The sequence below is a fragment of the Megascapheus bottae genome, chromosome 13 (genome assembly GCF_031878675.1).
Source record: "Megascapheus bottae isolate mThoBot1 chromosome 13, mThoBot2.hap1, whole genome shotgun sequence".
Classification (NCBI taxonomy): Eukaryota; Metazoa; Chordata; class Mammalia; order Rodentia; family Geomyidae; genus Megascapheus; species Megascapheus bottae.
In genome coordinates, this window is record NC_143521.1 from 16,320,543 (window position 1) to 16,464,721 (window position 144,179).

Sequence of the window (144,179 nt, forward strand, 5' to 3'; positions counted from 1 at the left end):
CACAAACGAGGTCACTTCTATGAATGGTTGAGTTTAAAGTTTTCCCCTTTCCTAAAGCTTCCTATTAAGAGTACATATCGTTTTCACTATTTTTTTCTATTAGGGCTACATATCTTTTTTTTTTTTTTTACTATTAAAGCAATTAAAAGTGATCATTTAGAGAAGAATTCCAAGTGAAACATATTTATGTCACCACACATTCGGTAAGGACTTAGTACTAAACCCGATTCTGAAATATTCCGTCCGTGTTGGTGAAGTGCATGGAGGTCTCCGGGCCCCTCACCAAGCAGGCTCCCAGCCACCAAGCAGTACAATTCCGTTTCAATGTCGCTCTAAGTACCTAGGAGGCTATTATCCCTTCAATTTTCTGATTTCTAAAGCACTCTAGAATCTCTCCACCCTCACCGTGTTACAGCGGGAGGGGGATGGGGCCACCATAAATCCATTTGCTCCTTAATGGTAAGAAAACCCTTTTATTTATTTATTATTTTTTTTTTGCGAGGTTACTAAACACCGTTCATCTTGATGCAACAGATCACCTGCTTCTTCGCATTAAACTCGTCTAAAAGCTAGTAAGAAGAAGGTGGAAGACACACCAGGAGGGTCCAGACTGTTGGGTCAAGGAGCCAGTCGAGCCCTCCCCCTCTCCCCTCCCCCGCCATCTCCCCCCCGCCCCCCCCCGCTAGCGAACGCTCCGCCCGCGGCTCCTTTCTTCCCAGGGGCGCATGCGCAGCGCACTCTCCGGCCGGCGCACGCCTCTCCAGCCAGCAGAGCGGGCGCTTACGTCAACGTGCGGCTGTCAAGAGGCTCTTCCGCTCCAGAGGAAAACGAGTCCCCGCGTCTCGAGTTAGCCCAAAGGAAAACGTCCTGCTTCCTTCTGCCCTCAGGCCAGCGGCTTCAGCTGTCAGCCTTTTTTTCTTACCAGCCTTCTCTATTCGTTCGTTGGAGGGAAAAGGCGGCGAAGCGAGGGGGAAGCGAGGGGGGGGGGGGGCGGGCGGCTAGCGCCGCGTTGTTTACAAGGACCTCGGAGGCCAGCTAATCCCTCCGCGAGGGCGGGGCCTGGGAAGCCGGCACTCCTTGCTCCTCCCCTCCCTCCCCTGCCTTCCCCGCGAGCGGACGCGGCAGCGCCTCTGTCTCGCTTTTTCTTATTCCCCCCCCCCTTTCCCTTCCTTTTCTTTTCTTTTTTCTTTCTCCCTTCCCCCTTTCACCATTTCCCCTCGAAGTCGTTTCCCCCGGGCAGGGGCAGAGCCGGTCTCATCCCCCGCCTCTCCCCGGCCCCCGCCGCCCTATGGCGAGTGGGAGCCCCCTCCTCACCCGGGCACCAGCGGCGGCGGTCGGAGGAGCAGGACCGGCGGTGACGGCGGCGGCCTCGGGCCCGAGGTCATCATGGAACTAATTCGCTGACGGACCTACGGCCGCGGCCGCGCGTCCCGCTCGAGCGCCTGCGCCCCTGCCCCCCCCCCTCCCCCGGCCCGGTCCCCCCCCCCTCTTCTCCCTCCTCGTCGGCCGGGCCCTCGTCCCGCGCGCCCAGGGGGATGGAGTGGTAACGGGCCCCCGGATGACCCCGCGTCACCACTGCGAAGCATACAGCTCTGCGGGGGAGGAGGAGGAGGAGGAGGAAGAGGAGGAGGAGGAGAAGGTGAGGGGCCGGATTGGGGGTGAGGGGCTCGGCGAGTCCCTGCGGCGGCCGCGCGCGCGCGCGCTCCCGGCTCCGCTGGAGGGGAAGCGCCGGAGGCGCGCGCTCGTCGCCGAGACCCGCCCCCTCGGGGGCGGGGGGGGGGGGCGGCTTTAGCGGCTTGGGTCTCCGGTGGAGCCACCCAGCACCTGTCGGGTTGGAAATCGGGCGGCTTCTCCGGTCAGCCCGTAACTTTTTTTTTTTTTGTTTTTTTGGTGGCAGTAGCAGGCCTACTCAGGGGTGCGTTCTAGGCTCCTTGAACCTGTATTGCACAAAGGAGGTGTGTGTGTGGGGGGGTCACACCTCTACCCTCGAACCCCGCCGATCCTGCCGGAAGATAACTTTGATCGTGAATGCGAAGCCAACGGGGCGAGCTGCTAAGAGCATCGGGAATTGCTAAAGGGGAGGGCTACCCAGTGCCTGGGTAGGTGCGTGAGTGGAACCGGAGGAGGTGAGAATTGAGTTGCACCCCCGAAGACCCGATTAAAATACTCAACGCTGAAAGGAGCGTCAAACGCTCTCTGAGGCCCAGGGGTTCAGTTGCAGACCATTTTGACCGAAGTTGAGGATCGTGGCAAAGTAATGACTGGTATCTTATCAGTAGGTAGGATGGACCTACATCTTTGTCAAGGTGAAACGTTTCGATTTTGTTCTGACATGGAAAGAACCACTCGGCATTTGGGCAGCACACTTGGTGAGGCTTACAATTTTCCAGGCAACTGTCCTTCGTTGTTTGCAACACGTTTCGTCCTCAGGAGGGCTCTTGTGTGCAGGTAGTAACCTGCGCACATAGGAGAGGAGCTTAGCCTGCACAACCTTAACTAATAACTTCAAATAGGCTGGCTCTTAATGCCTTTTGGCTTTTGTCCTGAGTGTGAATTTGTGTTCACAGTCGTGTTATTTGCAGATCATTTGTGTCAGATGGAACAGAGAGAAGTGGACAAATAGGTCAGGATAGAATGGAGATTGTTTTGAAGTAGACTAATCTGAAACCAGAGGGAAGAGAGATTCTGATCTCGTGAACTAGGAGACATTTCTTAATACTGATGGCTCATGGAATCAGCATATTCTGATTGGGAAGATAGAGTAGACATGATCTCCAATTGCAAACAGTGAGGGTATGTGGTAGGGTAACATCTTAGCATGTTAAAGTGGAACTCACCGTGGTCAAGATTGGAAGCTGAGAGTGCTCCTTGGTTTGTATTGATTGTGTAATTAATATTCATCTTATGCAGGCTTATTCATCTTTAAAAAATAGATTTAGGGGTTTGGCATGGTGATAGACTCTGAGCGTTAGTCATCAAGATCGCTCCAAGTGTGAGATAGGTTTAAGTTCAGAAGTGAGCATCACCTAACAGTCAAATGCACAAAGTACAAAGTCGGGGCACACTGCACAGTTCCAGAAGACAATACCATTCACACTGATGGCAATATTTACAAGGAATGTACAAACATGTCAAGTTAAAAGTCCAATGTGTGGGAAACTATTCCATTGTAACTAAACATTGTTTTGGATGAATTGCCAGTAATTGATTATTGTTGGTAAAGTCAAAGAGGCTCTTAAAGGTCTTCATTAATAAATCCCTCTTCAGAGGAAAAACTAAGATCCAGAAGTCAGCATCAGTACAGGATTGTTAATAAGTTTGGCATTTTATTTTATTTTATTTTATTTTTTTTTGCCAGTCCTGGGCTTGAGCTCAGGGCCTGAGCACTGTCCTTGGACTTTCTCAAGGCTAGAGCTCTACCACTTGAGCCTCAGCACCACTTCCGGCTTTTTTCTACGTATGTGGTACCGAGGAATCGAACCTGGGTCTTCATGCATGCTAGGCAAGCACTTTAACCACTAGGCCAAACTCCCGGCCCAAGGTTGGCATTTTAATCATCATAAATACAATAATGCAATAAAGTCGTTTACCAGATGTTTCAGAAGAGCAAGTGACCCTGTATGCATACTGGTAATAAAGTTTATGTTATACAAAAGTAAAACTGTTATTAAGCTCTTGATAATCATGTAAAGTAACCTAGCAGAAACAATAGTTGAGACAGTGGGAAGAGAAATGTGAGCATTTTAAAGTTTGTGTGTGTGAAGTATGCCAACCAGAATTGAGCCATCCCTAATTATGAGATGTTCTGAGAACCAAAGCTTTTTGAATACTGGTGTCTAGCCACATTGGAAGATTACACACCCTGAAACATTTTATATTCAAAATTACTGAAAAATTGTATGAAGTTACCATTGGGCTATATGTATAAGATGGATAAAAAATGAATTTCTTGTCAGACTAGGATCTTGTCCACCTCATGTATATGCAAATATTCCAAAATCTAGAAAAATCAGAAATACTTATGGTCTCAAGTCTTTTGGGTAATCTATATCCATCCTGTGTAGTTCTTTTTTTTTTTTTTTTTTCCAATCCTGAAGCTTGAATGCGGGGCCTGAGCACTGTCCTTGGGCTTTTTTCTTTTCTTCTTCTTTTTTTTTTTTTAACTGTAATTAATAGAAGGGTTACATTATATTTGCCAGATAGAAAGTGCATTACTTCACAATCATTGCTACTCCTCATGTTTTTGTCCCCATTTCTCTCCCCCCATAAGCTCTTAAGGCTAGAGCTATACCACTTGAGCCATCCACTTCTGGCTTTTTTTTTTTTTTTTTTTTTTTTTTGCCAGTCCTGGGCTTGAGCTCAGGGCCTGAGCACTGTCCTTGGACTTTCTCAAGGCTAGAGCTCTACCACTTGAGTATCAGCACCACTTCTGGCTTTTTTCTATGCATGTGGTACAGAGGAATTGAACCTAGGTCTGTGTGCATGCTAGGCAAGTACTCTACCACTAGGCCAAACTCCCGGCCCACTTCTGGCTTTTTCTATATATGTGGTGCCAAGGAATCGAACCCCCATCTTTGTGCATGCTAGGAAAGCAAGCACTCTTATCACTAGGCCAAACTTCCGGCCCAGTTCTTTTTTTTTTTTTTTTTTGTGGGTCATGGTGCTTGAACTGGATCTCAGTGCTGTCCCTGAGCTCTTCAGCTCAAGGCTGCCACCCTACCCCTTGAGCCACAGCACCATTTTGGTTTTCTGGTGGTTAATTGGAGATAAGAGTTTCATGGTCTTTAGTGCCCAGGCTGGCTTTGAACCACCATCCTCAGATCTCAGCCTCCTGAGTAGTTAGGATTACAGGCATAAGGGGCCCAGTGTTTGACCTAGTGGTAGAGTGCTTGCCTAGCACCCACGAAGATCCGGGTTCAATTCCTTGGTACCATATACAGAGGAGAAAGCCAGAAGTGGTGCTGTGCCTCAAGTGGTAGAGCTCTAGCCTTGAGAAAACCCAATGACAATACTCAGGCCCTGAGCCCAAGCCCAGGACAGGTTTGGGGAGCGGGGAGTGGGGAGAGAAAGTCAGGATTACAGGCATGAGCCACTGTGCCCTGTTCAGTTCTTTTGATTTTAAAAATTAAAAAGCATTCAGAATTCTGCAGGTGACTATATGAGTGAACATTAATAAGGGATGGCAATAAAGTTAGTAGAAAGAATAATAAACTTGTCTTTGAAAGTGGTGGCAGGAGGCTCACAACTTTCAAGCTAACCTAGGCTATGGAGTGAGACCCTGTAGCAAGGAGAAAAGTAAAATTTTAGGAGTTTGTATTTTATTTTTTAGCAAAGTTCATTATTCATCTAAACTAAAAATGGGAATTATAGTATTAAGAAAGAGACTTGCACACTGTCAGTAAAAGAAGTAAAAACTGAAGCCACTGTGATCTCCATGTCATAGTTTCCTTATAAAGAAGTGTTTAAAAAAAAATACAGGGCCTAGAGTGTGGCCTAGTGGTGGAGTGCTTGCCTGGCATGAATGAAGTCCTAGTTTCAATTCCTTGGTATCATTCCAAAAAAAGAACGGAAGTGGTGCTGTGGCTCAAGTAGTAGAGTGCTAGCCTTGAGAAAGTTCAAGGCCAATTCCTGGGCCCGAGTTCAAGTTCTAGGACTGGCCCCCCAAAAAAAACCCAACAAAACAAAAACTAAAAAATTTACATACATTGGCATTAAAATTTCTCTCTAGGTATGTCTTACATTATGAGTATTCCTAAAATATTGAAACATAGTTCCTGACAGAAGGAATATTTTCTTAGGGAATCAGTAAAATTTTCTTTTAGTAAATTGTATTAATACATTTAGTTTAATGTAAGCTACTGTCCATTCATTTATATCATTTGATTTGGTTTGTGACCCTGACAGATATATTTTCCTCGAGTATAGGATCCAGTCCAGAATAGGTATTGCACTTTTATTTTAGATATCCTCATTTAATGTATAATATCTTCACTTCTCCAGTTAATTTTTTTTTCTTTTGTGCTTTCAAGATGATCCTGCCACACGGCCCATCTTGGCCTATTGGCCTCCAACTGGAATTCTTTGTGTGTGTCTTGGGGAGGTGGGGTATGTTTGGGGACTTGAAAGTAGGACCTGCTTGGTGTTGCTGATCTTCTTTGGCTCAAGGCTGGTGCTCTACCATGAGCTACAGCACCACTTCCAGCCTTTTCTTTGTAGTTTATTGGGACTATGAGTCTTACGGATTTTTCTGCTATGGCTGATTTGGAACCAGTGTCTTGATGTCCTATGTAACTTGGATTATAGGCATGAGTCACCAGCACCAAGCCTGCCAACTGAAGTTCATCTTGCTTCTGCCTCCTATGTGCAGAATTAGACATAAACTACTACTCCTAGCTCTGTTTATTATTTAAGGAAATGGGAACTTTTTCCCTTCCTTCATTACAATTTCCTAGGTTGAACAAAATTTTTTTCCTGTCAATATGGTATATTATATGAATTGGTTTCTGATTATTAAACCAACCTCTACATTCTTGGGACAAAACTCACTTGGTTATAGTATATAGTTCTTTTCATTATGTTTCAGAATTCTGTTTGCTACTGTCTTGTTGATGAGCCCCCTTTTTGGTGTAGTGGCAGAGTAGTCACTGGTTTTGTAGAATGAATTGGGAAGATTTCCTTTTCTGTTTTCTAGAAGAGCGTAGGAAGATGTGGTAGCAATTTTTTGTAAATGTTTAACCAGTACAGCCTTTTCTTGTGTGTGTGTGTGTGTGTGTGTGTGTGTGTGTGTGTGTGTGTGTGTGTGTGTGTGTGTGTGTGTGTGTGTGTGTGTGTGTGTGTGTGTGTGTGTGTGTGTGTGTGTGTGTGTGTGTGGCGGGAGGGGGGGGGGAAGTGTTGCCAGTCCTGGGGCTCTAACTTAGGGCAGGCATTATCCCTGAGCTTTTTTAAAGCTCAAGGCTAGTGCTACTACTTGGGCCACAGCTCCACTTCCAGCTTTTTGGTACTTATTTAGAGATAAGAGTTATAAACTGGGTAGGGAGTGTGGCCTAATGGTAGATTACTTGCCTAGCATGCACGAAGCCCTGGGTTCTGTTCCTCAGGACCACATCCACAGAAGCCAGAAGTGGTGCTGTGGCTCAAGTGGTAGAATGCTGGCCTTGAGAAAGCTCAAGGACAGTGCCTGGGTCCCTGAGTTCAAGCCCCAGGACTGGCCAAAAAAAACCCCAAACTTCCTTGCCCCAGCAAGTATCTAACTGAGATCCTCAGATCAGAGTCTAGGGCTACAGATGTGAGCCACTACTATTTGAGTTGTGCCTGCAGCTTCTAAGTCAGTTTTGGTAGGTTGTAGCTTTAGGAATTTGTTCATTTTTATCTAAATTGTGTGATTTGTTTATGTATGATTGTTCATAATTTTTTTGTAATTAAACTTTAAATAGTAATGTTCTCTTTTTATTTCTGACTTCAGTAATTTATCTTTCCTGATTTTTTTTTTCCTATGCTAAGTTTGCTGGTTTTGAGCTTTCTGAAAACCAGCTTTTAGGGCTGGGAGTTTGGCCTAGTGGTAGAGTACTTACCTAGTATGTACAAAGATCTGGGTTGGATTCCTTGGTACCACATACGTAGAAAAAACCAGAAGCAGTCCTGTGGTTCAAGTGGCAGACTACTCCTTGAGAAAGCCCAAGGACAATGCTCAGGCCCTGTGTTCAAGCCCCAGGACTCACAAAAAGAAAAAAAACAAAGCAAAACAGCTTTTGGTTTCATGTTTTGAGGTTTTTTACCCTCCGTTTTTGGTTTTCCTTTAGTTTTTATTTCCTTGATTACCCACTATGAAATACCGAAATAAGGTTCTCATTTTACCTTCCCTGAAAGCCATACTTACATTCCTTCATCCTCTCAGCCTTGTAGTGTTGAACTATTATTTTATGTAAATATAAATTCAATGAAGAAAAAATGAGCAGTCTATTTTAGTTTTTTTTTTTAAGGAATAGTTTGTGATAACTGAAAAGCCAATGATTTACATTGTTGTTGATATTGCCATTTTGATAAGGTATTAATTACATGGCATTGTTTTTGTTTTTTTATAACTGAATTTCAGATTTTTAGTGAGAATGTTTTGAATAACTGATTATTTTTATTTTATTTTGTGTGTCCTGGTGCTGAACTCTAGGCTTGGGTGCTGTCTTTGAGCTCTTCAGCTCAAGGATAGTGCACTACCACACTGAACCAAAGCGCCACTTCTGGTTTGCTGGTGGTTAATTGAAGATACAATAAGAGTCCCATGGACTTTCATGCCCATGCTGGCTTCGAACTGAAGTTCTCAGATCTCGGCTTTCTGAGTAGCTAGGATTTCAGGCTTGAACAGAGGTTCTAAGATCTCAGCTTCTGAGTAGCTAGGATTACAGGCATGAGCCACCGGTGCCAGACTGAATAACTGATTATTGTATTTTAAAGTGCTGTAAAGTCCTATATTGCCTCATAACATTTTTTTATTTTATAAATTACTTAATAGTTACCAGTATACACATGTGTGTAATACTACTTTTATTCTATAATTAAGTACTGAGCATTATTTGTATTTGATTTTATAGGTAGCTACATCAAGCTGGGTGGCAGACAGCTCCATAGGATATCATGAAGTTTCCAGGACCTTTGGAAAATCAGAGATTGTCCTTCCTGTTGGAAAAGGCAATCTCTAGGGAAGCCCAGATGTGGAAGGTGAATGTGCCTAAAATGCCTACAAATCAGGTAATTTCTCTTTTCAGACAGATGAGTTTTATTAGAAAATGTATACTGCTGCATATGCAATAGTATTCTGACATTGCATTGGAAAATAGGTCCCATTAAAGACAAGCTCTATTCTTTATTTGAGAAACATTTTTTTAATTTTATTTTTTCTGAAACAATTAACTTTGCTTGCCTGCTTGCTTGCTTATTTTGCTTTTTTGTTGTCTGATTTACAGCTATAAGAGAGTTACTGCCAGTTCTTCTCATCAACTAATAAGTAGTAGCCATGGAGGCAGAACATCTTTATACCATTATTCCACTGAACCCAAATTTAATTTTCATTTTCTCAGTATTTACAAGAAATTGAAGCATACTACTAGGGTAGTGTCAATATTAGAAGCCTCTTATAACATAGTCAGCTGAACTCCCAGTTACCACTGACTATATGCTTTTTTTTTAAAATTGTTATTATAAAGGTGATGTACAGAGGAGTTAAAATTATATAACTCAGGTAACTATACTCATAATACAGTTTTAAAAAATAACTTCAGTTTTTCTACCTCACAGTTTTATTACATAAGACACACAGCTTTTCATTCCTCGTACCTAACATGATATTTAACTTGATATAGAAATAGGGCCAAGGAACTTTAAATGAGTTGAATGTATGACAGATATTTAAGTTCTTTCTGTATTATTTTAATTTTGCCAATTCCTATTCTCTCTCACAAGCTGGAGAAATAAGTTACTATTAATTACTTGTCATTTTGCAAATTAAAGATTAGTTGACTTGAATGAATACCTTCTGTAATAAAAACCAACCAACCTCCCTTCCTTCCTTCCTTCCTTCCTTCCTTTCCTTCCTTTCCTTCCTTTCCTTCCCTTCCTTCCCTTCCTTCCCTTCCTTCCCTTCCTTCCCTTCCTTCCCTTCCTTCCCTTCCTTCCCTTCCTTCCCTTCCTTTCCTTCCTTTCTTGTTGGTCCTCGAGTTTGATCTCTGGGTCTGGGCGCCGTCCCTGAGCTCTTCAGTTCAAGGCTACCTACCGTTCTATCACTTAAGCCACACAATACTTCCAGTTTTCTGGCAGTAAGAGTCTCACTGACTTCAGTGCCCAGGCTGGCTTTGAACCGTGATCCTCAGATCTCAGCTTCTTGAGTAGCCAGGGTTACAGGTGTGAGCCACTGGCACCCTCATGCTTTAGCTATTTTTTGGATAGTTCTCTGCGGGTGCGCGTGCACGCATGCAGGGACACACACACACACACACACACACACACACACACACATACATACATATACACACATATAAATTTATTTATTGTATAGTAAGGTTTTGTACAGAGGGATTACTATTTCATAAGTCAGGTAATGACTACAACTTTTTAGGCAGAGTCACCCCTTTCACTTACCTCGTGTGCCCTTCCATTCCTGACTACAAGTCGAATAGTTCATCTTTCACATACTTTATACTAAATACCATGACTATTTGTTTACCATCCTCCCTCCCTAACTTCCCCCCTTGCCCCTTAAAACACAAAACACCAAATTAAAGACAAAACACCACCACCAACAGCAACAACCATCCTTCCATTTCCTGGAAGGTTTCAATGATAGTATTCAAAAGTTTTGATTAAATAGTTTGATAAAATTTTAATTGTTCAGAGGAGTTTGAATTCCTTCCCTAAGAGTATCCTCCTTTAATCTCTATGTGAATGTCTAGAGTCTGGTATAAGTTGTGATGTCCAGTTGTAGTTTAGATCTCGTTTCCACCTCAGTGCCTCTAATTCTCACTTAGCTCTTTGCTCCAGACTGGTGCTCTGGCACGTGAGCCATTATCTTCACTTCTAGGTTTTTGCTCGTTAAGTGCAGGTAAGAGGAAGAGGCCTTTAGATTTGTCTGCCCAGGCTGTTTTTTTTTGTTGTTTTTTTTTGTTTTTTGTCAGTCCTGGGCTTTAGCTCAGGGCTTAAGCACTGTCCTTGGACTTTCTCAAGGCTAGTACTCTACCATTTGAGCCTCAGAACCACTTCTGGCTTTTTGCTATGTATGTGGGGTATCAAGGAATTGAAACCGGTCTTTGTGCATGCTAGGCAAGCACTCTGCCACTAGGCCAAACTCCCGGTCCCCAAATAGCAAAGTCTTTTTTTTTTTTTTTTTTTGCCAGTCCTGGGCTTAAGCTCAAGGCCTGAGCACTGTCCTTGGATTTTTCTCAAGGCTAAAACTCAACCACTTGAGCCTCCCAGGCTGGTTTTAAACCCCTATCCTTAGATTTCCTGAATAGCTAGGAGTACAGTGGTGAGCCACCTGTGCCTGGCTTGTTAATACATCTTGATAGAGGGATTAGTTTCATTAAGTTGCTAATGATTAGGGAAGAGGTTTCAGCTATTTCTATACTTAAGTATAAGTAATTTTTAAAAGGATTCATCAGAAATGGTTACTGCAATGATACACTAAAGATTGCAATGCTTCGATTATTTTAAGCTTTATCTTATTGAAACAACTCACTAAACACAAAACTGTATTCATTTAAATAATTACTAGTTTACAAATGATGAAATTCTGGAGTTAAAGGTGCATAGATCATTGTATTAAAGGGTGGCATATCTTCTAAAAATTAAGCAGTTTTTGTAGGAAAATTTAAATCATCATCTTTCTAAGTAATTAAGGTCACTTTTTCCTTCAATATTTTGTCATCCAGAACTGTATGATTTATTGTCCTGGCATTTTTTGGTACTATGGCTATCATTCTGTTATCATAATCCCTTTATATTTTGTGAGATAAATTAGTGGCTATTTCTTAAAATAAAAAGAAATTCAGTATATTTTATTTTCAGGACTTGAGAGAATTTAATTAGGAAATTGTCTGTTGGTAATAATTTTAATTTTTTTTTTTTTTGCCAGCACTGGAGCTTGAACTCAGGGCATGAGCACTGTCCTTGGGCTTTCTCAAGGCTAGCACTCTACCACATGAGCCACAGTACCACTTCTGGCTTTTTCTGTGTATGTGGTATTGAGGAATCAAACCTGTGCCCAGTTTAAAAATTTTAAGATACTATATTACCTGAGCATCTCAATATAACTTAAACTACAAACACTCGATGAGATGACATAACAAAAATTTTTATAAAGAGAAAGCAATGGACCGGGAGTTTGACCTAGTGGTAGAGTGCTTGTCTAGCATGCACAAAGACCCAGGTTCAATTCCTTGGTACCTCATACATAGCAAAGCTGGTAGTAGTGCTGTGGTTCAAGTGGTAGAAGGCTAGCCTTGAGGAAAGAAAGTCCAGAACTGGCCCCTCCCCCTCGCAAAAAAGAGGAAAAAATATTGAGTATTGATATTAAATATAATAACCAGTTTTAACTTCATCTAACTCAAGTTTGATTTGAACAATCTTCTTTTTTTCGATTTGGTGCTGATCCTGGGTCTTGAACTCTAGAGCCTGGGTGCTATCCTTGAACCTTTGTACCCAAAGCTAGCACTACTCTACCACTTGAGCTACAGCTCTACTTGCTGCTTTTTGGTGGTTAATTGGAGATGAGTCTCATACTCTTTCCCACCTGGGCTAGCTTTGAGCCCTGATAATCAGATCTCAGCTTTTGTTTTGTTTTGTTTTGTTTTTTTGTCAGCTTGAACTTTGGGCCTGGGTGCTGTTCCTGAGTTCTTCAGCTCAAGGCTAGTGTTCTACCACTTGAGCCACGGTACCACTTCTGGCTTTCTGGTGGTTATTTGGAGATAAGAATCTTATGGACTTTATTGCTTGTGCTGGCTTTGAACTTTAATCCTCAGATCTCAGCCTCCTGAGTAGCTAGGATTACAGGCGTGAGCCACCAGCCCCAGGAAATCTCAGCTTCTTAAGTAGCTAAATTACAGGCATGAACCATTAGCATCTAGTGTGTGTACTAACTTTTTGGTGAGGAAATTCTAAATAAACTGTTGATGATAACATTCAATTTTTAATTCTTTTATAGAATGTTTCTCCATCCCAGAGAGATGAAGTAATTCAGTGGCTGGCTAAGCTCAAGTACCAATTCAACCTTTACCCAGAAACCTTTGCTCTGGCTAGCAGTCTTTTGGACAGATTTTTAGCTACTGTAAAGGTGAGTATTTAAGATAGACTTGAACATAAATAATCTTTTTTTTAAGGATTTGTATGTTGAGCTAAAGTTGGTAAGTGTGTATGCACCCCTATGAAGTTGTAGTGTCTTCTGTTTTAAAATTTCGAAGCATTTCTTGTTATCTTCTTTAACTTCCTTTTTGTTGCAAGTACTGATACCCTAGGACATACTTCCTCTCTTGATTGCGATACAAACCATATAACACTGGTAGTATTTAGTTACCTTCTAACATTTTGGTATACAAAAGCTGGACAGTGAATCAGATAGAAAAATGCATACCTTAAACTTACTTTAATCTTGAGACTTTTAAAAAAGAGCCCTTAAATTTATAATCCTCCCCAAATAGGTGTTTCTTTTTTGTCCAAAACTAGGACTTAAATTTGGTATCTGATACTTGCTCTAACTTATTGTCTGGCACTCTACAACCTGAGCCTTGCATGAAATACCTACTTTTATCTTAGCAACAAACCTTCCTTCTTTCTATTATATATTAAATATATAACTCGCCTCGCGTTCACAGGTAATTCCATGAGAAGGTGAATTTAAGTTTCTTTTGGGGATTTTTTTATTACAAAATAATTTCTGTGTTTATTAAACATTTTAAGCACGCTTGAGGAAGTGTTTTCAGAAGTTTGCCAAATAGTCTTATTTTTCATAATGTTTACTAATTGGATCCTGTCATATTTATTAATATCCAAAAATCTTATTTATAGGTGGTTGCTGTATATTTAAAGTTAGTCTAACCTGTAGTTTAGATACAGGTACTTAAACCATAAAGAGGCTATATAGTGAATGAAGCCTCATTCCTAGTCCTAGCAGGCAAATAGCACTAGGAAGCCCATGTGCACAGTACCTCTCTTCTTATTTTACCTTAGTTATTTATACACAAGGGGTTCCAGCTTACCTATATTAGTGAATTTGTGTTGATTTGTTACTCAAAAGCAGGTTTTGGTGCTCTTCTGATAACTATTCCTCATCTTACGCTGTACTGACAGACGAAATGAAAATGATCTTATACATAGGAACACAGGCAAACTTAAGTCACCTTTAAGCATATCTAACCCAATAAATACATCATTGTGCATGTATGCGTGTATGCATGCATATGCATGTGCACATGCATACGTACTCAGGGCCTTGAGCTCTGGCTCATTCTTTTCTGTCATAACTAGTGTTTTTCACTTGAGCTTCATCTCCACTTGTAACTTTTTGCTAGTTATTTGGAGATAAAGAGTTTTTGTATGTGTCTGCTCAGGTTGATTATATTGCTCTGATCTTACAGTCTCCCAAGTAGCTGGAATTATATATGTGAACCACTGGCTTCCAGCAAGAAATACATATTGTTACATTAATTGACCATGTATGAATTTAGGACTATTTTGTTCTTATGAGATTTGAATGTAGGTGTATGTGTGTATATATGTGTATACACCTAATTCCTATTTTCTACTAGTATTATGTGTTCTTTTTTTGTGTGTGGGGTTTTTTTTTTTGTTTTTGTTTTTGCTTGTTTGTTTTGCCAGTCCTGGGCTTGAGCTCAGGGCCTGAGCACTGTCCTTGAACTTTCTCAAAGCTATTGCTCTACCACTTGAGCTTCAGCACCACGTCTGGCTTTTTGTCTATGTATGTGGTACTGAGGAATCGAACCCAGGTCTTCATGCATGCTAGGCAAACACTCTACCAATAGGCCTAACTCCCAGCCCTTATGCTTGTTTTTTTAAAGCATTGGAAATATACTTGTAGTTCTACTGTTAAACTTTTTTCATTCTCTTTAATTTTTCTGCCACCTAGTTGTTAGTGGTATTTTATTTAAGAGAATAAAACTAGCTTTAAAAATAAACATGCATAGGGGTCAGGAGTTTGGCCTAGTGGTAGAATGCTTGCTTAGCATGCAGGAAGACCTGGTTCAATTCCTTGGTACCACATACATTTGGATCACATTGGCTCAGTAGCTATGTGCATCTGACCACATAAAATATTTATCAAAATGAGCTACAGGAAATAGAAACCATTGTTTCCCTTGTTACTGTACCTGACTTTGGTATCTGGTATATTGTTTATATGTTTATTTGAAATAGGGAAGGGAAGGGGAAAAACAAGATATTCAGGAGGGGGTAGGGGAGGGTAATTGAAAGAAAAACATGGGAAGTGTTATCAATGTTAAAGAAATAATATACCTACTACCTAATGAATGAATGTAACTGCTATACCTCATCCCAACAATAAAATACAATTTAAAAAATTGCCTTTTAAAATCAAGCTTTTCATGATGTCAGGTGCCAGTGGCTCACACTTGTACTCTTAGCTACTTAAGATGGAAATCTGAGGATCATGGTTCAAAGCTAGCCCAGACAGGAAGTGCATGAGACTTATCACCAGTTAACCACCAAAGAGAGTGGAGCTCAAGTGGTAGGGCATTAGCTTTAGGCAGAAAAGCTCAGGGACAGCACCTTGAGTTCAGGCTCCAGAATCAGCATAAAAAGAAAGTCAAGCTTCTCTTTACTAGATAGAAATTAACTTCAGCTAAGTAACTTTAACTTTAGTTAAATTTTCAGCATTAGAATAATTTTTTATAGTAAATTACCTTGAAAATGATTAGGGTTAATTTCAGTTAAAAGTGTAAATCAACTAAGGAATTCCACAAAATTGTGTGCATACTTACTTGTCACATCATCATGTATTTAAGTTTTTAAATCATAAAAACAAACTGTCTTTGAACTAATTAAAGTGGCTTGTTTTCTTTTTTCCTTTTCAAAATTTCAGGCCCATCCAAAATATTTGAGTTGCATTGCAATCAGTTGTTTTTTCCTAGCAGCCAAGACTGTTGAAGAGGATGAGGTAATAAATTTCTCTAAGATTAGTTATATTTCTTTTTTGAATTTACTTTTGCTTACCAAACAAAAACTGAAAATGCATTTCTGTCCTTCCTTCTTTCCCTTTTCTCCTTTGCTTTGGATAGAAAATTCCAGTGCTGAAGGTATTGGCAAGAGATAGTTTCTGTGGCTGTTCCTCATCTGAAATTTTGAGAATGGAGAGAATTATTCTGGATAAGTTGAATTGGGATCTCCATACAGCCACACCATTGGATTTTCTTCACATTGTAAGTATACCCAAAGACTTTTAGGTTCTTCTTTTTCTCTTTCTCCTCTTAGCATTCCTTCCTTTTCTCTTCCTTTTTGCCAGTACCAGGGACTTGAACTCAGTTTTCTTGTTCCAGGCTGGCACTCTATCACAAAAAGCCCAGCTTTTTGCTGGTTAACTGAAGGTAGATTTTTCGAGACTTTTCTTTCCCCAGATCAGCTTTGAACTGTGATCCTCCAGGTCTCAACTCTCTAAGCCACTAGGATAACATGTATTAGTCTGGTGCCTGACTTTTAGTTGCTTATTTGAATGTTTAATGATTTTAGTAAATTGAAAAGGAGATTGGCCATTTTATTTATGAAAAGAAAAATTAGTCAAGAAAAAATAGAAGTAGAAGCTAACATTTCAAACTTAGAAATTGAATAATAAATGAGAATTCACTTCTGTACATAATTTCTTAGACATTTTAAGTAAAACTAACATGATTATGTGATTTTTTTTTTTTTTTTAAGTTTCATGCCATTGCAGTGTCAACTAGGCCTCAGTTACTTTTCAATTTGCCCAAATTGAGCCCATCTCAACATTTGGCAGTACTTACAAAGCAACTTCTTTATTGTATGGCCTGCAATCCACTTCTGCAGTTCAAAGGATCCATGCTTGCATTGGCTATGGTTAGTTTAGAAATGGAGAAACTCATTCCCGATTGGCTTCCTCTTACAATTGAACTGCTTCAGAAAGCACAGGTAAGTGTCATTGTAACTGAATAGTTTTCACTCTATGTCTTCCTCTTAACTGGAATACGTAGGGTTACCTGGTAGTTATAAAACTAACAGATATTTCTAATCTTCTAGTGGCAAACTGCTTTTAAAAATAGGGTAAAGTATTATACATTTTAAATTTGTGGGTTGGATGTCTTTTTCTTGCTTATAAATGTAGCATTTTCTTGATTCTAAAACACTTGATTGTTAATATTTCTCTTTTAGTTTTAGATAAGGAAATACTTAGCCATATCAGTAGGTTCACGTGGTCCCTTTCTGTTCCGCTCCCTTACATAGAAGTTAAAAATACTGACCATAAAAAAAATGATCCTTTTTTTTGAAGTAATAAAAGTATTCCTTTTTATTCCAACTGTGTGTATAACTGCTTACAAGATTTTTTTATTGTAATTATTAATAGAAGGGTTGCATTTATATTCGCCAGATAGAAGGTACATTATTTCACACACATTGATACCCCTTCTCATGTTTTTGTCCCTATTTCCCTCCCCCCAAAATGAGTTTTTATATGAATATATTGATTAGAAGGAAAGCTTATTTATAGTAAACGATAGGTAAAAGCTGTTTCTGAAAGAGGACTCGTCCTGATAATATTTTTACCTAAGATTTGTTTGCAATTTACACTTATGAGTTGGTATAAAATGGTACTAGTTGATAATGATAAATACCACCTAAGTAATATGTAATGATTTAGTGGAAAAAATTCTTATTCAAATGTGAAGCTATAATAAATGTGCTGTATATTATTAGCTATTTGTAAAGTAGCCTTATTCTGTTATGTTACCTAATGGAATTAATCAGGTTTAGATTTGCAGACCATCTGTTATATATTTGTAAGAGACTCATGAGCCACTTTGTCTTCGTAAGATTGTATTTGTTTACATCTAATGCAGTAGAAACTGGTTTGTTGGACTCTGTTCTGGTGACTTAAATTTTTAGCTTAAAATTTTTTTAGAATATAAAGAGAATTAAGTATAGCACAGATCTGCATGCTATTTTACTCTTAATATGCTAGCTCATCATTTTCTGCCAGTCCTCATGCATAAAATATTCCTAGTTCCTTTGTCACACAAACACAATGATATTTTTCCTTTTAATTCATAGCTTTGTGTGTGTGTGTGTCTGTGTGTCTGTGTGTGTATGTGTGTTGGGGTCAGTGTCGGTCAAGGGACTTAAATTCATGGCCTGGGCCCTGTCCCTGAGGTTTTTTTTGCTCAAAGCTACTGCTCTGACCACCTGAGCCACAATACCACTCCAGTTTCTTGAGTGGTTAATTGGAAATGAAGGTCTCATGGACTCCCCAGGCTGGCTTTAAACTGTGATCCTCAGATCTCAGCTTCCTGAATAGCTAAGATTTTATAGACATAAGCCACTGGTACCTGGCTTAAAAATTATAGTATTTTGAGTCTACTTTGTGTCCAGTGAGGAAGGCATTAGCATATTTGGTACTTTTACTTTTCTAGAATAAATTACTTAGTGGCCAAAGAATTAATCAAAATAGGAGCTTTGAACAAGTAGCTTAGTGGTAGAGTGCTTGCCTAACACGCATGAAGCCCTAGGTTTGATTCCTCTGTACTGCATAAACAGAAAAGGCCGGAAGTGATGCTGTGGCTCAAGTATAGAATGTTAGCAAAAGAAGCTCAGGGACAGTGCCCAGACCCTGAGTGCAAGCCCCAGGACTGGCATAACAAAAAAAGAAGAAAATAAAGAAATAGAATAAGCAAGGGCAACATAGCAGATGTGTGTATAGAGCAGACCTCTATGTGCATACCTGTACGTACGTATGTACGTACATAATTCAGAGCATATGTTTGAGAGTATGCTAGGAAATGGGCTGGAAAAGGAGATTGGGATCACATTGTACAAAGTCTAAAAAGTTAAACATTTTTTCTGGCCAAGCATTGTGAGATAACTGATAAAGGGAGAGACATACGATGCTGTCGATTATTTTGACAGTGCTATCATTATAGGGAAAGTAAGCCACAATGCTATTGTAGTGCTGGAGGTTAAAACTCAGGGCTTCAGGCTTGCCACTTGGACCCCTAGCTTGAAAGACTTTTTAGGTAAGATTTTGAAGATCCTTCATGTGGTTTCATTGTGCTAGAACTGGGGTTTAAGAAGATGTATGTGTATGACAAAGGCTACAACTCAGTATCCTGTAATCTATAATGAAAGGCCAAAGGTTTGAGTAGATTATTCTCGTACAGTGTAGTAAGTATGGTGACAGGTTGGTATATAAGCATGGCCATGGAAGATGGAGTGTTCAGACAAATGTGACCCCAAAAAGGATTGTTAACCGAACTGTCCTGAAGTGTAAGGGCATAATAGTAAAGCTCAAAACAAAAACATTGATTCCTAATGTTCTTAACCTAAAGTTTACTGTTTTCTACAGAAATGGAACTTGTTTTACATTTTCATTTATTGTTTTAAAACAAAATAAATTATTCTGAAATTCTTAACTGGACTTCCCTGTTGTCCTAGTTTAAATTTGTCTTTATTTTCTCTAGCATTTTGAATTCTTACTGAACCTGTGTTTGAGTCTATTCCTATTTCTAAGACCCTTTACCCTACCCTCTTGGCCTCTTTTAACTTGCTGAATTAAGAAAGTAAAGAGACAAAGATATGTGCACATAGATTACATAGCAAAGAACAAAGAAGTTTCTGCTCTGATATCTAGGATTCTATTGCAAATATATAATCAAACACAGAGTTCTCCACAGAAACAGAGATTTGAACATAATTTAAGATGATAGGTAGGCTAGAGGAGCTAGTGTGAGGTAGAATGTGGGGAAAGAAAGGCAGCTGTGGGGCAGAGGGCACAAAATGAAAAGGTAGCTGATGGCGGTAATAGTGTATGTTCAGTGGTTTATGTTACTTAGGTCACTGTTGTGTTTTTTTTCCCTTGGCCTAGATGGATAGCTCCCAATTGATCCACTGTCGGGAGCTAGTGGCACATCATCTTTCTACTCTGCAGTCTTCCCTGCCTCTAAATTCCGTTTATGTCTACCGTCCCCTCAAGCACACCCTGGTGACCTCTGACAAAGGAGTGTTCAGATTACATCCCTCCTCTGTCTCAGGCCCAGATTTCTCCAAGGACAACAGCAAGCCAGAAGTGCCAGTCAGAGGTACAGCTGCCAGTGGGTGCAAGCACACCTCTGCTAAACGCAAAGTAGAGGAAATGGAAGTGGATGACTTCTATGATGGAATTAAACGGCTCTATAATGAAGAGAATGCTCCAGAAAATGTGGGTTCTGTGTGTGGCACTGATTTGTCAAGACAAGAGGGACATACTTCCCCTTGTCCTCCCTTGCAGCCTGTTTCTGTCATGTAGTTTTCACCCAAGTGTTAGTTAACCTGCCAGGGCAAACTAAGGTTGACTATTCTGGAATGAAAACATACAAAACCAGGAAAGGCTATAGATCAGGCTGTTTTGAAGTGAGCCAGCCCCGCCCCCCCCAAACAAAACAAAACAAAAGCCCTATTCATTTGGTGGCTAATTATAATTATTTAATATATACATAACCACAAAAGAGTCAAAAATATTTTTATGAAGTAGAAAACTTTGCAGTGTTTCAGTTCGACTCTTGCCCCATGTCAAAAAACTTCATACTTAATGCTTAAAAAGCTCCAAAAGTTATAGCTGCTAACCCTTGCTCTCACAGCCCTGATTTTCTGTTGCTTTTGCTTGTTCCCTGTTGAATACTGAATGAATTTTATGCATGTTGCTCTATATACTGATTTCTACTGAATAGGTAACCCTTGAAATTTTTTTTAGCAATTCAATAAATTTAGTATGACAACCATGTTTAATCCAATTCAAGTTCCAATTTGTCTGAAAAAGGTACTTTAATATTGGCCCATTTGAATCAGAGGTGGTAACAGAAAAGTTCTTATTATTACCAAATTGAATTTTTTTGTTTCGATTGAATTTTTTGAGTTAAAAACAAAATTACTGTTTTCATTTTTATTTTAAAGCTTTAAAAGTGTATAATTAGGACATTTAGGTTTGTTTAAAGCATTTTTGACATTTGTATAGAAGAACGTGATAAAAGTAATATATCCAGGTACACACCAAAGAAACATGTGACATGTAATTAGATTTTGTTACCAATGTTTTCACTCCTTTGTAATCAGTAGGAGAGACTGTCTATGGGGCAGCTCTATAATTTGAGTCTGTAACACATAATAACTGAACTCAGTACCTTAGTTTTATGTTAACTATTAAGATTTTCTTGATAAAAGTTACTCCCCTTGCCTCCCAACCTACCCACATTCCTTTTCATGACTTCTGGATCCTGAGCTCCTTTTTGCAGTCTGAAGAAGGTATTGTAGTCAATTCAGACCATGTGCTGATGATAAAAGCCTCTGGTAGCAATAAACAGTTGTCCTTAACCTTTGTGTTAGTAATTTCTTTTCTACTTGTGAAGAGTATTGTTTCCTGATTGCCTGGGCATTGCTATTTCAACTAAGGAAATTAAAAAAGCCTAAGAATGTGCTTAAAAGGAACAGTAAGACAGAGAAAATAATCTGAATGTGACTAGCATTTTCTCAGTGGGTTTGGGTTTTTTCTTCTTAATGAGATGTTAAGGGAGGTTAGATTTGTATATCTAGATAATGTTACTTTTTGACAGTTCAGCATCTTCCAGTTTGAAGATTCCAGTTTACCTATTTTATGATTTTACAGTCCAACTGAAGAGGGAAGTGTAAGCACAAAGGGGTAAAAGAATGAAAAACCGGTTGTAAAGATAGCAAAGGATCAACTCATATAAAAACATTTCAAGCCAGGTACCAGTGGCTCATGCCTGCAATCCTCGCTACTCGGGCTAAGATCTCAGTATCATGGTTCAAAGCCAGCCAGCCAGCCATCCCAGGCACAGAAGTCCTTGAGACTTACCTCCAGTTAACCACTAGAAAACTGGAGGTTGTGCTATAGCCCCAAGTGAGAGAGCACTAGATTTGAGTTGAAGAGCTCAGTGACAGCACCCACGCCCAGAGTTCAAGTCCCAAGACTGATTTAAAAAAGAAATTAATAATTGATTTTCATTTTACTTTATTTCTCCATTAAAAATGGAGAAATAAGGGAGCTCAAGGAAGTTTACAATTAATTGCCTGTGCTCATTTTGTCTGTAAAGAGAATGACACTTATCCTATATTTCTCCATCCCTCAACAGATAATAGGCTTAAAAGCTAGGGATAGGGTCAGCATCTTTCATTGTTAGTCCATTTCAAAGAGAAGTCAGATCATTACTTGATCCTCAGGTGACCTAACATTAACTGTTAAGCTAGTATTAGATGGCAAGCCTATACTGGCATTCACCAATAATCCCAAGTGACTCAGGAATCTGAGGCAAGAGATTGCTGGAGCCCAATAGTTTGAATCCAGCCTGGACAGTACAGTAAAACCTCATCTCGGAAACATGGTGCTGGGTGCCAGCGACTCACATCTGGCTACTCCAGAGTCTGAGATCTGAGGCTTAGGATTCAAAGCCAACTGGAGCAGAAAAGTTTGTGAGACTTAATCTCCATTGAACCCCCAGAAAACTGGAAGTAGAGGTATGGCTTAAGTAATAGAGTGCTAGCTTAGAGTAAAAAGGCCAAGTATGAGCTTGAGGCTCTGGAACACATATTTTCATGGGACAGAGAATTGGGATAGTTGGGTTGCAAGCTCCTGTGCCTCAAAACTCACCTAACTTGTTGTCTAAGTCTGATGGTTGCTCAAGACATGCCCCTCCGTGTATCTATTGAATCCTTCCTGCCACTGTGGGCTCTTCCAGAACTTTGGTTGAGCCTACTGGTTCCTTTTCCTGAAACTTACACCTGTTCCAAATTTCCTGAGACAAAAGTTTCTGAGATTTGGAACTTTGAGCGATGTGTATAATGGGTCTAGTGCCTCCTTTTGGCTAAGACCTGTTATCCTTCTGATGGGGCCAATAAGTAGAGCATAAAATTAATGAGCATAGTACTAACCTAATTGAGAAAGAAAACATGCTCAAGATGAAACTTAGTTATTTGTCCCCATTCTCTGATTAACTTAGTTATCTGTGGAGAACCAATTCTAATAATTGTCTTAATTAGTGTGGAGGGAGGAAAGCTGAGATTGAGTGCTCCCAACTCCAATGGAAGGTCAGAGCTGACTAGAAATGTTCTTAGCACGTGGAGTGAATTTGGGATATATTATAGGCACACATGGAATGTCACCATGACTCCTCCCACCTCACATAGCTAATATATGCTACTAACTACAGTTTAAAAATACTGTCTTAGGCCGGGAGTTTGGCCTAGTAGTAGAGTGCTTGCCTAGCATGCACAAAGACCTGGGTTCGATTCCTCGGTACCACATATATAGAAAAAAGCCCGAAGTGGTGCTGAGGCTCAAGTGGTAGAGCTCTAGCCTTGAGAAAGTCCAAGGACAGTGCTCACGCCCTGAGCTCAAGCCCAGGACTGGCAAAAAAAAAAAAAAAATACTGTCTTAAAGAAATGTTCCTGTCATTGTCTTTGGCTCTGCTGATTCCCTCTTACTCAGCTAAATATGCTGATAAATCTTAAAATATCATTTATTAGATAAAGGAACTGTTCTTGACACTGCTTTTGGTTCTGATGGGTGTTCTCTACATACTTGGTGGTAAGGCTTTCCATTTTATTCACTCTAGTTTCTTAAGAAAGCTGTGCTGAGCATAGCTGCCCTTAGGAGAAGAATAGTCTAGCTATTGATACTTAAACACCATGGTAGGAAAGCTTTCCTTTATCTTGTACAAGTGCAATTAATAGTGTGTGGTAATATCTCCCATACCTAGTGTAGACTTGCCTTATACAGAATGAGTCATTGGAAAGCCAGGGGAGGAAGGAATCTGCTGTGCTTAAACACATAAACACATTGGGCTTTTTTTTTTTTTTTTGCCAGTCCCAGGACACTGTCCTTGAGCTTTCTTAAGGCTAGTGCTCTACCACTTAAATCACAGTACCACTTTCAGCTTTTTCTGTGGAATCAAACCCAGGGCTTTGTGTGTCCTAGGCAAGCACTACCACTAGGCCACATTCCCACCAGCACCCGGCATCTTTAAGGGAGTACTTAAATTCTTAACTCCATGGGCAAGGTAAGAGCCAGATGTTCCCACTATCCTGAGAAGTCCAGTTCAGATGAACAAATTGAGTTTTACATTTAACACTACATTTCTAACGATTTTGAATGAGGTTCAACTTAGACCTTTTAACTTTTTTCTTTGTTGTGTGCCGGTACTGGGGCTTGCACTCTGTCTCACACACTTGGCTTTGTTGCTCAAGGCTAGTACCCTACCCTTTGTGCCACACCTGCTTTTTTAACTTTTCCATCCGAAAAGATTTTTTTTTTAATGGTGTTGGTATCAGAACTTGAGGCTTCATGCCAGCTGAGCTGATATTCAGCCGCTGAGCCACACTCTCAGCCCTGGTTTTGTGGGTTTTCAAGATAGTTTTTATGGTACTTTCCAAACTTTGTTATCAGCTTCCTGAGTAGCTAAAATCATGGGTGTGAACCACTGCTTCCCAAATTCAAGTAATCTTTAAAATGTTAGTCATGCTTTGACCACTAGATGGTGCTCCTAAGAAAATAGTAAGCCACCATTTTGGGAAAAAATTACCTTGTTTGGGCTTAATGTGGTACTAAACAGTTTGAACACTCATTTAGTTACTAAGCCTGGGCACAACATCTTTTGTGGTCATAATTCATATCACTTAAGGCCTGTGCGTGTGAAACTGAGAGGACTTTACACAACTAGTCATGAAAAAGGGGCAGCTTGTGTCTCAAACCAAAATCAATTAGTAGCCTAACTAGTGATTTCTATGTAATCCTACAAAGTAGTCTAGAAATGCAACTGAGAAAGTAGGAACATAGCCAGGCTCCAAAGGTGTACAGCCTCAGGTCAAGTTGGATTTGACCAATCAAGTGTACCCATTTAGCTTCAGAGGATAGTTAGAGTTCTCTTCTCACATAGATGAGTTTAGTGGTTTCTGGATATATCAATGTGGGTATATTAATGACTTGAAAACATTAGTAAAATCAAGACTGTTATAGCCATAGAAATACAATCTCACAACTCGTTTTTTGGTTCCCAGGAGATTAAGGGTGAAATGCAAACTGTTATCTTGACTCAATTGCATATCAAATGCCAGAACTGTGCTTACTGTATTACATAATAAAGAAGGGGGAAGGGGGCAGGGACAACTCCAAACTTTAATAGCCTTTAATAGTCTACTGTTTTCTTTCTAAAAACAGCCTTTTTTTGGGTAGGATACATAAGAAGGGCAACTTTAGCCATGATTAGTGGGGAATGTGGGCTCTTGCTTTTCAGATAACCTGTTTTCAGCAGATGAATTGACTTGGGCTTTCTTTTCCCTTTGCTTCAAAAATTTGCTATGTGGGAATGGCAGTTGGCCTAATGGTAGAGTGCTTGGCTAACATCCAAGAAGACCTGCATTTGATTCCTCAGTACCACATACATAGAAAAAGCCAGGAGTGTGGTTCAAGTGATAGAGCTCTAGCCTTGAGAAATCCTAAGGACAGTGCTCAGGCCCTAAGCTCAAGCCCAGGACTGTCCTCCCCGCTCCAAAAAAAAAAAAAAAAAAAAATTGCTGTGCATATGAGGCATACTGAGGAACAAGTAAAATAATAGTGTGTGGTGACATCCCCTGTGCCTAGGGTAGACATGCATTGTAGAGTAAGTCATTGGAAAGGCAGGAAATGAATCCACTGCTCTAAAAAGTGGGCTCAGCTTTTTAATGGGTTTTTTATTCCTTTCACCTTTGAACTCATTTGTTCTTTAGTGAGGACAATGTACAACATTATAGTAAGTAACTTCAGTCTGCTCTCATCTATGTGCTACTTCTAAGGCTAGAGAGGGAGGTGAGGGGAAATGGAAATCTAAAGTGACAATCTCACGGTCCTGCATTTGCCTTAGCAAGTGATCCAAAAAAAAAAAAGCCAGTCATAGCACTAGCCATGACCCTAGGATTCTAATCCAACGATCTCCAAAGGAAGCCACTATACCTTCACTGTCTATTTCCCAGTGAAAGATGGTAAGTCTTTTGCAAAGTGAAAGGTTTTGGAAACGTCATGGAACTATAGTCAAGCATCCCTTACATACTTAGCTTCTCAGGTATCCAAAGCAGTTTACCTAGTCTATATTATGGTAGACCTATCCCTACTCTCAACAACAAAATGTAAGTAAGAAAGAAGGAAGGTAGTGTAAGCGCTGCTGAAAGCAGAAGCATATTGAGATGATAACCTGCTTCCACTTATTCCCATATAGCACCTTGGCTCTGATGGCCAGATCTTTCCTTTCTGACCTGTAGATCACCTAGACTCACAATGGTCTAATGCAGTCTGTTCCTGAAAACAAATGATACTATTTTTTTTGGGGGGGGGGGTCATGGGGCTTGAACTCTGGGCCTGGGCACTGTCCCTAAGCTCTTCAACTCTAACTCCCTGTTTTCTAGTGGTTAATTGAAGAGTTTGTGCCCAGGCTAGCTTTGAACCTTGATCCTCAGATCTCAGCCGCCTGAGTAGCTAGGATTACAGGTGTAAGCCACCAAGCCATGGCTACAAGCGATAGTATTTTCTAATAACTGAGTTTTCTCTACTTTCCTTTTCTATAGTCTAACTTTAGATAAGCCAACATTTTTTGTAACTGCCAATAATAATTCCTAGGATGGTTTCATACCATTTAGTTGGTCGGCCAAAGAACTGTAACTCTGTGAACATTTGAGAAAAAGAAGCACCCAAAGCAAAATTCTGAATTGATCAACAGCAAGCGATCTTAGTGACAAGGCACTTTGTGGGTGTATCCTTGGCCAGCTTTTCCTCTGTCCCGGGGAAATGCCCCCTATTTTGGGGGCAGTGAAAACAGGAACTATAACATTAGACTATGTTTCTCTACTTCAAAAAAGCAAACATGTTGTGTAACTTGACTTTCAAATGTTGCACAAACCATCTTTCCAACCAACCAGATGCATCTTTTTAAAAATCATTTTTTTTTGGTGGGTTGGTTGAAGGGCATGAACTTGGCCTGGGCACAATCCCTGAACTCTTTAGCTCAAAGCTAGTCTCTACCACTTTAAGCCACAGCACCAGGTCCAGCTTTCTGGTGGTTAACTGGATATCAGTCTCACAAACTTTTGTGTCTGGCCTGGCTTTGAATCATGATCCTCAGATCTCAGCTCCTGAGTAGTTAGAATTACAAGTGTGAGCCACAGGCTCCAATGCATCATTTAAAAATGGAGTGATAGTATCAAGTTCATATTAGACTGCTGAAAATCAGGAGTTTAAAACTAGTTAAATTTAGGGACTTCAGGGGTTTCAATAAGATCTTCTAAGAATGGATCAGATTCTGTATCAGCTGGATTCCCATCCACTACTGGTCTCAAGAGTCTATCCTTCAATATACCATACTGTGGTATGGTACAAGGGGGTGGCTCTTAACTCATGTTTTGATTATTTAATGGCTCAGATTAATCTTAGAATGAAGTTTCATTTTAAGAAAGCTGTTTGTCAACATACTCATCTAGTTGTAACCTTTTTCCAGGAACCAAAGTGGCAAAGACTGATTTCATTGCACTGCTCCAACAAGGCATAAGGCTGTTTCTTATGGTCTGGACCAATTTTTTGGGTCGTTAACTAATTGCAAGTCATGCTACCAATGACCACATTTATGATCTACCAACCAGAAGACTGAAAAATGAAGATACAAATAAGTAAAGCTATAAAAAAACAATGAATTTGCAAGGTAACTAAAATGTACAGATTTGCTCTGCAACAGATGAATTTGCAAGCTGTCTTAATTATGAAAACTGCCGGCGAGGGCTCCAGTATCTTAGTGATGCAGCTAAAAGGTGACTCATCACAAACAGGTCAGCATTAGACCTGGCAGAAGTGTGTTTGGATGTTAGTGTATTTTAAGTGATCCAGTCTGAATGTTTTGATTCTCTTAAAGTTGGCAGGTCATTGTGGAGAAAGCCACCTGGGTCACTCTGGAAGAGGGTGAGAATCAGTCACTGTTAATGACAGTGACCTGGAAGGAGGTATATACTTGTTTGAGGTTTGTTCCCCATGTCTGGGATACACAGATCCTGTTAATAACCGTGGACACAAAGTAACGCAGAACTGCACAAAGAAAATGGCAGGAATAGGACAGAAAGTTATTTGAATGTATCTTTAAATATAAATTGAGCCCCAAAGGCAAAAAAAAGTCATCTATCCAATATTGGCACATTTTAAACATGATCAAAACTTGTAGATCAAAACCTAGTAACAAAAATGGGGACTTTAAAAACTGTACCTAAGAGGAAGAGCACATAGTAAACAGTTCTGTTATGTAAAACTCATTTTACATTTCTTCTTGAAAGGAGCTTATGACTGGCATAACTTTGATATGAAAAATAAGTTTGAGTAATGAATGGAAAAAGAACTGACTTGCTAGAATTCCCCAACCCCTAGTAGGATCCCAATCTCAAAACAATTTATATGAGGGATGCAGGAAACAAGGAGTCAAAACAATGGCTTCTGAATTTTAGGGAAGGATGCCCTCTTCTCTCTCTCAAGAGTCAGATGGTCAGCTGAAAAATAAAAACATAGTATCAATAGGACACTCCAAAGAAAAAATAAATTGCAGCCATCTCTGTTCATGCAGTATCAAATATTAAAATAGAAGGAAAAAAAAACCCAAACACCAAAACAACCCTCAAAACTACCCAGGTCTTATCTTTGTGGCAGGGAGGTTCTGATGGGACCATTTGAAATGCTCATGGGACAGGGAGGTCAGGAATCCCATGAGTCACATGACTCAGAGAAGGAGGGTGGCCGCTTCAGGTAGGGTAGGTACATCTACCTCAGGTGGGGCACATGCTCTCTTGCACCCACAAGTTCTGGGATCAGCAGCTTCAAGTACATGACAGCTAAACAAGAGGGGTCCAGCACCAGACTTGGCTTTGGGCCCAAGTTCTCTTTCTCACTCAATTTCTCTTCCTTTTAAGGAATATCATTAAGTATGATGAGTTTTGGTGATGACATCACTTCAGTAGTGGTTCTGGGCAGTGGTTTGTAAAGACAACGACAAATACAAACAGCAGTGCAATCAATATATGACCCAGACTTTAAAAGACCGGGAGGCGATGGTGGAAAGGAGGTAACTCTTCCCCAGCACGTGTGGACACACAGCTCCTGCTCTTCTAATGCTCTGTGTCCATTAGGAGAGACTGGGGCTTGTCAACAGGATGGCTACATAAAGAAGAAGCTACAGAAGAGAAAAGAGAAAGATTCAGACTCAACTTCAGTTTTTAAAGCCTTAAAAAAAAAAAAGTGCTTATCTACCATAAGCGGAGAAAGAGAGCAGCAGTGTCAGCGGATGGGATGCTGTCTCTAAGTGCAGCTGGAAGGGTGCCTCCACCAGGCACCGGGCCTCCTGGGTCCACAGGTCAGGTGGGGGTTGAGGTGGGGGAGGGTTGCAAAGATGATGTTGAGCTACAGGACACCTTAGGGAAGTGTCTTGCAGAAGCTGAAGCCACCCAGACAGCAGCACACTGAAGTCCCCCATAGAAAGCAAGAAGACAGGAGATATTACCACTGCTATTTCTTTGACCCAATATGACAAGCTCATGTGTGTACATATGCAGACCAAGCAGTGACTAAAAAGAACTCACAAAAGGGCACACAAAACAACATTTGGGTAAAAATATATTTCCCCCGCTTGAAGTGTTGGCACTAAGTGATGATATATGCATAGATTACTTGTTTGCCACTCTTAACAGACACCAGACCTGGCAGTTAGCCAGGCGATTACTTTCACACTTGAAGAAATAATGATGCTTCACACCAATACAATTACTTTAGTTCTTAAAAAAAAGACGTGTCTAACATGCAGCTTACATTTATGACAATTCTTAACACTGGAAGTAGATTACACAACAGTTTTAGAAAAAAACACATTGGTTATTTTCAAACAGCAAAAATGACAAGAATCTACAACTACAATTTAAGGCATATCAGAATATTTTAAAATCAAGAAATAGACAAAAGTTCTAATGCTGTTCACAGCTTCATTTTCAATTTATTTTTGAAAAATTCCCCTTTATACCTACATACAAACTAAGCTTCATAGGTCATAATGCCTGCTAAGAAGTTATCAGCATCACAGATGTGTCTTGCCAATGGAAACAGGACTTTTGGAAAGTGACAATCCAGACACTGGCACGTGGCAAAAACCAAAGGATCTGATTGGACAGTTCTGGGAAGACCACACAGAGACAGCATGACATGTCGGGGACAGCAAAAAACCCACTCCAACAGTTCTACCTGTGAAACACTTTTGACTTTGTCAAGAAAATGAGGCAACCAAGTCTGTTTATGTGAAGTGCACAAGATACAGAGAGTTAAGTGTTATTGCTGGTGATTTGTGAAGCAAGGAAGGAAGATAAACTCACAACTAACATCACCTGAAACAACTCCCGTGGTTGTGAGATGCCCTTTTGAACAAAACCTTGATTGCTTAATATAGACCGTGAGCTTAGAAAACACAGTCTCTATAAACTGCCTTTTCTAGCATGTGCTATAACACATCCAACTGCTATAGGTATCTGCAGTCTAGAAGAAGCAAAATGATGTGGAGGAGGCTAGCCAGAGCTAGCTGGCACAAAAAGGTGACCAACTGTACAGCTGGCACCAAGAAGAGGCCACTAAACTAAGATCCAAAATGCAGGGAGGCGGCCATAAAGGCAGCCTGGTATACTGGCATACAAGTGTTCCTTGGTTTTTGTTTTCCTTGTTTCCAAAAGAGGACAAGAGTTTCTCATTTTAGCTTAGTTTTCATCAAGAGAATCAAGGATCCTCTGGTAACTAGTGAAGTCCACAGGCTGGGAGCAGTGATGTTTCACATCCACATTTGAGATCAAGAAATTGAAAGACATACAAATTATATGAAAAATATAAATGGGACAGTTTCATAGGTATACTCAGCTTAAAAAAAAAAGTCTACTCAAATCATTATCTCCTTATCCCACTCCAAAAGAATGGAAAAAAAAATCACCATCCCAATGTTTCCTCTCATGTTAAAGTCAGAAAGATCTCAGAGGTTTCTTCCTGCTGTACTTACATGCAAAGGCGAAAGCACATCCAGTTAGGTTTGAGGGTATCATTTATTCCGTGCAGAGCCAAGGACTACTGTGAAAAAAGGCATAGATACAGAAAGAAAAGAGCAGCAATAACAAACTAAACAGGGCTGGGGAGCAGGGTGGAAAAAAGTTTCAGAAGCAACACATTAAAAAAAAAAAAGGGTCCATGTTTCTTTAGACTTTTTATTCCTTGACTCTCCATTTTGCTGTGAAAAATTTAATAAAAAAAAATCAATAAATCTTGGCATCAAAAAGTCAGCTGTATGGTTTATATTCCTAGGCTCATTTTTAAAACCTTTTAAGGATGCAAGAAATAGAATTGAAAAAATGCGCTTTCTATTACCAGGCACAAAAAAATGCTCACACAAGCAGGGGTTGGAACATACAACACAACTTTTCAAGCTTTTGTGCAAGCGTCCAGGAGCAAATGCAGCCCATGGTTAGAGTCAGCATGCCATCAACACTTCCTGCTCCACAGCTTACTTCAGACCAGAAATATTTTTAAATCATAGGCAAAGACAAAAATGCTGTATGGCTCCTTGACCAAGTGAGAATCTCCACCATTGCATCTAATAGTTTCTATCCCAGTTTAAGTTCACCTCAATGAAACTGATTCCCCCAGTTGCTTAAGGAAGCCTAAGTCAGTTCATGAAAGACCCTCTCTTCTTTCCTGTCATGAAGACAGGATGAAGAGGGAAATAATCTTTGCCGGAGCCAGATTCTTTTTTTTTTTTTGGTAAGAAAAGTTTTACGTTGGGAGAGGAAGGGAAGTGCAATACAGTCTAGCCTGTTTCTGGGCCTGCTGTATAACTAGGGGCTGTCTGAGGGGAAGCACTGGATTCATGAAAAGGATATCCTTTGAAGGAAGAAGAAGATGACAGAGTTAGGAAAGATCCAGTGAGGAGTGGAGTGGGCACTGTGCAGATGAAAGGGAGCACCAGAGAGATTAAAGATGTCCTTCTCCAAACAAACTGGACAGGTAGGACACAGCCCGGCATCTAGTTGAGGCCCCCTGGGTGAGGTGGGGGAACTAGTCATAGTCAGGGCGGGAAGTGAGGAAATTCCCTTAAGACGATCACATCCCAGCAGAGTATAGAAGTGAGGTTTCATTTCGACTCTTTCTTTTTAAAAACCAAACAATAACTTTGACTTGGGTTATGCTACGTTTCTTCCTATTCTACCTTAAAGTCACATGGTCCTTGCAAATATATGCTGATAACACAGGGTTCACAGCAAAATTCCCATTGGAAGTACTTGTGGCAATGTTTCTCACGAGTGAAAACTTTCAGTGGAATCAGAAGGTGCTGTTCCTCAACCCAGAGAGTGAATGTAGGTTTTAGTTTTATGAAAGGAGATGTGGGACACCTCTCTTATTAAGGTTTTATAGCCTGACCTTTGAGACTTGTGATTTGTGAGAGGGATAAGGATGCACTGGTGAATGTGAACTTAATCATCACTTTCTTATACCAACGGGGCCAGCTTGGAGAGGCAGCGTTCAGATGCAGTCTTGGTCCCTAAGAGGAGCCAGTCTGAACGGGCCACAAGCTCAGGCCAAGTAATGCAAGCAATTAAAATGAAACATTCATGCAAAGGTAGAAGATATCTGCAATGCTTACCCACCGTTCTGCCTAAATACAAAATCTGCCTTGGTTTGCGGTAGGTGTGGAGAAGAGACAGTGAACTCAGGGACTGTGCGATCAGTTGTTGTCATGGCTACTCGGGGTTTTAGTTGAGCTGCTGAGGCGGTGAGAAGTTTTCACGTCAGACGTACAGGTAGCATTTTACCCCACTCTCCTCCATCCAAAGCGACATACAAGTAACAGGCATGCTTCCTGCTGCCATTCGGAACAGGCATACAAAGCAAATCATTGGCTTGCCAGAAATAAGAGTCCAGCTGCACAGAGCAATTGCTGTTTGCTATTTCCTTGTTCTATGGTTTTCCACCACCCGACAACATTCAGCAAAATGAGTTAAAGAGTTATTGGTGTTGGGGGAAGGGCAAAACAATCAAATAAAACAAAAGGACAAAGATGGCAGAGATACACGGTTACTGCAAAAGCAGGTGAGTGCGGGAACATCCTTGGCTGGCCAGGCTTTATGTGAAGCTTGCACTGCAAGTTAAAAAACAAAACAAAACAAGTTAGAAATAATAATAAATTAAAAAGGAAAGGAAAATTAGGAGAGCCAGCACCAGCATTCAGTGATGGTGACTGCTCATGCAATGATTATGAAATTGACAGAAATCAAAACCAAAAACTTGAGTAAGCTATTCCACACAACAGCAAAAGCAAACACTCCTGAATAAAAGAACACATGGTTAGCTTCCATTTGCACAAATTTGGAATTCACAAGTGACTTCTTGAAACCACCCCATTTACAATGGAAAAATGCCTTTTGTTGTTGTTTTTTTGTTTGTTTTTAACTACCATTATTGATGGGATATCACACTGGCACTCAATAGGGACTTCATATTCCACTTCTGAGCTGCCAAAGGAGTCAAAGAATAAATACCTTAAAAAAAAAATCCCTATTGTTTGGAGAGGTTTAAAGTAGCTTGGGAACTGGAATATAGTGAATGGAAGACATGCTACTGATCTAGTTGGGAAGGAAAAGCAAAGAAGAGTCATCTTATGGTTACAGTTACAGCAATGCTGAGCATTTCCCCCTTTCTTTGGTACTAAGCAATGCCAAACACGAGATCTACACAGCTCATTTTAGACAAGTCCAAAAGCATGCAACTTTATGCTTAGCAAAAAAAGAAAGAAAAAAAAAAAGGTGAGTAGATAGTTCCATAATCTGTACTCATTGTGTGACAGTTTTAACAAGGTGAACTTCAGAGCTTTCTATTGAGACTGATGGACCTTCATCAGCAAATGCCTGCAGAAATTGGACAAGCATCTTCAGGGAACATAAATTGTGTCCACTGAATAACTAACCCTCAGGCAGTCCCACCAGTGGGACAGCCACAAACAGGGAAAGTGGCTTGGTGGCTGATAAAATCCAGCTAATGGCAAATACCAGGGTTAGTCTTACTTTGCAATTTTAGGAAGTGTTAGCTACTCTCATGCCACTACAAGTCAAGGACAAGTATAAAGCCTTACCTATGTTCAAAAAAGGAGTGTGCCATTACAATAGAAAAAGAATTTAAAATTATGAGAAAAATTAAGTTAAGCTCGGAAGTGGAAGCACAGCAGGTAAACCAATAAGCATCCTTTTATTAATATACTACCTCCAACGAAGCCAGCTCCCCAAACACATACGTGGTAGGTAACTGGAACCTGTTCCTGCTACAACTATGAGGCAGAACCTTCCACTTCTCTTCAAGGTGCTGTTCTGGTTGTTCTGGTTACTGTCCTGTGGTCTCCTCTAACAGAAACTTATGATAATTATGGTAATTTTGAGAGGTAACTACAGGCCTCCAGTCGGCTTTTTCCTTCACTATACATATGGAAGTGTGACATAAAAAAATACATGCCATTGTCATGTGTAGAACTGGTGGCTACTGTGAACTATGTAATGCTACTAATAACACAGGAAAATATATAAATAAGCTAACATAGAATTCACACAGACTTTATATAATGCAATATACAATGGTAAGGCCCAGGATAGGAAGAAAACATTCTAACCAATCTAGAAAGGCATGGAAGAAGTTCCCTGAACTGGGAAGTTTCTTACTAGATGGATTATTTTTTAATGCAGCATAACTCTAATTGACCCTGGAAATTTGTGTTGCTTAAAGGCACATCCAGTGCACACATTCTGTTAACATTGCTGGTCTTTATAAACATTTCAATTTTAAATTGTACCTTTTATGCACTTTAAGGTAAGAAAACCTAGACTTTGGGTTTCCTAAGCTGTGAACCAGCACCTCTTTCTTTCACTCACACCTTATGGAGAAACGTGCGCATTCACACACACGTACACACACCTATTTCTACTTTTCCCCTGGGTTTGTTTTGTTGAAGGGTTCAGTGACAAATGGCTTTTACTTGTCTTCTCTGAAAGAGTCGCTGTAGTCTCTGACTCTACGAGGGAAATACTGGCATCCGTGTCCATTGGTCTCCCAGCATATAGCCACTAGTGTTTCCTTGAAGTAGGTTATAATCTAGGCAATCATCTCTGTGAGAATGAATCCAGTATTAGCAGATTTTGAGCTCCTGGACACCTTTGGTTACTTGCATCCATACCAGCACCAATTAAAATCCCTTCTACAGAGACTGTTTGTTATTGCTTAGAAAAGTTGCCTACTCCTCTGCTGTCTTGACACACTGCCTACTGTCTCAGAGCTTGGGAAGTCATAATGTATGAAACATAATTGAACCATGCTGTAGTTGGTCCAACGGGTGACATCTCTCAGTTCCACACGAGTGAATCTGACAAAGTTTAAGGTACATCAGCACTGTGCTTGCATGTCCTTTCTAGTCCCAAATAGGATTATGCACAAACTCCATGTTGTCTGCCACCATTCTAGAGAATGTCCCTGCCTGCCTGAGTACCAGCATTTTTGTTGTGTACTTAGCCATTCACTTTTTGTCGAGCACCATGGCACTAAGAGATGAAGAGCAAGATTCATGAAACAAGTCTAAGGGCTGAAGAGCTGCCCTAAACCACAGAAGTTCCCCAGACATGAGGGAGGCATCCGTAGGTTCATTACGAGACCACCACAGAAGTGCTCTCCAGCTGGCTCCTCCTCATTGCACTTAATGTCACCCAGCAGCTGCACTCTCTGTTCTTTCTTTAAAGCAATTCAAGGGAAAGCTTCAGATTGCAGGGGGATCTCAAGAATGCTCAGATCTCCCCTGGGCTCAGACAGCTGCTACTGGAGTGACCAACTCAGGAGCACAATCTGTCCCTTTGGCACATTCAATCAAGGCCACAGTTTAACATGTTGTGTGTGGGGACAGGTGTGTCTGGAGGGTTGGCAAGGGTGAGTCAACCTGATGGGCTTTGAGCACATTTCACAATAAGACAATCTACCATCTTGATAAATTCAGAGGAAAACCAATGGCCACGCACAGTTTCTTGTGTGTGCTGCAGTATGGGAAACAAGATTGCTAATGACTGGCTTGCCAGGCCTTTCAACAGAGTAGAAAAGCCACTTTAACAATCATTACTTAGGATCCTCTTTACCAAGTGTTATGAGAATTGTCCTCAGAGAAACACACTCATCTTCTCTGAGAACCCTAGTGTGGTGCAGAGATGCTAACGGTAGATGACTTCAGTCCTCATTGCTCGATCAGCTCAGGTAAGCTTTATAAATTAATCCTCGGGGACCCTTTAAAAATACTTTTAAAACCTTTGTCATCTTTCCTTCACTGTACAGAAAAATACTGGCTTTTATATTTCTGCTAACAGACTCGTTTCTAGTCTGTCAATAGGGGAAAAAGTGGGAAAGTAGACATGCAAGAGGAATGAATCATTAAGAGGTCCCCAAGAGGAAGAGTGACAGCTGCTTACTTTTTCTTATCCTTGTCTTTCTTGGTCTGCTGGGCCCCGGACTGCTGGGCCTGTGACTGTAGTAACTGGGCCGCTGCTTTCTTCTTCTGGAAGTTGTTCACCTCTTCCTCCAGCTCCTTCTTCTTGTCTTCCACTTTCTTCTTCTCTTCTTGGTGTGTTCTCTTGAGAAGGTCAAACTTCTCATGAAGCTAGAGAGAAAAAGGGGAAGACAGGCTTGGTGAAGGGAGGAAAACTATTACCAATATACAATATACACTGTGCTTATCACTTCCAAAACAAAACATTCACTGAGTGGCTACATTGCTTTAAGTCAAAGGTGAGGTGTTCTTTTGGTAGTGTGATTAGAAAAACAAGCTAAGATGCTTAAGAGTACCTGCCCTCTGCCCTCTGAGCTTACGTTTCTGTGACTCTAATGACAAATCCCCTCTAGTGATAAAAGTGGTTATGTCTAGCCTATTTATTAACATGTATAAAATACTGTTATCTACATAATGTTATGCATATATATTAGCTCTCTCTATATTTGCCATGTAAATGATGAGATGTGTTGAGTCCTTGACAAGTGCAGTTTTGTTTCTTTCAAATCACAGCAGCAGGGCGAGGAGTGTAGCTGATGGGGAGAAGGTCTCCCCGCCTCACATGTATGAGGCCCTGGGTTGATCTCCAGCACCAAATAAATAAATAATCAAAATCAAAACCAGAAGGAAGAAGGAAACAACTGCTAAAGTTCTCCAAGGCCAAGATTTGCCACTGATAAGCATCTTATGATTAAAAGCAAACTGTCCCAAAGAAAACAGCCAACATGACTGGGAGGGGTGTGGGGGGAATGGAGACATGAGAAGGTGTGAGAAGTAATACACCTACTACCTGGCAGATGTAACTGTAACCCCTCCATACATTACCCTAACAATAAAAAGAAAAGAAAAGAAAAGGTCCAGGACAGATTACCTGTCAGCCAACAGTAACTGACGTGTTCTTGTTCCTCTCAAGTGGTAAAGACACAATAATTTCTTCAAGACAGAAAGACTGAAGGACTGGTCAACCTGTCTATAATGGGGACATAGCTTTTATCACCCGTGCCTCTGGCTCCTTGTCTACTTAAAGCTAAGGTACTATCTGTACACTGTAGCTGAAGATGGATGAAGACATACTAAAGTATTGTCTTCCCCTGGCTGTCATGTAATATATCTCTTTTGTCTGTCTCTTACTATTTGGCATAAGAGGGCAAATGGCAGGCCCTCACATACAGAATTCCTAAATTCCTGTCAAAAATGACCATTTCAGGCCCTTTATTGTTTAGCCTGTTGAACTGGCTGATAAATTAGGATAATAATAGTCCAGTCCTAGAACCCCGAATTTCAGTTTTCAAGACCTATAAACTGAGTGAGTACAGAGCTCCATACACTATATGACAGGATCTAGAAATCTAAGATGTACTACTACTGTCTTGGTTTTACTACTAACTTGGTATCCAACTACAAAATTCACTGCATCTTTATGACTCTCAATTTATCTTTTGTAAAAGGGGGAACAATAAATAATATGTGGACCATTTGTCTTGCTGGGCTGGTAGGCCACTCTCATGGTACAGAGGACACCTGGGCCATTAAGATACCTGCAGAATGTGAAGAATTGAGGACACCATTATCCTAGGGGCATACCTATCTCTGGGGGCACAGATGGTTTACCTCTTTCTCAGCCTCTTTAAGTTCTGCCTCTTTTTCCTTCACCCTCATAACGAACATTTGTCTCATCTCTTCTTCTTTCTTCTGCAGCTCTCCCAGGAATTCATTCCTTTTGGCTTCATATGTCTCCTGAAGACTATTCAAAATCCATACAGAAAGAACAGGTCATGAAATTATACAGTAAGAAATTTCAGTAACTAATTATACCATAAAAAATTTCTACCCCTCTGCTTTGAAACAATAAGCTATGGATGACCATTTTACAACTCAAATGCAATGGCACTGCTTTGTTTTTATGTATGCTGTGATTGAAAAGACAATCAAATCAAGATCCCACACAATGCAGCAATAAAGGCAAGTCACTAATGACCCAGCTCTATTTTCTATACATATTCATAGGGAAAACATAGGCTGAAGACACAATTCAGATGTTGGAGGGATGGAGACAGTCCGGTATGTGCTGGAGTCAGAGAAAGGGATGCGATCCCGGCCCCACCGGCTGACCCCCAGTCTTGGGAAGGTACAGCCTCTAACGATAAACATAAAATGTGTATACAATGATACTGACTGTCCAAGGACGTGATTATATGAAAATGATATGTAGGAAAAGTAAGCATTTGACATAGAATAAGTGCTTAATAAATGTCCCCATCCTCCCCTCATATCCTACCTGCCTCTCATCTGAAAGACAGACGGAGTGAACAAATTATAAGAAACCGCGTGGAGAAGAATATTATTTTCATCTAAAATCCCATCTTCCTTCTGTCTACTTGAATTGAGATCCCAATGTTTTCCACTGAATGCCATGATCTCAGCTTTATCCAAAGACTTACAGACAAATCACCATTGGTGACACAGCCAAAAAGACACACCCTACTTCCCCTCCATCCTTCAACACACACACACACACACACACACACACACACACACACACACACACTCATTACAAAGAAAAATCAGCTGATATTTTATGAAATGCTGTCTTTCACCTCTGTTTTACACATGCACACTACTGGATTACCCATCTATCATGTCTCATGGACCAAATTCATCCCAAGGGCAAACCACAAATTGGACGGTAACCGAAGGTGTTCCCAGGCACCCTACAGAGCCACCAGTCACACCTGCCCACTACAAAGGGGGAAAAGGAAATGCAAGTAGAAGAACACAGGTGCACATAGACACAGATCTAAAATGGACTGAATAATTGTGTTACTTGGGATGATTACAGTTCCAAAATTAATACCTATATTGGCTTATGAGAAATTCTGTTCTCAACATATGAACAATTATGTGTTTTAAGTTTCCTTTCATATTATCTACTGAGATAAAAAATGAATCAGACAATGGGTAAGGCTGATTAATAGTGAAAGCAATATTTGGACTTCAAATTTAGAGCCCGCAACTACTAAGAATTCTGTTGTGTCAGAATTGCCAAAGGCAAGGATGGCTTATCCTTGCTATAAAATTTTACAGAAAAACTCAATTACTTTTAATTTTAATATAAAGAACAATCTTCCTCTTGTGACTAGCAATAGAGCACCTTTTATAGAAACACCACACACGGGGCCGGGAGTTTGGCCTAGTGGTAAAGTGCTTGCCTAGCATGTACAAAGACCCAGGTTCAATTCTTCGGAACCACATAAATAGAAAAAAGCCAGAAGTGGTGCTATGGCTCAAGTGGTAGACTGTTAGCCTTGAGAAAACTCAAGGACAGTGCTCAGGCCCTCAGCTCAAGCCCAGGACTGGCAAAAAAAAAAAAAAAAAAAAAAAGAAAGAAAAAGAAACACCACACACACACACACACACACACACACATTGCAGAGACTACCACCTCCTTCTAATGGAAGGTTCCAGAGTCAGAGACTTGGCTCTTGCACTCTCCCTTCAGGGACCTCACAGTGCATCACGCTCTCCACCCTGGTAGCACATCAGGGAACCACTCGTCCCTATGTTCATTCAGGACAAAGTCAAAGTCAAAGTCTGTTGTTCCTAGGTGCTTACATGGAACTCATTTGCTAACCACAGCCAACCAGTCCTTGGTACAAGAACCTACTAGACTAGACTAACTTAGAGCCTCTCAGATTTGCTCATCACAGAAACACTCTGAAGACACTCCTAGAGACTATGCCCGAATAATACTACCCCAGTGGTGAGAAATTCAAGATAACTGCTTTACTCAGTTCCACTTTCTTGATATACCTATGCAATCCAATCCAATCATGGGTCTTGATTAATATGTTAAAAAATAAAAAGACTGGCTGGGAGTTTGGACTAGTGGTAGAGTGCTTGCCTAGCATGCACCGAGTCCCAGGTTCAATTCCTCAGCACCACAGACATAGAAAAAGCTGGAAGTGGTGCTGTGGATCAAATGGTAGAGTGCTAGCCTTGAAGAAAGCCCAAGGACAGTGTTCAGGCCCTGAGTTCAAGCCTCAGGACTGGCATTAAAAAAAAAAGACAAAATACTAGAGGGCACTACAAACAAGAGTTAGTGACGAACACAGAATGTGCATACTGGATCATGAAAAGAGAGATTTTCATTTTCTGTGTTTCCTCCACAGCTACTGTGCCCAGTCTAGAAAAGGTCTATGGAACAGTTGCACTGACATGAGTCTCGTTAGTAGTTTTGACAATTCTGGGCCAGAACAGGAAAATGGGCTTCTTGGTTAATATCATTATATTAGAAACACAATGATATGTATCATTGTTAATAATATAAACCAATTCAATTCCTTAGTTATAGCGTTTATCCTAGGGTGTGAAGCTGTGTGTGTGTGCGCACACACACATACACACACGTACATGCACACACGCACATGCTGGAACCAGTACTGGGACTTGAACTCAGAGCTTTGTGCTCTTGTTCTTTTTTTTGGGGGGGGGGGGTGATCACAGGGTTTGAACTCTGGGCCTGGGCGCTGTCCCTCAGGTCTTCAGCTCAAGACTATCACCCTACCTCTTGAGCCACAGCCCCACTTCCCATTTTCTAGTGATTAATTGGATATAGGAGTCTCATAGTCTTTAATGCCTGGGCTGACTTGAACTGTGATGCTCAGATCTCAGCTCCTGAGGAGCTAGGATTACAGGAATGAACCATGGCACCCAGCTATGTGCTCTTGTTCTTGTTCGCTCTACCACTTGAGCCATCCATCCACTTCTGGCTTTTTGGTAGTTAATTGAAGACAAGGGTCTCATGTACTTTTCTGTCTTGTGTAGGTTGACTTCAAACCATGATCCATCTCCACTTCCTTAGTCTCTAAGACTACAGCCATAAGTCACCAGCACGTGGCTTCTCACAGGATTCTTATGGAGCAATTTCCATTTGGCAGGAAGCATCCACTCCTCCATTTATGGCTGTAGAAATATGAGCATGAGAGAGAGGTAGGACTGGAACTCAGCCACCTCCTTCAGAAGGGAGAGCTCTGCCCCTGCTCTGTATGGCCTGGTAAACCAAAAGCCAATAGGCAGGCCTCAGAATTCTAAATCCTACGAGAATGGTAATTACTAGGCACTCTCTGTGAGCCAATGGGTTCTAAGTCTAGGAGACTGGTATTTTGACAGGAGGAAAAAGCAGTTTGGGCAGGGACTACTATAAAAAGTACCATGGGCGTCTCAAGAGAAAAGAAGTTCCCAAGGATGTTCTTTACTGAAATAGAAGGTGTAATCCAAAGGTTCATATGGAACAACAAAAGATCTAGAATAGCCAAAACAATTCTAAGCAAAAGGAAAAATGCAGACTTCAAACTCTACTATAGAGCCATAATAACAAAAACAGCATGGTATTGGCACAAAAACAGACCAGAAGATTAACGGGACAGAACAGAAGATCCAGAAATAAAATCACATACCTATAGTCAACTTACATTTCACAAAGGAGCCAGAGATATACAGTGGAATAAATACAGCCTCTTCAATTATTGGTGCTGGGAAAACTGGGCAGCCACATGCAGAAAACCAAAAATTGATCCCAGCCTATCACCATGCACAAGCATTAACTCAAAAATGGATCAAAGACCTCAATATCAGACCCAAAACCCTGAAACTGCTACATGATAGAGTAGGAGAGACACTGGAACTCATAGGCATAGGCAAAAACTTCCTGAACAGAATCACAGGGTTATAACAAACCGGAGAGAGACTTGACAAATGGGAATACCTAAAAATACAAAGTTTCTGCATAGACAAAGGCATACCTACTAAAGTAGAAAGACAGCCAACCAGCTGGGAAAAGATAATTTACCAATAATACATCAGACAAATGCTTAATATCCAATATCTACAGGGAATTCAAGAAACTAACTCTCCCCCAAACCCAACAAGCCAATCACTAATTGGGCAGGGGAACTAAAGAGAGGTTAAAATGGCAGAAAAACATATGAGAAAATGCTCATCATCCATGGTCATAAAGGAAATGCAAATAAAAACAATCCTAAGATACCACCTTACCCAAATCACAATGGCTAATATTTTGAACTCAGGCAATGACAAATGCTGGTGGGGTTGTGGAGAAAAAGGAACCCAACTGCTAGGAATGTAAACTAGTACAAGCTACTCTAGAAGGCAGTTTGGAGGTTTCTCAAAAAACTAAAAATAAACCTTCCCTATGATCCCACCATACCACTCCTGGGCATCTACCCTGAGCATCATAACCTAGGATATGATAAGGACACCTGCACAGCCATGTTCACCTCTGCACTATTCATAATAGCCAAACGATGGAAACATCCAGATGTCCCCCTAAAGATGAATGGTAACAAAAAATGTGGTAATACACACACACACACACACACACACACACACACACACACACACACACACACACACACACACACACACACACACACACAATGGAATTCTACATAGCCAACAGACAAGATAAAATAATGGCATTCACTGGGAAGTGGATGAAACTAGAATGAATATGTTGAGGGAGACAAGACCAAAGGAACAAAAGGTGCATGGTCTCCTTGATATGTGGATGTTAGATCCAAACAGTACAAGAACGATGACTCAATATTAGGGAACCCAAGGTTATTGACACAGTCTTGGAGTTATATATAAACTACAAAGACATAAAAATTCATGATAAATATATACCCTACAGACATACTCTTATATCATATAGATTGATATGTATCTATGACATATAAACTCAGCTTAATTGTAATTATGTTATAAAATTTAGGTGCCAGTGATTGCATAGAGATTCCCTTCTTGAATACTTACTTGTTCCCTTTCTCTTTTTTTTAGTGGAGATAAGAGTTTCATGGAAGTTCTGCTTGGGCTTTTTTTTTTTTTTTTTGCCAGTCCTGGGCTTGAGCTCAGGGCCTGAACACTGTCCTTGGACTTTCTCAAGGCTAGAGCTCTACCACTTGAGCCTCAGCACCACTTCTGGCTTTTTTCTATGTATGTGGTACCGAGGAATCGAATCCGGGTCTTCATGCATGCTAGGCAAGCACTTTAACCACTAGGCCAAACTCCCGGCCCCTTGAATACTTACTTGTTAAACATGACATTTGAAATATAAAGCAAAAATCAGTGTTAATAAAAATCTTTCAATTAAAAAAAAAAAGTCAGGCAGATGACAGCAAGAGAGAGAGAGAGAGAGAGAGAGAGAGAGAGAGAGAGAGATAGGTATCACTGTCACCAGGCCAGGGCCTCAATCCAACAAGCTCTTGCGTGTCTGGAGACTCCTCAGTGCTGGGCACCACCGTACCTGAAGGGCTTGCTATCAGGGTCAGTGTCCTTGAAGCCCATCTCCTCAAGCTTGCAGCGCCGATACAATTCGTAATGGCGGGTGTGCGTCTGCTCCCGTAAGTCCTCCATATTCACACGAATCAGCATCTCCCTCAGCTTCACAAAATCACAGTGGTTTTCATTCTCAACTGGAAGAAATGGGGAGGTGGGTGGGGTGTTTCAGTCACAAAATGTAGTGATGCTTCCAAAACATTGTTACTGAAACTCTTGAAATGAGAGGCCATCGGCAGAAGCTCTGCTGCCTCCACCTCTAGTTCCTAACCAAGGCAGAATTCAACGCTGACCACTGCACTGACCTATAGGCCAGTCTCCCAGTGCCAGGTTCTGTGTGCAAGGAAGCTTTACAAATCATGCCTTGACCATTCTGCTAAGAAGACACTGATACTTGGTGATATCTGGCTTTAGTGAACAAACTGACCTCCCAAATAGAATCAAACACCTTATTATATGGCTCCAAACTCACATAATCCTTCCATGCTAACAGGCCACCATTATTCCTATTGAATATCTATATGAATATCTACTGAAATAATATTTCCTTGGCAAACAACTTTCCCTCTGATGATGGTTTATAAGAATTAGCGTAGCTGATATTTTGCTAATACAATTGATTTAACCTCCTTGAGAATGCCTCTTTTTTCCATTTCTAGGAAAAGAAATTTTCTAATATAATTCACTTTCATATGTAAATAAACACTTTTTTAAATGGCATTAAACTCAGTATAAGTGCTCTACCATATGAACCAGGCCTCCAGCCACTTTTGTCTTTCTGTTTTGGAGACAGGTCTAGTTAACTTTGCCTGGACTAACCTCTAACTTGTGATCCTCCTGCCTCTGCCTTCTAAGTAGCTGGTAGAATGATAGCTGTGAGCCACCATGACTAAGTACTACTCATCCTCTTAAAGGGCTGCTATATGGAAGTAAGGCTTGGCTGTTTCTTCTCTTGCTGTCTGCCTGCCCGATGACAGTTTCCTCTTCTTCCCTAGGAAGGCCAGGGCTAAAATGACCCCACTCTCCTCCTGATGCTCCTCGTTCAACACCACTTTCCTATACAAGAGGAGGAGGGGAAAAATGGGGACATTCACCATAGGCACTTTGCCACATGAGACATACCCTGCACCACACCCCAGGGGTACTGCCTGGCCTTTGCCATCTTGTTGCCAATCTTCACCTCTTCGGTGCTGCCAACCACCGCAAATGGGAGATGGACCTGTCAAGTAAGAGAAGACGGGTGGGCATCTTCAGGGGTATCACAAACATGGTTCCTCCACACACCCCTGCATGCTTCGCCATACACAGGGATCTCTGCTTGGGAGCAGGAGAAAAGGTGGTGCCCTTAGAATAAGGAGTAGATCACTCTCTGGTATGATGGAGGCACTTCATGCAGCAAAATACCAAATGTATTTGATACGAGTAGAATGCAGGGAATATTAAGTCAGAGAGACACTACTGTAAGTCTAGCTGTGTGTCCCTGTTAACACAGAAGCTTCACTGTCTGAGTACCTGGTATAACCTGGAAGGGACAAGAAACTCACTTTCTAAATTTTACTTACTTTTAAATAATTTACATTTAAATTAAAAAAATGGGAGTAGTGCAAAATATTTTCCCATTAAATACAAGTTTATTGTTTGGTGGGGCTGAATTTTACTTTGCCTCAAAGTTGAATCAACTCTAAAAAAAAAAGATTATTTTTTTTTTCAAGGTAGACAGAGACTCTAAAAGAAAGTATTCTGCTACTCATTTTATGCTAAAAAGTTTTAAAATGTGTTACAAGAGTTTGAGAGTTTGGCCTACTGGTAGAGTGCTTGCCTAGCATGCACGAAGACCCGGGTTTGATTCTTCAGTATCACATATATAGAAAAAGCTGGAAGTGGTGCTGTGGCTCAAGTAGTAGAGCTCTGGCCTTGAGAAAGTCCAAGGACAGTGCTCAGGCCTCAGTTCAAGTCCCAGGACTGGCAAAAGAAAAAAAAAAAGTGTTAATAAATTAAATATGTGAACCTGCCTTTTAACTATAAATTGTATGAACTGCAAATATAGATTAGGGTTTTGTCTTCTTTGTGTGTAGTTACAACGCTTTGAATTCGTGGTCTTGTCCACGCTTGGTGCTTTATCACTTAAGTTATGTCCCCAGCTATTTTTGCTGCATTTATTCTGCAGACAGGGTCTCACCACTTTTCTCCAAAGGGTTAACCTCAAACCATAAATCTCCTGCCTCTGCTTCTTACATAGCGGGAATGCACCACCACGCCTGCATCCTCTTCCACAGTATCGCACTAACTGTTTGCCTGCATTGGCCTTGAATCATAATCCTTTGATCTCTACCTCCTAACTGGCTGGGATTTCCAGGCATTTGGTTAAAATCACTGCAGCTGGCTCAGATGATACATTTTTTATAAAAACTTAAAATCTAAAAATTATTAAATGTACACTGGATTTCAAAGACCCATCATTAAAGTACCACATTAGTAATTTTTAAATTGATTATATGTTGAAATAATATTTTGGATATATTAAATTAAATAGGTCTTTGGAATGTATATCTTTCTGCCTTTTTTATGTGGCTACTAGAAATAACATATGCAGGGTACATTAAATTTCTAGCTGTGTCAGTACACAGATTAAGTAGGAAACACAATTTATCCCAAAATATTGGCTTAATCCGCATCCCAATTTATCTCAGACAGATATGGTATAAGGACAATAAACTTTTCACATTGGTTTATTTGGTAATTATGGCTACCTTCTAGGGGTAGGGTAATATAAATCTATTTGGTTTTTGTTAGCATACAAGAGGAAGGAGATTTTATACAGCTATTCAGAAAATGATTATTCAGGGTTCTCCATCCAGCGTCCTTTCCTTATAGATTAAGTTGAGGAGGGAATGTTTTCAAGCCAAAGTCTCTCCCGTAGACAGCCTATCAAAATCCTAGGATCTGGATTCCTGAGCAGTGTTTTGTATCATGCATGAAGTACTTAAATTTCCCAGTTCATCTCACACTCTAGGAAAAGAAAAGAAACTCTCCAACTCCAAGCCTAATATCTCAAGGTCACCATCAGCAGCAGGAGCCTTAACGAAACTTCCTACTGGGGCCAGGAGTGGCCTAGTGGTAGAGTGTTGCCTAGCATGCACAAAGACCCTAGTTCTATTCCTTGGTACCACATACATTAAAAAAAAAAAGTCAGCAGTGATGCTGAGGCTCAAGTGGTAGAGCTCTAGCCTTCAGAAAGCCCAAGGACAGTCCTTCGGCCCTAAGCTCAAGTCCAAGGACTGACAAAAAAAAAAAAAAAAAAAAAAAAAGAAACTTCTTGCTAAAGAGGCCCAATTCATTTGGGATGTCACTGGTCTTTAGATTCAGTTAGCTTGATAAAGACAGACAGTAAAAGTTCGTGGGTATTTTCTTTGCAAGAAGTTAAACGCAAATGTTTCATGGCAAATGGCCATGAAACACTCTATAAGAGGCCAGGGAGTGCTATAAAGTAGACAGCCCTCACTCATGCAGTTTCCTGAAGCTGACCCACAGTTCCACAGTTCTGCAGTTTCACAGCAGAGCCCCCAGTCTGTACTTCTGACCCACAATGAAACAAGCACACTGCTCTACTCATGGCACTAAATATAAAGTGTCAGCTCGAAAGCAAACTGCCTGGTTCAAATTTTATTTCTACGACAGCAAGGCAATAAAGGTACTGGGCTAACCCTCCTCAAGTGAGGCCACAATAACTACAGCACGCCTGAGAGCACTAAGTGTAAATGCCTAGCACACAGTAAATCTCCTATCTACTTCATAAATGTCACAGGCTACTGTTATCACCAGGCTCTCAAAATCCACAACCAGAGAAGGTCAGAGGTAGAGGACATCTTACAATTACCCATTTCAATCCATATGAACGCCCTCTATGGCCTCTTTCCTAAGTGGACTGAATCAGAATCTATTGTCTACTAGCCCCATGGGATGGAAATTCATTGTTTAGAAGGCATTTCTTCCATCCCACGGGCTGAGTAGTCAGACAGACTCTTCACACTGGGCCAAGCCCCTCACAGCTCTTCTTCCACTAGTTTCGGTTCTGTTGAGGAAATGTAGCGAGCCTCCCTACATAGCTCCCTTTCACACTCCTTCTGTGTGACTGCTCCCAGCGTCTCCCAGGAATTCCAGACTTTTTCCTTCCTAAATTCCAATGACTGCACATGGCATCAACTGTATGCATGGATGCTTTGGTCATTTCCCCAAGCAAAAAGGCACGAATCATCAGTGTGGCTCACAGATCAGCCACAGAGACGATACAGATACATCCAATTGGGCAGGGTGGAGGCTCATCAGGTGGACTATGTCAAAGCACATATAGTCATTTATCTTTTGACTTCCCAGGGCTTGGACATTGTATCATCAACTGATGAAAGAAGGGGAAGGTAGAAGCCAACCATTACACAAAACTGACATCTGCTAACTCCCTTTGACATGCTATCAAGACAGAAGCAAGCAGAGATCATTTTCCTTTGAGCTGCTTTGTGTGAAGTTCTGCAACAGAAACTGTAACTGAGAGTAGGAAAGGAATCTGAGATCAACCTGGCCTAACTCCCCAGCTTGACAGCTAGGGAAACTGAGGAACACACTCGTCAGCTTGCAGAAGTAGCAGAACTGGCTGCAAGTAAAGACCTTAGGTTTCGAATACAGGCTTCTGTATCCACTCTGCAATGCTAGTACTAAGAAACACTTCTAAAAAAGCACTTATTCCCATGAGATAAAGACTTACACTCATTGTTGCATTTATCTCTGCCACGGTTTCTTCATCTGTGGGGAATTGATATATCTGAACCCCATTGCTGACTAGTTCACTCATGATTTTACTCTTGAATTTGTGCAATTCGTTTTTGGCAATGGTGTCAGCTTTTGCAATTATTGGAATGATGTTCACCTGTAAAACAAGCATGTCCATTTCTACAGTTTCAATGTGTAAACAGGAAATATAGTGAGTACATAAAAACAATAAACACCTCATTGCAAAAACTATACATGACTATATACCAGGCTTCCTGTCTAGATGCAAAATGAAGAAGATATAAAATAATCTTTTATCTCCGTACACTGACTTCCTCTCCTCCCACACTGGAGGTACTTGCTATTTCCTCCCCTGCACTAGATGCCTCATTCTACTTTATTACCCAGTAAAAGGAAGTGCTCTACTTCTGTGACAAACTGCAATCATAAAGAAGCCTATTCTTTGAACAACCAACCACTCCTTTAAACCCTCTCAGCCTCTCTAGGGACTTGGTTCTTGCATGCCCTATCAGTGAAATGACAAAGTTTACATTAGTTAAAGCAGCAGAGGAACTGGAATTTGGTCTAGTGGTACAGTGCTTGCCTAGCATGCATGAAGACCCAGGTTTGATCCCCCAGTACCACATACATAGAAAAAGCCAGAAATGACGCTGTGGCTCAAGTGGTAGAGCTCTAGACTTGAAAAAGCTCAAGGACAGTGCCTAGATACTGAGATGAAGACTTGGGACTGGTAAAAAAAAAAAAAATACCAGCAGAATATTAATGGTATTCAAGATCACATGGTTCCTTTCTTCTGATGATCTGAGAAATTACTAGAAGAAGAAAATCTTAAGTATTGACAAACAAAAAACATGTTTTGCCTACTTAAATAATTTTCAAATTCATAGCTACTAATTATTCAAAAACTAGCAAATGTCTAATTACTCCTTCAGGCCAGGTTCTGGTGGGTGACTCATGATTGTTATCCTAGCTACTCTGAAAGCTGAGATCTAAAGATCAAGGTTTAAAGCACCCTGTGCAGAAAAGTCCATGACACTCTTATCTCCAATTAACCAGCAAAGATGAGGAAGCACAGCTGTAGCTCAAGTAGTAAAGCACTAACTCTGAGTGGAAAAATCTAGGGGGAGAGCATACAAACCCTGAGTTCAAGTGCCAGTACAGGATGTGTGCACAGGACTGCATGTGCGTTCATGAGCCTTCAAATGTGACATTTATGGGAGAGAGCCAAACTCCAAGGTGGGACAGGCTTTCCCACTTCCCTCAGCCACAGGGCATATTTTTCAATCTTTTAAATTTTTTTTTAACTTTTTAAATTTATTTATTTTGTGTATGTGTAGCAGCATCAGGCCTTGTGCTCTTGTTTGGCTTTTTTTCCACTTGAGTCACAGCTCTACTTCCAGCTTTTTGCAGTTTACTTGGAAATAAAAGTTGTAGCAATTTTCTGCCTGGATTCAAACCTCAGTCCTTAGATCTCAGGCTTATGAGCAGCTAGAATTACAGGCATGAGCCACTGCCCTGCTAAAATTTAAGATTAACTTTCTTCCTCCATGTAGATACAGAGGTTCAATAAAACTCTAAGCTATTTACTGAGGCCTGGAGCAATGCTCTCTTCCCAGACCAAGACATGGAACATGGAGTGTACATGGAGAGTTTTCAGCTCAGTCTACATTCTTTGCTTCTCCTCCAACCCCAAGAGCCTAAATCTGAAATCCCTTAATGGAAATCTTTCCCTCCAAAGTCTTCCTCCACTGACTCCTGAGCAAGCAGTGCTTGATTGACTCTAGCCAGCTGCAGAATAAGGGTAACACCACAGATCAGGGGACAAGTTTAGATGAGGACTTTAAGAACAAAGGAATGTTCCTGTTGTGCTCACTGGCTATTTTGTGCACCCAGTTAGTGCTGAATTAACACCCACATGAACAAAATATGTCATTTTTTTTTTTTTTTTGCCCACTTGCTTCCTATTTTCTTGACTGAGTTGATCAGAATAGCTGGAGACATGACGCTATTTTATCTTTAAATTTTCATTTGGGCAGGGTCTTAAAACTCTTTCCTGAAATAACTGGGCTTATTTAATTTGAATAAATAAGCTCACTGATAATACCACTTCAGATGCTACCTAGCTGTCTAATGCTACCATTCATTTCCTTGAAAGTGTAACCTGATTTGTACTTTGTGCCTTTTGTTTGTTTTTGGTTTGTGTCTGTTTTGTTCAAATTTTCTGTTACACAAAACCATTTTGTGAAATATTACCCTAGCATGGTCAACATAGCCACATAGGAGGTGCTCTACCACCTGAGCCATACCCTTGCCCTTTTGGCTTTATTTTTTAATTTATTTACTTATTTATTGTTTTGTCCAGTCCCGGGGCTTGATCTCCAGGCCTGGGCACTGTCCTTGAACATTTTTTGCTCAAGGCTAGCACTCTGCCACTTGAGCAGCTTTTTCTGTGTATGTGGTATGAAGAAATTGAATCTAAGGCTCTGTGCATGGTAGGCAAGCATTCTACCATTAGGCCAAACTCCCGGCCCCTGGCTTTATTTTTCAAATAAGTTCCATACTATTTGTTCAAATGAGCCTGAACCGTGACACTCCTATTTTTGTGTCCCATGTAGCTAGATTGACAGGCATTGGCCTAGCTTATTGATTGAGATAAAGTCTTACTAACTGTTTACCCTCATCTCCTGATCTCCACCTTCCCGAGTAATTAGGATTACAGGGATGAGCTACTGTCCTTGACTGAGTGTCAAATCTTTTCACACTTAATAGTACATTTTTCCAACTGTGTTGAAAAATGTTTGAAGCTTCAAATGTGTCCAGCTTAGGGGACAAACTGTTTATGTCTTTCTTGTGAATGCATGGTACAGTTTTAAAATCTGACAAGCTGGAATGGTCTCACATAGGCAAAAGCTAACAGCCTCATTCTATTCTAAATCTCAAAGGAAAGCCGAACTTTACAAAATTGCTAGAGAGAATTTAAAGAAAATCAAGAATCCTCAGATTCACTTTTCCATCTCCATTAAGAGCTAAGTAAACGAGGTAACAAGTCGTATTTTCTGTGCTGGTTTCCTCTCACTTTGGCCTAAAGAGGTTTGTAGGCACTTAGCATGGCTGTGAGATTCTGCAATCCGAAGAAAACAAAATACAACAGAAGTGGAAACAAACAGGGTCCTCAGAATAAAGATGATCCATAAGGAGAGTGGATGGAAAGAGAGTGGCAGCAGATGATACCTTGCTGTCCAGCTTCTTCATGGTAACCAAGTCCAGGGACTTCAGCGAATGTCCAGTAGGGGCAATGAAGTAGAGGCAGGCATGAATCCTTGTGTCATGATAGTTGAAGAGAGAACGCTTGATCTTCAATTCCTCTTGCAAGTAAGCCTCAAACTGGGCATCAATATATTCCACTATTGGCTTATAGCTAGAAAACAAAAGAAGGTTGTAAAAACATCTTTTCCAACAAGCATATTTTTAGTCTCAACTTCTTTTGCACCTGGACATAAACAATCCTCAAATACACAGCCATTTTCCCCTCTAAGAACTGAAAACCAAACTGCCTTTTGTTGTTGTTGTTGTTTGCTTGTTTTATTTTACAGTGCCAAGGTTTGAACTCAAAACAACTCTAAGATTCCACCTCACTCCAGTTAGAAGGGCCAGGATCAAGAAAACTAATAACATGCTGGAGATGATGTGGCCAGGAGGGATCACTACTGCACTATTGGTAGGAGTGCAAACTAGTTCAACCACTATGGAAAGCAGTATGGCAGTTCCTTGAAAGACTAAACATAGAGCTCCCCTATGACCCAGCAATTCCATTGCTTGGCATTTACCCAAATGTCCAGAAAGAAGAGCATAATAATGCCACTAGCACAACAATGTTCATTGCAGCACTATTTACCATAGCAAAGATATGGAACCAACCTAGATGTCCCTCAGTTGATGAGTGGATCAACAAGATGTGGTATTTGTACACAATGGAATTCTATACTGCTGTCAGAAAGAATGACATCGCCCTATTTGTTAGGAAATGGAAAGACTTAGAAAAACCTTGGGCTCTCCTAGCAGAGATTTGCAATAGAGCAAAACCTTGATACAAAAGGCCATATAGTATGACGCTAAATGAAAGGATCTCTAGGATATAGAAACATAAGCCATATAATGAGTGATTGTTGTTCTTAAAGTACTGTGTTATCTCTCATCTCTTTTGCTGTCCCTTGGTTATTTCATATTTTTACAGTATCTCACTTTGTTACCTGATATATCGGATATATTTGTATTTGGTTATTTGAAATTGGATAGGGAAAGGGGGAAAACAAGATGAGGGGTGGGGGTGGGGGGAGGGAAATGGGGACCAAGACATGTGAAAGGGTATCAATGTATGGGAATTAATGCACCATCTATCTGGAAAATATCATGTAACCCTTCTATTAATTAAAATAAAAAATATATGAAAAAGAAAAAAAACAAAACAAAAAAACTTTGCACTCAGGCCAGGAGCATGTCCCAGTGGTAGAGTGTTCACTGAAAGCCCTGGGTTCAACTCCTCAGTACCGCATGCACAGAAAAGCGCAGAAGTGGTGCTATGGCTCTGATGGCAGAGTGCGATCCTTGAACAAAAAGTGTCCAAGGACAGTGCTCAGGCCCTGAGTTCAAGCCCCAAGAATGGTGAAATACAACTAAAAAGCATTACACTTGGCATTTGCTAGGATTGCTTGCTCAGCTGGTGCTCTACACTTTAGCTGTGCCTTCAACCACACTTTTGCTGGTTAATTTTGGAGATAGAGTCTTGTGGACATTTCTGTCTTGGCTGGCTTTAAATTGAGATTCTCTAGATGTCAGCCTCCAGAATAACTGGGGTTACAGGCATGAGCCATAATCTAGCCATACTTGGTGTTTGATTTTGGAATAATTTAGCCATGTAATCTAGCCATTATACTAGCAATCAAGTATAATCTAGCCATACCTGGTGTTTGATTTTGGAATCCCAGGCCTTCTGTCATCTGACCCTTGAATAACTCTCTAGGTCCATTTACCTCTCCTCTTTCCTAGCTCTACCCCTTCAAGTGTATAAGCTGGGTGCACGAATCACACACACACAGACACACACACACACACACACACACACACACACACACACACACACACTTGCATTATCCCATACATCAGCTCTATTTTTCCAGGCCTCTGCTCATCCTGGCCCTCTAGCTTGAAGTCTTCTTCCTATTTTTCTTTACACTAGTTCCCATCCTCAAACAGAGATTACAAATATTCAACTCTGCTGCTCCTTCTCTTCTCCCAGGATAACCACTGCTAATAGACTATGGCATTCCTTACTTCTGGGCCAAAATTGGGACTCAAACTTCATCACAGTAAAGTGATTCTGATGGCTTCTATCAATGGACTGGTGAAAAGAAACCAGTTTGTGGTATTACTGCATCCTGGGAGCTTTCCCTGAGGTGAAGGGCTCTCTGGACTTCTGTGTGCATTCCATAACTTCATCTAGAAACTGAGAAGTCTGGATATTAGGATCTTCAAGATTCTTTCCAACACAAAAATGTTGATTCAGTTGTAAACTTTATAGCCCTCTCTTTCCCTTACCAAATCATAGCTCAGCTCTGTTAGGGATAATTACATATGGTTCTATTAACTGACCATAGACACAACCACTAATAACACATTGGGAATGCACTCAATAAATCACATTCTCCAGTCTCCAATGGGAAAACCATTAACCCCTTCAGGTCTCCTAAGGTAGTGCTCTAGGGAGTCACAGCAGAGACAAATCTATAGCATATACAAAGGGTTAATTTTCCATTGCCTTTCTGACAAAAAAAAGTCATGTGTAAAAAAAAAAAGAAAAACATCTTTTAAAAGTAAACAAGAAATTTATGATTAAGGCAGTCAACAGTTTACCTTGATTTAAAAGAAACACACAGAATCTCTAAAGGTTTTTGGAAAAGGCTGGCTATGCCTCAGCAAATAAAACACATTCGGCCATAATAAGCAACATTTCAGCACAGTGGCAAAATACTGGGTAACTTTCTGCTATATCTTCCAATTTTAAGATGCAGGTATGTATTACATTAACAATAGTCATCAAAAGAGGTAACTAATACATGCAAAGGACTCACACATAAAAATGTAACTATTTTATAATAATAATACCATACACAAAAGGTCACAGTAAAGGAAACTGATCTGTGTTGTTAATCTTTCTCCCCCTCTACCTCCCACCTCCGCTCCCCCCCCAAAAAAAAGAAAGAAAAGAAAAAATGGAACTTTACCCCCACCCAATTCCCTAGTGACTGTTTGGCTACTGAGCTCACTCACCCCGTCAGGAAGTGGACCAGGACACTGGAAGGAGGCCCACCCACATCTGGGGGCTGACCCAGTAATTTCCTGACATGGAGGTGGGTTCTAGGATTAGGGTTCTTTCCTTCCTTCATTCTGAGACCAAAATGAAACATGAAAAGCAAAAGCAGCTCTTCTGCTCCCCAGTTTCTTAGCCTGAGCTGTCTGTGTGTCCTCTGCTCAGATATTTTTGCTTTCTATACATATATATGTTTTGGATTCAACTCCTCCAAAACTCAAGAGAGACATATTATCTCCCTTTCTCAGCATAGAGTAGACTTCCCTTGCTCCTGCTGGAGAGTCATAGCCAAAGCCAAGTGTTTCCCTTACCACCTCTCTACTACAAGTCACAAGTCTCTACCTCAGCCCAGATCTTTTTCTGGACATCAGATCCAGCTGCACTTAGCAGATATTTCCAGTTGCTCATGTAATTCCTATGTCCCAAACTGAATCTTGCTCCTGCTCTAAGAGTCATGCATCACTGTATTCCTCAACATGCTTTCTACTTATGGTTGGCTATATACATGAGCAGAAAGATAAAGAAGATGAATTCCATGTATTCATTTAGCTTCTCTCCATTTGTATAGTAAGACAGCTACTTTTACCGCATGGCTAAGTCAGACCTCTTTGGATCATAGCCCTATAAAAGCCGAGTGGGACAGATCAAATTAATGTTTATATTTCCCCATAATTCCTTTTTGAGATAGTAATCCTTGTTACCTGCTACTTACTTAATTCATATACCTGCACCCATGAAACTTACAGTAAAACAATAGGTTTACCCTTAAATTACTGAAAACAGATAGTTTTCTTTCCAATCACCTACTTACTGGCCATTCTTATGAAAGGGGCCATGCCATTGTTCATAAACTCACCATGGTGCAGAAGATTAAAAGGGTGAGCAGGGACCTCCTCCAATTTGGAGCCAGAAACTACCTCTGCCAGAACGTGTGGCAAAACTGAGAATTTGAAAGTCAAATGGCTAGGTTATCAGTGGCTTACACCTATAATTCTAGCTATACAGGAGGCTGAGAGCTGAGGATCGTGGTTTGGAGCCAGACTGGGTAGGAAATGTCCATGAGACTCTGATCACCAATTAACCACCAAAAGCCCCAGATAGAGCTGTGGCTCAAGTGGTAGAGCGCTAGCATCGAGTATAAAAACCAAGGGACAGTGTTGCCCTTCCCACCCCCCAAAAAAGTCAGCCCATTTCATTACTACTTTGTAAGCCTGGCACAGATCTGTTAAGTCTGAAGATACTTTCAGTGTCCACTATCTATGTATGTCAGAGCTGATTCTTCTGATCATTTGTGATACATCACTGGCTGCCCACTAGCTGACAAACCAATTATAATATTCCCAGCTAGGCCATCAAACTGGGGCCCTTCTCCTTTGGACCATTTTCCTTCTTTTCTCCAGAGTATGGTCAACAAAAATTAAGCGAAGTCTTGGACAACTAGAGTTAAACATAACAGGAAACCTTACCAGACCTCCTCTCTGGTCTCCTAGATAACTTAGCTAAAGGCAGATAATAATGCAGGATGTTCATATGTCCCAAGCTTATATAAACTAACTGGGACATTCTTTAAATCTTTCATCTATGACTGAAAAGTTTGTTAAATCCTCAAAATAAATTTAAAAAAAAATCATGGGTTAGAGTAATAGTTACATGCTGATGCAAAACTGAATATGCCTCTTCAGATTTTTTGATGGAATAACTATATTCAAACAAATCATTTGGGTTTACAGTCAACATCAATAACAATTCCTTCTGCCATACAGGGTAACAGACTTTCAAATGCCATTCAGAGAGGTTATGCAATCAGCTGTCAAGAAATTTCAGAGGAAGAAAATATTTGGTATCTAGGTTAGGTTAATATCACACTTCCTCTCTTCTGAATCTCCTTGGAAACTATTATTTGACCCAAATGAGTCAGATCATTTCTTAAAGAGGACTCTACAAGTATGAGGCTCTGCATTATACTAGCCTAGCTACTTGATGCTTAGTACTGGGGAGTGAAAACCCACCATCCTCAGGAAAAGTCCTGGTTGGGGAGAAGCAATAACTCTGAGCTGGAAAAGTCCATGGAATTTAAAACTCCATAGTTATGTGCTACATGCAAGATAGTTCTCATTCCTGTGGGAATCCTGAGAAAGCCCAGTCAAGAAACATGCAATCATCACATTCCTTAACCCCAGGGAGGTATCTTTCTTGGTCTAAGAACTGGAGAACAGGTCCTGCTCTGACTATACTCTGAGATCCTGAAAACAAAGGTCCCTGTCTCTCCAGCTTCCATAATGCACGCAGGTCCTTTGCTTGTCACTAGAGTTTCTCTCCCTTTACTTCACATGGCAGTACAAGAGCCTTCTGGCTATAGCATCTTCATCATTCCCTGGTATTGAGGTCAAAATAGGTGCATGCACAATCAGAAATTAGCTGTCCCAATATTATGTACAGATAGTCCATTTGGGCCAGATGCAAAAATCAAATCTTGCTATATATAACAACTGCTCTGGCTATCATAGGACATCGAGTAATGAGCATTTAAGTGCTCTATAGATTAAAACAGAGCTTGGAACTCAGCTAAAGAATAAACTAGTTCCTTGTTATTATTGTGGGGCTTATATTTATGTCAGAAGCTATTTTAAAACATATCTAGATATTATATACTTCTACATAAGTGTAGTTAAAATTCCTCTTTATAAAATTGTTCTATATATATACACATACAGAGAGACCATTTTGAGGGAAAATTATGGATTCAATGATGTTTCTGGGCCTTCACCGTATTGTAACTAATTGCTGCATATTGGTCACTCTAAGGGGCAAGACATTCCCGTAATGCTGTCAGTGCCTCAAAATATCTCTGGAAGTCTCATTCTAGAATCATCTTTGGTCCTGGGACAATTTTGACTTTCTTTGGAGAATGAATGGAATATTTTAAATAGGATGTCTGAAGTAGAGACTGCAAAATAGGATTGGTACTTTTAAAAAGAATGTCAAGATTTAAGAATTAGCAGCTTCCCCACAGATGAGAGAAAAAACCACCTCTCAGAGGTAACCCAAACTTATGTGACTTTATAAATGCAGCATATGTGGTATGAAAATAAAAATTCACACAAAAAAAAGAAAATAAAAATTCACTATAGTATTTTATAATTATATCTTCCAGTTAATGTGATGAACCACAGTCAGTACTAATGAAGGAATATACGAAGAATCACCAGTAACTAGTAGTCTTTATCTACATACAAACACAAGAACAAAAGGCCTTAAAATTACCTAATTCTTAAGTAAGTTAAACATGTTCTTTTCTCACAGAGAAAGGGTTTTATTGCTTAAGTTACCTAATTAGCTTAACAAATCCCCTCTGCTTAGACCTGAGGTCCTTTACCCTTAAGTGACCTGAATTCATTCAGCTTGACTAAAACTCCAGCCATTATTGTTAGAATCAATGCAATGATACTATATACAAAGTGTTACTACCTCTCTTCCATGGGGGGCTGTATTGGGGAGGGGGGGTAGGATGAGTAGGGAGTTCAGGGAATGAGACTGGGGCCTGAACTCAAGACATCATGTTCTCAGCTTTCTTGCTCAAGGAACTATCACTTGAGCCATCCAATCCAACATTTTTCTGACTAATTAGAGATACAATCTCCAACTATATCAGCCAATTATATAATATCATTATATATCAGATATATTTGCATTTGGTTATTTGAAATTGGATAAGGAAGGGGGGAAAACAAGATGAGGGGTGGGAGTGGGGGGGAGGGAAATAGGGACCAAGACATGTGAAAGGGAATCAATGTATGTGAATTAATGCACCTTCTATCTGACAAATATCATGTAACCCTTCTATTAATTACAATAAAAATATATGAAAAAATAATATCATTATATATAATATATATCCAATTATATATAATCTCCAATTATATCCAATTATCTCAGCCTCCCTATGTACTAGGATTATAGGCATGAGGCACCAGCATTCGGTCTAGGTGCTGCCTAGCTTTAAGTACCCCAGAGGAAGACCTAGCTCCTTTACAGGAGGATTCACAAGTGCCTCATGCCACACCACTACCATCAACATTAAAGTTATATGCCAATTAGAAATTCACTAAGAGCTGGCACTGGTGGCTTATGCCTAAAATCCTAGCTACTCAGGAGGCTGGAGTCTGAGGATCATGACTCAAAGTCAGCTTGGGCATGGAAGCCCATGAGATTCTTATTTCCCATTAACCACCAGAAAAACCAGAAGTGGCGCTGTGGCTCATCGTGGTAGAGTGGTAGTCTTGAACTGAAGAGCTCAGGAACAGCACCCAGGCCCAGAGTTCGAGCCCCAAGTTTTCAATAGGTCATCCATTAAAAATGTTTTTCGGGCCAGGTGCAATGGCTCACACCAGAGTTCAAGCCCCACGACTGACAAAAAAAAAAAAAAAAAAAAAATGGAGCCAGGAGTTTGGCCTAGTGGTAGAGTGCTTGCCTAGCATGCACGAAGACCCGGGTTCAATTCCTCGGTACCACCTACATAGAAAAAAAGCTGGAAGTGGTGCTGAGGCTCAAGTGGTAGAGTGCTAAGCCTTGAGAAAGTCCAAGGATAGTGCTCAGGCCCTGAGCCCAAGCCCAGGACTGGCAAAAAAAAAATGCTTTACTGACAAAAAAAAAAGTTTTGTTTTTTTTTTTTCCCGGGGAGGGGGGGTTATTATCACTTTGCCAAAGTCATGAAACTACAGGCTAATCCCTTTTAAGTACTATACCCTCCTTCAAAGTATAATTTTTCACAATGCCCTTCCTTAAGCCTCTACATAAGCACAGCAATACATTTAGTATCATATTGGACTATACCTAAGAGAACACCTAGTGCAATTCCCTTAGTATATTCCTAAGGACATGTAGCCATAGCCTAAAGTTCATGGCTTGTCACTAGCAATCTTAGACTGCAAAGTGTTCTAAATCCTGAGCCGTGGCTTCTTAAAACTAAAGCATTCAAAGCAGACTGACTCTGAATTCCCATTCAAATCAGTAAAACTTCGGTGGTTGAGTCAAATATCACATTCTGCCCTAGACAGAGGCTAGGGAAATATGACAGATGTTCTTTCCAAATTCATTCTATTCTTTAATGTCTTCCTATTTTGGACAGCTAAAAACAACTGAAACCCCACATCTTCCAGACTCTTGAAGCTGGTTTTCTGCATGTGGCTTCATTTCTGCCAAGCAGATATAATTAAACATAACCTGGAAGTGAAAGTAACAAAAGCAAGAAGAGTGGACAGGTCAGGTACTAGTTCGAGGTGTCATTAATCACGGATACTGAGAAGTTTAAAGAAGATGATGGCAAGGCCTTTGTGCTAACATTTTTGTAGGGAGATTGTGTATTTCTCTAAATTGCCTTTCCTAGTGGAAAATCCCTAAAACCTGGCTCTCAGACCTTCCTGGGGAAAAAAATGACATAAGCTAACATTTCTTCTTATAAAAACTCAGAAAGAGACAGGGTGCTGGTGGCTCATGCTTGTAATCCTAGCTACTCAGGAGGTGAGATATGAGGATCATCGTTTGAAGCCAACCTGAGCAGGAAAGTCTGTGTGACTCGTGTGATTCGTTATCTCCAATTAACCACCAAAACGCTAGAAGCGGAGCTATGGCGCATGTGGTAGAGTGCTAGTGTCTAGCTTAAAACTCAGGACAGGCACAAAAACAACAAGAAAACTCAGAAAGGGTCTTTATACCAGCAAGAGTCCATTTTGTTGTCTGTTTCTAACCTCAAGGAAGAATATTATTCGAAAATTTCTCTGAGAGCCGGGCACTGTGGCTCACACCTATAATCCCAGCTACTCAGGAGGCTGAGATCTGAGGATTGTGGTTCAAAGCCAGCCTAGGCACTGAAGACCATGAGACTCTAATCTCCTACTAATCTCTAGAAAATGGGAAGTAGGTCTGTGGCTCAAGGAGCAGCGCAGTAGCCTTTGAGTTGAAGATCTCAAGGATAACACCCAGGCCCAGGAATAGAGCAGTAGCCTTTAGCTGAAGAGCTCAGGGACAGCTTGCAGGACCAGAGCTTAAGCCCCATGACCAACAACAAAAAAAGAAAATTCCTCTGAGGATGAAGATATCATGCCTTTCATGTTGTAAGAGGACCAAAGAGCACAGTTAAAGAAGATCCAGAATGGGGCCGGGAGTTTGGCCTAGTAGTAGAGTGCTTGCCTAGCATGCACGAAGACCCAGCTTCGATTCCTCAGTACCACTGTGGCTCAAGTGGTAGAGCACTAGCCTTGAGAAAGCCCAAGGACAGTGCTCAGGCCATGAGTTCAAGCCCCATGACTGACCAAAAACCAAAACCAAAACCACACAGAACACTTAAATCCTTTGAATTGAGCTAAGACGGCTCCTTCTAGCTCCTCAACCATATGTATCTTCACAAAATTCCACTGTGTACCTGTCATCTTTATTTATCTGGTCTCCAAATCCCACGGTGTCAACAATGGTCAGCTTCAGGCGCACGTTGCTCTCCTGAAGCTCGTAACTTCTGGCTTTTAACCGGACCCCTGGTTCATTGTGAGTAGCTGGATCACTTTCAAATTTGGTGTTGAACAAAGTGTCCATTAACGTGGATTTGCCGATACCTGTCTCACCTACACAAACACAGAGGAAAAATCAGATAACAGGTCGATGTCTTTCAGATACCAGTCCAAATTCAGCAGGGTTTTTTACCCCCATTATTCACTTTTGCAAAATTTTTCTTTAAGTCCAATCTCTAGAAATCCCACTAATAAAAGATAGTTCTTCCTATGGTGCTGTATGATACACTACCCTAGAAATGCCTCAGGGAATTTAAAAAACCTTCCAACAGAACAGCTTGAACTTACAGGTCGAGATGTTAACCCTAATTACATCTGAATAGAAAAAAAGTCATTGTGCTTTGATTATGGTTAGTTTGCATATTACAAAGACAAAAACTAAATCTCCTTTTCTCCTAAAGGTTGATATATAAAACTACAAAATGGGGGTGGAGGGACCTGAATTCCTTTTATCTCATCAGCTACAGAGGCTCAAGCCTATAATCCTAGCTATCTGGAGTCTGGGATGTCATGGCTGGAAGTCAGGCCAGCACAAGCAGAGCTCATGAAATTTCATCTCAGTCAACATCTGGGAGCACTGGTGCACGTCTGTCAGCCCAAGCTACGGGGTAGCAGAATGGTTGGTTAACTGGCATGTACCTGCCATTCCAGTAGCAAAGGGAGCATAAATGGCAGTGAGACCCTAGCTAAAAAACAACAAACCTGCCCAGTGCCAGTGGTACATGCCTATAATCCTATCTACTCAGGAGAGGCTGAAATCTGAGGATTGCACGTTTGAAGTCGGCTCAATCAGGAAGGTTTGTGAGATTCTTATCTCCAAGTAACCACCAAATAGCCAGAACAGGAGCTGTGGCTTAATAGGTAGATCATTAGCCTTGAGCAAAAAAGCTAAGGGACAGTGCTCAGGCCCTGAGTCCAAGTCCCAGGCCCAGCGTGCAAGAGGGAAAGAAGGAAGGAAGGAGGGAGGGAGGGAGGGAGGGAGAAAGGAAGGAAGGAAGGAAGGAAGGAAGGAAGGAAGGAAGGAAGGAAGGAAGGAAGGAAGGAAGGAAGGAAGGAAAATGAATGCCAGGGCCAACTACCAGTGGCTCACACCTATAATTCTGGCTACTCAGAAGGCTGAGATCTGAGGATCATGGTTCAAAGCCAGCCTGGGCACTAAAGACCACGAGACTCTTATCACCAATTTACCATTAGAAAAGCAGAAATGGCACTGTGGCTCAAGGGGTAGGGCAATAGCCTTAAGCTGAAGAGCTCAAGGACAGTGCCCAGGCCCAAAGTCCAAGCCCCACGACGACCAAAAAAAAAAAACCCAAATCTAAGAGATAACAACTGGGCCCTGAGTTCAGGCCCCACTACAGTAAGGGGAAGGGGGGAGACACAGAAAGTAGCTTAAGTGATACAATGCCTGCTTAGCAAGTACAAAAAAAGCTCAAAGGTTAAACCCTAGTACCACAAAAAATCGCGCGCGCATGTGCGTGTGTGTGTGTGTGTGTGTGTGTGTGTGTGCATATGTATATTTCAAAACACCTCTCTTGATTTCTTAACAATAGTAATTCCTAATGCTATTGAGTGCTTTCTGAGTGCTTATGACAGGGAAGAGCTTCTAACACATTCCCTTTATACCTTACTACTCTCCCCAAGATGACATAAATACTATGCAGTTCCTCCTACTTGGCAGACAGAGAAGCAGGGTCAGATAAGGTTTTAATACCTTGCCTAAAGCCATATTACAAAAAGGCAGAGCCACTCTGACCACTAACTGGCGTGGGGTTGTATATTGCCTCCACACTCTATTTCCCGGTTTTGCCTGTGTCAAGATGACAAACAGGTATTTGTTTCCCCAGGTTTGTAATAACATTTATGACAAAACTAGAATGGTGCTAAATGAGCAGAAATGATGCCCTTATTAATTTATACTAATTCAAATGTTGATCAGGCTCCTCTTATGTGCAGCAAAGCAAACTGGCAGGTACCCCATACTATGCCAAGCAAAAGGTGAGTGAGGTCAGGTGCTGGTGGCTCATGCCTGTATTCCTAGCTACTCAGGATGCTTAGACTGGAGGATCATGGTTTCCATCGAAAAGCTGGAAGTGGAGGTGAGGATTAAGTGGTCGAGTGTTAGCCTTGAGCAAAACCACAAAAACGAAAAAAGCTTAAGGACAGCACCCAGGCCTTAAGTTCAATCCCCAGTGTGGGTACACTCATGCGTGCATGTGCGTGCACACACAAGAAAAAAAGAAAAAGAAAGAAAGAAAGAAAGAGAGAAAAGGAAAGGAGGCGAGCCCTAAATGAGAAGCCATAATCAACTTAAGTTCAACTTTCAAAATAGTCCCAATTCTTCTGTCAAAGATAGTAGGCAATGAACCAATTTTTATTGTTGGTGATGGTGGTTGAGTACAGAAAGAGGGAGGTAAAAAGCAAGAAACATTAGATTGCCAACTCAAGCCCAGCCATATGGTTTAACCTTTAGCTACTTGGGAGACAGGAGTAAGAGATCATGATTTAAGGCCAATCCAGCGCCCCCCCCCCCAAAAAAAATCTTGAGACTCCACCGAAGTGTCAATGACTGAACCCACTAACGCACACATGTGTCATCCAAGTGACATGAAGAAGCCTAAATAGGACTACAGTATAAGTTGGCCAGGGATATCTCAAAAAATAACCAACACAAAAAGGGCAGGTGGACTAGCTTAAATGACAGGGTGCTTCACCCAGCAAATTCAAGGTCTTCAGTTTAACTCTCAGTGCTATATCCTGATAATATTCCTGGAAGTATTTCTGCTTCTGAATGCTTGATGTAATGAACTTTAGTGGGGTAGCATCCCCTGGGAAAAAAAATAAAGTTCCTCTATAAGGAATCATCCACTAATGAGAAGCTCTGCATTGTACTCACTGATTTCCAAGTCAAGCAAGGGTCTCTAGATCTGTCTGATTAGATGCCTTATGCAGCCTGACCCTTAAAAACAGAAGAAAAACATGGGAGGGGGTAGCAGGGTCCTTACGTATGTAACTGTAACCCTTTTGTACATTAGCTTGACAATAAAATTAAATTAAAAAAAAGAATTTGGTTATATGACAACAGGTGTTTAAGGCTACTTACTCCTTAACCTTTCCCACTGTGTCCATCATATATCTAAATCATAGATTGGCATCTCCAGCTTGTAGTCAGCTAGTATTTTTCCACTGTCTATTATGTACCAAGCTCTGTGCCAAGTTCTGGGAACACGACAATGAACTAGCCTGATATGGTGCTTTCCCATATCTTAGAATCTGTTCTAGAACAAAACCAAATACCAAGTACACTCTAACTTATTATTATGAGAAAAACATTCTAAGTTTCAGCCTCTATGAGCAAGATCACACCTTACACTCTTATGACCTTGTGAGTTGACAATAGATAACTGCACCAGGGCTCGGTACAACCATGCGGGCTTGGATCTATCTGACCAGAACATCTCTGCCTAAATAAGATATACAATCTGTACACAATGCCATAACTTGAAAAGAGGAAGGTGCTCTGAGAGAAAGAAATTAACAGGAGCCATGAGGCAGCAGAGATTATAGGTACATGGAAGCCACCTGTACATACACCATCGTTTGGGACTATAGAACAGAATTGCCAAAACAATGGAGTAAAGTATTCAAAATTCATTTATTAAAGCAATATTTGGATACAAGCAAAAGTGTAAGTATTGGGATAATATGGTAAAACAAAACAAAACAACAAAGGACACTGGTGCCAGTTCTGGGTCTTGAATTCAGGATCTGGGCAACTCACCGTTACTTAACTTTTTGTCACTCAGGGCTGGCACTCTATTGCTTGACCCATAGCTCCACTTGTGGCTTGTTGTAATTGGGGATAAAAGTCTCACAGACTTTCCTTCCTGGAAGGGTTTTAACTGTGATCTTCAGATCTCAGTCTTCTGAGTAGCTTGGATTATAAGTATGAGCCACTGGCACCCAGCTCATTTGAACTTCTATAATATCCTGAATGCCATCCTAGATAGCTCTGAGGTCTGGCTGAGTAGCGGCCAAGATGTATTATGTCTTCCTTACTTTTCTGAGTATCTATACAACAAAAGCTTATCCACAAAAATACTATAACCAGTCTTTCCTCCCTTATGAAACTGACCCAGCTCACAACCATGATTTCTGCCTGGACTTTGAGCCATTTTGTTATTATATGATGGCTAAAAAAATGAAGTGGGATCCCTACCTTTAAGAGGCTTACAATGTGGTAGGTCAGGTAGGTGCTAATAGCTCATGCCTGTAATCCTCGCTATCCAGAAAAGATCATAGTTCAAAGCCAGATGGGCTTTTTTTTTTTATCTTCAATTAACCACCAAAAAGCTAGAAGTGAAGTTATGGTTCAAGTGGTAAAGCACCAGCCTTGACTGAAAAAGCTAAGGAGTACACTCTAGTTCTGAAATCAAGCACCAGAAGTGGAGGGGGCAGGGAGAGGAGAAGCCATGTGATAGACCCCTCAATCCCCTCAATATTGAAAGCACTTGAGTTTATGAGGACGCGCTGCAACATTCTCCAGTGTAGCCAATTTCTTTTCAAGATTTACCTATTTTCAAAGATATTGACAATGGAACAGCAGCAGACTTGCAGTCTCTCCATGCTGTCAAAGGAGCTGTCAGTAGAAAGTGACCTACTTAACTCTCCTGTCTCCCTCAGCACAGCAATAAAAACTTCATTTTACAAGACAAAATTCTAGGTTACTTGGACAAGTCTGAAATTACCATCTCCCGTACTAGATTGAGAATTACTTAAGCATATATAAATCTGGAACTCCATACTTTTTTTTCCCCCCAAAGCCCTACAAATTTTAATGATTACTTGAAGTAAGGTGGAAATTATGAACAATTAGCACTCAGATCCTACTTAGAGCACAGGGTCAGTCAGTGGGGTGAAAGAACCACACTGGGGCTCTAAATTTCAAAGTGTTTCGCTTTCCTTTTTTCTTTTCTTTGCTTGTAAGAGCTGTAATTAGACACGGTAATGCTAGCACCAGTGTGATTCACCAAAAGCATTTCAGTGGGAAATGACAGCCTGAGAATAAAAACAACTATAGAACTGAAAGAATGTTTTCAGTGCATTAGCTTTTGAGATTTCTCACTGAACTTGGAAAGAAAGGTCTTATCTATACTTTTGAGGATCCCCAAGAGCAACGCAGTAAGCTGGTAATCCTAGCTACTCAGGAGGGTGAGATCTAAGACTGAGGTTTGAAGTCAGGCTGGGTAGGAAAACTCTATGAGATTCAAATCTCCAATTAATAGCAAAAAACTTCAAGAGGAGGTGTAGCTCAAGTGGTAAACCATCAGCTAAAAACCAAAGGGACAGCACTTAGGCCCTGAATTCAAGGTCCAATACCAGTATACACACAAAACAAGCAACAAATTTCCTTTCCAAGTAACAACTGAAAACCTATAGGTATAGATTTCAGGCTATATCAAACAGCCAAAAAATACAACTAACACAAACCTGGCAGTATTTCCAACCTCCCTAGAAGAGAACCAGGGACAGAGAAGGCATGTACAAAAAAGCTAATTGGAAATAAAAAATGATGGTTATCATTTGTACTGAGACTTGGTTAGACTTTTCAGTCTGTTGTTGATTCTATTGTCAGTTCATGTGCTTAAACACACAGTTGTTAGAGTAATTAGAGTCTATCCTGAAACGCTATCTATGGCTTCTGTTTTTGCTCCTCCAGCCAATGCTGGTGATCAGGACGCCCACATCACAGGGGAAAGCAGTCCCACCTCCTCCATTCTACTCAGGCTGGTTCCTTCCAGACTCTAAGGTGGACGTGAAAAACACCAGCAGGATTATCGGCTAACCAGAAGGCAATTTAGGATTAATCAAATTGCTCACCTTTCTGTCAGCCAAGCCTGGCTACCAAGAAAAGTAGTCAGCTGTGTTTGGTGGTCTTTCAGAGGCCTCTAGAATCTAGATACTATTCTTACGTAGAAAGGTAAGCAGAGACAGAGAGAGTTATAAGCTGTGCTGTTATTTTTCCTAACACATCTTTGATGAAGTATGCTTTGGCTTACCATTGCGGTCTGCTTGAGGACTTGAACATGACATAGGATTGTACCAATTGCCGGCCCACCGATGTCCTTACATCTTGACCTCTACCATCTTTCTTTCTGACAATCCAGAAGTTTTTTTCTGGTGTTTTTCATTTGCATCAACTATTTATGTTTTACATCACAAATACTACACAGCTCTGATGTTCAACTTTAAGTCTGCATTTGACACATAATAGGTATCCAGCAGATACTACTGGCATAGTTAATTGCTATAGGCAAACCTGATAGCAGGTCTTCTGCCCTGACTCCCCCCTTGACTTGGCCTTATTTTCTGGGATCAGTTTCATCTTTATTCATTTTGTTCTATAAGCTACTTCTAGGCTGGAAAAAAAAGAGGAGGGGAATAACTGTTTAAGATGAAATTGTGAACTTTTTCATTTACATTGACACTTCAGTGCTGGTGAAAACAACCTTAACCAGGTCTGTATTCTATTTCTCTCCACTCATCCCCTCAAAACAATCAAGCTTGAAGTGTGTGTGTGTGTGTGTGTGTGTGTGTGTGTGTGTGTGTGTGATTCCAAATATATCTTGCACCGTGAGAGAAAAACAAAACAAAATGAAGTTCTGTGAAAGAAGCTAAATACTACCTTTACTCTAACTTTGATTCCTTGGAGAAATACAGCCTGGGTAACATAAAAGGCTGTGTTTACACTAAAGTGTCATTTTGGGGGAGATTTAAATGTGCTGTAAGATGGAGAGGAAGGGAATTGTTAACCCCAAGGTGTTCTGTTATTCAGTTCAGGATTCTCTTCCTGGAGAAGCAAAATCCATTCTCCTGCTCTTCATTACATTTATTTCCAGGACTCCACTGAGATGGGTTTTAATAGCAGACATTTAATTTAGTGCCTCTGAAACTAGCCTAAATTTGCACCAGGATCCATTTATGCCTTGGTTTATTTCCTCTGCTTTTTACCTAAAAACTTTTGCCACAAAATAAAGTTATGATTCCACAGCTTTTTTAGTAAAAGATTTTTCTTAATGTGACTATAATTTTTTGTGTGTATGGGGAGAGGGCTGATACTGGAGCTTGAGCTCAAGAGTTTGAACACTGTCCCTTAGCTATTTCCGGCTACCACTTGAGCCATAGATCTACTTCCAGCTGGTTAGTAGTTCATTGAAGCTAAGAATCTCAGACTTCTCTGCCCAGGCTGGCTTTGAACTGTGATCCTTCTGAATAGCTAGCATTACTGGCAAGAGCCAACAGTGTCCATAACTTACTCAATACTCTTCCATATTCATAGCAAAAATAAATAGAAAAATAAATGAAAAAAAGTACATGAGGTTAATCTGACTAAAATTTTATGAAAATTACCAAGATGAAAAAGAAAAGAATTTTATCACCACATCACACATGTGTACACTGTGCAAAAATATAAATAGGCAGTAGGGCGACAAGTAAAGAAGAAAGTACCACTGACATTAGGTTTAAATGTGATTCCTACTCCTCTAAGCAGTAGCCCATGTATTTTTCTGTTGGCATACTTTTCTGCATTTCATGTGGGAATGTGTCTTTCTTATATAGATATTGTGTGGTAAGAAGCATGTCTTATCCTCTGAGGACATATTAATATTTATGCTGATATTCCCATCTTCTAAAGAATTCATTATGTTCTTAACCAAGAGGCTCTGTATTTATCCATTTTCTGTAGAGGAAGGCTTGAGGCTGGGTAACTTTGTAAAGAAATTCATAATTCAGGAGGTTCAAGGGCATGGTGCCAGCCAGAGATCATTCACCTCTAGTGATCACATGGCAGTGTGGAGGTGAGAGAACATATGGCCAAACAGGGAGTCAAAGAGACTGGGAATGACCAAGCTGTTGCTCCACCCCCTTCATCTCACCCCTCACCCCCCACCCCCACCCCCTACTTTATGTCAATTATAAGTCTAAAACTCAGGGCCTGGGCACTGTCCCTGAGCAATTTTTGCTCAGGGTGAGTGCTCTAACACTTCCAGTCACAGCTCCACTCCTGGTTTTCTGGTGGCTTGTTGGAGATAAGTGTCTCACAGACTTTCCTACCTAGGCTGACACTGCACTGCAATCTTCAGATCTCAGCCTCCTGAGTAGCTAGGATTATAGGCATAATCCACCGGTATGTGGTGGAGCACTGTTCATTCATTCATTCATTCATTCATTTGTCTGTCTGTCAGTCCTGGAGCTTGAACTCAAGGTCTGGGCACTATCCTTGAGCTTTCTCAAAGCTAATGCTGTACCACTTGAACCCAGCACCACTTCTAGCTTTTTCTGTGTATGTGGTACCAAGGAATTGAACCATTCATGCTTAGGCAAGCACTCAACCACCAGGCCACACTCCCAGGCTTGTTCTTTTATGACAATCTTCTCAAAAGAACATACTCAGGAACCTATGAAAACTGCCTGCATCCCTTAAGAAACTGATCTATGAACCTCCTGCCAACTAAGACATCAATCTCAAACATCCCATGACCTCTCAGTCACACCAGTGAAGACCAATTCAGGAATCACACCACTCAGTCTCCATCCAAAGGGTTATAGAAAACCTAGAGTTGAAGACACCGGCACAGCAGGATATTCAGGATGACGTATGGAGTTAAAAGAAAAAGAAAAGATAAACAACATGGGTCTCATGTTAAAAACAAACAAACAAGGGGCCAGGAATTTGATGTAGTGGTAGAGTGCTTATCTAGCATGCACAAAGACCAGCGTTCAATTCCTCAGTACCACATACATACAAAAAGTCGGAAGTGGTGCTGTGGCTAAAGTGGTAGAGCTCTAGCCTTGAGAAAGCCCAAAACCAGGGATCAGGTTCTGAGTTCAAGCCCCAGAACTGGCAAAAAAAAAAAAGTAGCTAGTACCTATGTAAACCATGCGAGACCCAATTATCTCATTATCTCATATGGTCATCTTGCACTCTAGGGAGCCCTGAAGATCTTGAAGTGGACTGACCTCATCTCTGAGATAATGCTAGGCAGGTGACCTAGTCCTAGCCAGTCTCAGGAATCCTGGGATGCTCAGTTGGTGTGTCAGGCATGTCTTTTTCCTTCCCTGAGGGTCAATAAGCTGTTAACTGCTAGGATACTGCTGCTAGCAGGCAAAAGCCCAAATGTGAGGCTTGACAGAAGTAAGTGGGATCAAGAGCCAGAGATAACACCCTGAGAACACTTTGACCCTTTGGGGCCAGTTGTTCCTCCATAGTTCAATGTATTTCCTGTTCACTGGATGCTGGAGATAGATATAACCTTACTTGAGTTTAAACTAGACTTTTGCAATTGTCTGTGGAATTTTTCCCAATACAAGAACACTCAAGAGATGCCACATTACTGGCTTTGAAGAGGGAGGGAAGGACCCAGGAGCCAAAGATTACAGGCTTCTAAAAGCTACAAAAGATTAGGTCTGTCTTCCCTGTCCCGAAGTTCCTGAAAGGGATATGGCCCTGAAGACCATGCTGACATCACAAGCAGAAGATAAAACACTAGTATTGTTATAAGCTACCAGACAAAGATGTCAGAAGCCTCTAAAAGGATCCTGTGTTCTCCCTGAGGAATAGAAACAGGACTGGGAGGTAAGAGAAGGAGACCTTGTAACTTTTAAAAACCAGCATTATTGTGTTGACTAATCAAGGAACTAATCTTCAATGTATTTAAGAATGGAAGCAGAATAAGCGTCTAAGAATTATGATATTATCATCAATAAGAAGAATCATAATAGTGACTACTTTATAAACCTACAAGGGCAGAACAGATGGACTGATGAAGAATTCCAAACAGCATCAGAATTGTGCTATTCTATACGAGGACTGGCTACCAAGTCACTGCACACCATGCTGTGGCTAGACCCAGCCTACCCAGTAAGTTCACTCCCACTGCTGTTCAGGAGCCAGGACATAATAACCAGATATGGTTGGGAAGCCAATTTTGGAGACAGTGTTGAGGAAGCTTTAGAAAAGCAGCCAGAACAGCAATTGGCCTATGATTACAATTCCACATCCTTTTAAATAAAAAGCCAACAAACTGCCAACAAATTGCTATGCTAATGAAGAACTGCCCAAAAGAAAACTCATTTATACCACTCTGTGGAACGAGCTGCTGCTACTCTGGAGGTACCCTGCTGAATTTTAAAAGGTTTTCATGTGAGAAAAGGGGAGAGTTGGCTGCTCAGGCTGATTCTCTCAAGTCATTCTCTTATCCAGTGCTTAAAACATAGTGCCAGAGAGCAGGCTGGGCCAGTATGCCAGCCAACTGTGACTTTCTACTTCACAGGCTTTTCTATGCCTGGCATACAGAAGATGATGCATTTGGATTTCTCAAGAAGTTTTTGAAAAAAAGGAAAACATCTGCTCCCCAAACTGCTATTACTAAAAAGTAAGCCAATGGTGCTTCTTACATTGAAAGCACTCTTTCTAAATTCACCTTATCTTACTTGGAAGAAAGTCTAACACATGCTGTTGTGTACAGAAGCAAGGTGACCCACTTGGCCACACAGAGAATTCCTGTGGTCTATCTCAAAGGATCTACAAAAAGGACTATGGCAATAAACTAAGATCGTTTCTCTCTCTCTCTCTCTCTCAATCTCTCTCTCTCTCTCTCTCTCTCTCTCTCTCTCTCTCTCTCTCTCTCTCTCTCTCTCTCTCTCTCTCTCTCTCTCATGCTAGGGCTACAACTCAAGGCCCTGTGCTCTTATTTTTTCACTCAGGTTTAGCATTCTATCACTTAAGCTATACCTCCACCTTTGGCTTTTGGTTGGTTAATGGAAGCAAAGAGTTTCTTGAATTTGTCTGCCTGGGCTGTTTCAAATCATGATCTTCAGATCTCAGCCTCAGCTTAGCCCAGCCCTAAACTGTCTCAACAAATCTTGCTGCTACCTAGTTGTGTATGGGCTATGAGAGGACAGGTGAAGGGACTACCTTTCTCTGCAATCCAGGGACATTTCTTCAAAGTAACAGGAAAGTTAATCTAACTCTAATACTAAACAACAACAAATGTTATTTATTTTCCTCCTTTCCTACCTTCCTCTTAGTTTGCAAAGGAAACAGACAGAGAGAAAGAACAACAGGAAGGTCAGAGGCTCAGGTTACAGTGGTACATTTAAGGGACATAAATAGGACACATGATTCAAATCAGCCCTGTCCCTTCAGACTTTTCCATATCTACCAGGAATAAGCTACAGTCTAGTTTAGATTCCATTGTAAGGAAGTCAATTTATTTCAGACATAAAATAATTTTAGATTGTTTTGTGCCTTATGAGCATAAATGTTGATTTTGAGCTTGCTTCCAGTCCTAGGGATTGAACCCAGGGCTTCACACTTGCTAGGCAACTGTTTTAGCACTTGAGCCACATCACCAGCCCAGAAGACCAAAAGTTTTAAACATCATAAGTTTTTTTTTTCCCCAAAGTAATCCAAGAAGTACTTTTCACTATTACTGACTGTAGATACCTTTAGAAAAGGTCTTAGTAGAGATTTCTATTATTCTACATAGCCAGAGATCCTACAAACAGATTCTTAAGAGGCTTTTTAATGTTTGCCAGAGACATCTCAACTGATTCTTTCAGCTTTTTTTTTTTTTTTTGCCAGTCCTGGGCTTGAGCTCAGGGCCTGAGCACTGTCCTTGGACTTTCTCAAGGCTAGAGCTCTACCACTTGAGCCTCAGCACCACTTCCGGCTTTTTTCTATGTATGTGGTACCGAGGAGTCGAACCCGGGTCTTCATGCATGCTAGGCAAGCACTTTAACCACTAGGCCAAACTCCCGGCCCATTCTTTCAGCTTCTTATAGGCTAATTAAGGTCCAAGTTCATCTCCTTGCCAAAAAAAATATAATATATTAAACTGACCAATTGTTTGGCCAGGCAACATAAATAAAAATAGTAATTTGAATAATACCACAAAACTCAAGTATCCTATGTCCCAATACAGCTCACACCTTACAAAAGTGTAATGTATGTAAAGCCCGTATTGCTACCTTGCTTCACTAAAAAGGAAAAATGCCATTTTCCATATTTCCCTGCATATGCCCATCTTACACTTACACTAGACAAGCAGAGATGGATCACTTACCCACGCATAGGATGTTGAAACAGAATCCTTGAGAAGTGGACTTGTTGACCAGCTGGTCAGGGAGACTATCAAATCCAACATGGCCAGAAAGGGACAAGTTTCGAAGCTCTTCATTCTGGAATTTTAGAGAAACATTGGAGAGATCAGAACTATTACTGTTCAATATCATACCACCTTTTCCTTCCCTCTCCTTTTCACTTTTTTTTTTTTTGGGGGGGGGGGTGCATGGGACTTGAACTCTGGGCCTGGGTGCTATCACTGAGCTCTTCAGTTCAAGGATACCACCTTACCCCTGGAGCCACAGCCCCACTTCCTGTTTTCTAGTGATTAATTGGAGATATGAGTCTCTTGCTCTTTAGTCCCCAGGATGGCTTTGAACTGAGATCCTCAGATCTCAGCCTCCTGAGTAGCTAGGATTACAGGTGTTAAGAACCCAACTTTACTTTTTTTTGGTGTGGGGGGGGGTGCATGTCAGTTTCAGGATGTGTGTGTTGTCCTTTAGCTTAACTGCTCAAGGCTGGTGCTTTATCATTTAAGCCACAGTTCCATTTCCAGCTTTTGCTCACTAATTGGCAATAAAGAGTCTCAAGGACCTTCCTGCCCAGACTGGCATAAGCCACTACCAGCACTGGCTAGTAGTTCTGGCTTCTTCCTCTCCTCTGGATATGCAAGAAACAAGACTTTCGAGAGCCCGTACCTCCTTAGTCACGTCCTTCCTACAAACTTACCTCTCCCTCCCACAGTTTTCCATTTCCACTTCTGAGAAATGACTGCTCCATAGATGCTTGTGCGCGCACGTGCGCACACGCGCACGTGCATACACACACACACACACACACACACACACACACACACACTCCAACCATTTTGATAGTTTGTATCACTCAGGAAAAACCTGCTTTTTTTAAAAACACATAAACAAGCAAACACTCTTCCAGATACATAAAAGAGCTTTGAGAAGCTCACAGTCCAGCATATATACTCCTTACAATTAATGCAATGTTGTCACCACCATAATGCAACATATTTAAACCTTCTCAGCACATAAACTGGCTCCATCTCATCCATTTACCATGAAGATAGTAAGGCTTCTTTGCCTTCATCTGCATAGCTCCTAGCATAGCCTCTGCATGGACAGAACCCTCTCAGAACAGCCACGGAGGCGTGTCTTAAGTAGTTGCCATACATTATACTTGGGGCTTTCTGCTATTTTATCCAATGGTGCTGACTGCTTGAGCTCACACCAACTGTAAGCATCTTATTGGAGTGAGAATTCTTCCCTGAATACTTTCTCTCCTAGGAAAACAGAGCTCACTTGTGCTCCCCCTATGACAATACCATGGATGGTTTGCAGTTTCAGAAAACACACTGAAAGCCTTCTCCAGGAAGACAAGATTCCTGGTGCTATGACTGTGTGGTCAACTAATTTCAATGCAATTAAGAATAGTGGAGTTTGGGGTACGAAAACAAGTTTCACGGATCTGTTTTTTTAAATGAAAACTAAAAACTTTGTACAAGATCACTTATATCAATAATTTTGTAAGATGACCTTTTATTATCTTATTTTTATACTATAAAATTAAGAAGAATGATTTAATAAGCAAAGAAAGAGACTCCATTTTCAAATTTTGAAGGCTATGATAGGTACAAAAAGCTGACTCCAAGCCAGGCACTACTGGCTGATACCTGCAGTATTCAGAAGGCTGAGATCTGAGGATCATAGTTCAAAGCCATCCCAGGCAGAAAATCCTTAAGATTCTTATCCTCATCTAACCAGAAAAATGCCACAAGTGGAGGTGTAGCTTAAGTGGTAGAGCACTAGCCTGGTGCAAAAAAGCTAGGCAAGAATGCAAGACCCTGAGTTCAAGTCCCACAATTGGCCAAAGAAGGCAGGAGGGGAGGGGAGGGGTCATAATAAATGTAGTGGCTGGTCCAGGAGCATGGCCTAGTGGTAGAGTGCTTATCTAACATGTATAAAGCCCTGCGTTTGATTCCTTGGTGCCACATACATAAAAAAAGGCCAGAAGTGGCACAGTGGCTCAGGTGGTAGGACTAGCCTTGAGCATAGAGAGGCTCAGGAACAGTGCCCAGGCCCTAAGTTTAGGCCCAGGACTGATGAAAATAAATAAATAAATAAATAAATAAATAAATAAATAAATAAATAAATAAATGTAGTCGCTTTAATGAATGTGTATGCAATTGATTGTCTAAAGTCTATACCAAGTTTAAAAATTCTCATTTATGTGACATAAAACTAACCCAGCTGTCCAAATACCATGGTGGCAGCTGAAGGTTTGAGGTCAATGGGACAGACAACAGATGGTGAATCTATGAATAGTTGGCTTGAAACCTGCCAACAGTGACTATGACTCAAGAACAGGCCCTTCTCCTTGAGCAGGCTAGCACGGCGAGCAGCTAACTGAGCAGCTTCAGGAACCTGCAGAGTGGGCAGCAATCCTGGTGGGAGGACAAGCCTCTGAACACCTCCAACTTCTTCTGGCCCTGATCCTCACACCTGCCCCCTTCCTCTTCAGATACTTCAAAGGCTCAGACAACAGGTATTTTTAGGATGTTTACCACATCTGCTAAGCTTGGGGGGAGGAGGATCTGAAGTGAGCCCTGGGTTATATTTAGAATGGTTTCTATCAGCTCAGTGGCTGTGGTGTCTCAGGCTAGCAGAAACTATCACATCAACCTTCACTTATGCCGCATCACAGATCTGAATAGTTAAGAGAGCAGTGGGCAAGGAGACCAGGCACAGGAGGACCACACACTACTAACACTGCCTCCCTATCACATAATTCCTTTCGTTTCCGGGGTAACAGGCAAGGTTATTTCTGTGGATTCTGGATCATTGGGTCTCTAGATACCAGATACCCACCCATGAGCCAATCCTAGGAAAGAATCAGTTAGTAATTATAGCTCTCATCCCAGAATTCAAAGCTCAGCAGCATCTCAAATTCTCACCATTTTCCAAAACATGAAGAACCACCCACATCCCATGGAGTATTTTTATACCCATTGAAAACCACACATAAAATGAAGGGTTATAAAGCATTTTGGTCTTGAAATTTTGGGAAATTTAGTTATGCCTTTGAAGTCTCTGTCTTATAAATTATTTGTTTTACAATATACTTTTTAGATTTCACAATTTGAACCTAATTTTCTATACAAGAGTAAAAGAGAGTCACTGGCAGGAGGCTCTCAATTCAAGCCCCAGTACCATATGTATGTATGCCTGCGTCCATCCATACATACATACACTGGAGTCTCTGTACATCGGTGTGTGGAGGACAAAAAGGAAACAGGACGTTTTCTCTGGTGCATGAGGAGGCTAAAAGACCAGGCGGCACTGGAGGACATGATGGCAGCTCTGAACAACTTACCTAGTGACTCACACACATCAACTGAACTGAACTTCTACACCCAGCATTTTATGAGACTCGCCTTAGCTGTCACTGTCCCAAAGAATGCAGGGTCTCTTTCAGGTCTAAAGCCCCACTTCAAAGAGCTGAATACTTTACATCACTAACTCTCATCACACACCTGGAATGACTCCCTAATTTGACCACCAATATTGAATTCTTTGAGTTCCAATTTTTTTTTAATTCCTGCCATGAACATAGATTTCCTGGGCTATCTTATTTATACTGCAAGCTAATATTGACATCTTTCTATGCCAGATTCATTCTTCTCTAGTGTTCTCTATTCTGTTAATGGCATACTTACCTAGGCTTAAAATCACCTTCCTGCCACCACCAACTCCAGTATCTTCATGTTCTAACATTCATCAGAATGTTCCCTTCCTTGTTCACAACATCCTCTCCAATCATTCCTCAGTGCTCCCAGCTCTCAATTTAAATTCACTGGTCTACCTACCACCTCAAGGCTTCTGTGGCCAGAACCCATGTCCTCATTAGTTTTGAAATCTCCTGCTTCTTTGGAGGGAACACCTGATACCTGAATCACTTCCTGTGCCTAGAACCATCCAGGTCACTTCCCATCTCAGAATAATGACACACTATTTTTTTCTTACTGGAAAGGCCTATATCCAATATCGACATACCCCAACCTTCCAGTTCACATGGACATTTTTACTTTCCAAATTATCTATTAAGAAATCAGTAAACATTCTCCTTGCAATAGAAAAAAATCCTGACTGAATAAAGGTGGCTCAAACTATTTGATATTCTATGGCCAGAAAAGCTAAGAACTATTGACCATTTCCAGTATCCCAGAATGCTAACTTAAACAGAAACTATCTTGTCTCTCTTTAACAATTGTATTCGGCAGTTACTATTACCCAACCTCAACTTGCAAATGAGAAAGTAGAGGTAAAGAAGTTTAGTAACTTGCTCAGCCTGAAGGGCAGAAATGTGAATGCAGGAAGTCAGCATCCAGAGGCCAGAGTAACTGTTCTTAGTCACTGCTTATCAAACTGTGATCTAAGATTGCCAGGTAGTCTGGGACAAGAAGCAATGCTTTGGGCTACTACAAAAATCCAATGTGAAAAGAGAAAGAGAAACTAATCTCTAAAAGTAATTCTTAGGCAATCCTAAAGAGTGGAAACTGGGCATCAGAATTAGAAATCCAAGGATATTTACACTGGTACTGGCGATGCTGACACCAGACTTTGATTTGTGCAGCTATGGCACATGAAGCCTGTATTAGAGGGCTTAGTTCTAACCAAAACGAAAGTGCCAACATAAAGCCACAAAGTCAGTAAGAGTTTAATTGATAAAATACTCTGTATGCTAATCTATTTGGCAAGAATTTGTTATTAGATGATTGCTATAGCCTGCTTCTTCTTGAAAGAGTTATGACTAAACTTAGATATGTGATTTTTAATTGTTTTTCTCTTTTTTAGAATGTCTCCTTATGGACGTGATTATTTGCTCATTCAAAAATACTAAACTGGGCCGGGAGTTTGGCCTAGTGGTTAAAGTGCTTGCCTAGCATGCATGAAGACCCGGGTTCGATTCCTCGGTACCACATACATAGAAAAAAGCCGGAAGTGGTGCTGAGGCTCAAGTGGTAGAGCTCTAGCCTTGAGAAAGTCCAAGGACAGTGCTCAGGCCCTGTGCTCAAGCACAGGACTGGCAAAACAAAACAAAACAAAACAAAAAAAATACTAAACTGGTTCCTGGTTGCTTATACTTGTAATCCTATCTACTTAGGAGGGGAAGATCTGAGGAACTGAGTTTTGGAGCCAGCCCAGGAAAATAAATCCATTAGACTCATTCGACTCCTCAGAAATGGCGCTGTGGTCTAGTGGTGGAGTGCTAGCCTTGAACGAGAAGTTTAGGGACAGTGCCTAGGCCCTTAGTTCAAGTCCCAGGACAAGTTAAAAAAAAAAATCACAAAGGGAAGAACTGAGAAAACAAGACAAAAAAAAAAGTGGTGGAGAACATGAAGAAAATCCACCTTCAAACTGAAAACTCTTTTACCAAACTGGATGAAAAACTACAGAATCACATTCCTGTTTGAAAAATCAGCAGTTTAACAGTATCAATGTCCTCCAAGGCTGAAAACCAACCATTCTGGATTCCCCGTCTTCACTTTTGCTTCTATTTTAATCCAGCCCAGACTCTTGAAATTAATAAGCTTTAGGTGCCAAGATGGATTCTACTCCTAATACTCAGTGACCTCCCATTGCTTTTCTTTTAAAACTAAAGAGCTTTAATATTTGTTACAGGAGGTGGCTGGCAGTCTCTCCTATCCAAAGCAAGAGAGCACAAGGTGTTGTTTTATTGTTTAATTAAAACAAATTGAGAGTTGTAGGTGTGGCTCAAGTGGTACAGCATAAACCAGGCAAGAGCAAGAACTTGAGTTTAAGCTCCAGAACTGCAAAAATAAAAATAATGCTTAGATTCCAAAGCAAGACATAGTTTTCAACCTTTAAGTCAGAATTACAATTTAACTCTTTTAAATTAAAAATATATACTTTAATTTGAGACAATTTAGGCATTTCATTACAGATTTTTGTTTACAAGGATATGGCAATTACATTTTATAACAGCTCATAGATAATAAGTTATAATGATCCAAAACAATCCAGGACTTCATCTGTAAAGTAAGTCTCTTCATTTGTCAAGTAAGGCGACTTAACCAAATGATCCTCTAAGCAAATTATCTGGTTCTACTGCCAATTCTAACTTTCCTTGAGATTAGAAATGAGAGATGCATATATTCAAATCTGTTGTTCTGCTTACAGAAAGCCAATACATGGTGAAAAATTCACCTGAACTTTTCCTTTGTTTGTTTTATTACAATAATTATGCATTAGGTTTTCTGTGGCTACTGTTTTGCTTATGGGGCTAAGGTGGTAGGTAGCCCAGTGGGTAGAATACCTGCATAACATGCATGAAGTCCGAAGCTGATTCCCAACACTTGAGGGGTAAGTTATGTACCCATTCTTTAAAACTGTCTCCTGATTTTTTCCCCCTTTCAGGTGAATCCTTAGACTTTCACAAGATTTTTGAAAAGTGCATTTGTATCCTCAGAACAAAACCTAAGAAAAATAACTCTTCTGTGTAAGTTAGTCACATTCTCAAGAGGAAAAGTAAGTCTTTATTCAGGTTTTCATTCATTCAGCAACTATTTATTGAGTACCAATGTGTGCAACCTACTCTGGCAAGAACAGGCTGGTAAAAAAACAAAGCATTCCTAACTCATGTACCTTACTTCGTCTAGTGTTAGCAGGTGTTAGCAAAGCTACAAACGAATAAATTGTTTATCTGATGGTAAGAAAACAGCATCTCTAAACTAAAAGAGCAGTAACATATGGTGCGCCTCGCACTCATCGAACCACCACAAACTGTCTGAAGCACAGGGCACTGTGTATCCTAGTAACTCCTGTCATAACTCAGTGTTCACGGGAGTTCACCAGTCTATGGGATATGCAGATATTTTGTGGTCCAGGCATTGTCAGGTACAGGTGTAATAGACAGTCCTGATGTATAGTCAATGCAAGGATTTACATACTCAGATGAAACAAACTGTCTTTCTAGCAGTACTGCTTGATGGCAGATGCAAAAATGATTAAGAGCTGGGCCAGAAGTTTGGCCTAGTGGTAGAGTGCTTGCCTACCCTACACGAAGACCTGGGTTTAATTCCTTAGGACCACATACACAGAAAAGGCTGGAAGTGGTGTTGTGGCTCAAGTAGCAGAACTCTAGCCTTGAAAAGCCCAAGGACAGTGCCCAGGCCCTGAGTTCAAGCCCCAGGACTGGCACAAAAGAAAAAAAAAAAAGATTAAAAGTCAAGTGCTAAGGGACAGAGTTCCAACTGTAAATGTAGGTGAGATGGAAGGATGAGGAAACAGACAAAAAGACAAGAGATGCAGACCACTCTCTTCTCCATTTGCTCCCATAAAGACATTCACAAGAAGTGCCTAGCCCTTCTTCATCTTAGCAATTACTTTGAAGACCTGTTCCCATGGTACATATGCCACTGAGCCCAGAGCAGCAAGGAGAAATGCATGCTGATTCTCATATGGCACTCTTACCTAACCACAGGCGAACTTTTGGTATTTGGAGACAAACACCAAGAAGAAAATTTTACCCAAATGCCCTAATGGACCATATCTACAAATATTGTTAATCTAATGCAATCGAAGGAATACTGAATGAGTTTCACATTTTCTTCTAAAAAACTGAAGCTTGGTGAAAAAACGGGGAACGCCCTTAGCACCCATGCAAAATGGAAAACATTGGAATGCAAAGCATGGACCCAAACCACAAGCAGAACTGCATGGAAAGATTTTCAAGACTGGCTAGTACCACTGGGTTAACTTTCATAATATAAAATGTCTAAAGCATCTCAATGAGGGTCACATTCCTAACAGATGATTTAAACATTTGCTACTCTGCTTGTCATCTATACCACGAAATCTCTAGATTTGAGCCAAGAAATTGTCTCACTCCAGCAGAACAGAAAGGAGAGAACAGAAAACTATGTTAATGTGAAGAGAGAATAACTTCTCAGTACATTCCAGCCAGAAGCTGGGATGGAGAGAAGTTGTGTTCACAGGTCAGTCCTCAGGTCATAAAGCCAAGTAGATCACCCGATTACCACTGGATCACTGTCCCAATTTCAAGTGCCATTTCAAAGTTTCTCCAAAAGCTTCTAGTAAAAAAGAAGATTCTTGCAAAAAAAAAAAAAGTGTAGAGGTTTTCTTTGGATATAGCAGGATGGTGGAGAAATTTTACTTTTCTAACTACGCTTCCACACATTTGAATTACTATGGAAGAAAAAAAACATCCCTTCTACTTTAATAGCAAAAAATAAGGTTTTCATGTTCAGAGGATGTTAATAGTAATTTGCTTAAAAATACCTATTTGAAGTAAGTCTACCATTTTTATTGCACCTAAAAGATGAGTGACATGATAAATAGGAGTATTTAATTTTCCTAATACCATCATATTGAAAGTGACAAGAGCCAGCCCAAAGGCTGTACTGCTTGACTAGGGAGCACTTGACTAGTAGTATGACCTAAAAGTCATTTAACTCAGTTTTGTGAACCGTAACTATCTCACAGACCTGTTGCAAGATCAATGAACACAATTCTCTATCCACAGCTCATTTTTATACCATTTCTTTGGATGATCTCATTCTTGCCCAGTGCCCTAATCATGACCCACAGAGTAGTGCTCTCCTGGCTCCTGGGCTTCCTTCATCCAGAGCCAGGCACCTTCATGCAACATCAGTCTGTGAAACTCAGGTATCTGGCTGGTCTGACTGGGCCTTCAATTTCATTGTCATTGCATGACAAGTGACATTTCTCATAGACCAATTAGGAAAAATACTACTGAAACTGAACTGAGCCCTCGCCGCTCCTTGTAACCCTGGATCTGGGACAGAGGAAAGAGTCCCTTATAAAATATCCATCTATTATGACAATCCAAAACTTGAATGAAGTAGGAACATATTTTTCCTATGGACGGAACATTTTTCAAAAAGACTGTTTAAACTCAAGAGGCTTGATCCAACTGGATGCCAAGAATTAACAGCAACAAAAAGACATTTTCTTGGTTCTAAGAAAAGACCACGGTCTTTCTATTGGAGGCTGAGTGACTAATGCTTGTAAGAGCCTCACAGATCTACAAAGTGCTGACCAGCAGAAATTCTCATGCTTGGGAATGACAAAGACCACGTGTGCATTCCAGGGCTGTTCACAAATTTCACAGTACTTAGAGGAAGACAGGATGGGAGGGAAACAATCTGATGAATTTGCCAGACGTATTTTAAAGGCAGATTTTGCAGCTGTTTCCACACCCTCCCTCATAGAGATGAAGAGAAGCCCCAGGCCCACAGTCTGTCACTTAGGAAAGCTGATGACTAAAACATGGGGGACAATAAATCATTTCAACCTCCAACCTACAGCTTTTCAGTGGGATCCCAACTCAATTCCATTTAAGATATTGCAGTCTCCTGTGGAGCAGAAAAGCACATTGTTTTCATCTGGGCCCTTTAGTCTCAAGATGAAACTCCAAACTGGCCTGGAATTCACCATCTTCCTGTCTTAGTTTCCTGAGTGCTGAGATTATAGGTAGACACCACCAAGTCTGGCCATTGGGTCATGTCTATCCTTCCTGTCCAGCCTTTACCAAGGCTGTGTTTTTCAGACAAGCTTTATCTAAATAGACATGAATAGATCAGAGGGAGTTAAAAGAAAAACCAACTGAAATTTTTCCCCCTCACCTTTGTATGTGTTGTTCTATCTCTCAGAAATGCATTTAATCTTCAGTGCTTCCTACTTGAGAACTAATGTGACTTAATTCACATATTTCTATTCATGAACTATATTAATCAGTAAAAAATAAAATATAGACGGGACACTTCCTTCCTTGTGCTACCATTTCTATCACCGGATATAAATTAGCCACTTCCTTTCTGAAAGGTACCGTGTATTTATTTCTGTCCCTTTCTAAAATGGCTACAGGGGTGGGTTTGGGGGTTGAGGGGTTGGTGGGTTTTTTTGGGGGGGGGTTACAGAAATGGCCACATAATAATTGGCTTTCAAAGACAAACAACTCCTGCAAGTTCTAAAGAAATCATGAACAAAAGTACCAAAACTGTCTTTCAGTCACAACCTGGCTACTTTTCTCTACATTCAAAGCATGTTCAGCTCCTAAACCAGCTGCTGACCTATAGCACCTGAGTTCACATGCAAGACTTCCAGCCACTGAAAATTGAGGGGCTATATCCAAATTAACCAAAGCCATAGTAAATGTGCTCTTAGGAAACACATGTACAAATTAACAGTTAACTTTGTTCTGTATGTAGTACTGGATAATTATGGCCCAGGCTCTCTTAAGCTTTTCTAAGAGCTTCACTGTGTCTTAATCTCAGCTCCAGATATAATACCCTCAAGACAGACAAGAGAAGGATCACATCAATTACTATGTGACAAAGTATCACAAATTGATTGGTGGCTTAAGACACACATGTTAACAGCTCTGTTTCACAGGTCAGGAGGCTAGGTATGGTAAGACTATATTCTCAAGGGAAAACCTAAGGCTAAGGTGAAGGGCTAATCAGGCTGAGTTCTTTTTTTTTTTTTAATTTTTTTATTGTAATTAATAAAAGGGTTACATGGTATTTGCCAGATAGAAGGTGCATTAATTCACATATATTGATACCCTTTCACATGTCTTGGTCCCCATTACCCTCCCCTCCACCAACCCCCCCCCCCACCCTGGACTGAGTTCTATCCAGAGGCTCCAGAGCAAAATCCATAGGCAAACTGATTGAGCTACTGGCAAATCTAAGTCCATGAAGCTGCCAAACTGTTCTCCCTCTCCTCACTGACTGTGCTAAGTTCCTAAAAAAGCACCAAGAGCTCTCAGCTACATGGCTACCTCTCTCTCTAAAGCCAGCAAGGGAAATGTACCCTGTATCCCTCTCACATTTATAATTTCCTTATCAGAAACTGCACCCTGGGGTCCTCTGATCTGGTCATTACCACCCAGGATAGTCTCCTAACAGTGATGAATCCTAATGTAATCTGCTTTCAAGAGTGGATAGCCTATGCTGGTCCCAAATTCTGGGACATAAAAGTACATACTCCAGGAAGGTAGGGTCTTGGGGACATCCTAGAATTCAGCCAGAAGGTGTAAGGAAATTTCTCCTGTGTAAATTTAATATAGGTTATGATGATGAACATCAGTTTTCCCCACCTCAAACCAGAGCTCAAGGCTGAAAAACCTGGGGGAGGAGGAAAAACGGAAATTAGTAATGTCACAGCAAACTCGATCACTCTAGAGTTACCAAGGCACTTCCTCCCTCTTTGACACTGAACCTATTAAGGATTCTGACTGGCTAGAGTCCTGCCCAGCAAGTCAGTGGCTCTGGCCTATAACCCTAGTTACACAAGAGGCTGAGATCCGAGACTCCTGGTTTGAAGCAGACAAATCTGAGTGACTCTTATCTCCAGTGAACCAGCAAAAAAACAAAAGTGGGGGTATGACTCAAGTAACAGAGCATCAGTCTTAAAAAGCACATTCAAATCCCAGTACTGGCACTATGCACACATACACACATGCAGACATACATGCACACATTTTGTAAACATTTCCATATGTGATAAGAATTCAAAGATCCTAAAGGAAGATAAATTACAGAGGTAAAAACAAAAAATGCCTTCAAAATGCTTCATGATGAAATTTAATACAAAGGTTACATGCAAAAGGTTCACAGGAGCCAGCAGCAAAATGCAAAGGCTTCCCCAAAGAAGATCAGATGTGATCTGTACCATGAGGAAGTGAAATATATATTGGACAGTTAGTTGCAGAAGGAATAAAGATTGGAAGCCAGAAATAAGTTGAGTTGACAGAGGAAGATACCAGGAAAAGGAAGAAGTCTGAAGGACATAGAAACCAGTGAACTGAAAAGTTAAAAACAAGAAAGAATCAAGAGGATATGACTTCAGATTTATATTTCACCTAACCGGAAATATTTCTTGAGGCAAAGCACTATAAAGACACACACCAACAATAAACATTTACGTGCCCAGAATCTGTAGCTGCATATTCAAGTGCTGAGTGTATGAGTGGTCTAGAAACAATTTGAGCAGACACATCTGTTTCCTGTCACCAATGTACTTATGAACATTCTTCCCACAAGACAGGAAGAACAAAGAAACCTGAGTATAGAATCACCCTCTCGCTGAAGTTTTTACCCAGATTATTAGACTGGGCAACCATCCAAACGGTAAGCAATTTGATGCAAACTTTCTTCAGAGCATTAAAAAAAAAAAGCCCATCTTGCAGAGACAATAAATAACAGGTCTAATTTCCACTAGTTACACTACAATTCCTGCCATTTTCTAACTAATCAAGCTCAGGCTTTCTTAATTCTTCCTTGCTCTGTTCTCAATAAAAGAATTAGAAAATAAGAATAGGACCAATTAATTCTACAGAAGAAGGAGAAGGAGAAGGAGAAGAAGAAGGAGAAGGAGAAGGAGAAGGAGAAGGAAGAGAAGAGGAGGAGAAGAAGGAAGAGGAGGAAGAGGAAGAGGAGGAGAAGGAGGAGAAGGAGGAGGAGGAGGAGGAGGAGGAGGAGGAGGAGGAGGAGGAGGAGGAGGAGGAGGAGATAAATCTCTGTCTAAGAGGTGGACTGCAAATGGTAGAGGCATACATCTGGCCCTTAAAGGAAGTTAGGTATGGAACAAAAGGCGCATGGTATCCTTAATATGTGGCTATTAAATCGAAACAGTACAAGAGCGAGGACTCAATATTTGCATACCCAATGCTATGGACAGGTATTGGAAATACAAACATAACTATATAGATACAAAAACCTATGCCTCCATAGACATAATGTTTTATTTCATAAATTAATATGTATCTATGAAAAACAATCCCTTAGCCTAATTTTGCCAGTGATTGTATATAGAGATTCCTTCTTGAACACTTGTTTATTAAACATCTCATTTGAAATATGATGTAAAAATCAATGTTAATAAATTCTTTAATTAAAAAAAAGAAAGGTATGGGTTCAGCTTTTCTCATACACACTGATGACTAGTTAGGAGAGCAGATCTTTGAGGTCGCCTTACAATTCTCTTCTTTTCTAAGTGTCCTATTGATGGGTGATTTTAGATGTGGGCTTTCTAGTCTTGATCAGCTAATCTAAAACAAACCTTTTCACAGGCCTGTAGCTCACAAGAATGTTCCCACAGTCTCCCCCACCCTCTCTATTGTCCATCGAAAATGTCTCTTAAAGAGGCCTTTTCATTGTCAGTATTGTCTGGCTAATATGTCTGAATAATCAAGTAGGGGCTCAAGCAGTACACTAGGAAAACTTTCCATTAAAAAAAAAAATCCCATAGTGTTGAGATCTGAGGACTGAAGTTCAAAGGCAACATGAACGGGAAAATCCTAACTTGAATTAGCCACCAAAAAACACAAGTAGAGCTGTTCAACTGACAGAGCACTAACCTTGAGCACATAAAGCTTGGGGATAGCAGCCCTGAGCTAGAGCCCCAGGACTAGCCCCCCCCCCAAAAAAAATCCCATCAGCTCTCAACAACAGATGCTTAAGTATGTATAACAGCAGAAGTTCTTTTTCCAGCCACATTGTTCCCACAAAATAACTAGTAGTCCAGATTCTGTGACTACCAAATTCTGACTTCTAGTCTAATTCCACCTTTAGATTAGGGGCAAGAAGAAATGTAAATGTGTTTCTCACAGTCTCTGATAGCATGATTTCAGGAAAGCATTAAGCTGAAATAAAAACTTGAAAGATTATAGCTTGGCAGGCGATACTTGTTGAAATTAATACATTCTATAAAAAGAAGAAAGCCAGAAAGTATAAATGAGACCTAGGGTGAAAGAAAGACCAGAATTAGCCAACAGCTTAGGCACTGATCCAAGTGGTTGCCATTAAATTCTTCCCAAGGCAAATGGTTCATTAGAATAATTACTATTCAAGGAGGGGGAAAAAATGAAAGGCAGGCAAAGAAAAATAAGTGATAATTAGCCCTGGCAAAAATAAGCAGTACTCAGGCTATCTAAATTTGAGAAAATCCAAGCCTCAAATCCTCCCCTTCACACAGAAAAAGTCAGATCATATATCTTATTGTAATCATGACTACATAGTTAAACCCCTTTTGCCACAAATCCCCCAAATGTATATAACTGGTTAGTTATTACCAGGAGTGGGCTTAGTTCAGTGTGGCAGCTGCAACCACGGATGCAATGCCATATCCCCTAGGATCTCTTTTCAGTCCAACTTCCCACCCAGTCCTTAGTAACTTAGTATTAGTAACTCAGAGACATGTGAATGCCACAACCACATGCATCAACACCTGATGGAAAAAGAAACTGTAAATCCAGACATATTGATGAAAAAACAATTGGTAATACTTCAGTTCTCATGAAAAACTGAGCCCTAATATATGTGCCTCATACTTCACTTAATATTGTGTTATCAGGATAGAAAAGTAGAGCAAAGTAGCATCATTTTAAAGTTACCTAAAGAATGAATAGATGCTGGATATTCAGAGAAGAGGGGGGAAAGAATTAATTTATCACATTAAACTCAAGAGAACTGAAGTGTGGGGTGGGGTAACATATCCTTTAATCAAGCAACTAAAGACAATTATCTCACATCGGTATGATGAGCATGGGCTCACTGGGCTATTGTGCCATTGCAAGGCTGCCAAATTTCTCATCATATTCCTCCTTCTACCACTACAACCATTAGAATAAAAAGCGTTTAATGGGTACTTGCCAAGTACCATAGCTGGCCCTTTAAGAGAAACCTTCCCACTTAATCCTTATAAACCTGCAAAGTAGATATTCTTGGCTCCATTTTACAGATGAAGAAACCAAAGCTCAATTAAACAGCAGAGTTCAAAACCAGTTTTGCCAGATTCCAATTCTACCACCTACACTTTAAACTGGACAACTGAAGCTTTGCAAAACACCCACCTTCACACAATCCAACATGTCAAATTCTACATACCCATACTTGAAATTGCAGGCAAATGCCACCTTCTTCATGAGCCTTCTCTGACCCTTGAATTAAAGCCCTGTGCATTCTAGTTTACAAATGTCCACTGCATTTAGGTCATTCATGTGTCATGCCTCATGGTATGCTGTTGATTTTCACATGTCAGGGCCCTAGAAGAATGCTTCTGGAGGGTAAAAACTCTATCTCAGTCATCTCACTTTGAACTTGACTCTCTACAATGTCATACATAGCTGGGGCTATATGTTTGGGATGAATGTTTACAGAGCCCAAGCTGCTATAGACTGTAACTTGCCTTTGGCAATTACAAGTAAAGCCACTACATGGGAGGGTATGACAGAGAATTCACAGAAGCCTTCAATTTGGGCAGACATGCCAAGTGGGTATGTTTGATAAAAGAGGTGAAGTACAGAGGGCCCTGGGAAAATGGAGAGCCAAAGATGTCAACGCTGCAACTATGACCTCAACACTCAGCCCCAATCTGCCGTGGAGAAGGGGAAGCCTTGCACAGTGGCTTACACCTGTGGTCTTAAGTATCTGAGCAAGAGACTGGAAAAAGTCATCATCTGCAGCCAACCCAGGCAAAGTATTAGCCATAGCCCATCTCACAATCTACTTGTGGTAGTAAACCCTTGTGATCCAGCTGTGGGGAAGTATAAGTAGAAGAATCCTATTCCAAAGCCAGCCTGGGCGAAAACGTTAGACCCTATCAGAAACAAACAAAGCAAAGCAAAAAGACAAAATGGCTCAAGCGGTAAGTGCTTGCCTAACAAGCAAGCACAAGGTCCTGAAAACTTAAACCCTGGTACTGTATGCTCCTTCTCAAAATCAAGAGGCTAAACAATGTAGAGCTCCTGCTTTGTAGGGTGCTTGGTCTCAGGAGGTAATTATTCTGCTACAATTAAAATTAACACTGTAAACCTCTCAATTTACATCTATGTGCTAAGTACCAACCCAGGCACTGTATACTGTACAGGTCTTATTTATTTCTTACAACTATCTACATGGTATGCACATAGCTGTATATATTATTCTATGCCCATTGTACAGGAGAGGGAATTTAAGTCTGGGAAAACTAAGCTGCTCAGGGAATGTCACAGCACCTAAGTGGTAGGGAGATGATTCAGAGACAAGTAGATTGTTCTGAGGCCCTGGCCACTTACAAGTAAGGCCTGGGAACCTAGAAAAGCTACTTGTGGCAGAGTGATGCATGAGTGTCACCACAGAAAAGCCAAAACCCTTCTGAGATTAGCAACAGAAGGTACGTCATGGCACACAAGCCCTATGCCACCATATGGAAGCATATTTATTAGAAATGCCATAGCAGGAAGGAAGGAAGAAAAGAGACAATCCCCCACAACCACTGGAATCCGTGTCTTGTATTTTTCACAGAAAACAAGCAGAAAATCTGACCTAAAGATCATAGGTCAAAGAGAAACAGTGCACAGCAATCACTTACTGATACTTTCTCACTCATCTAGGGGGCGGGATGAACAAGGTTCCTTTCTTACTTTTCTCTAACAAAGCTGCAAGAACCATGAGCAGAGAAAAAAAAGTATGTGCAGTGGAGGCAAAGAAAATAAAAGACAGACAGGATGCAGTTAGCCTTCCTGATTAAAACCACATGCCTAACAGAAATTCCTCTCCTGCTTCTTGGGAGCACTGACAGGCAAACACTCATGTGTTTGTGGGACAACCAGACCTCTGGGTAGCAAAGGCTGGAGAAGACATATTCTCCATACATGTACCATGATATACAAGAAACTTAATTATCCTAAAAGATGCACCTTATGAAATGAGAAGATACCCCCATGGAGATTTATTCTCTCATCTTGTCTGGAGGAAATGGCAAAAATGCTCATTACTCAGCTCTTTTGTTTTGTTTTGTTTTTGTGGTATTTTTCTGGGATGGGGGAGGAGAGAGGTCCATCCTGGAGCTTAAATTCAAGGTCCAGGCACTGCCCCTGAGTTGTTTTTTGGTTTGGTTTGGTTTTTACACAAGGCTAGCACTCTACCACTTGAGCCCCATCTCCACGTTCAGCTTTTTGGAAGTTTATTGGAAATGCAAGTCTCACAGACTTTCCTGCCAAGGCTGGTTCCAAACTGCCGTTCTCTGATCTCAGCCTTCTGAGTTACAGGCATGAGCCTGGACTTTTCTAGTATTTTAAAACTGAACTAAAGAAAAAAAAAATCTCTGAGTTTACTGAAGACTTTATTTTTTTTTAAAGTAGCCATTAAAAGTTAGCAATATTTTTATCCTCATGATATGAACATTTATGATCATATAGCCTGTTCTGAGCTGTATTAACACAATTACACCTACACTGTTTTACTTAATAAATAACATATAGTAAGATTTCCATTTCCAATGGCATTTTAATTACACTCACATTCCTTAACATGAACTTCTCTGCAGTTTGAGATCTGGAACAAATATTTAAAAGACAATCATTGCGGCACAAACAAAATGACCAGGCATTGCAGCAGTCCATAATTACAAATAGTTGCTCATGAATATGAAAACAAACAAACAAAAATATTCAGGGGGCCAGGAGTTTGGCCTAGCAGTAGAGTGCCTGCCTAGTATGCATGAAAACCTGGGTTCAATTCCTGGGGCGGGGGGCGGGGGGCAGGAGTATTCAGGAATCCTGTTAGGAAATATTTCTGCAAATGTAACATTCAAAAGTCAAAATTTGCATAAATTTTAAATCACATATGATTTAATACCACATTCCAACTATGATAATAGTAGGTCTGGGAGGGTGGCACTATTATTGGTAGAATATTTGCCTAACATGCATGAAGCCCTGAGTTCCACTCCTCAGTACCAAACACACAAAAAAAGATGGAAGTAGTGGTGAAGCTCAGGGAAAATGCCCAGGCCTGAGTTAAACCCCAAGACTAGCAAAAATAAATAACTAAAATAAAAACTCTAGTTTGAAAAAACAGTAATTTTTTCTTCAGCCTTTTCCTGGAATCTAAATTTCTCTCCTACCATATACATATATTCTTTAGAGAATTGTACTCCTCTCTTTCTCATTCCATATTGTATTGTGTAGCTTGAAGATTTATCTTAAAACAAATAAGTACACACACACACACACACAAACACACACACGTGCGCGTAAGTGAATAGAAGAGTTATTAAGGGTAAATAATCTCTAGGTCTTTGGGTGGGGAGGGTAAATCATCTGCCTAGCAAGCAAAGGTCCTGAGTTTAAAATTATCATCATCATCATCATCATCGTCATCATCATCGTCATCATCATCATCATCATCATCATCATCGTCATCATGTTATGTAGGTCTTAAGTTACGGAATTTTATCATTGGCTATGAGATAACCATGAAAGGTGGCCAGTGACTGTCAGTCACCAAAACAAAAGGACAAAATACTGAAGCCAAATGAGAAAACAAGACCGCAGGATGGATCCAAGTAAACAGTACTCTTTCCAAGCAGTGCAATTTTAGTATGGCCTTGAAATAAAAACAAGGGAAAAAATTTTAAACTAGCCTATAACCTTTCAAAAAGCAAAACAACCAGCCAAGATCAATGTGACATAGAAAACAGAGCAATAAGAATCCACTCACATCAGACATTAAGACCCAAGAGAACTCGTGATTCTAGGCCCAGGTTTGAACTTGAGTCTCAAGCCTCAGACCTTATTATAACACATGTATCAGAAGTTTAAAAAAAATCACTGTAAGTGACTGTGTAACACATGCATCAAAATGGGCATTTTTTAAAAAGCAAAGAACATATTCATTATTTCTCCAAGTACTAAAATCTGAAGTTTACTTTAAATATGACAAATATACCACTCAGATTTATAGCTTGTATATATGTGCAAATGTGTGTGTGTGTGTGCGCGCGCACTTGTGTGTGTGTGTGTGTGCGCGCGCACTTGTGCGTGCGTGCCCATATTGGGCCTAGAAACTTAGCTTTTTTGCTCAAAGCTAGTGCTCTACCACTTGAGTCACACTTCCACTTCCAACTCTTTTGGGGGGGACAGGCTGTTCATCGAAGATAAGAGTCTTACAGGAAGGAAGCTCATACGTGCTTCAAACTGCAATCCTCACATTTCAGCTTTCTTAGCCAAGATTATAATGTGAACCACCAATGCCTAGTTTTATTTAAAAGTTTTTAGAACATCTCTTTACCATGTAAAGAACAAAGAATAAGCACCTACATACAGAATACCCAACCCCAAAATCACAACACTACTGAAAGCTTTAAAACCTCAATTTTATCCTACATAAATGCCATCCTTCTTCATGGACCTAATCAGAGAAAAACACTACCCTGAATTCAGTTACATAGTGGTTTTTGTTTTCTTTAAAGTGTTACCTTTGCACACTAGAAGTCTTTAACTTCAAAATAGCACAACAGCCCACTTCCTTCTCTAAGTCACATAGGAGGAAATGCCAGGACCCCATCATAGAGGGGACTGATTGGAAACAGAAGCTAGAAGAGCTAAGTTTTGGGAGTTCTCCAAATGTGGGCAGAAGATCCCTGGGGAAACTTTGAGGGGTGTCCAAGTTCCAACCACATTGTCATGTGAGGCTTCATCTTCATGGACTTCAGCCAAGACAATACACATCCTCGCCAATGGAAAGCAGGCCCAGAGACCCAGCTGTCTTCCATTAAGTCAGACAGTAAAAAGATTTGCAAAAATGTAACATGATACAGCTCCTTTCACTCAGTTTCCCCTTTGAAAGTTATTTTTCATAACAACAATGTTAGTTATGTAGTGTTTAGAACTGCTGCTATTACATTTAATAAGTAGAGTACAGTTGCAATGAAATGCCTAAGGAAAGAAGTACTTTCAGTACAAAGTAGAACAACTAAGGAAAATGTTACAAACTGACACTATCATAATAAACTCTTAAGTATCTCCATTCTGGGTGTTTTGTGTTGTTGGTGAATCATTAGGTTCCTCAGTGCCTGAGCTGGAGGTGCAAACACACACACACACACACACACACACACACACACACACAGCACCAATAGTCACTACGCTGTGTTTACATCAGTCTTTTGCTAAGTCTCACTCTTTTTTAAGCCAAGTGGCTCATCATTAATACTCAACTACACTGAGAATTTGAGAGAAACTTGATTGTGCCTATATGCAGCCATTCCTCCAAAGCTGTCACATTCATTTCACAATAAATAAGATAATAATCAGAGTCCTAATACATGACCAATGACAGTGGCTGGTCTCCACTGGGAACCAGGAAACTAGGGGAAATGCTGTAAAGGACAATCTAGAAGCCTTAGCTTTGCTGTCCTTGGATTTGCAGTATAAGAAAAAGTTAAGGGATCTGGCTATAGTTTTGGATCTGTGCGTCTTAGGCAGGTCATCTATTCTCCTGGGTCTTGCCTTCCACCTCTGTAAAATAAAAGAATTGTGTGAACTACAACTATGAAACCCCTAGCAACACAGCCTGCCTCCATAGCCCCAGGGGCTGGGACTAATGCTGAGTGTTCAGTGCTCCACAAGCAACTGACCTTTACACAATCATCAAGGGTCACAGCTCAACAGTAATATTGAGAAGAAGGAGAACAACAGGAAGAGGAAATAGGGAAAGTCAACACAGGACATCCAGGATGTGTACATCAAGATCTCAGCTGCTAGAAGCAGAATTTAGGAACACAGCACCAGGCGCATAGCACCCAACCTTTAAGCTATCAGGAGGAGACAATACCTGAGAGGTTGAGATTGCTGAGATCAGACAGACCAGAGCCAGAAGAAAGGTTTTCTGGGAAAATGGACCCTACTTCACAAAAATGTTTTGAGGGGTAGCAGGGAAGTGAAAGTGCTATCAATTCACAAAAGGATCAGAAATTAGAATAACAATATGGTGGACTTGGTGGCTTATTACTCTGAATCTATATAAAACAGAAAGTCCTATTTATCTGCCAGGCACTGATCTAGGATGTTATATCCGTTAACTTGAATTCTCACAACCTGTAAGACAGTTATTACTCTCCTTTTTTTAAACAGATATGGAAACTAAGTCAGGCAGATGAAATTTGCCCAAGATAGCAGAGCAAAGCCTAGATTTTAATCCATGTCAACATTAACAGTGATTCACTTCAAAAAAATTTCTATATAAGCTGTGTGGGTGGCTTACATAGCCCGTTCAGGAAGTTGAGATCCAGAGAATCGTGACCTCAAGGCCAACACAGGCAGAAAATTCCATGAGATTCTATCTCTAAAATAGACAGCACAAATCCTGAAAAGTGGCATGGTAGTGTGAGCCAAGCAAACAAGCCAAGTATAAAAAATAAAAGCATGGGACCCTGAGTTCACACCCCAGAACTGGCACCAAAAAAAAAGGTGTGTGTGTGTGTGCATGCATCCAGACTTTTTGTACATGACATTCCCAGAACATACAGTATGACTATACAGTATTTACATTCTATAGGTGATATAATCTAGACATGATTTAAATATAAGTATAAGAATTAGGGGTGGGCATGGGGGGGAGGGAAATGGGTACCAAGACATGTGAAAGGGTATCAATGTATGGGAATTAATGCACCATCTATCTGGCAAATATCATGTAACCCTTCTATTAATTACAATAAAAAATATATGAAAAAAGAATATATATATATATATAATTGTGTGTGTGTGTGTGTGTTGTATATACTTAACTATTTTATAAAGGAAATCAAGCATATTTTGATGCCACATCTTTCCTAAGGGGACTAAAGCATGACTATATATTTTTTAATGTGTAACAAATTTGGCAGCTCTAATATCAGGAAAAAAAACGAATTCAAACCCTAGCACTTGACAGCTATGGACTCTGGACAAGTTGTTCAGACTTTTTGAACCTTTCTCACTTGTAAAATGGCAAAATAAATAATGGCATCTACTCCTAAGCATGTCAGCTACATAATTCACTTGAAGTGTTTAGATGTGGTGCTTGCTACAGAATAGCCTGGATTGTTTATTTTTTATTGGTAAGAAAACTTTACTTTGACTTATCAACCAGAAATAAAGCAACTGAGAGAATTATTAAAATGGGATCCCTTACCAGGCACCACAATCCTTACCACACCTACAATCTTACTCAGGAGGCTGAGATAAGAGAATCCTGATTAGAAGACAGCCAGGCAGGAAAGTCCAGGAGACTGATCTCCAACTACCAAAAAAGGCAAAAGTGGAGCTGTGGCTCAAGTGACCGAGTACTAGCCTTTAGAAAAAAAGCTCAGGGGCGGTGCCCAGGCCTTGAGTTCAACCAGCAGGACTAGCATGCAGGAACACACACACACACACACACACACACACACACACACACACACACACACACACACGAACTTCAGTGATCTTCAAGATCCTACAGCTAATTTAAGGACTCCTTTGCTTTTCTTCAATGGCTAACTACAAGTGTTCCTTTTCTCTGTAAAAGTCCATTCAAATCACAGTACGTGAATGCCTGCCTTTTCTCAAAAGGCTGGATTCTTTTTATTTTTTCTTTCTTTCCTTTGTGGGTCATGGGGCTTGAACTCAGCCTGGGCGCTGTCCCTGAGCTCTTCAGCTTAAGGTTACTGCCCTACCCTTGAGCCAAGCCCCACTTCCCATTTTCTAGAGGTTAATTGGAGATAAAAGAGTCTCAGGTCCTTTTGTGCCTGGGATGGCTTTGAACCTTGATCCTCAGATCTCAGCCTTCTGAGTAGCTAGGATTACAGCTGTGAGCTACCGCACCTGGCAAGGCTGAATTTCTGAGTCTCTTCCTTTTCCTGGCCTGGGTTTTAGGCCCTTCCCTGTCTGTCATTTCTTTTAGTTGTTTCAAATTTATTAGCTCAGGACATCTCACAGATAAATTAACCATGCCAATTCTAAACCACTAAGCAAACAATGAATAATTAGTTAAGTGTAACTAAATAAACCTCTGTGAAAAACTGATTTCTAAAAGACACCAAAAGTACAAACCAAAGAGAAATAATGGCACATTCAATAAAGTGGTCAAAATAAACAGCACAACAAAAGGAAAAGAAAATAATAAAGGCGATGTGAATAGGAATGCACAAATAAATAAATATATTTATTTACATTTAATAAATATAAGTGCCCATATAAAAGAAGTCCAGCTACACTAAGTAGTGGCAATAGGCACCATAACCACTTAGAGCGGGTAGAACATGTGGACCTTGTATGGAGGCAGTAATCATTGCCATAAATTACTTTAGAAAAGTAATCTGCAGCTCCATATCATAAAGGGCATGTATTTTAAAATACTACAGAGTAAGGAAGATGCAGGCACCAACCATGGTAACACATGGGTCTTGTTACAACGTCAACTAAGAAATTATAAAGCACCTAGCTGTCTTCCCAAGCTTAAGATAATCTGTAGCAATAGTTAAACTATTCTTCTCCTCCATCAACTCAACTTCAACTCTGTTATACATCTAAGTATGTTTACCCAAGAAACACAGAGATATTTATTACACATGAACTTTTAAAATGTGGATCCTTATTCTTCTCAGGAGCCCTTCATCTTCTGGTCCAGAAGGTAGAGACCTGTATGAATAGCCTCTTATCACACTATTTCTAGAACTTTCACCAAGCATATTGCCAGTTCTCTGGAAGGTAACTAAGCAATGGAAATTAAAATGCTGAAAAGCACCTATTAATTTCCATACAAAATATCTTCAGGATTGGCTCATTACTATACACATAATTTCAAGTATTAGGAAAAACAAGGTGAGGGGAAAGCCCCAAGCATGATATCCAAGGAATTAACCACCTTCCCTAGTCCCTGCAGCACATTATAATTAATAGGCAGAAGTCACATTACATGTTACCTCCAGGTGATAAGAGAGCACAGCCCAGAGCTGACAAAGAATGAGGTTGAGCTAGAAACTGCTGGAATGAAGATGAAAATCTTGAGGTCACTGCATGAGTTCCCTTCTCAACCCTCCAAAGCCCCCTGCAGTCAGACCCTCAGCTACTAAGCAAACACTGATAACTGAGAATTCCTGGGGAAATTGTTGCAGATTGTTAAATGCCTTGTCCTCCAAGGATGATATGCCAACTAAATTCCTCTACATAAGAAGTCCTATTACTTCTGAAGTATTTACTAATAAACTCCACTTGACCAGCTTCTTCATGGTGTTTAAAATATGGAAATGAAAACTTACAGAATAAAACATTGCTTATTACAGAAGCTTACGATTAGGAATTCAGTGATTAGCCCCTTTAACCAGGGGGGAGGGGTAGGATAAAACTTCTGGAGAGCCTTTTTTTTTTTTTGGTGCCACTGTGGCTTGAGCTCAGGGCCCTGTCCCTGAGCTTTTTTGCTCAAGGCTTTGCACTCTGCCACTTGAGCCACACCTCCAATTCCAGCTTTCTTTGGTAGTTAATTGGTGCTAAGTGTCTCCAATTAACTACCAAAGCAAATAGGCTGGTTTAGAACCATGATACTCCAATCTCAGCCTCCAGAGTAATTAGAATTACAGGCATAAGCCACCAATGCCTGATGCTGAATTTTTAACTAATGTTCAGAAAGCACTTATAAATGTCAGAAGTGAATTTTTAACTAATGCTCTGGCTTCGAGCTGTAGAGAAAGATCCCATTTCCATGTTGCTGTTTGTGTTGACTCTCTAATAATGTTTATTCAGCTGTGGGACACTCTGCTCTTTATGAACCACGAAGCTGAGAGAATTTGGCTTTGCATCTATTGATTGGATGTGGGTGGGTTTCTCTTTTTTAATTTCTTGAGAAAAATGAACGTGCATACATTTACTAACTCCCTTGATGGCTAAAGTCAAAGATTTATTTTATTTGGTCAGGGTCCTGAAATGCAATTCAGAGGTCATAACATTTCGATTTTTCCTTAACTCTCCAAGTTAGCCACTTAAAATTCTTACACCTTATTTCTTTAAGATACAAAATGCTACAATGTTACTTCTCCTAGAAATCAGAAACAAACAAAAATAGACAAGGGACTCAACTGAGAAAAACTGCAGAACAGATTTCCAGTCTATTCTCTTGCTTATTTGGGCCCATTCATTTCCTCCTGGAAATCAGAACTACACAGGACAGATATAATAATAACAAGGTTGTGTTTCAGAAGTCTCAGGTCATCTGTGCAGGCTATGGAACCTACCAGAAACTGCACAGCAAGATCAAGCATGAGATGTACTTCCCGTTCCAACTTACTTCTGTTGGCCTGCAAAATTCAAGACAAATCTAGCATTTGGCTCTAGTTGCAGTTCTTTCTTGGAGGCAAGGGAGGGGTCCATAGCCAAACATAGCATGTGAGGGGAAGAGACATCCACATGTGCACACCAGGACCTGTAACTCTCCATTTCGTGTTTCTCAATTTAAAAAAAAAAAGGCCCGGGCACATGCTCCTATGCAGGGCAAACTCCGAGAGCTGTGTGCTCAAGAACACACAGAATATTCCAGGATGTCTCTAAGAAAAGAAAGATACCCCAAAACTCCTTAGTGCTGTTTCGCTCAGGCTACTGCCTTGAATCTTATGAAATTACCATTTTTGTAGTGAAGAGAACTGGCTCAATATCAACTATTCATGTGGTTCAACCCACTACTGGGAAACGCTACAGAATTCAGGGCAATTTTGCCACTGTTTTTGTTCCATTCTAATTTTTTAAGACAGGGTTTCACTGTATAGTCTCAGCTGGCTTCAAAATTTTGATCCTCCTACTTCCGTCTCTTGATAGTAGGATTACAGGTATGTCACACCATGCCTGCTGTTGCTCTATGATTTTACTGTTGGTGATCTAGATGGTTGTTTGTTTAATAGAATCATTAATTTGAAAAAGGTAGGCTCTGGAGAGGGAGTATCAATACACATACAAAGAAACAAATATTAACAGAAATGTCCTAATAATAACTAGACATAGTTGGAATGATGGGCTAAGAAGATGTTTTCTAAATCATCTATTTACTAAACATCTGTCTTTAGGGTTTTCCTAAGACTTAAGAGCTGTCACCACAAATTCCTAAAAGACACATTTTCTATAGGTAGGAAAGGGGAAAAGAAGGGACAGTACTGAATCCTGCTGGACAATAATGAAAAATGTAAACTTCAGCCTTACCCCAGGGCTTTCATTTTTTCAGTACTGAGGATCAAACACAAGGCTTTTGCTCATACTAAACCAGTCCTCCACCACTTAAGCCATCCTCTAAACCCTTTAGCCCTTTTTAGTTTGTTTTTAAGATAAGAGTCTCACTAACACTGCTAGAACTGGCCTTTGAACTCTGGATCCTCTAGCTTCCAACTCTCTAATAACTGCGATTACAAGCATGTACCACCACACCCAGCCATTCTCCTCATGTTAAAGGGAAGGTCCTGGATTTGCTAGCCTCTCAAATCCCTCCTGGTTCTGTGACCTACAATGTATTTGAGTCTGGTAAAAGACCTTCTCCTAGGATCTACCTACTTGCATTTTATATTATCCTGTTGACAAATTCTTCAATAAGGTAGCCTGTTGGGAATATCTATTAACTGTTAATGGACTCTGCTAAAAAGAAAACATAGGGCCCCCTTACAATACATGGCATGTTTTACTGGGCACCTTGGCCTGCCTGAGCACATTGTAGACTCTGTCTCTGCTCAACCCTGCCCACTTCAGTCCCTTCTCTCAGTTTCATCTCCAGCAGCCCAAAGTTGCTCAGAGTTCCTGTTAAGGAAGTATGTGAAAGGCTTGAGTGCAGTCCTCAAAGAACCTACTCACAAGTGAAGTTCAAGAAGTCAAAAAATAAAAAAGAATTTGGTTTTCTTCTATATTCAAAACAATCCTAATTTTCATGCAAAAAAGCGTTAAACTGTTCAAATTTTAAAGCATTCTAAAAAGCATATCAAAAATTTAATGATTTTTTTCATTCAAATACAACAAAAATTTTTCCCCAATGGAAATCAAATTGCAAATTGGCAGACTTCACTCACAAACGTTTATGTGACCCACACTGTATTTTTCAAATATTTTACTTAAGATTGCCAAATTTTTCAGATGGGAAAATTTCAGTTTGAATTCTGTCTACCTCCTCTTGAAAAAATAAAAATCAAAACTATGGTACAAGGGACCTCTTTTCTCTAGCCAGAACCCAGAGGTGACACATATTGTATAGTTACAGTAGTCTAAAAGCTCTGAGTATCATCCTTCTTGATACTTTTTCTTCCTCAAATACATGAGTTAAAAGAGGAGGGTCCCTTTCATCAAAGCTTGATGTATTTAACTCCCTTACTATCTTATATATACCACCAATAACAAAATTTGGAACCAAATAAGCCTATCAAAACCATCACCTATCAATCATTGATTATAAAGTATCTTAAAGAAAATAGGTAAGTAAATATCTACTTCTTACTAATGTTATAGCAGTCTGAAGTTAGGTAGCTCAATTCTTTACGTGGTGAATGTCTGTTATTCCTCTTACTAGGGAAGCAGACATCAAAGAATTGTAGTTCAAGACTAGCAGAGGCAGGAGACCCTATTTGGAAAAAACAACAACAACAACAAACAAACCAAAATGTAAAAAAGATAAGGGCATGGCCTTGACAATCCACTCCCTCTCACCCCCAAAAAGCATAAGCATTCTGTTGACAATAAAAATAAATATTTGTTGAGATCTAGATTATATACTTTCTGTTTCAGAATGTCCTATATTTAAATTTGATATACTATAAAAAACATTTCAAAATGTATAAACTTAATGTTAAAAAACTACTCATACTGATCTTGTGCCCTCTTTGCTAAAAATCATTGTTATGTTTATGTAATAAGGTCATAGTCATTTTAAAGGCCTTAACAGTTGCTTGTCTCACTTGTTATTAAAAAGGAGAGTGACATTTGATGAAATGTCTTCCTAAATCTTGTTCTTAGCTCTATTACAGATTCAATTAGAGATAAGAAGACTCATTTCATGAGAATATTACTTGCAAAAAACTGATATAGATCTTGATGAATGTGGTAGCATTAATATATAGGGTAAGCTATAGTTTGAATCTTTTTTATTTTAATTAAAGTTTTTGAAGATGGGTGCCAGTGTCTCATATCTGTAATCCTAGCTGCTTGGATGTCTGAGATTGGGAAGATCATAGTTTGAGACTAGCTTAAGCAGAAAAGTTTATAAGATTCCTTCTCAACCTAGAGCTGAGCATGGTCCTAAATTCCTGTTACCCTAGCTATGATGGGAAAAGATGGGAAGCCTAAAATAGGTATTCACCTCCCTGGTACATGCCTGGTCAGGAAGCAAGTCCCTACCTCAAAAATAACAGTGAAAAAACATGGCTGGAAGTATAATTTGATGGCAGAAAATTTGCTTAGCAAGTATAAGACCCTGAGTTCAAACTCCAGAACATGAAATGAGACAAGGTGTCACTATGATCCCTGGCATCAAACTTATAATCATCCTGCCTCTCTACCTCTGGAGTGGATGATTGGCTAGAGTTTGAATGCTGAATATTCCCTAAGCCCCAGCATTAAAAGTCCCAACTTGATACCACTGGGACATGATAAAAATCTTAAAAGGCATAATCTCATGGGCAATCTTAAACCATGGGTGCATATCCTTGAAGGAGACAGTTGTATCCAAGCACCTTCCCTTGAATCTCTTTTACCAGGACAACAAAGTCAATAGCTCTCCTTCACAAGACTCTTCACTATGGTGTGCTGCCACCCTCACCTGTGAGCCAAAGTAAACCTCTTCTCTTCAGTAAGTTGATGGTCTCAGTTTGTTTGTTTATGCCAATCCTAGGGCTTGAACCCAGCACCTGGGTACTCTCCTTGCTTTCTCAAGGCTAGCACTTTACCACTTGACCCACAGCACCACTTCTGGCTTTTTCTGTGTATGTGGTACACATACACAGAAGGAATTGAACCCAGGGCTTCACACATGCTAGACAGACGATCCACCACTAGGCCACACTCCCAGCCCTATCTCCAATACCTGTTACAGCAACAGAAAGCTGACTCACATAAAGTACTATCCAGCTATTCACTATCTCCACTAAGCAAATAATTAAGAATACTGAACTAAACAGCAGTATAGATGATATTTGACAGACTTTCCCCATCTTTCTGAAACAGTTTGCAAAAGGCTAAAAACCCAAAAGGTAGACTCTGCTTGAAATGTATTTTTTTTTAAATGGGGTCATGTTACAACTGAAGGCTTACAGAAAATGCTGAATTTTTCAATATCTATCAATAGGAGAGTTTAGCCAAGGCCTGTGAGCACTGCTGATGATATGAGATGCTTAAGCACTATAAGTTCATTCACCTTACATCCTCAGATTCTAAGTATAGAGTTCCAAATTAGGAATATCCATATTCTGCACTCCATCCTAAAGAGAAAATCATGATCACCTCTTATATTCAACAACAAATCCATGGCTACAATTCCTGCTTTATGCTCTAAGGGGAATCACTGATGCAAACATTATTTCCATTATTTCCTTCGATGTGTCCACATGACTGAAATGACCTTGCCACAAAGGGCTTCTTTTAGAAACAGAAAGAAAACAAAAGCATTTCCTATAATAACTTCTTACCAGCAGTAATCATAAATTTCAACTCCACATTTCATAAACCAATCCCTTCTGCTGTGGATGACCAAAACACTTCTCCCAACACAAGTATCTATAACATTGCAAAACATGTGTGTAGGAGGTCCTCTATCTTTGGAAATGTGGATAGGAGAGACTTAGCACTTCAGACTTCAGCATGAGAATCAGCGGGCATGGCACCTGTGTCAGAAAGCACTAAACTACTGGATGGGAACTTAGGTTGAGCTGGGTCTAAATGTTCTGAGGACAGTGGGCTAAAAATGATCCTCACCTTTTCCCTACCTTGTAAAGTTTCCATGATGCTACCCTGCTGGCATTCAATAAGCTCAATGATAAATATTGCATATAAATAATGTTTCAGCGTTTTAAATTATGCATAAGCCCAATATTCAATATAAACACAGGTAAAAGAGGCCTGGCTCAGTAACTGTTTTATCTAAGCTCAACCTTTTTTCTGACTTTTGTTTTTTTGAGGGCCATACTGGACTTAAATTCAGGGCTTTCTTTACTTTTGCAAGGCAAGCACTCTAGCACTTGAGCTATGCACCTAGCTCCTAAAAGTTGCCTCTTTATGGTGATGAAACAGTTCACCCACGCAAACCATTACCCGTCTATGTATTCAATACCCACTTTTGGTCAAGCCACAGCTTTCACCATCCATATACCTTTGTTTGGTTTGGCTTGAATGATAAGGTAGAAGAATCTGCATTCTCTAAGAGTGGGGTAAAACCAACAGTCAGAAGACATGACCTTGAGATCAAAACTGCTTACCTTAGGTACCTCCAAGTCTTGGATCAAGAATAATAATCCACCAGGTTGTTGTACAGATCGGCATTTACCCTTTGAAATCTCTCACAGGAAAGCATGTGCAATTGCACAATTGGGACTTGGACAACAATGTACTCGATATGGTGAATGTAGTGGATTTAGTGGCTCAGCCAAAGAGTAATGTGGTCATAACACTTCACAAGAACTTTTAAAGACAGGTATCTGAATGAGTCCAGTGCTAGTGGAGAAACCACATATTCCAGCTTCAAGTTTCTTAAGATTTCTTCTACACTGTTTATTTGGGGATAGAAAATAACTTATTTTGTTTTTAGTATTTAATTTTTCTCATACCTAGAATTAAAAATTAAAGGATAAAAGACAGGCCATTTGGGCCAAACACTCAAGCCAACTGAGTGAATGCAAAACCTAGGAAGAAAACTAGGACCATGGTCTCAGCATTCATCTACGGATGAGACAGTTTTCCCCTCTAAGAATCGAGAGCCTCAGAGAAAGAATTATGAAGATCATCATGACAATAACATGAAAGTATGTTGAATCCAGAATTACTTCCCCTTATTTTGGACTAAGTAAAGGGAAATAGATTAAAAGATCAAATTTTTATGTTTCGATCTGGTACCAGAAAAATACAAAAACTCAAACCAAAGACAGCAAAAAAAAGGAAATGAAAAAAGCTCCACCTATATCAGAATGGGAGGGGGGGGTGGCTTAAAAAGTTCAATAAGTCACATGGGAAAATTTGCATCTCAGCCCAGGATAGACATGGATACACACACACACACACATACACACACACACACACACACACACACACACACACACACACACACACACACACACACACAAACACACACAGAACCCCCAAGCAGAAACATGCATGTATGCATGTGCTAGGACAGGGCAGCAGAAGTTGCAGGGGCTGGTTATTCTGGAAATACAAATTCCGTTAGCCAAAGCAATTAGGACCTGGAGTTAGGAAAGTTATTTTTAAGTCTGTAAGACTGAGATTTTGTTTTTGCCTTTTTGTGCTGGGACTGAGGCATGAGCTCACTGTAGGTTTGGGTGCTAACTTTCTTTCCCACTTAAGTCTCATACTCTACCACTTGATCCACAGCTCGACTTCTACCTCTTACCTGGTTAACTGGAGATGAGAATCTCATGGACTTTCTTGCTCGGGTTGGCTTACAGTCATGATCAGAACTAAACCTCCAGAGTACCTTAAGGATTACAGGGGCAAGACAATGATGCTGGCCAAAAATAAATTTCTAGCAGTAGCCTAAGATCGCTAGATGTCACTTTCAAGTGCTCCTCAAAATACACCATAAATGAGGAAAGGAGGAGAAATAAAATGAACCCTTGCTTTCTGAATACTGACCCAAATTCCCCATATTGACAAACTAGAAGAAAGGCAAGAAATAAGGCTTGGGTTTTTACAAGAATTAAAGCAGAAGAAAAACCTGGCATTCCCAGGCCCACTTTGTATGTCTCTCAGCTCTAAGCCATCCTCTTGGAAATTGCTTTGTCATCACCTCAAGCTCCAGGAAGGACAAGAATGATCCATAACAAAAGCCAAGGGGCTGGTAGTTTGGCCTAGTGGTACAGTTCTTGCCTAACATGCACATATCCTCAGGTGTAATTCCCCTTTACCACATACATGAAAAAAAAGTCAGAAATAGTGCCATGGCTCAAGTAATAGAGCTCTAACCTTGAGAAAACCCAAGGACAGTGCTCAGGCCCTGAGTACAAACCCCAGGACTGGCAAAAAAGAAAAAGCCAAATTTAGCCCTCAGGAAAAATAGAGATTCCTAAGAATGGATCTCTCATCTGGAATGATGACTTGTTTATCCTCACCAATGATGACAGTTAATAACTTCTGTGAAATGTTCTGAGAAAATAGCCAGCGAGGCTCAACCTGTGACTAAGACTCTTTATGCAAATCTCTCTTCCTTGCCTCCAGTTCTTCGTCTATAATAGCTAAGACTTATGTGTATACCTAGAAGATGGTGACAGTGCTATTTTTTCATGGTATTCCAGGGATCATGTAATAAATCTCCTCTTCTCTGCCCTTCATCATCTCTCTCTCTGTACTTGGTATAAAGGGCTTTGTGGCCAGGCCTGATGTGGAACTCATGGATTTAGAGCCTGGGAGTCTAAAATCTAAAATTTCCATTACTTTAATTCCCAACCTTAGGGTCATAAAATAATCTGGAACTTTAGTTTTAGAATGGAGCAAATCTAATGACTACCAATTGAGCAGGTTCAGAGATAACAAAACTACTTCAGTGCAAACCATCCAGCATTCCCTTCAACAACTGCCTAGGGGAGAGATGATTAAGAGGTTGACTCAGGATGGGGAAAGACTCTGAAAACAAAGAGGTATGTAACAGGTAAACAGCACAATTGTTGCAACAGTCTAAGGTACTAATCTTGGACTGTCCACACAAGGAAATCAAACTGAACACGTCAAAGATAGAGGCAAAGGTAGAATTGGGGGAGAATCTAAGAATGAATCAGTTTGGTCTGTGTTATCCTCTAAGTTCTCTGATGCAATTCTAGAAACTTGACTAAGCTCATACAAAGTGAAGAAAAGAATTGACTTGAACAATTATCTTACATGGTCTTGGCAGACAATCCAGAGCCTTAAAATGGCCTCTAAGGGGAGGATCCTTCTGAAAGAAATGGGTCACTGGGGATGGGGCTTTGGAAGTTATGTATTGTTTTCTGCCTCTTCTTCAGGCTACCACCAGGCCACCAGGCGAGCAGCTAATAGAAGCTCCCTACACTGCAATGGTGGATCTTACCATCAGCCTAGAATCAACAGAGCCAAGGACGTTAGAAACCTTTCAAAGTGTGAGCCAAAATAAATTCTTCTTCCCTCAGGTTGTTTTGCTCAAGTATTTTGTCACAGCCAGAGAAAACTAACATACTCTAATTTTTCCAATCTACCCAGGCAGCATAGGCTGAGATTTTTCCCTTAATTTTTCAAAACACTTTTAAGCTTTGGCTAGGGTTCATAATTGGGTGCCCATATCAGACTTTTCCACATTCATTCAGTGTCTAATTCCCTCAAATATAAAAATATGACTAGAAATATGTCAATGAAACAAGTCATAAAGTACATACTACACACTCCCGAGACATGGAGTTTAGAAGAACTAGAACTGAAAATTCTAGGGAAGTTTAGGTAAGGTATCTTTTTTCTTCTTTTCTGTGTCTCATGTTTACAAAAGTTTGAAGTCCCACAGAAGCAAAAACTTATGTCAATTTCTTTTGAGCAGTTTTAAACATCAAAACTAGCTTGTATGTTACAAAACAGTCACATTCCCTTACTATTATGAGGTAAAAGCAAAGCCCAAACCAGGAAGTTAAACACTTCACCTAGATTTTTCCAAAATGTAGACTAGAGACATCTACATGCATGCAATTGTTTTGTGAAGCAATCCAGGAGAAATGGAATAGGGACTAGCATGTGAAATAAGGAAGAAGGGCAATCACTGTATGGAGGCTTATAGAGCTAATCACTCTTAGGCTGAGGCTCAGATCTTCAAAAAGTCATGGACCAGAACTGTCAAAACCGACTTTCTGACCAAAAAAAAAAAAAAGTAAGTCTTCACCCACCAGATTCCATTGTGGAACATCAATTGAGGGTTGCTCTGTGGACTGGAGATCCTGTGGCCATGTAGATATGGATATGAGTGAGAAGAAGTAGGGAGTTTGGGAGACCTATGGCATCTTCCTCTTCCTGCGATTCACCCAGCAACAGCTAGTGAAATAAAAAGTGAGGGGCTGGACAGTGGTGGCTCAAGGCTACACACCTAGAGCTGGGATCTGAGGATCATGGTTCCAGGTCAGTACTCCTAGACAAATGTGAGACTCGGATTAATCAGCAATAATCTGGAAATGGTGGCATACCAGCCTTGAGAAAAAAAAAAAAGGCTAATAATGTGGGGGGAATGAAGGGTGAAAATATGGAGTCCAAACTCATGGTGTCCAGTGTAGACTTAGTCAATTGAGCCGAAAGAGTTTTCCTTTGTCAGTCACATGTCTGGGAGGGTACAGCAGATGCCTTCTCTTATATCTGGAAATCCATTCTAGGAAAGCATGATCACGGCTACGGGCTGCTAGAATCTACTACTTTGGGTAAGGAAGCTTTCTATGCTTTTCAAACTCCCAAATACATTATTTAAAATTCCTCATTATATTATTATTTTTTAAAAATCACTTAAAATGACAGTGAGACTCTGGAATACTGTGTATGTCACAAAACTGTGGTGGACTACTACTGAACGCAGGCTAGGAGGCAGAGTAAAGCTTGGGGCAGAAGGCTGGATCCTCAAAAGTGTTTTGACTGGGAACTGGGCGGCCTGTGGCCAGGAGTGCACAGAAGGATAATGCTGTTCCTTCTGGATGACACCGTTAACACTTATTTACTAACTCGTCTAACGCATAACTTCCTCCTCGAGGCCCAGTTATACTATTCTGCAGTAAACTACCTATGTCCAAAAAGCTTGCCCCAAACAGTAAGATAAATCCTTGGAAACCCAGCAAACCAGGGCCCAGAGTGTGAATTATCCGCCAAACATGCTCCACATTGCAGCCTCCGGTCCCCAAACCAGAGGCAGGGTGCGGGGAAGCCTTGGAGACATCTGCACGCTAGAACAGATGTGCTGGGACAGAACAGATGTGCTGGGAAGCATCCCCAGGGAAGGGCAACAGTTCTGTCAAGCAGTTGGAAGTCTTAATGGCCTCACAACCCTTTCTCAAAGTCCAATCCCAAACTGAAGCCACCGAGGAGAAGCACAGGTCTTACAGAAGGTCACTTCCTCAGTGATGACGCCACCAGAAGCTCATCGCGGGTGAACAATGCAAACTATCCCAATGCTCTCATGCCCTCCCCCAACACACACACACTCATCCCCCTCAGACCACCATGTTCAGCTGGAATCGGAAAGAGGGCAAATAAAAGTAAAATCATACAGATAGACAGTTAAGAAGAAAAAAAAAAAAAAGCTGGATATAAGCATGGATTGTAGCCTAAGGCCAACCACAATCCACGGATAGTTGCTCATGTCTGTAATCTCAACAGTTCTAGAGGCAGAGGTAAAAGGATTGTGGCCCAAGGCTAGACCAGAAAAAATGTTTAAGACTCTACTTGAAAAACTAAAGCCAAAAAAAAAGCTGGCAAGTCCCTGAAATAAAACCCCAGTGCTACCAAAATAAATATCTAAATTCTTAGGACTCGTGTTGTATCTCAAAAGCAGGATGCCCTGCATTCCTGAGACCTTAGGTTCAATTCCTGGCATTATAACAAAAACATAGTAATAATAATAAAGCCCCCTTGGCTTCATAATATAGAATGCTATAATCAGCTTGTCACTGAGAACACTGACTCCTTAGAGGAAGACTTACTTCCTGCCTCCAGGCTCTTACATTTGCCAAGTAACTTCCAACGCTTCACCCTGCTGAACTGAGAAGGATCACTGACTTTGGCCTGTGCAATCCATGTGGAAGGGACTCATGGAAGTCAACTCAGAGCCTGCATGTCTTTTTCCCTCTGCAATCTCAATGGTAGTTTTCAGAAAGAGAAGCTTGGCTTGGGAGCAGGAGTCAATACAGCCTCAGTATAGCACAGGTTGGAACAGACAAGACCCTCAGAGCCAATATGTTTCCTCAATATAATTTAGAGTAACCGACTAATATAGATGATTCCCAAACTAGGCTTTTCCACTACCGGCTCAATCAGACAACTACTTTGTGTATTACTTTCTTGTCCATATTACTTCTTAGGTACTCTGTGAGAATGGAAATAGAATTGTCCTGACAGTCATTTGAATAGAATAAACTTAAAAGTCAAAATACTGCCAGTTGTGGTGGTACACACCACTGTAATCCCAGCACTTGAGAGGCAAAGGAAAGAAGATGGATTTGAGGCCAGTCTGGGCTACAAAACAAGCTCAAGGCCAGTAAGACCCTATCTCAGAAACCTAAAAAGGATGGTGCTGAGTGTGTGATTCAAGTGGTAACATATCCTGAGTTAAAACCCAGTACCACCAAAATAATAAAGCCAAATTGGGCTCAGTATGATAACTCATGCCTGTAATCCTAAAGAGGTAGAGACTGAGTGAATCAATCACAGTTTGAGGCCAGCCCAGGCCAATAAAAAAGCAAGACATCATCTCAACCAACAAAAAGCTAAACATGGTGGCAGGCAGGCATCTGTTATCCTAGCTATTCAGGAATCCTAAAGTAGAATTATAGTCCAAGCTGTTTGGGAAAGAAAAACAAGATGCTCCCCTACCTGAAAAATAGCTAAACAGACACTGCTTAGCAAGTGTGACTCTGAATTAAAATCTCAGCATCACAGGGGCCAGGAGTTTGGCCTAGTGGTAGAATGCTTGCCTAGCATGCACGCAGACCCGGGTTCGATTCCTTGGTACCACATACATAGCAAAAAGCCGGAAGTGGTGCTGAGGCTCACGTGGTAGAGCTCTGGCCTTGAGAAAGTCCAAGGACAGTGCTCAGGCCCTGAGCCCAAGCCCAGGACTGGCAAAAAAAATAAATAAATAAAATAAAATAAAATCTCAGCATCACAAAAAAAATTGGGGGAATAATGATGTTAAACAGGCAACCTGTTCACAAAGGTGCTAGTCAAAATTTTCAAAAACAAGTCTAAATAATTTAGTGGGTCCCCGATTGGGCGTGTGTCTGTCTGTCTGTCTCTCTCTCTGAATATATATACCCACATATATATATATATATATATATATATGTTCATATTTATAAAAAATAGTACTCAAAGATATGAGCTCAATGAAAAGGTCTTAAGTCTTAAGAAAACTGCTTTTAGCATATTTTTCCCTTAAACTCCTAAGACCCAGTGGGCTTTTAGTTTCCATTGGAGACAATACTGCCAGTTCAGGTCCAAGGTACTATCAAATCCTGCCATCTTCCTCCTGTTCTACCATTCAGGTCTCAGTTATGCTGAACAGAAAACAAAAATTTGCAGTTTTCAATCTTGAAGGACTCAAGGCTAAGTCTAGACAGAGGAAAACTGGTTCTCATATTGTAAGTACACCCTCCTTCTCTGTGTTCCTTCTTCATCATCATTTTCCACAGTCACCTCCAGCTCGCTTTCCTCGATCAGCCCAGCTATTTGTCCATCCTTCAGAGAGACTTCATGAGTGTGGCAGGAGCTACCTATCCCAACTTCACATCACCACCTCCACATAGGACATACGACAGATGCATTACAAAGTCAAAAATGATTCCTGTTTCTCGATTTCTAACCTATATATATCACTGTGACCCTAGTTCAAAACCAGTGCTGTGAGGATCACAGAAAAGTCCATGACATTCTTATCTCTAATTAACCACCAAGAAGCAGGAAGTGGGAAGTGGAGCTGTGGCTGAAATGGTAGAGAGCTAGCCTGAACAGGGACAGGGACAGCTTGCTCAGGCCCCAAGGCACATGCACGTACACATTTTTTTTTTTGGGGGGGGGTCATGGGGCTTGAACTTGGCCTGGGCACTGTCCCAGAGCTCTTCAGCTCAAGGCTACCACTGTACCCCAGGACCTGGATATTGTTCCTGAGCTGTTCAGCTCAAGGCTACCACCTTACCCTTGAGCCAAGCCCCACTTTCTGTTTTCTAGAGGTTAACTAGAGATAAGCGTCTCAGGTCCCTCTGTGCTCAGGCTGGCTTTGAACTTTGATCCTCAGATCTTAGTCTCCTGAACAGCTAGGATTACAGGCGTGAGCCACTGCACACACGTATTTTTTAAGCAGGAAATGGATCCATGACAATAAAAATAAGGTACAAAACTCAGGATCTGACTTCAAGCTCCAGTATTGAAAACAACAGAATTTCTGTAAATTCTTCCCAAGGAATACTATTTATCAAAAAACAAGAAAGTAAACTTGTGTTGACTTTGATTTCTTTTTATACAATGGGAAAATGCAAGAGCTGGAATCTATTTTCTAGATGCCAAAGCTGACCTTTGTGAAGCAGGATGCTTTCCTTTTCTTTACTCAGCCTGTCTCTTCTCTCTTCTCTCCCAAGGAATCACAAGCCAGCCCACTCCTCAGCAGGCAGACAGGAAAGACATGTCTTCACAAATAGACTGACTTCCTGTGCGAGTCAATGAGCAGTGTACTCATACTTTCTGATGCTGACTCAAAAAGGCAAGATGGTTGGAACATCCAGGCTTTCACCACTTCTGAGAAGAAACTTCTGAGAAAACTCAGGCCAGGGCTGAGGTGATATGTTTCATTTCAGATAAAAATCACCTGGCAAGGGCCTGGAGTGTGGCCTAGTGACAGAGTGCTTGCCTAGCATGCACAAAGACCCGGGTTCGATTCCTCGGTACCACATACACAGAAAAGCCAGAAGTGGTGTTGTGGCTCAAGTGACAGAGCTCTAGACTTGAGAAAAAGCCCAAGGACAGTGCTCAGGCCCTGAGTTCAAGCCCCAGGACTGGCAAAAAAAAAAAAAAATCACCTGGCAAACTCCTTTCAGAAGCCTGCCAGTATTACCTTATCCCAAGTATTGTTTTCTCCATTCTCATCCAGAGCTAAGGAGATGAACTATCACAGATATGGACTACCATAGAGGGAGTGGGTCAAGGGAGAGGGTTTTAGTTGGAAGGGAGTTTTATGCCAATCTAGATGTTACCAGGATTTGAACTTAGGGTCCCACACTTGATGGGCTGATATTCTACCACTTAGGACACAAATCCAGCCCCATTTTTCATCTTTATTTCTGAGATCATGGTCTGGCTTTACACTCTAGGGCCCATCTGAGTTCTGATCTGCCTAGTTCAGGATTCCAGGCTACCTGTGATCCCAGCTTCCCTCTGTGGAAATGGAGTCTCAGGAACTTTCCTGCCCAAGCTGGCTTTGAATTTAGATCCTAAGGAACTTAGCCTCGAGAACTGCTAGGATTCAGGCATATGCATTTAATGCTTTTAACCAATGTTTAGTACAGGCAATAGTTTTAGTACTTTGAACCAATTCCTTAAGTCTATTTTCGTTATGATGTAGACACATCACTTTTAAAGATGATCACTTAAAGGATAAAGTGATTCATATACAGCTTTCAAAATATTTTAAATGGAAGACTACTGCACTTCAAGTACTTCTCACTTTCTCTAATAATTATTTAATTTTTTCTCTTTTTTCCCCCTTTATGGTTTATCTCATGTTGTTACTGTATCTGACTTGGAACCTGGTATATTGTATATACATTTATTTATTTGAAATAGGGAAGCAAAGGGGAAAAAACAAGATGACTGAGGGGGTGGGGAGGGAAAGTGGGAGAAAAACATGGGAAGGGGTATCAATGTTCAAGAAGTAATATATCCACTACCTGACAAATGTAATTGTGACCCCTCTATATCACCCCAGCAATAAAATACAATTAAAAAATAATTATTTATATGTCTTCAATATATATATGATTAACATAATTAACCAGAGTCCAAATTTGTGTATCTGCACGTGTATATGTGGACAGGGGCTTAAAAGCACATCTCTTGTTCAATTTTTTCCACTCATGGGTGGCACTCTACCACCTAAACCACATCTCCAGACTAGCTTTTTTTTTTTGCCAGTCCTGGGATTTTAGGTCAGGGCCTGAGCACTGTCCTTGGGCTTTCTCAAGGCTAACGCTCTACCACTTGAGCCACAGCACCACTTCTGGCTTTTTCTATGTATGTGGTATTGAGGAATCAAGCCCAGGTCTTCATGCATGCTAGGCAAGCACGCTACCACTAGGCCAAACTCCCAGCCCCACAGAATAGCTTTTTTATTGGTAAACTGAAGATAACAGTCTCTAGGATTTGTCTGCCCTGGTCAGTTCCAAACTGTGATTCTCAGAAATCAGCCTCCTCAGTGGCTAGGAGTATCGGCATGAGCCACTACAGCAGACAAGAGTTCTAACTTTTAAAAGTTTTCCCACATGGGCCAGTCCCTTTAATGTTTAGATAGCCCTTGCCCAGGCCTTTGTCAGCTCTGCTCATCTTTCTTTAGGTATATCAGCCAGCTCACTCATCTAAAGTCGTGTCCTCACATCATAGAAATGTTATTTTTCTTTTTGTTAGGAAGTTAACATTTCTCTGTTGGCACTTCCTCAAGCACAGCACCCCCTTAAAGATAGACTATCTTTAGGAACTGCCTACAGTGTGGCCCCAGGTAGATAAAATCTTTTATCTGAATGGTAACTGTAGACTCAGGACCAGATGCATCACTGTTTTCTTCCCTAGTTTACAAACACCACTGCAGTTTGTCACTTTAACACACAGTGACCCTGAAACTCTCATTAAAAAAAAAAAAAAACCTCCAGATAAGGAAAGAATTTCTTTCTTGTCCACTGGATAGCCAACACATGGACAGCACCTAGCTCACAAGTAGATTCTCAAGAATGGTTGGTGCTGAGTGAGCAAATGGTTTTCTAGTTCTATTGCTTTAACAGATGAAAGAGCAATGAACAAATGTCTTGAAGGATGTCCTAGGCAAATGTCCACCAGTGGAAGAGTTGAAACATATGCTTGGTAAGGAATAAAGCAAGAGCTACTTCACTGGGAAAGAGATTGAATCAAATAACCGATAACATTCTGTTGAGTTCCTGTTGGAATCTGTAACTTGAAGGATGCTTGCTATATTTGGAGAGTGGGTTAGCTACATAAAGGTGGATGTGATTCCCAGGACCCAGGCAGAACAAAATGATGTGTTGTTTAAAATAAAGATAACAGCTGCTTTGGAACATGAATGCAAAAGTACTAACACATTCACAAATGGAGACACATGGCAAAGAGAGAAAAGTCCTTCCTAATCATCACGTGTGTATGCTGTAGGTCTTCTATGGAAGGGAAAAGAATTACACTAGGGATAGAGATTGAAACTGGAAAAAACAGAATGACATTGAACTGAAGCTTTTGTTACACAATCAATAAAAACTTTCCCTATGAAACATATTTGAAGTTAGCCTTGAGATTCAATTGTTTGTAGTTGAATATAACCACTTCAGAAGATAGAAAATACAGCATTTGATGGGCTAGAATGCAGCTCAGTGGTAGAGAGCAAGAAGCCCAACGTCCTGGATTCAATGTGGGGGAGCAGGAAAAATGGACAACAGCTTGTGGGAAGGGACAAGATTAAAGGGATACCACTACCAAAAATATAAATAAATTTGACACAGATGCATTTTTGCCCCTTCAAATGCCATTGTTTACTTCAAATATAGTACCACACTAAAATTTGTACAAGTTATTTTTTATTTACTTTTTTTATTCTTTTTTTGTCAGTCAAAGGGCTTGAACTCAGGGCCTCGATGATGTCCCTGAGCTTCTTTGTGCTCAAAGCTAGTGCTCTATCACTTGAACCACAATGCCATATCGGGCTTTTTCAGAGTAGTTTACTGGAGATAAGAGGCTCCCGGGGACTTTTTTGCCCAGGCTAGCTTTGAACCATGATCCTCAGGTCTTAGCCTCCTGAGTAGCTAGGGTTACTGGCATGAGCCATTAGCACCCATTTGAAAGCAAGTTATTCTGACTGTATTTTTCTTCCATGTTGATAGAAAAGGTAGTCTGCAGGAAAAGGAGATATATTTAGGTTTTCCTACACAACCTTTTAAAAAATTTAATTCTAAAGCATCACTAGGATAATTCCATTCACATACAAATCAAGGGACTACTTCTTTTCCCTCCCAGACCTTTTCTTTCCGCTGTTCAAATTACAGTCTTAGGGGAATTGGAGAGGCTGAGTCTAGGCTTTAAGGCCACAGTTGTAGACTGGAGCCATTTTGGCACTGACTGGAATTGTTTTGCAGAGGTAATTTAAGAGAAGAATCTAACCAGTAAAGCCCGGTGGTGGTTCAACAAGTCCTTGGATAAGTGATCACGTTTTCTGTAGTTTATGAAAAGACTTTTCAACTTTCTAGTGAACACAGGAAGAGTCTTATGGTTTTAAATTTTAAGGCATTTGAGAACCTGAAGAAAAAAGTAACCTCTTAGAAACATGGAAAGGGGTAACAATGTTTGAAAAGTAACTCACTACCTTACAAATGTAACTGTAAACCCTCTCTACATGACCCTAACAATAAACGTTTTTAAGTAACCTCTTTCAGACACATACTTTGAAAATTCTTCTCTCTTATTTTACAGTATTCTGAGGGGCTAAGTTCACATATGGACAGCAGACCTGGAGTTGGATATAATTATGATCATACAAGTAAATCTTAAATCCACATGTTGTTCCCATTTAACTGACACATATGAACTTACTAATTTATAGAGAATGTGCAGTAAATTATTTCTTCCATCTCCACCAGCCCTCAAAAATGCACCCACAATAGGTGTTACAGAAAAAGGCACCCCTACACAGAACGTTTTCATTCTCAGTTTATCTATAGCATATATTGCTATTCTAGTTCTCTGACTCTTTGCCCTGATAATTATAGGAGGGAGAGATTTAATCAAATAACCTTGATCTCCATGAATGTCAGTTTCCTGACTTGAAAAATTAAAAGATTCACTCAGAAACTAAGCAAGAGTTAAGTTTCAATAATTAACAAGAGCATAATTTCTGTGCAAGAGGAAACCAAAATTCTGTGGAGGGGGTTGTTGGGGCTTGGATTCAGGGCCTGGTCGCAGTCTTATAGGTTTTTCTGCTCAAGGATGGTTTTCCTACCATTTGAGCCACAGCTTTACTTTTGGCATTCTGGAAGTTAATTGGAAGCAAGAGTCTCACAGAGGGGCAGGCTTTGAACCATCAATCTCATATCGCACCCTCCTGAGTTAGTTACTTACGGGAATGAGCCTCAGCCCACTACCCACCTCTCACCCCTAGCAAAACCAGAATTCTGACGAATAGTTTAAAAGAAGCACAGCAACACTTTGCTATGACCATTGTCCATTTTCTGACGTGGAAAAAGTCTTTCAAACACTCAGGAAGCCAAGCACTAAAGCCAGGTAAAACCTTTCAGAAAAGGATCCCTTGAACTTCCAACCGAGCTGGGGCTGCAGAGTGCAGAAGATAAGCGAGCCTGGGAGAGGTGAGGTGGGAAGAGGTCTGACGGCATAGCTTTTTGTAATCTAGCCTTTCAGATCTTCCAGTATCTCTCTAAAACCTTTGTCTACATCCACAAAACCTCTCAGCCCACCACCACCTGCAGCAGGAAAGAAAAAGGGGAGGAGGGAATACCCAAAGAAAGACCTCACCCGAAGCACCCCCAGAGCCCAAGAGGCACAAGTAGACTTTGAACATCACAAAGAGGAAAGAAAAGGAACTCCGCCTGGCCGATCGGCTTGGCTTCTTTCAATTAAAAGAAAAAAAAAAAAAAAAGCGAAGGCTGCACCACCCTTCCCGTCCGCCTTTCACTGGGGGATGTCCAGCACCCTCGGAACCGCGTCCTCCAGTCCCACTGCCCCAGGGCCAGCTCCGGAGTAGCCGAGTCTAGCACACCAAGAGGTGCGGCCCACTAACTCGAGCCTTCACGTCCCCTCCCTCCCTCTCTCTTCCTTCTCACCCCCCCCCACCCGCCGGCCCAGGGGCTCCGGATTCTCCCCGCGCCCACCCTCCCTCTCCCCCCTCTCCCTCGCATCCCCACCCGCGCCCCTGGCACTCAGCATTTCAGTACTTCCACCCACCCCGACAAGGGAGCCTTTGGGAAACTTTTGTGTGTCTATCTAGGGCTTTGTCCACATCCTGGGTAGGGCTGGGGCACCCGGGTGGGGACCTGGGGGTATCCGGAATCCCACAATGCCCGGAGAAAGCCACCCCTGAAATCCCACTCCCTTGGACCCGCTTCTCCAACCCTGAGACACAGCGCTGCGGCTCCCGAGCCCCGACCGCCCCCAGGGTGCGGGAGAGCCGGGAGGAAACCTCCGCGCCTTTCCCGTGTCACGAGGGCCCCGCTGCGCGCGGGCAGAGGGAAGTAATCGAGAAACGCCGCGGCCACGAGAACCCCCGCTAAAGCTAGGATAGCGAGGGGTCGTCCCCCCCCCACTCCCACACCCCGGGAATCGGGGCGCGAGGCGAGCCACTGTTGCATCAGGTAGGGTCCGAGCTTGCCGGCTCCCCGACCACCCCTGCGCCCCAGACTCGCGCTCAAATCCATGCACACACCCACAGCTCCAAGCGCCTCGGTCCAGAGCCCTGGCCCGGCTCCCCCGGGTCCCCACCCCGCCACCGCCCCCCAAAACCGAGACCACCCCGCGCCCCCGCAGCCGCGCGCCAAGGAAGCGAGGCCCCAGCACTCACAGACGGTCTCCCCACGGCCACGGCCATCGCGGCTGCGGCTCCGGCTCCGGCTGCGCCCCGGTGCTCTCCCGCGACACGGGCTGCGGCTAGCGCTCAGGCTCCGGCTCGCCTCCCCCGCGCCTGGCTGCTGCGCTCTGCTCGCGCCCGCACCCGATTCCCGCTCGCGGCCAGCGGCATCTGCTTCCCCCACGCCGCCGCCCCTCCCGATTTATCCCAGCAACATGGCCACCCGCCTGGACCGAACCATGTGCTTCCACCGGGAAGGGGTGTGAGCCGGCTCCCAGACCCTGGCCGATGGAGAAAACAGACGAGGCGGCCTCCGAACCAGGGTCAGCTAGCTCCGATCACCTTTCCTAAAGTAACCATCTCTTCTCTCGGTGACTCTCTGTGGTGCTTCTAGCATGGCCCTAAGCCTATATCCCGATGTCACCCCCTGCGCTACCAAGTGCCGGAGTCCAAGTAAAAGCCTGGGCGCGGAGGTCCCGGCCCCGAGTCCCGCCGCGCGCGCGGGGAGCAGTGGGCGGCTGGGTCAGCGGCGGGGCGGGGAAAAGGAGACTGGGGATGGTGGGGAGGGGGGTGCGGAGAAGTGGCCGCCACGTCTAATCGTGGAAAAGCAGCCCTGGCTGAGCATACTCCATCCGGAGGAACCTGCTTGGAAGCGGCTGCGGTCTCCGGGAACGGCGGTGGGCCACCGAGGAGGGGCTGGGCGGGTCCCTCCCGGGAAAGAGCTCCCCAGCACCGGGCTTCCCTTCCCGCGGGAGGCAGCAGAAGGCCACGGCTGGAAGCCGTCACTGTAATGGGGCGCCGGGTTAGGAGGTCGCATCGGAGAAGAAAAGGCTGTGCAGACGATCCAAGCTCAGCCTTCCTAAGAGAAAGAAACGCCCGGGTTTGGAGAATTAAGGCCGCTGGAGGTCTTAGGGGTAGGGGTGTAGGGACCCCCCAACACATACACACACACCACCACTACGGTGTATCTGGAGAAGTCACACGTGGGGGCTTGGCCAATGTCGGTCTCGACCCGGAGGCGGGCGCAGCAGCAGCTCCAGGTGGGTGGCTGGAGTGGGTGTGACTCCGGGCGCGTGGGACCCAGACACCCCAGCCCCACGGGGGAGGATTTCCTAGCAGATGTCGGGACGCTGGTTGGAGTCTGTGTGGTGGATGGAATGTCGCGGTTCCTGGGGCGAGCAGGGTTGTACGGCACCTGGACACCACTTGAACATGTGTGTGCTTGTGTGTGATGTTCTGTGGATTTCCGCAAGCAGAAGGGGGCCCACGACCACCAGATGACTATAGATAGCACTCTGGCAGCGTTGATAGGATGATCCAGCTGTATTAAAACGTGGGAAAGTGGTGAGGCACTAACCAGCTGGGACTCGCCCAGGGAATTGCGTCCTGAGAAAACCAGGCCTATTGAATTAAGGATGTGGACTGGGAAGACTTTCAAACCCCAGGTTTCTAGAGGCCTAGAGCTTGCCTGGCCTTCTGTCCTTGCCTCCTGCAGGTCACAGGATTCGAAGACACCCTGAAGCCTTTGGCTGAGGACTCTGATTCTCTGCTGATGTAGAGTAGATACTGGATTGCTCTGGTAGGTGGGTGGGGAGGTCTCCTACACAGAATTCTGCTGGGAGGACAACTCCAGACCAGACCAGAGTCGAGAAAGAAAGATGAGGGACACTGACATGGTGTGGCCCATTCAGACCTGCACAACACTAATCTCGTGGGTTGGATCAATTTCTGTCCCATAGACATCAAGTCTTTTAAAATTAGGGGCTTCCATTTTATGCCACACATACAATAATTGCTGAAGTTTACAAGGGGATGGGTGCTATGCAAAGAGAGACAGAAAACTAATACTCCTTTTCATGGGCCGCTCTGGTAGCTAGGCATTTTGTCCTTTCTCGGAGTGGGAATCACTTCCCAGGTGAGAGTGCGCTGGATGCTCTGGAGATAGCAGGTAAGCCAGATGGAAAGAGAGCTCCACACACTGCCAGCGAGGTGTAAGGGCAACCACAAAGGGCTCTCTCCACTTTGTGCAACATTAGCTGGGCTACAGAACTGGTTAGTGAATGTTTGTGTTTTAAAGCATGCTAATGATAAAAACATGAGCTCCCTGCCTTGGTCAGGTAGGTCCCTTTATTCTAATCACAAAACCATAGGCATATTCCAAGACCTCATTTGTTTGAAGAAACCTATTTAGGATGCAATCACTGAGCTTCGCCCAGCCTTGAATCTTATCACTGACTAGAAGAAATGCCTTAAATTCCCCACCCTTTTTTTTTTTTTTTGAGGAGACAGGAGATAGAAAGCATAAACATTGAGGAGCCAGGAGTTTGGCCTAGTGGTAGAATGCTTGCCTAGCATTCATGAAGACTCCTAGGTACCATATACATAGAAAAGGCCTGAAGTGGTGCTATGTGGCTCAAGTGGTAGAGCTCTAGACATGAAAAAGCCCCAGGAAAGTAGTCAGGCCCGGAGTTCAAGACCCAGGATTGGCCAAAAAACCTAAACATTTAATATAAGTACATTAATATTGGCCAAGACTATTTCAGTATATCAGCTCTATCATTCTAGGAGCCTGGAAAGGTGGCTTTCATCCCAGCACAGGACCCAGGAGGCTGAGGCAGGAATAATCTCAAGTTCTCATGTGCCAGAATACAGGCATTCCTCCCTACAGCCAGTAAAAGTAAATCTTTATGACCTTGGATTTATCAATGAATATGACACCAAAAGCACAGGAGAGCAAAAGAAAAAATAATCATCTAGCCTCAATATTTGAAACATTATGCTTCCTTCAGTGGACATTGTCAAGAAAGCAAAATAATGGCCAGGAGTTTGGCCTAGTGGTAGAGTGCTTGCCTAGCATGCACAAAGACCCTGGTTCAATTCCTCAGTACCACATAGATAGAAAAATCCAGAAGTGGTGTTGTGGCTCGAGTAGTAGAGCTCTAGCTTTGGGAAAGCCCAAGAGCAGTGCTCAGGTGGAGTTCATGCCCAAGGAATGGCAAAAAAGAAAAGAAAAAAGAAAAACAGTAAAGCTGAACATGGTGGCTCACACCTGTAATCCTAGCTACTCAGGAGGCTGAGATCTGAGGATCAAGGTTCAAAGCCAGCCTGGGCACTAAAGTCCATGAGAACTCTTATCTCCAATTAACTACTAGAAAACTGGAAGTGGCAGTAGCCTTGAGCTGAAGAGCTCAGGGACAGCACCCAGGCCGAGTTCAAGCCCCACAACCACCACCACTACCAACAACAACAAAAAGAATAGAAGAAAAGAAAAGCAATAAAATGTCAACCAACACAGTAGGAAAAAATATTTCTCAATCATATTTGATAAAGGACTTGTACCTGGGATACATAAAGAACTCTTACAAATTCAAAAATAAAAAGATATTCCAATTAAAAATAATCAAAAGGTTTGAAGAAACATTTCTTGAAGCTACTGTAATTGACCATAAATATGTAAAAAGGTGCTTTACAATGTTCAATGGAATGCAAACCCTAACCACAATGAGGTAACGCTACATTTGTGAGAATGCCATAATTTTAAAAGTCAGATAATAACCAGTGTTGGTGATATTAAAAAAAAATCAGAACCGCCTACCTAAGAAGGTAAAATAATACAGCCACTTCAAGAAATGAAATCAGGTCCATAAAGAACCTTTCAAATAATACTTAAAACATTCATAATAGCCAGTGTGGGAATATCTATCAATTGATGAATATTATATATATATATCAACTTGTTCATCAATAAAAGATCAGAAAGATGTGTCTCCCTCACTGGTGGAGGAGGATTCTACTTGCAGTAAGTTCCTGGTACTTCTGGGCTACACAAATTCCTATTGCCCTATGGCTGGAAACAAAGGCAGGTGGGTCCAGCAGTGGCAGGTAACAGCCTATGGAAACTATCCTAGCACCTGCAATAGGCTATGGAGCAAAAGTATCAATAGTGTCTCTTGCATTTTAACCCTGCTTTCGTTTAAGAATATGGAATTCAGAAAGGTTACTGGCCCAAGGTCAGCACCTTGCATAAGCTATAGAACTGAGCTCTATAGTGTGTGATTACTGTCAATGCTCAAGAGATTACTACTAAAGCAGATTAATAAGCAGACACTCCCTGAAGGTCACAGAATCAAATTAGGAAGTACCTTAGATATTTCCAGGTAAATTCTCTCCAACATGGAACTCAAGTTCAGAAATACTCCACTAACTTTAGTCTTAGACCACAGAAATGCATGGTGGCAGAGCAGAACCTGGAGACAACGCTCCAGCTTTATATACAATCAGAAGCACCTTCACATAATTACATTTACCCCATTAAGAAAAAAAAAATAACAACAAAAGATGTGTTTATTTTTATTGCCAATTTAACACACATTACCCTGCAGAGTTATAGTTACAGAAGGGTCTTTTTTCATCTAAATAGTATCAAAAACTCTGAGCCTGATGGAAACTTAATCATCTCTAAGCTTATATAATTTATTTTTTTCTGTTCTTGTTGCCTGATGTTTTCTCCTATAAAGTCATTTCCTAAATAAGAGTGTTATTGCTGTTACTGCTGAAATTAAATTAACAATTAAAAATAAATGAACTTCTTGTTACAGTCTCTAGAAATGCCTCTGGGCAAACAAAAGTGTTATTCAATTAGCAAACTAGAAATCAGCAGCATAATTTTATTCATGTTCACAATTTCCTGATGGTGTTATTATGAGAGTGGGGTGGTTTTAAAATATTAGAAAAGTAATATAAGATGTTTTCTTTAGTGCAAAAAGAAGTCCATAAAGACTCATCATAAGGCAATAATTTTAATCATTTAAAATGAGAAAAATAACATTATATCCTGCCAGTTATGATGTGCTGAAATAGTGCAGCAAAATACAGTCAAACATCATCATCAGAAATAACCCTAAACTCACTGCTTGCATCTAGAGGGAGAAACAAGTCTTTCATTATAATCTTAATTTGCAAGTCAATGCCACTTGGATTCTTATAGAGCAAGTTCTAGCCCCAGTCCAATCTTGACATTATTCCTTAAAATGAAAACTTCTGCTCACACACATTGGACTAGCTCTTTTCTTCACTATTTATGCAGCTGTCTCTCTTTTTTAAAATCACATCTTTATATTCATTTAGGAAATATTTCGTTTACATCATTTATAACACAGTTTAAAGGACTTAACTGACTTTGTGACCCTAGAATCCAGCAATTCTAGGAAATCTTTCATTCTATAGAATAAACCAAGTGTTCCAACAAGTTGAATAAGGAGTGTCTCTCTAGATAAAATTCTAGAGAAAGCAGAAACAAAGAACAAAAACATGGATTGTTTATTTTAAACATGTTTTCCTCTTAACCAGAAACAGGAAGACAGAAAAATAGAACAAATCGATTTGTTAACATATAGTTATTTCAGATAACTTTTTTCTGGGAGAGAAGGAAGAATTGAAATAGAGGAAATTTTAGTAGCTGGCAAATTAAAATTGGTCTGTTTGGGAAATTTGGCTGTAATTTTTCTCTATTGATGTCCATGAATTGATAAAAATTTAGTGGCATACAATTTTTTTTTTTTTTTGCCAGTCCTGGGCTTGAGCTCAGGGCCTGAGCACTGTCCTTGGACTTTCTCAAGGCTAGAACTCTACCACTTGAGCCTCAGCACCACTTCCGGCTTTTTTCTATGTATGTGGTACCAAGGAATCGAACCCGGGTCTTTATGCATGCTAGGCAAGCACTTTAACCACTAGGCCAAACTCCCGGCCCTAGTGGCATACAATTTTTAAGAAGAGTAATTCCATTCTGATTTACAGTCCAGTCTGTTGGGAGTCAGAATAGAACCATGGGGCTATGAGTATGGCTTAGTGGTAGAGTGCTTGCCTAACATGCATGAAGCCCAGAGTTGGATTCCTTGGTACCACATATACAGAAAAAGCCAGAAGTGGTGCTGCGGCTCAAGTGGCAGAGCACTAGCCTTGAGAAAGCTCAAGAACAGTGCCCATGGGTTCAAGCTCCAGGACTGGCAAAAAAAGAAAAAAAAGGAGGCCATAGAGGAGACCAGGGAGTCTAGCAACAATGAAAGTACTAGCTCTTGTAAAGGAATCAATGTAACAAAAATATCCATTGAAGGAAACACAACTGCTACAATATTCATTCTTCCATGGAGAGCAATAGTTATTTTGTTTCCTAAATATTCTTGCCAATATCCAGAGAGACTTTGTCTTGATGGAATAAATACAGTTTTGTAGAATAGAGAACCTTTGGACAGATCTATCCCCAAATGATTTGGGGTAAACAAGTTACAACTTAAAAATGGCCTCCTGGAAAGGAGACATTAGAGTGAAGTCAGGATGACAACTTCTTTTCCTGTGCACCAATAGGTATATCCACACCTGCCCCATACTGTATGTTCACCAATCAGGAACTTCGCTGAACCTCATTAGCTTTCATCCAAACTTCATTACATAGGCATAGCTGATTAAAACATTAACTCCAGCCCTCTAGCTCTGGGCTTGCTCTTGCTGGCCTGGCAATCAGTTCTTGAGAAACTACCTAAAGCCCATCCTCAGTCACTTCAGTAGCTTAAGTTCAGGCATGCTTAAGAGGGCTCATTAAGAAGAATAAAACACTCATAATAAAGACTGAGGTTACCTTTGCAACAGCAGAGCAGCTAGCAATGACAACGATGTTCCACTGTGTATGCAAGATTAGTGCTGGTTGGCAGAGAGATATGGATGGGGAAGAAACATACACATTTGCTTTAGCATTAAATCATCATTAATTAATTAACATTAAATGGTCAAATTATGGCACATCTTATATATGAGGTATGTGAGATATATATGATATATCTCATATATAATGCATATATTATTCATAGGTATATATCCTATTTAGTTTTAGATTTAAAACATGGAAGTTCCTTAAAGCTAAATAAGTAATGGCAGGTTGAGGAAGATGTAGGTATTGGGAGAGAAACAAGCGCCCCACTCCATTCCTCCCTCCCCCAGCCAGCAGGAGCTCTACCACTTGAACTACCCTGATCCCCACCTCTCTATCTTGAAGAATTGCCATGCTGTTTTCCCAAGGATAGCACTATTTTACATTTCCACTAATAGCGTTATTTATATCAATAGATCTTATATCTCTACTCATAAAGAAACTAAAACTGCTCCCCTTAGTTTTTGACAACTTGGACAAAAAAAACTTTTTTTGAAGCCAGGCCCAGTGATTACAAGCTCATGCCAGTAATCCTAGCTATTCAGGAGGTTGAAATCTGAAGATCATGGTTCAAAGCCAGCCCAGGCACTAAAGCCTATGAAACCCTTACCACCAATTAACCACCAGAAAACTGGAAATGGCTATGTGGCTCAAAGAATAGGGTGGTAGCCTTGAGCTGAAGAGCTCGGGGACAATGCCCAGGCCCAGAGTTCAGAGTTCAGAGTTTAAATCCCACAACCAACCAAAAAAAAAAAAAAGAGAGAGAGAGAGACAGACAGAGCGAGAGAGAGAAAGAGAGAGAGAGAGAGAAAGGGAGAAGGAAAGAAGGAAAAAGAATCAGCCTTTTGAAATTTGGGGGGATTCCAGCTATCTGTATATGTGCATTTGCCAAGGATTTTTCTGGCTGCCAGAGTTTTTAATAGAGTGCTAAATTTGATTCCTCAGCACTCTTTAGTTATGTGCCAATTGCAGGATATAAACATCAAATTTTAATAGCACATTTAGTGGGTTACTAATAGACAGCCCATAGCTACATGTAAAAAGGAATGTGGGTGAACTGCACCCTCCTTTAAAAATCAATGCAGTCTATCATGCAATTATGCACTTTGTCAGAAGAACCTACAAAGCATACCTTGGGAGTTGTTCTTTTAAAATACTGTGTGTGAGTTTGAAACTTGGATCCTCAGATCCCAGCCTCTTGAGTAGCTAGGATCATGGCGTGAGCCATTGACACCTGCCATCTTTGTCTTGGGTATCATGTACAAGCACTTTGTACTGTCATTATGTCCCTATTACAGATAAAGAAATGAGGTGGAGGGCAGCTGCCATTGGCTCACACCCGTAACCCTACCTACTCAGAAGGCTGTGATCTGAGAATTGTGTTCAAAGCCAGTCCAGGAAGGAAAGACTGTGAGCCTCTTATCTCCAACTAACCACCAAGAAGCTGACAGTGGAGGTATGGCTCAACTACTAGAGTGCCAAACTTAAGCAAAAAAACACTAAAGCACAGCACCCAAGCCCTGAGTTCCAGCTCCAGTAGTGGCGCGAGCGTGCGCGCGCACACACACACAAAGGAATTAAAAAGTTCATCTGGAGCATAATTCTATTGGCTGGAAAGTATGACTATGGCTTCCTGCCAAGAGGCCCCTGGCTGTATCTTGTCAAAACCTGGAAAGGAAACAGCTGTGCGCAGAAGGAGCCTGCTTGTGTGGTGACCTTGCCTTTTCATAGGGCATTCACTATGTCTGTCATTTCCCCACTACCGGAACAACAAAAATCAGCTTGAAGGAAAGGCTTACTTTAGTGTATAGTCAGATGACTTCATTGCTCTTTCACCTGTTGTGGGGCAGAGTGTCATGGTGGAAGGCACATGGTACGACGAGGCTGCTCACCTCATAGTGGCCTGAAATGAGAGGAAAGATGAAGAGTGGGGGAAGGGTGGGTGGGAAGAAAGGACAGGGGCCCAATATTACTTCAAAGGCATGTCAAGGACTTAACTTCCTTCCATGAGGTTCCACCTCCTAAAAGTTCTACTACTTCCAACAGTACTCAAGAAGGTAACCAAGCCTTCAGTATATGCACTTAGAGGACACCTAAAGTCCAAACCGCAACACTTACCAAAGACCCCAACCTCCTGAGACTGTCATGTTGAGGGTTAAGATTTCAGCAGATGAATGGGGAGCACAAACAGTCCATTGTAGTAATGGTTTCTGTTTGCCACGCCCCCCAACACTTGTTCTGAAGATTAATAAGGAAGTGTTCTAAGGTGTGACACAAGTCCCTCCAACCTTACACTGTTGACTGAATGACACCTGTGTTACTCATGTCACAATACTAAGGACTTACACAGGTGGCTCTTGGCATTCCTCCCTATTAGATGATTTCAGTGTCCCTTTGTAAAACTCATCACTTAATACCTCAACAGAGAGAGAGAGGGGGGGGAGGGAGGGAGAGAGAGACACGAAGGGAAAGAGAGAGCGTGCTTCATGGTAAGTATGATCCTTTCCAATGGCTTACCTCCACCATATTTCATTCCTATTGCCACAGTCTGTCATCATCTCTAGCTATTATACTCTGGACAAATGACTTAAGAAAATGTTTTGCCCACACTATTCTAACCTTCTGGCTCTCATGTTCAGTCCCATTTGTACTTGGTTTTAACTCCTTTAATCCTTACTCTCAATCTCTTATCCCTCAACTGTGATGACTTCCTCATGATCCAACCACCCCATCACCTTCCTTCCATATTTGCCCATGATCTGTCTGGCAGCCCTGGAACTGTCCAATGCATGCTTTCTCTGTGTTTACCCTCCTGCCACTGTGATTTTGTGTCCTAGTAGGGAAAAAAAGCACATAGCAATTTTGTCTGTAGTCAAGCTTCTTGGCCAAATGATAATCCCATTATCTACTTCCAATAACTGTAAATTATGCACAGACTTTACTGATGCTTCTTTCTCTCTTACTGCCTAGCAAAGCACACCCAGAGAATGGAGGTCACTGTATATTAAAACATGTGCTACTCTCACAGCTGAGACAGAGACTTCCTGACCTTCCTCCTTCCTCCAAGACATACAATGCCACTCTGCCTTGCAGGTCTATGTCATCTTGTGATTAATTTTCTTTGCCAGTAGAATTTTAGTATTATTGGCTTATACTATTTGTGTGTCCAGTCCAAAACAAGGTCCCACATTCTCATCATCATGGTCTTTCCCCTTCTGGCTAGCTTTCGGATGATATGGAAACCAATGTGTTAAAGGTGGAAGAGCTGCCATCAGCCTTAACCCTTGACTAACTGCATGAAGCATTGCAGATGCTCTGTCAAAACTTCCCTGAATACGACACAAGAAATAAACTTGGGTATTTTGGTCATTACAAGTTAGGGTCTATTTCTTACAACAGTATAGTTTAGTGCAATATTTACTTTTTTTAATTCTGTTTCTTTTTTTTTTTTTTTTTTTTAGCAGCATGCTGGGGATTGAAGCCAGGATTTTGTGCTAAGGTTAAGTGCACTACCTCTAAGCTACCTCCCCTGCCCTCTCCTCTCTGTTCACAGTGGAGAAAGTAGCTTTCTCCTGCCCTGTCGCAGAGAAGCCTTCTACCTGAACTCTGGACTCCCACCCCACCCCTAATCTCTGTTTCATTAATTATTTACTCTCTCCCCTAGATCTTCAACTTATCCTTTCCTGGCTCTTTTCCCTCCCCATGTAAACATGATCCAATCTGTCCTTTGAAAAAAATCTTAAGTTACGTGATTTAATATTCTCCTTATCTAGACATGAATTTTCTCCTTTCCATCACTGTGAAGTCTTTCGCACCCCACATTCTACCTCTACTCACCCCTTGCTCCTCCGTGACCTGGTCTCTGCCTCCACTTGATTCTGACATGATCCATATTGCCCCAGTGATCTGACTGGCTCTGGTCCTATTTGACTTCTTATCTACCTTGGCAGAGACTCTACAAGACTGTCTCTCCTTCCGCTTCTTCCATATGGTACTCACTCCCCAGGGCTCCTTTTCTCCCAGATGTCTTCTAAGTCTCCTTCACAGGTTCCTTTTCTCCATGGTATTTGGAAATGTAGATTTAGTCTCCATTTCTTCCTTTTCCACTGCTTATCTAGCTCTTCCTAACCAATTTCATCCTGTGATTTAAATGGCCACTATTTATCTTAATGCCATGTATCCTCAGTGCCTCAAATTTATATTGCCAGTTGCTCTTTAGATATTTGTTTTTATGGTCCATAGACAACTCAAACTTAATATGTCCCAAACTGAATTTAGTCATGTTTAAAAAACAGCATCTTGATTTTTTTTTGCCAGTCTTGGGGGCTTGAACTCAGGGCCTGACATTGTCCCTGAGCTTCTTTTACTCAAGGCTAGTGCTCTACCACTTGAGCCACAGCGCCACTTCCAGCTTTTCTTGTATGTATTACCGAGGAATCAAACGCAGGGCTTCATGCAAGCTAGGCAAGAACCCTACCACTAAGCCACCTTCCCAGCCTTTGAAATGTTTTATTCAGGTAGGTAGTTAGCCATTCACCTGGCCACTCCAGTGAATGGGATCAAGTTAAGCCTATTCCTTACTCCCTAGACTGCTCGGCAACAAATCCTACTCAGTTCCCTCCCAGATACCCCTCCACCCACTATGCATCTTCTTTTCTTAGTCACTGCTCAAATCAAACCCTATTTCATCCTTTTTCTGGACCATCTCTGAATTTGCTGGAGTCCCTGATAGCTGAGTAACCTCCCTCCTTCAGCCTAAAAACTTGATTCTCATTCTCTCTCTTCCCTTCTTTCATTCTTCTTTTCTCTCTCTTTTTTAGGAGACAATGTCTCATGATATTGCATAGGATGTTCTCTAACTTTAAAATCTCTTGGCCCAACTTCCTGAGTGCTGGAATCACAAGTATATTCCATCATACCCACTCTTGTTATGTGTTTTGTTCTTACTCATTATAACAAGTTTTTCCTGCGTGTCTTTTTCAAAGAGCAATATAATCTCATTGCAACACTGTCAAATAGTTTATGAAAGATTTCTTGCTGTTGTTGTACTAGTATTGGAGTTTGAACTCAGGGCTGGGCGCTGTCACTAAACTTGTGCTTAAAACTCGAACCCTATCACTTGAGCCACATCTCCATTTCCAGGGTTTTGGTGGATAATTAGAAATCAGAATCACAGATTTTCTTGCCTGGGCTCGCTTTCAACTGCAATCCTCAGATCTCAGCCTCCTGAATACCCAGGATTACATGTGAGCCACTGGCACACAGCTATGAGAGTATTTTCAAGTTAAACTTTTTTCTGTTTTTTTGGGGAGAGGGGGGTGGATCATGGGGCTTGAACTCTGCCTGGGCGCTGTCCCTGAACTCTTCTGCTCAAGGCTGTCACCCTACCCCTTGAGCCACAGCCCCACCTCCAGTTTTCTAGTGGTTAATTGTAGATAAACAGTCTCACGGACGTTAGTTCCTGGGCTGGCTTTGAACCTTGATCCTCAGATCTCAGCCTCCTGAGTTCAGCTAGGATTGCAGGCATGAGCCACTGCATCCTGCAACTTAAAAAAAAATTTTTTTAATGAAAAAGTTAAAGTCATCCTTTGTGAGGTCCTCAAATCTGATTCTTTAATGTATATATACAAGGTTTTTTTTCTATGAATGGAATCTTATTAAATATGATTGGTTGGGATATAGTTCAGTGGCCATGGCAAAATGTTTGCCTAGCAAGTGCAATGCCCTAGGTTCTATATTCCAGACCCCTCCCCCAAAAGCTGTAATTTTTGTTCATTTTAGGAAGTACTTCTTTTTGACATTTGATAATTCTCTGAAGTCAAAATGTGTCATACAATTAATGTCATCTTAATTTGGTCAAATTAGTATTGCCCTGCATGTGCTATTTTTACTCATTAACACTGAATCTTGATGCAAACCAGCACTTGCCTCCAGGAGATCTTCGTAAAGAATAGCTCTGCTCAAGCTGCTACCTCTGGAAAACTCTTTAAAAGCTCTGCTCCCCAAAAGCCCTTTATCCGACTTTCACCTTACCTGTGTAGTTTCCTATACACCACATATTTTCTTGCTCCACCTCAAGCAGCCAAGTGCAGCTACTTGCTGTGCTGTATCAGTCCCCCCCCCCCCCCGCATCTGCATTAACATGTCTTCTACCTTAGGGCTTGTGCCTGGATCCTGTCCTTGAACATTTTTGCTCAAACTAGTGCTCTACCACTTGATATACAGTTTCACTTCTGGCTTTTTGGTAATTGATTGGGGATGAGTCTCATGAACTTTCCTGTGCATACTAACTTCAAACCATGATCGTGAGAGCTCAGCTTCTTGAGTAGCTAGGATGACACATGTGAGCCATTTACCAGTGCCCATCTCTTTCCTACTTTTTAAATCAAAGTTGCCACCTGTGGGGACATTATCCTGATCCCTTCCTCTTTGTACCTCCTGTATTCTGTGATTGCCCTTGTTAAATTATGTGGTTAGCTTCTAGATTCTCAGACCCTAGGCACTGCCCCTTAGCTTTTTCCACTCAAATCTGGCACTTAAGCAACACCTCCACTTTCAACTTTTTTGCCAATTACTTGGAGATAAGAGTCTCTTGGACTTATCTGACTGGGATGGTTTTGAACTGTGATCCTTAGACCTCAGCCTCCTGTGTAGCTGTGAGTAGGTAGGAATTCTGTTCATGGATAGGTTGAAATGTCCACCTGAGTTTTCTGACAGTCACACCCAGAGACACAAGGAAATAGACACAAAGAGAAGCTGGAGTTCATTGCAAACCTTTCTTTAAATAATTACAGTAAAGGCATCATGTTATAGAATCATCAGTGGAAACCATTTTCTCCCTCTCAATCCTATATGGCTTTTAAATTCTAGAAAAATGCTCAGAAATAGTCCTGTATGTATGTTTCCAGTTCTTTTCTTTCTGACCTAGAAAAATTAAAGTCAAGGATTCCAATCCATTCATGGAAAAGTACCAGATACTGCTAGGGGATTTAAATAGAACCCAGCAAATGTGGCCTCTACCACAGTCACTAAGATGGGTCCCTGCTAACAGGTATCACACCACCAACATACTTACAATGCCTTCTTTTGGTTAAAAAAAGATAGAGAATAGGGACTGATGGAAACTCAGAAATTGTGAAACAAAGTCAGCAAATGTGGAAAGATGAAAAGAGTACAGGAGAGAAGAAGGTGGCATGACAGGGAAGGAGAAAATAAAGGATTTATCACAGGGAAATGATGAGAAAATGCCAAGAAGTGGCAAAGGGGCTGGTGCAGGAGGGGGAAAAAAGGTGCCCTAAAGCAGAAAGAAAAAAAAACCCCAAAACTAAAGAATGAGATAGCTAGGTACTACCGCCTATAATCCTAACTACTCTGGAGGTTAAGATCTGAGGGTGGTGATTTAAAACCAGCCTGGGCAGGAAAGCCCATGAAGCTGTTATCTCTAATTAACCGCCCCCCCCCCAAAAAAAAGCCAGAAGTGGAGCAGTGGGAGAGAGCCAGTCTTTGGTGAAAAAGCTATGGAGCAATGTTCAGGTTCTGAGTTCAAGCCCCAGTCTCAGAGACAGAGACACACACAGAGAGACAGAAAGAGACATACACACACACACAGAGAATGATGCTAAGTTGCATAGATTAAAAAAAAAACACTGGAGTATTTTAGTTGTGTAAATGGGACTAAAAAAAAAATGAGAGGCTCATAGGATGTCAGACTAAAAGGATCAACATGTGGCCAGAGAAAATAAAGAGAGCTAGCCAGGGATGGGGGTTGACAGTGCTGTAATTCTATCTCTTCACAAGGCTAATGAGGAATACAGCTCTGCTCTATAAATGGTCAATAAATTAAGGTGAACTCAATGGCACTTCAGTGCAAAATGAGATTCAGGTAGTAATGGTAACTTTGGTTGGTAGTCATGAGGTCAAACTAAGCTAGCCTGTCATATATATATATATATATATATGCACACACATATATTATAAATTATATATTATGTATTGTAAATTATATACACATTATATAAAAGAATATGAATTATATATGTATACAAGTCCTGAGGCTTGAACTCAGGGCCTGGGCACTGTCCCTGAGCCTCTTTATGCTCAAGGCTAATGCTCTACCAATTTTGGCTTTTTCTAAATTGGTTTTTGGAGATAAGTCTCACAGATTTGGGGCGGGGAGTTTGCCTAGTGGTAGAGTGCTTGCCTAGCATGCAAGTAGACCTGGGTTTGATTCCTTGGTACCACATACATAGAAAAAAATCTGAAAGTGGTGCTGTTTGTGTCTCAAATGCTAGATCTCTAACCTTGAGAAAGCCCAAGGACAATGCTCAGGCCCTGAGTTCAAGGCCCAGGACTGGCAAAAACAAAACTTTTCTGCCGGGGCTGGCTTCCAACCCTGATCCCCAGATCTCACCTTCTGAGTAGCTAGGATTACAGGCCTGAGCCACCAATGGCCAGCTCAACACTTTCAATCTGAGGAGGAAACCTCCCATTCCCGGTGCAAAAACTACATCAGTAAGCCAGCATAGAACACGCTGTATGAATCTCTTCTGGTCACAAAGTTTAAGCTAAATAAAGACAAAGTAACATAAGCATGAAATACTTAACTGGTAAGACATAATTCTTATTGATTTTGACTTAGGGAGCAATAAACTACCTAACAGTGATTTTTCCCCCCAGTCACAATTATGGAGGGAAAAGGGGGGGGGGAGAAATCGCACTGAGTAGTAGCTTCCAGGGAATCTCTCAAATCTGGGTGGGTGTATCTGGGCTTCTAGAGGCTGGGGTCCCAGGAGCAGCCTGTTCAGGATCTCCACATGTAGAAGGATTTGGTTTGGATGCAAGATGAGTTTCCTGGTTCTCAGCACTGATTCAAGACTCCTGAAAAGGCTCCCGGGACGACTGGTGTCGGAACACATCTGTAATTCCAACAAATCTGAAGGTGGAAGGAGGAGGGTCAGAAGTCTGAAGCTAGTCTGGACAAAGGTAGTGTCACAAAAAGAAAAAAAGGCTGGGGACGTGACTCAAGTGATAGAGCACCTGCTTAACAAAGCCAGAGCGCTGAGTTCACCCTCTGGAATCACTAACCTCCCTCCACCCCCCCCACCTCCACAAAACCAAAACAAAAGCACCTTTAGGAGAGGCCGCGGGGTTCCTGCTGGTCCGCCCGCCCCCCTGGTGGCCCCGGAGCGTCACTCGCGCCTGGAGAGGACCGAAGCCGACCTCGTGTTGTTTGTGCTTCCTGCGCTGCTGGGCGGGGACTCCTAGGGGCCGCCGGTCGCCTTACCTGCCCGGCGCTCCCCGGCCCCGAGAGGCTGCGCGCCCTGCGGTGCGGTGCGCGGCCCGCCCGGGCTCGGTCGTGAGCTCACCTCGCGCGCTCCACGGCTGTGACCTGCCTGACTCATCTGGGATGGGTGGCGGGGGGTTGGGGACACCTCCGAGGGCGGAGGGACGGGAGGAGGCGGGCCAGGCCCTTCCCCCACAGCCCGGGAGGAGGCGTCGCCAGGGCGCAGGTGAAACCGACTCCGACCTATCCCGGGAACTTTCGCCTTGGGGACGCGCCGCGAGAGGCCAGCGTCGCACCGGGGCGGCCCGGGATCCGCCCTCTCCCACCAGGGCTGCGCGCGTGGGGACTCAGCCCCTGGGCTGCCCCCTGGGGACCCCCGGCCCTCCCGGCACGCGGGCGGTGGATGGAGGCGAGGGGTGCCGCCCTGGGTGCAGGTGACACCCGCCGGACCCAGGTTTCTGCTGGAGGCGGAGAGCGCTCGGAGGACCCGACGCAGACACCTCGGGGGCCAGGGATCCGGCGGCGATGGCCCGAGAGCTGAGCCAGGAGGCACTGCTGGACTTCCTGTGCCAGGCTGGGGGTCGGGTGACCAACGCCACGTTGCTGAGCCACTTCAAGGGCTTCCTGCGAGACCCCAGCGCGGACCCCAGCCAGCACCAGCAGCGCCGCGAGCTCTTCAAGGGCTTCGTGAACTCGGTCGCCGCAGTGCGCCAGGACCCCGACGGCACCAAGTACGTGGTGCTCAAGAGGAGGTACCGGGACCTTTTGGGGGAGGAGGGGCTGCAGAGACCCCGAGAGCCGCCCGCCGCCGTCCCCGCCGGGGGACCGGCGCCCGGCTCCCCGCCCGGCGCGCGCCGCGGGGAGCCGCCACCGCCGCAGTCCCGCCGGCGGCGCCGCGAGAGGAAGCGGGAGGAGGAGCCAGCAGGTGCCGCAGCCCCGGCTCCGGACGCGGGTTGCAATGGTCTCCCCGCCAGCGGGGCCCGGGAAGAGCGCCGGCGGAAGGGGAGCCCCAGCCGGAGGTCACCTGCACCCGTGGCCCGGGCGATCGCGGCCCAGGTGGGCACCACCAGGTGTGCGGCGGCCGAGACGCGGGGCCGCTGCTGCTGGGAATGCCAGCAGAACGACCTGGGGCTGTTCCCGGGAGAGTCACCGGCCCAGGCACTCCCGGACTCTGCCATCGCCGGGGAGGAGCCTGCGCGGGCGCCATCGGCCCCGGGTGACCGCGGGGGTGCGGGGCAGCCGCAGGAAGGCGCACCCACGGAGCGCGCACGAGTACCTGAAACTCCCCGCTCCCCTCCTGACACCGGCCAGGCTGCTGGGAGCCGGCCATCGCCGCCTGCTTTCCCGCCTTGCCCTATTCCCTCCGGAGACCCGCCGGAGCTGATGCCCCGAGGCTCCCCGAACCATTCGACCCAGCAGTTGCAGCAGCTTCGCACTCAAGAGTGGGTGGCCAGACATCCGCGAGCCCCCGAGGCCCGAGACCAGGGTCCTACCCGGGCCTGGTCGGTGCTTCCAGACAACTTCCTCCAGCTATCCTCCGGACCGGCCTTCTGGGTCTTGGAACCTAACTCAGCGCGGTCCAAGTCCCCTCTTCCCTCACCGTGTCTCCGTCGAGGCATTCCCGAGGCGTCTTCGGAATCGTGGTCCGGAAACCACTCACCGGAGGTCTTTCGTAGCATACGCTGCCAGCTGTCCCTCCAAGATCTCCACGACTTCGTGGACCAGGAGAGCCATGGCAGCGAGGAGAGCAGCAGTGGACCCAAAGAGTCTCCCGGGGGTTCAGAGGAGAGGCTACCTGCTGTCCTGGGAACCCCAGATTGGGAAAAGCCCAGGAATCCTACTGCAGGACTACCTGTGTCTCCAAAAGGCAGCTCCAGCCAGAGTCCTGGGCCTCTCAGGATGAGAGAGGATGGGCGCACTTCTCAGCAGGTCCGGATGGGGGCTAAAGACCACCCGCAAGAGCCTTTGCCCTGGCCAGCTCCCAGGATAAGGAGGTCCCTCCGAAGGAGCTCTGGGGCAGGCAGAGCCAAATTGTCCTCCTCTGATGAGGAGTACCTGGATGAGGGCTTGCTGAAAAGGAATAGGCGCCCGCCCAGGTCCAGGAAACCCTCTAAGGCAGGGCTGACGCTTAGCCCGCGGGTAGATGCTGCTTTGACATACAGGTTGACAGATATTAAGGCTGTTGTGACTGACAGAGGTCTGTCACACACTTCCTGGGGTCCCAGCCGGAATGAACCTACAGCCTCGGTACCCCGAAGATCGGAGCACAAGTCACCCCTGGTCCCTCTAGATGCCAGGGAGCACGAATGGATTGTGAAACTTGCCAGTGGCTCCTGGGTTCGGGTGTTGACGTTGTTCCAGGAGGATCCGCAGCTGGCTTTGCACAAAGATTTCTTGACCGGGTACACTGCCTTGCACTGGATAGCCAAACACGGCGACCTCTGGGCCCTGCAGGACTTGGTCTCTGGAGCACAGAAGGCAGGGATTGCCCTTGATGTAAATGTGAGGTCCGGCTGTGGGTATACCCCACTGCATCTCGCAGCCATTCACAGCCATGACGGGGTCATCAAATTGCTAGTGCAGAGGTTAGCTTCTCGAGTCAACATCAGGGACAGCAGTGGGAAGAAGCCATGGCAGTATCTAACCAGTAATACTTCTGGAGAAATATGGCAGCTCCTAGGAGCTCCTCGCGGCAAGCCCATTTTCCCAGTATACTCACTGGTCCGAAGCCCTTCCCCCACTAGGAAGGCCAAGAGCAGGGATGTGTCTAGACATGTCACCCGGAAAACTTCCCTGGCTGCAAAACTCAAACATCAGCACAGTAAATGGAAGTCTGAGAAGTTCCATGCTCCCCAGGAAAGAGAAGAGTACAGTGACTGATGGAGTTTCCTCTTCAATGTGAAACAACTACATCCCATCTTTGAATCATCCACGAGAGAATCTGGGGACTAGAAGGCGCTGGGAGTTGTAGAGAGAGAGGTTCAGATGATGTAGCCTTCCTGGATTCCACATCAGGGCTGTGGACTTCAGGGTCATCACAGATTTTGGAAGGTCATGTTCTTAGTCCAATGACAATTTAGACAAGGGACAGAACAAGGCATTTCAAACCCAGGAGGGGCTCTTCCCTCTCCAATGATATCGAAGATCTAGCCAAAGATAAGTCCTCTGGTTTTCTAAACCATCAATTCCTCTCTTTGCTAGAGAGGGACCAGATGTCCAACCAAAAGAAGCAATATAAGAGTTTCACAAAGCTCATACAAGCTCCTCTCTGGTCCAAAGCTCTTTGGCTTCTCTCCACTTGGAGGATAAGTCTTGACTGTGAGAGGAAGGCACCAGGTTTGAAATCAGATGGTGTGCTTTCTTTCTGTGTTTATGCTTTTTTTGGCATTCACTAAAATAGAATAATTATTGGAGAGCAGGATTTGATTTAAAAAGATTCCTCAGCCTTGTGCCCAAATCTCCTTCTGAATGTCACCTGTAGTGGCTGGTGGTGACCTGATGTCATTGCCTCCTGTAGGTGTCTTATGAGCAGAAAAATAGTTGGGTAAGATCAGGTTGTGACCTCAACTCCATTCCTGAGAGATATGATTGGCATTCAGGCCCTGCATTTTATTATCAACCCCAAAGGAACTTTCCAAGTGTAAAAAGTGTGGCTCATTTGCATGGTAACTGAAACCATCTTTCAGGGAAACTCCCCGAGGAACAAACAGAATTCTCACTAGTAGTTTTCAATATGTTTGAATAGACAGACTTGGTTCTCGCTAAAAGAAAGGATTTCACTCTAGGGAAGTAGTAGGATTAATAGGAGTATGTCTCCCCATCACAATTTTCCTCAGCTGCTAAATATAGTTTTATTTGCACTAAACTTCTTGCCAATTAAGATTAAAAATTACCCTGTAAGTACTGTATGTGTAACAGGAAGTGTTCTTTCCATTCCTTGGGGAGCAACCAATCACTCTGAATGCCTGAAACAAAAAGTGTCCAGTGCACAAACCACAGTACACTATCACGATTTGTGAATATAAATTCAAAGAGGGCTGGAAAATTAAGTGTTCATGTTGAAATTGTTCATATGTGTGTGTGTAAGTTTATGTATAGTGGCAATAATGCTATCTTGTGAAAACATTTTGTGTGCGTGTGTGTTCTGTCTGATTATTTTCCTCCATTAAAGGATCAGAAGATCTTTATTATATTTTATTTATGCTGGTCAGTGTTGCTGTTATGTCTCAGTGTTAAATATTTTGTAACTTTGTATTTTTAGTTTATAATTTTGCTGAAGTGAATCTGTCTCCCTCTCTTCCTCTCTCTTTCTCCCCTTCCTCCTTTCCTTCTCTAGGAATTCAACACAGGGTCTTGCTAGGGACATGCTTTACCACTGAGCTACACCTGAAGCCCCTATCTCTTTAAACAACAGGGTTGGGAGAGATGGAAGAGAATGATCAATCAAGATACATTGTAGTAATAAACTGATTTTTCCCCCAATGGTAACCCCTTTGTACAGCTGCTCAAGGATAATGAACATATAATTTAAGAAAATAAAAATAACTAAGAGGCAAAATAATTAAATCTGTGGGCTTTCCCCGATCACACTCAAAAAATGACATAAAGGATGAGACAATGGCAAAGAGGGGATGGGGGCATAGTTAGTAGGGGATGAAAATTTAAAAGAATGCAAGGGAAACATCTTGTGAACACATCAGTAGATGTCAACTTCTTTTTTTTTTTTTTGCCAGTCCCAGGGATTGAATTCAGGGCCTGAGCACTGTTCTTGGGCTTTCTCAAGGCTAGTGCTCTACCACTTGAGCCACAGCACCACTTCCAGATTTTTCTGTTTATATGGTAATGAGGAATCGAACCCAGGGCTTCAGGCATGCTAGGCAAGCCCTTTACCATTAGGCCATGCTCCCCGCCTGTCAACTTCTTTTGGAAGATAATGGAGATTTTTCTTAAACTTTATTACTTATCAACATATCCAATAAATATTTTGCAAGTACTATGGGATTTATATGAATCTATTAAGTAGTTATACAAAGGGGTTCCAGTTTCATAAGTCAGATTATAAGGACAATGCATATAGATTAATGACACCCCAATTTTCTTGATTGCTTTATACCTCATCTTGCTCCCAGACTGTCTTTTAAATCTGTATTGTATGGGATATAATCTTGAAATACTAGGCAAGAGGGATAAAGAGGGCACCAAAAATAAAGATACACAGTATAATAAAGTAGAAGGAAAACATTCTTTGTCACAGTATAAAATTAAGTGATATGAAAGACTGACAAAAAGAGAGCAAGTGATAGAAAGAGAGCAAGAGAGGGAAGGAGGGAGAGAACTCCAGAGCAAGGGCCCTTAGGCTGAGAAATCTGTGTGTGAATTGATACTGGCCTTCCCATGAAACCAGATTTGTTAGTTCTACCACATTCTTGCTTTCTGCTTCAGAGTGTGCTTTACACAGCCCTGGTGTTGGCCAATGGCTCCCTGGTTGGGACATAGTCCTAGGTCCCAGGTTGGTTCTCATCTCTCTTGGGCTTTGTCTACCTGTCACACCCCATCAGATCTACTTTCTTATAGGAGCAACATGCTGTGTTGGGGACGGGCAAGGCAGAAGATGCCGCTTAGACAGTAAAACAGAGCTGAACCTGTTGTTGGTTGCAAAGGCCTGGCTGGGGTAGGGGAGGGGCGGCATTGCCTGGCTCAGTCTGAAAATCTTAGGGCTGCCCCACAGCCATGAGGCCCACATTGAGGCTGTCATAGGATGAACCCCCTTGGGTGCTCAGGGCCCATCGTCTCAATTTCTGATGTGGGGCTTAATTTCTTCTACTTAGACACCATTTTTTAAAAATGTTTTTCTGATAAACTTACTCATATTGTTCAAAACACAGCTCAAAGACAGATTATAACAAGGATCCCAGGCCAGTCAGGCCAGCAACTTTACTTGCATTCCCAGAATTCTGTGTGCACCTATCATTTCAACTTTCCACAGCCCATGTAAGCAAAGTGTATGGTTTAGCTTTTTAAACACTTGGAACATGCCAGAGTAGCAAATACATTTTGAACTCTTCTAAATATACCATTTTCTCTATATTTTCTTTGTGTGTGTATGTGTGTGCTGGAGCTTGAGCTCCAGGGCCTCACCCTCTTAATTTGGCTTCCCCTCACCTCAGAGCTGGTGCTTTACCACTTGGAACATATCTCCACTTCTAACATGTTGCTGATTAACTGGAGATCAGAGTCTCTCAGATTTATCTACTTGGGCTGACTTTGAACTATGATGCTCAGATATCAACCTCCTCAGTAGCTAGGATTACAGGCATGAGCGAGGAGAGTCCAATGTTTCCTTTCTTTTTCTTTTGTTCTTTCTTTCTTTCTTTCTCTTTCTTTCTTTTCTTTCCTTTCTTTTTCTTTTGCCAGTCCTGGGGCTTGAACTCAGGGCCTGAGCACTGCTCTTGGGATTTCTCAAGGCTAGAGATCTACCACTTGAGCCACATTACCACTCTGGCTTTTTCTATGTATGTGGTACCATCTCTTTCCATACAGACTCTTTGTTACTCCAGGAAGTGACTAAGCTGCCAGGAATCAAACCTGGCTCTTTATGCATGCTAAGCAAGCATTCTACCACTAGGCCAAGCTCCTGGCCCCTCTTTCTTTTCCAAGAGAGGCTCTCTCTATGTTGCCCTGACTGATTCCAAACAAGCCTCCCAATTAAGCTTGAACTCAGATACGCTGTTACTCCTGGTTAAGTTTTCTAGATAGTCATTTGCTGGGAGCCGAGTAATGCTATGTCTAACTTTGAGCTATATCATCGGTATTGTGAGTAACTTTCTGCTGAGAGGCAAGGCAACATGCAAGTGTTATTGCTTAGAGGCAAGGGGCAATAAGGCAAGGCGCAAGAAGCAAGGCGCACGAGGCGGGGCACAAGAAACACGTGGACCTCCCTGTCCTGCCCACCTTTGTGCTACATTAGCTGGAGGAACTTCCTCACTAAGAGGGGGTTGGGGTTAAATTCCTGCCTTGACGCTTGTCTGTTTGTCCTCCGGGGAAGGAGGGCTGGGTGCGGGCGGTCAGTGGGCCCTCTCCTCCCTCGGCTTGTCCTGGTCAGGCGTGTTCTCCCTATCCCTCCTGCTGATCGAGAGGGACCAGGGACGAAAGATCCCAACAGTCATTGAGCATGTAGCCTGGAGTGCATTGACTGGAGAATAGCACCCATGAATAATAACCAGGCACCTTGACAGTGGTGAATTAAAGCATCAAGGTCTGGGAAAGGCAGTAGGATGCATATGGGGTATTTTCAATGTCCCAGGCTATATGTTTTTGTGGGAAACACAACATAAACATATGAAGTTCACGTTTCCTGTTCTGATGGAGTTCTCCTGACTGAAGAAGTCAGAATGGGACAGGAAGTAAAGATGAGAGCTGGAAAGAATCTTTCCAGAGAAGAAGGAACACCAGGAAAGCCATGAGAAGTGTCTGGAAGGCACGTAGTCACTTCCTGGAGGAACAATAAGTCTGTATGGAAAGAGATGGAAATGGAAAGGTCATTTAACACCAAATTGCAAGAAGGGTTTTGTGTGGTGTGTAGGCATTTTCTACAAAGCCAGCAATTATGGAAGCTCTTTCCTCCAAAAAGTCTTTGGTTGGTTTTCTACAGTCTTAAGTGTGTGTGTGTGTGTGTGTGTGTATCAGTGTGTATCAGTACTGACTGAACCCAGGGCCAGGACATTCTTTCATAGCTTTTTTTTTTTCTTTTTTTTTTTTTTCTCAATCTAGCACTTGAGCAGCACCTCTAGGCATTTATTTTGTGCTTTGCTTATTTTTCATTTGGTATTTTGTGCTTTTTGTCTGGGCTGGATTCAGGCTGCTCTCTGCCTCCTACATAGATAGTATTCCAAGCATGGGCCTATTCACAGCTTGTTTGTTGAGATGACGATCTCACATTTTTATGCCCAGCTGGTTTTGAACTGAGATTCTTCTAAGTGGGAATTATAGGCATGAGTCACTCATCCAACTCTCTCTCTCTCTCTCTCTCTCTCTCTATATATATATATATATATATATATATATATATATATATATTATGTATATATATAAATACATGTATATATATAGTTGCATATGGAATGTTACTAGTTTTCTATCTCGTTTGGCCCTAAATGACTATATGCCAAATATGTAATCTCCAGAAGCAGGATAAAGGAGAAGAGCATATGAAACTATCCCAAGGCCATCTAGTCAAGGTAAGATTGACATTGCTAAATGGACATTGAACACTGCTTAAAAACACACACACAGTATTGCTAATGTGCAAAAGCAAATGGGGCAAAGACAGAAGAGTAGATTCATCTTGCTTTGTCCTGGGGCTATAGATTCTCCTCATAGGAACTTTCCCTCTGTTCCTAGGGGACACCCGCTCTACGTAGTATTTTGTAACATCTAATTACTCCCCTGCCTTTCTAGGCATTGAAGAAAGATCACAGACAAGGCCCTGGATTACTTTAAACAAGATTCCTAACACCTGTTGTTAAAAACACAGGCACTCTGAGTTCCCAAAGCACTTTCAACATGGGGGGACACACATTTCTTTCAGAAGCAATGACTGTACCACAGATGATAGTTCACAAAGTTCCATCTCTCTCCTCTCTCCTCTAGCTCTTCTTTCTCCTTTCTCTATTTCTCTCTCTCTCTCTCTTTTTTTTTTTGCTAGTCCTGGGCTGAACTCAGGACCTGAGCACTATCCTTGGGCTTTCTCAAGGCTAGAGCTCTACCACTTAAGCCACAACACCATTTCCAATCGAACCCGGGTCTTTGTGCATGTTAGGCAAGCACTCTACTAGTAGACAGAAAGACTCTGTCTCTCTGTCTGTCTCTCTGTCTCTCTGTATATCTCTGTTTCTCTCTCTGTCTCTGTCTCTCTCTCCCTCTCCCTCTCTCTCCCTCTCTCTTCCTCTCTGTCCCTCTCTTTCCCTCTCCCTCTCTCTTTGGTGGCAATCTTGGGGCTATATCTCGGCCTGTGCACTGTCCCCAAGTTTTTTTTGTTCAAAACTACCACTCTATCACTTAAGTCACAGATCCTTTTTTCAGGGTTATTTTTTGTTTTTTTTTTTTTGTTGTTGTTTGTTTTTGCAGTTACAGGGCTTGAACTCTTCAGCTCAAGGTTAGTGCTCTATCACTTGGGCCACAACACCACTTCTGGTTTTTTGGTGGTTAACTGGAGCTAAGAATCTCCCAGTGCCTGGGCTGGCTGTAATAGCCTGGCAGGTTTAGCTGCCAAACTGTTTTTGTTTTTGTAAAAATACTTAACCTGAACGACTACCTGTGAGTGGTTACGACCACCTGGGTGTGGTTTCATCCTGTGGTTATTGACTATGGCATCAGAAGGTGACTACCACCTGTGTGTGGTGTTTACCTTTAAAAGCTCAGCCCCACGGAGGATCCGGGCAGCTCTCTATCAGCAGGAAGGTGGAGGGTAGCCACTGCACTGCTATTAAAACTGACTCCTAGCTTGGCTCACTGAGTGCTGGTGACTATTGCTGGGAGGCTCAGAGCCCCCCCAAAATGCCTGGGATAGTACACTGGCTTTAAACCTGGGTCCTCAAATCTCAGCCTCCTATGTAGCTAAACTAATAGGTGTGAGCCACCAGAGCCTGGCTTACATTTGGTTTTTTTTAGTAGTCAATTGGAAATAAGAGTGTCACGGACTTTCCTGCCTGGGCTGGCTTGAGCCACAGTCCTCAGATCACAGCCTCCTGAGTAGCTAGGATTACAGGTATGAACCACTGGCTCCCGATTCTCATCTTTAGTTTTATTCCTTAATTGCAATTAAGGGGCTGAGACTCTCTTTGCTACTTGTTAGTATGTTAAATTATTTAATGTTTCAGTTGTGGGTGACTGACATTTTACATGCATGTTCTACAGTATAGATGACGAAAGCTGAATGAGTTGAGCTTATATTTGTTCAGCAACAATTTATTGTATTTCAGCTGTCTCCTAGACTTGTAGAGAAGGTAGGCAGCTGGCTGCATGACTGCTGAAATTCCTCAGGAAAAGCCCAAGTTTGAGAAGGG

At 41.7% G+C, this 144,179-nt stretch overlaps 3 protein-coding genes across 13 annotated transcripts; 2 read left to right on the top strand and 1 right to left on the bottom strand.

The window, feature by feature from the left end:
* The first annotated feature begins 1,470 nt into the window (after positions 1-1,470).
* Ccni (cyclin I) lies at positions 1,471-21,081 on the top strand. The gene is made up of 7 exons (XM_090343390.1): positions 1,471-1,639; positions 8,586-8,742; positions 12,686-12,814; positions 15,596-15,670; positions 15,792-15,932; positions 16,426-16,656; positions 19,601-21,081. Exons 2-7 carry the CDS (start codon positions 8,629-8,631, stop codon positions 20,018-20,020), a joined length of 1,110 nt encoding a protein of 369 aa, XP_090199516.1. The 5' UTR covers positions 1,471-1,639; positions 8,586-8,628; the 3' UTR covers positions 20,021-21,081.
* On the bottom strand, positions 20,175-118,313 carry Septin11 (septin 11). Of its 10 annotated transcripts, none has more exons than XM_090343382.1 (11): positions 118,124-118,313; positions 73,559-73,673; positions 61,292-61,487; positions 51,735-51,921; positions 48,478-48,639; positions 44,841-44,937; positions 43,687-43,855; positions 37,974-38,106; positions 36,286-36,473; positions 30,807-30,874; positions 20,175-28,275 (listed from the first exon to the last, which is right to left on the bottom strand). In XM_090343382.1, the coding sequence occupies exons 1-10, from the start codon at positions 118,148-118,150 to the stop codon at positions 30,850-30,852; spliced, it is 1,299 nt and encodes a 432-aa protein (XP_090199508.1). In that variant the 5' UTR covers positions 118,151-118,313; the 3' UTR covers positions 20,175-28,275; positions 30,807-30,849. The 10 variants fall into 10 exon arrangements, with proteins under 10 accessions (XP_090199508.1, XP_090199513.1, XP_090199510.1 ...); XM_090343384.1 differs by lacking the exon at positions 20,175-28,275 and adding an exon at positions 28,282-28,952 and having other exon boundaries at positions 30,807-30,871; XM_090343381.1 differs by lacking the exon at positions 20,175-28,275 and adding an exon at positions 28,282-28,952.
* A 16,202-nt stretch (positions 118,314-134,515) lies between these two features.
* Positions 134,516-138,312, top strand: Sowahb (sosondowah ankyrin repeat domain family member B). Of its 2 annotated transcripts, XM_090344017.1 has the most exons (2): positions 134,516-134,925; positions 134,980-138,312. In XM_090344017.1, exons 1-2 carry the CDS (start codon positions 134,641-134,643, stop codon positions 136,993-136,995), a joined length of 2,301 nt encoding a protein of 766 aa, XP_090200143.1. In that variant the 5' UTR covers positions 134,516-134,640; the 3' UTR covers positions 136,996-138,312. The 2 variants fall into 2 exon arrangements, with proteins under 2 accessions (XP_090200143.1, XP_090200142.1); XM_090344016.1 differs by having other exon boundaries at positions 134,516-138,312.
* The last annotated feature ends 5,867 nt before the right edge of the window (positions 138,313-144,179 follow it).

What these genes read in the sequence shown, in the direction of transcription:
- Ccni (XM_090343390.1), top strand. Translation starts at nt 8,629, where the DNA reads ATGAAGTTTCCAGGACCTTTGGAAAATCAGAGATTGTCCTTCCTGTTG. An exon ending in GATTTTTAGCTACTGTAAAG is followed by an intron (nt 12,815 to 15,595) that starts GTGAGTATTTAA and finishes TCAAAATTTCAG; the next exon opens with GCCCATCCAAAATATTTGAG. An exon ending in AACTGCTTCAGAAAGCACAG is followed by an intron (nt 16,657 to 19,600) that starts GTAAGTGTCATT and finishes CCCTTGGCCTAG; the next exon opens with ATGGATAGCTCCCAATTGAT.
- Septin11 (XM_090343378.1), bottom strand. Translation starts at nt 118,150, where the DNA reads ATGGCCGTGGCCGTGGGGAGACCGTCT. An exon ending in TGGCCGTGGGGAGACCGTCT is followed by an intron (nt 73,674 to 118,123) that starts GTGAGTGCTGGG and finishes CTAAAATTCCAG; the next exon opens with AATGAAGAGCTTCGAAACTT. An exon ending in TTTCAACATCCTATGCGTGG is followed by an intron (nt 61,488 to 73,558) that starts GTAAGTGATCCA and finishes GTGTTTGTGTAG; the next exon opens with GTGAGACAGGTATCGGCAAA.
- Sowahb (XM_090344016.1), top strand. Translation starts at nt 134,641, where the DNA reads ATGGCCCGAGAGCTGAGCCAGGAGGCACTGCTGGACTTCCTGTGCCAG.